We start from the raw sequence: 144,179 nt of genomic DNA, 5'->3' as shown, positions 1-144,179 counted from the left end.
AATTAACAAAAAAAAATGCGTGAAATAATAACAAAATTAGGAGCAATATCAAGATGAAGTCAAATTCCCTGATTTTTATAAAAAAGTGTACAAAACCCGTTTCTCAAACGTTTGCCGGCTTACCCCTTTTTCCCAGGTGTTTGTTTCTCATCATAAACCACACAAAACGTCATCAAAAACCTAAAAATACTAAACAATACTAGACTATAATATAACAATAGCATGCATGATACTGTTCACAATTTTTTTAAAGTTGAGACTAACTTTTGGACACTGGTGAAACAAGTATCAAATTTCTGACAAAATCTTACTTGAATCATTTTTTACTTTTATCAGACGTGTCACTAAATGTTGTAGGAGATACATTCTTGTAATTTTTTGTTTTGACAATCTATCTGGCTAAATGTCAGATATACAATGGAACACTTTTTCATCGATACAGTCAGAAAAAAAATAATAAATAAAAAGTAAAAAAAACAAAAGCGATATAATGTAGCATTTTATTTTTAACTATTTGTGATGTTTAATATTAGTCAAGATTTCTCGTTTATCCAATAATATTTTCAAGTATTCTCCAAGCATCACAAGACCTTCGCATTTTTTAATAAATCAGCACAGAAAATCTTTTTAAGGTGAGACGGTGGTTGGAATATGTTTGATGATAAAAGAGTAGGTAATATTGCATGGTAAATGACAGGATAGTTAACTAATGTTGAAAAACAATGACTCATATGCGTCGAATAAAAATATATTTTAAAGAAAGTATTCGCGAAAGAAACTTTTGCAATTTTAGGAATTTTTGCGAAATGTTCAGTAAGGTCAATAGTAAACTGCAAAAGTTTTCTATCGAAATGTGTCCCTAAAATTTTTGCTGCCATAAGACAAGATGTATAAAAACTAGTCGGAAATAGATCAAGATTTTGTAGAACGGCGGAAATTTCTTCCGCAAACAGTTTCTTTTCTTGAAGTACCTTAAGGGAATGAATTTTCGCAGGAAATAATAATTCGCTATTCGTGAAACTCGCCAAAAAAAAATTTTTTTTGTAGAAAATGACTCACTAATTTTCCCCTTTGATTTACTTACACTATAAGTAAAATATATTTAAACTGCACATTCAGCAATCTTCATTTCGTGATGCCTACAAATAAGCCCTTGGAAAAAACAGAAAAAGTGTCAAAAAATTCCTTTTTCGCAAAATTCGGAAATTTTAATTCCTGCAAAATATTCAGACTTGCTCACTTCAGGAAAAGGTATTAAGGTAATGAAGATGTAGATAAAGCTATAACAGTAGCTTTTATATATAGTTAGATAAAATAGGATAAAATATGAACATATTATTTCAAAAGTTTTAAAAAAGGGATTGAAAAAATAATGCATATCAAAGTATCGGAATCTAATGCTAAAAGCTCGAAGAAAAACGCTCTGGGGCAACGTTAACCTAAAACTGCTGAGTCTTTTGAGTTTTCAGGCGTTTACATGAAATGTAGGAGGACTTTATTTTAGCGTTTAGTTTTTTAAAAGATTGTATTGAAATTGTACGTTGTATGCTATGTTACATTAAATTGTCCGTGTTCTTTATACTCATAAAAAGAAAAACACCTTCTTTGTTACATGCATATAATTCATTAGAAAGATTTTTTTCCTTTCACCGCATATTTATCTATACTTTTTATCTTCTCTCATTACATTTTGATGAAGCTCTCCTTGCCAAAACCTTTCAAATACGGATCTATTAAAGAAAAAGATATACAAATTATAAATGTATCGAATTAATAGTGAAAACTGTAGCAATTGACAATTTGTGATCTTAGTATGAACAGAGTTGTCTTGTCTTCAGCAAAATTATGTTTTTCAGCTAGTAGCTACCAAAAAAACCTGTAAAGCTTTCACCTCAAAGCTTCCACGAGTTTTTTATGTGCTGTACCCTTTTCATGTCTAAATGAAAAATATTGTGAAGTGATCAGAGCGACGTGCTTATATTGATTTATTTCAATAAGAAGAGTGAAATCCTCATCAGTAAGTTGAGGAATTTTTGCACAAGTTGATACTAAGCCTGGCTAGTCAACCTTTTTTTTAGAGCCAAGCTGATATTGACTCGAGCTTACTTCATATTCTTATTTCTACATTTTCTGCAAAAACAACAATTCCATCTCAACAACAGCAAAAAAATAAATAAATAAAAATAAATAAAACAACAACAATGACGTCGACAAAAAACAAGATGCTGCTACTTTTAATGAAATGATTATTTCAAGGATTTTTTGCGAGAATTACCTTTCGCAATAGGCATAGGTGTTGATTATTATATGTTCAAGAAGGTCTTGAAATAAATAAGCGTGTAATTATTATATAACACTGTTCGGTAAACTCTGCAGTTCCGTGCGTTATGCAGATTGCACTGTTCACTGCATAACATATAAAAGTCACGTGGCTGTGTAAATATTTTTAGTCTTCATTTCGGTTTATAATATACGGTCCTATATTCTTTTTTTATCTCATGAAAAAATTTCAGATTGAATAAAAAATTTGCGAGAATAAACTTTTAATATATTTTGAGGGAATAAACTTTTTGCGATTAGCCTTTTTTCAAAAAATTCCTCAGGACACAACATTCGCGATTTAGGCCGAAAATCGCAAAAGTGGCTTCCTTTAACTTACCTTTCAAAAGCGTAACTCCTCTCAATATATTCATTCATAGCAACGGTTCACATTGTCTTCACGCTCTGGATTAGTCTCGCATCAACATTTAGTAAATTTTGCTTGTTCATCCATTCAACACACCATTCTGTGACATCCTTAAAAATACCATGGCGAATAATTAAAATTAAAAATTAAAAAATCCATTCAAATATTTAGTGGTTGAAAAATCATTTTACGTACGCGTAATGTGCATAGATTTGTCAACAAAAAAAATGGCCAAATTATAGGTCGGACTTAATATAATCGATGTTGTGGTATTCATTCCCACAAGCCTACCAAGAAACAAAACCATATCAGCAATAACGCAAAAAAAATTAAAATATAAAGGAAAATTGGAAAAAAATCGTTTGTTTTTGGAGGTAAAATAAGCTACGGTTTGTAAAATATCAGTAAATCGAAAGTTTGTTTTGACGAGGGTACAAAGACAACACGAGGAGCTGCATTTTTTTAAAGATGCTGTGTTATTAACTTTAAGAAGATAATTAATACCTCTAAAAATAATTTTGAAGTCATTGTTGTTACTTAGACTGGCTTTATCTACAATAAACTTATTTTTTACGCAAAATTTCGAAGGATATAGCTAACTAGCTAGTTCAAAACATTTAAAGTTTATTTTATTACAAAGTTTGAGTTAAAAGCAAGATAAGTACTTATATCAAATAAATCATTGATATCCAAATATGTGGAGAACTCTTCAGTCATTTTCAGTTATATTTAGTTTTCCAATATAATATTTAAGATTATTTAAAGTTTTTTTTTTTGTCCTTAGTGATCATAACCCTTTCCACCGCCATTAGCTCGACTTTCGTGTAAATCACTAACGTCGAAAAACAACAGCCGTTTCGTAGTCTCTTTAAGTATAGTTTTTCTTGTCACGCAAAACGGCAGCCGGGTAGCGAAAAATATTCATTCATGAGTACTACATGGAGTTGTGGCCCATAAAAACATTTGCTGTTGTAGCGGTAGCCATTTTGATGGTTTCTTTTTGCCCTTTTTCATCTTAATACCCTTTTCTTTTGGCAATAACGATTTTTATGTGTTTCCACATGTAAAGATTAATATTTTGTAATCTTGTTTGTTATAGCCATGTATATATTCCATGTAGAAATCTTAAACAAATCTATTTGAAGATTTTAGCTACATGCATAATTCTTGATACGATGGAGAGGTAGCTATCTTTAGCTAGCGTTTCAGTTTAGTTTGGTATAATGCACTTTATACTAGCCAACTGTGTTTGTGTGTATCTTCACCTACCAGGTATTTACCCCCCTTAGCTAGAAAGTGAAAGTAACAGACAGATTTGTGTTTCTAATATAAACATACTTACTACCAAAAATTTTTCTCATTATGTATTACAAATTTTTCTTATTATGTTGTGTTTTTTACACTTAAATGTAGCTGGATCAGCTGTACGCTTGAGTAACTGTGGCTAGGTGGTACACACCTTTGTTTGGCTCAATATAAATTTTGGAATTCAACTTTTGCCACTATTGCTCTATGACAATGTTCACCCCGTCGTTGTTGTCTTTTTATTGTGCCATTTAAAAAATGTTGGATTGCTCTTTTTTGCTAGGAAAGCGTTATGACAAGCGAAATTCAATTTTGGGACATTCACAAAAACTTATTCCGTAAATTATAAACTGTTGACCGACTATTTTTGGCAGGAAAGGGTATAAAATACTGTATACAGGCATATATGGTTGTATGTGGTTGTATAATGTGTTTCTTTTTTAAACATTGGACAGTTCTTTTCCAAAAAGTAATATGTTAGTGTATTATGCAGTGTTTCAACCATATTTAAGCCAGGTCATGCCAGGTCATAACACCTCACATGTCCTGAAATTTTCAACTATGTGCACATCCGTTAATCACATCATTTTGTTAAAAAAATGTACATATTTCTCCATTATTCTGTCTAATCTCTTTTTTTCTACGAAATGTCTTATCGACCTATCCTAAAAAGCCTAAATTCTGGAACTCAGCAAGTATCACTTATCCAAAAAATGTTTTTAAACATGTTCCATTACATTACTCTGAAAACATATATATATATATGGATATATAACTGCTTCACCTATGTGTGACCCCTGAGCAACTAAAAGGATGCAAAAGCAGTTATCCTGTATAGGGTTACATCCCACATGTGACTCCCAGCCTCAGCTATTGTAAAATTGGTTCACCCAGCCATCCATAATCCCAGCTTTCTTAAACAAAAAAGAAAAGATAAGTTGCTCTGTATACGCTTACGACGCCGGGTTCCCGGCTAGTTTTTTTTTTTAAAAACAACAACAACAACAACAACATGCTAGTGAAATTACTTTCACTCCCACAGAGTGCAACAAAAGATGAAGCATTATTTAATGCAGTTAAATTCAAGACTAAGAATGTTATACAATAATGGTCACGCTTTAAAGTTTCCATATGCGCACACTTCAGTCATGCGCTTTAAATTAATACCAGTGGAATTCTGCATGTGATATTCGATAGTGCACGTGTCTGTTTATAAACTTCATTCTCCACATTTACGATAATTTTTCTTGCCAACGGATACAGGAAAAGTTTAAGATGCGCGTCCAAATTTATTTAACTATGCATCGCAGAACGTTGCAAATATATCAGCGCAAGATTCTCCACCGTTGTTGTTAACAGTAAAATCATGAAAATCTTCACCGTAGTACAATCTCAACTCCTGTCCTTTATGAACCTTGTGATATGATGCATTAAAAATTAAATAAGGGGAGTTTGCGTTGTATCCTGGGACGGCATAGTAACCGTTTGAGATATGATATTTCATAGACGGGTAAAGTATGTTTCGTTCAACTGAAATGATCACACAAACATATCCTGATCCCTCAGACAGACATCCCCATTTTGTGGGTGCTGCACCAGCAGTGTAGCAGGTCACGCCAACACCACCTACATGGTGCAGTTTTATACCTGTCATAACTGCATCTTGTTGTACTTTGAATCTTCCAAATTGGTTTGCACGTGCTCCAAAGCAAACATTTTGTTTTAATAGCGTCCAATTTTCTACAACAACAAAAAATAAAACATCTTGTTATTATTTTGTAAAAATTCATAAGGTAACCCTATCTGGGTTGGCGTGCGAATAATACAGTCAAACGACACGGTCAAAGCTTTCACCAATGAAAACTGAGGTTGATAAGAAATCAGAAATTGTCGATCAACAATAATGTCACATTTCCGTTTCCGTTTTCTCGTAAGAATAGAATCAAGTATTCAAAGAAATCAAGCACAACTAAAATACATAGAGAAACGCTTGTCTAACCCAGAGAATAAATGAGTAAAGCAGTGTAGCTACCTAGGTAAAGAAAGTAGGTAAAACATTCTTTTGTCTCAGTCACAGTATTTTTCACCGTTCAAAATTCTTCACCGTGTTTTTTACCGCCCATTTTTATCGATCTTACTGACCCTTTTTTTACCGACTTTATGTTTTACCGACTATTTTTTACCGCCTTTATTTTTATCGATCTTATTTTTTACCGACTATTTTTTTACCGACTATTTTTTACCGACTATTTTTACCGACTTTATGTTTTACCGACTATTTTTTACCGACTTTATGTTTTACCGACTTTGTGTTTTACTGACTTTGTTTTTATCGATCTTATTTTTTATCGACTATTTTTACTAACTTTATGTTTTACCGATGAAAGTGCCCGCAGCAATTTTTTTGTGGATGAAATTAAATGCTGAAACTTGGTGAATTTTTCTAACTTTTGTTTACAGATTCCGATGAAAAAAAATTTGGGTGAAAAAATTTCAATTTTCTAGAATTTCCCGCCGAGTCAGTATAAAACAGTTTTGTTGCGTTGATTTGTTTCTAAAATAGTTTTGTATATGTTAATGAATGTTTTTGTGATACCAAGGCTACATACCACCAGGTTTATATAATGCAGACCAGCATTTTAAAGTTATCAGGACCAGATAATTTTATTTTGTAGAACAATTTATGACGTAATTTCCGAGCATAAATGGTTTAAGATTATGACCCGCGGGCACTTTGCGCCTCCCCCGGAGGCTACAAAAGGCAAACAAACTCAGGTATAATAGGAGTCAGATATTACAGGTTATATACTTATAAACCTCAGTTAAATCACACTAAGCTTTATCCATTTCTATTTTAAATTTGAACGTGCTAAAAATTCCACATTGCCGTGTGAAACTTTTAAATAATCAACAGCTTGTGCATAACAGAACGTGCTGAGAATGTCCAATCTTAAGAAAAGGTAAACTTGAGTATAAAATGAAAGAAATTTCCCAACTCATTTTTTTGACCAATTACTGATAGTATAAAATCTAATATTTTATGAGGTCTAAAATCATTTATTAAACGACCGATATAAATAGAATAACAATTTTTAAAAGTGATCTTGGTGTGAGAAAAATAAATTTACCTTTGCATTGGCACTTGTATCGTTTAGAATCGTCCGTTTTTACGCATCTTCCATAAAAACACGGAGTCTTACCACAAAAAGGTAGCTAAAATTATTTTTTAAAAAAACCCAGGTAAATCAAGAAGCAAAAAATGTAAAGGCAATACAAAATCCTTTTTTAAATTGCATACCTTTTTAAAACTCTTAATTAATATATCCTGTTTCAATTTTTTGACTTCATCTTTGGTACCATTGGATACTTCCTTAACAAACCAGCACTCTCCGCTTCTACTCTGTTTATTCTTCATTTTAAACATGGTTTTATCACATTGTTCATCCCTTTCACACTGCAACAGACAGCTTACTTCAGTTTTCCCCTTTAAATATTTTGTGATAACACCATCAGGTGATGAATCATCTGGAGTATATATACCACCCTTTATATATATTATTCGAAGTACACCAATTGTTACGATCAATCTTATAGCCATCTTCCATATTCGTTCTAAAACAAAACTGTGAGTTTCAGGGATAAAAAATAACTATATATAACATAACTATCAATTAGCAATTCAAATCGTGTTCACAAAGATACAGCAAAAAAAAAAAAAATATTAACTCTTCTATAAACTCACAAATGTAAATTATAAATAATTAATAAACTTCAGAGTTTACTCTCATTTCCCAACAGCAAAACTGTCGTTTAAGTGAATAAGATGTCTACGTAACAAGAATGGAGAATTCCATTTTGATTTTTGAAGATTGTAAAAAATATCATGGTCTCTCTAAAACTAAAGCGGAATCCGCCCCCCCTTAAACGTTTTTTTCAAAAACGTCTTATTGCTTCGTTATATGATACTTACTGAGTTTCTATTAGACACCTGCATGCTAAATTTTTAGGTCCCACACCTTTTAGAGGCTTTGGTATTGGCCATTACTTGAAACTACCCCTAAAAATCCCTATGAAATCCTTATAATGGGGAAAAAATAATAACTCCTGTTAGAATTGTCCTTAGAACTTAAAACTTGCAACACAACTTTTTTTCATCAAGAAGAATCATTTTGTTCCTTTTATGACGTACTAAAGTGTGCCAAGTTTGATTCAATTTGAACAACCCTACGGAAAGTTATTAAAGGGGCGAATTCACCCCCCCCCCCGCCCCCGGTCATACTATGTTCAAAAAACCCTGGACCGAATAGGGATAAATCAATGCTTAATGTTTAACTTGATTAATTTTTTATGAAGGAGTTGCTAACCTAAAAAAAATATTTTTCTGCGCAACGAATATCCTTAAACTTTCATCGAGAGAATGATTTTTAAATAGACTAAATGGTATAAAAGAAACCAGTCCACACTGAAGAAAAATAGTTTACTTGTCTTGCCTTTTATTTGAAAGCATTTCTTAACAAACCAAAACTAAATTATAAAGGCTGGATACTTTACTAAGGATAATTTAAACAAAAGCGCGCTTTCTGTTGTTTTTACGACACACTCGTTTATTACATTTGTTTCGATGCAAATAACAAAGTCCGATGAGCTGGTGTTATATAATAAATATATGTTTTACACGTACTTGGCAAGTTAAAGCGATGTGACGCTGCAACAAATTACAGTAAACACATTACCTGCTAAGAAAAAGTTAATAAGTATCATGTTCATTCCATGAAACACGGACATATAACACGGAGACTGCTTCCTCGTTGAACGTGTTTACACAAAATTGAAGTTAAAGTTTGTATCTTAAGTGCAAAGCTCGAGCGCAGTTGATTATTGAACAACATAATGGTAGACTGCTTGTTAACTTGTGTTATTTTATCGTCGTATTAAGGGAAGTTAAATCAAAGTTGTTGTATCTAGAGAGGGTAAATATAAGTTGATAATCGTGGCATTTGATGATGTTTATTTATAACATAAATCACATGAGTGAGCAGCCATTTTGACTAAACTCCTAGATGTCGAACTAGGCACTGCTGCCGTGTAAGACTTTACGAAAACACATAAGCAAATATGGCAGATAAGAAGTGGCGGCTAGCGAGACAGACACTACAACAGTTGCAAACTTGATAATCAGAATTTTTTATGAAAAGTTTAACATTGCTCTTATAAAGATTTTATGACTATGCTTCACACATGCCGTATTTGCATATGTACATTTGACAGCCTCAAGGGACATTATAACAGACGTGTTAATAACAGTTTGAACGTTAATGTCGTATGTGATTATGATGAAGACGTGGAAAACATCAACTGCGCTGAAACCTTATGCCCGGAGGAAGAAATGTCAACTGGAATTACCAGGCAGGCAATTTTATCAAACTTTCCGAAATTCACCGAGCGAGAGCATTTAACATCCAATTTCATTGTAAACAATCTTACAGGTGATGTGTTTACCAACGTTGTGAACAATGCTGGCAATGAAACAATATTTTGAATCAACAATTTAGGAACATTCTATGTAGTGATAAATACAAGCGAAAAGGGCGGCAATTATTCGAACATATTGCTGCTATCGCAAATTAGCCACTGATATCATCGATCCGAAATCTTTAAAAGCGTATCTACGCCGCTTGCAAATTTATTCCGTTGGACAAAAATCCAGGTATTTGACCCATAGGGATTGGAGAAACATAGAATTATTGGTAAAGTGTTAATCTGGGTACTAAAAAGTGGTATCGAAACAACTACTGGTCCGTTACAAGTAGCAACTGGACTAAAAAGTGATGCAAAAGCAGCAATACACTCTATGCTTGAAATCTTTGAACATCAAGGCTGTGATGGTGTTATTTTAGTTGACGTAAAAAAGCCTTTAACTATTTGAATAGAAAGGTTTCACTAAATAACATACAATATATTTGTCCGCAATTCGCAACTGTGCTTATCAATACATACCGCAGTCCATCGCATCTTATTATTGGGGATGGAAAGGAGATTTTGTCACATGTTAACCTTGTGATATCCTTCTATGCTTTAGTACTGTGTTATTGCAAGGAGGTTTAAAGTCTGCTGCAGATGTGAAAGAGGTATGGCTGGCAGATGATGCAACTGGTGCCGGTAAAATTATCACCCTAAAAAAGTAGTGGGACGGTGTGATTAAAGATGGAAAAAACTACGGTTATTACGTCAACGAGAGCAAATCATGGATGATATGAAGAGTGAGATACGGGCAATGAAACAGAATAGTGAAAGAGGTGCCTCAAGCTGGCTTAACGTTTTACCATTAAAGAAACAAGGTTTCGATCTTACAAAAAAAAAGTTTTAAGATGCCCTTGCGCTGAGATAAAATCATTCAGTAAAAAATCTTCCATCAAAATGTGCGTACGGTGATAATTTCAATGTCCCCATGCCATGTGCTGTATAAAAGGTGGTTTTGTGACTATGCGTGATAACAACGTACGTGATTTCGAAGCAAATTTGTTGCAAAAAGTTTGCAATGATGAGAAAATTTGAGCCAAAGCTTTCACCAGTCAATAACGATGAAGCAAGACTTGATGTAAGAGCCAGGGGTTTTTGGCGTCCAGGACAGTCTGCTTACTTCGATGTACTTTCATCAATGTAAATGCCCCATCACAAATTTAAACATCAACTAGTAAGATATATAAGGAGCATGAAGCTGAAAAGAAACGTAAATACAATCAGCGTGTATTAGATAACAAACATGGCACATTCACCCCACTTTCCTTTTCCATAAACGGGGGAATGAGCAAAGAATGTTCCTTGCAGAAAAAATTTCACAGAAATCCGGCGAACAATACGATAAAATAATGACTTGGCTAAGATGTAAACTCTCTTTCGTAATAATGAAATCTGCTTTGCTTTGCCTTAGAGGTTCCAGATCCTTGAACATCAAGTTGCACAGAGGTGGTTAATGATTTTGATCTTGCCTGTGTAGATGCCAGAATATAAAGTTTTATTTTACTTAGTCACAAATGCGCACTTCTCTTCTATTCAGTCAAACAAAGAGTCTCGCGTGTCTCAGCATTTGACAATACAGTTTTACTTTTTACTGTTTTTTCTTTATTAATTTTTATTTTCTTTAACCTTAGTTTCTTAACATTTTAATTAAATTATAATTATTTCTAATAAATAAATATTGTACATGTTGTTTGATAGATTTCAAAATAAAAAAATAAAATAAGTATATGTAAAATATTTCTAAAAATATAAATGGGGCAGTAGCTGCGATGCTACATAGGTAATTGACGAAGCGTCATTGCATCTTAAGCTTTTTTGGCAGGGGGGATAAAGTGTCCCCAGATCATAAATCTGGAACTAATCATGCTTAGGTGATTGGCTCACTTATATGAAGTCAAAATACAAACAGATTCCAGATGAAGATTAATTCGATGACGTCATTTGGATCAGAAATGATTGGTGTTCATGTCATTAAACTTGGTAGAAAGTAAATTCCCTGCATCAATTACGAAAAGCAAAGTTTATTGTACATTTTTTAAAAAACCCCAAAGTATTACATTTCATAGTTCTTCAACTTTCAACTACATAACCATTTATTGTTATGACCATAAATATTTGTCCTAATTGACATTTTTGTAAATAAATTTATCTTTCTAAAAAAAAGGATTAGAAAGGTCTCTAACTGGCAGCAATTGATTTATGAGCCCCTTTAGAATTTTTTTTACAGCTGTTAAACCCTTTGCATTTTTTTCGTGTTATAGCATCTCCATATTTTTTAATTCATGGGTTTACCTATAGCTTGTTTGTGATAATAGTATTCGGTATATCGGAGAGGCAGCTCACTATCCTAGGCACTCTAAAGAAGATGGACTCTACTATTAGTAAAGAAACAGTCTAAAAAATATATAATTGAAACTATTGTTTTTGTTATCTCTATTATTTTACAAGAGTTTCATCCATCCCAGAGTAAGATAAGATTTGACATAAGTACCGTATTTCCTCTAAAGAACGCCGTCCTCTAAAGAACGCCGCCCTCCAAAGAACGCCGCACTTCTATATGAAAATTTGTAATAAACGCCGCCCTCTAAAGAACGCCGCCCTCCAAAGAACGCCGCACCTTAGATGCGGCGTTTATTAGAAAAAAACCATTTTGATAGGGAAAGTAAAAAAAGTTGGTATTTATATGAATTTGATCTGTTTTCTTTCACAAAATTCTTCTACATCTAATGACAAATACGAATATTTAGTTTTACGCTTTAACAGTTCACCGTGAAGAATTTTAGCATAACTTTTGCTAGATGTAAAACAAATGAACTTTGCAGGTACACTCAAACCAATCTCTCGTTTTCGTTTCCCAGTAACTGTCGCATTTACATGATTATCTCCAATTTCAATAAAAAACGATATCAGCTTTGACAACTCTATTGGCAAATGTCCCACTAAGGTTTCGTTGCCGTCCATGAGTTTGTACGTTCTAATTGCATTCTTGTCCAGTTCTTGAGCCTCTACTCTCTTGTCTTCTTTGCAAACCAAAGATTCTCCTATAATGGGTGTCCATATATTTTTATAAACATGATGTCCGCGAATATTTGTAGAGAATTTAATGATGAAATACATTTCAAATGTTTTAGGAATCACTCGAGCCATGTTCTTCTCAAATCTCTGACTTCCACGTGTAGCTATCATATATTTGGTATGAGCGTGCAATCAACGATTGATAAAAATAGAACTTTTTCTTATAGAGAAAAAATTCTATTCAAAATCATTTTCCGCGCTTTTGATCTCGTCGAAAATAACACTCCCTTGGATTGTTAATAGTGTTTAAAGAAAAAGTTGACACCAGTAAACAATACTACAAGATAATTGCTCCCAATCTGTATATATCAACCTTACACACTTTTATGTTTGTAAGTGAAAGTTCATTAGAAAAATGTCGCACAACGAGGAGAAGCAGTTAATATCCCATAAAGGGGAAAAAAGAAGAAGCTTTACCTTTGAATTTAAGACAACAGTTGTTGATCACGCAATTAGTACATCAAATCGCGAAGCAGGAAGAAAGTACGGTGTCGATGAAAAAAGAGTAAGAGAATGGAGAGCTAATGTGGAGAAGTTGAAACAAGGAGCAGCGAAAAGATTCAAACTAGAAGGAGGAGGTTGCAAAATCAAGAATCTTGATTTAGAAGAAGATCTGCTCGAATGGATACATGATAGGAGAGCTAATTCTTTGCGTGTTTCGAGAAAACTGATAATGAGAAAAGCAAAAGCAATGCACGATGAAAAAGCTGGAGAGGACACTGTTGCAAAAAATAGTTTCCAGGCTAGTCGAGGTTGGTTGGAAAAGTTCATGAAACGAAATTGTCTTTCATTACGTCGTAGAACGACAACAGTTCAAAAGGATCCAGCGTATCTTGTGGACAGGTTGGTGCAGTATGTAGTACATGTCCGCCGAATGTCAAGGAAATACCAATTCAACGCTGGTTTGATTCTTGCAATGGACGAGACTGCTGTTTGGGCGGATATGACAGCACCTACAACGGTGTCACAGCGTGGCGAACGAAAAATTATGCTTAAATCGACTGGTCATGAAAAGGTCAGAATTTCTGTATGCTTGACAGCAAAGGCAGACGGAAGTAAATTTAAACCATTTATTGTTTTTGGTGGTGCAAAACGCGAATGCAAAGAACTAAATACTGAATTCAAAAATAAATGCGTAGTTGTGTCCTCAAAAAATGCATGGATGAACGAGGAACTCACCTTACACTATGTGCAAACAGTTTTAGGAAAGTTTTCCTTTAATCGACGCTTGTTAGCTTGGGATTCATTTGAATGCCACATGATGGATTCCGTGAAACAAGAATTGTCAAAAGGCAGAATTGAGAATGTCATAATTCCCGGTGGCTGCACTAAATATATACAGGCACCAGATGTCTCATGGAATAAACCATTTAAGAGTCGGATGATCGATCTTTATAACGAATGGATGGTTGAAGGTGTTCAACAGTTCACAAAAGGAGGAAACCAGAAACCTCCATCGCGACGAAAGCTAGTGCAATGGGTTTTAGACGCATGGAATGGCTTGAGCACGGAAATGATTATCAAATCTTTCAAGTCGTGTGGTTTAAATTTAGCTCTTGATGGATCAGAGGATGGACAAATCCATTGTTTTAAAGAAGGATCGTCCTGTTCATCTGGTGCTACCTTAATGAAAAAAGCAACTGAGGCATTGGAAGAAGACCAATCTTCTGACAACCCATTTGAAATTTACGATTGTGATGTAAATGAAAGCTATGAGTCCTTTCATGTTATCGACGAAGACTCGGACGGAGATAGCGACATTGACATTGTTTAATAGACTTTTCATAGTTTAATTCTTTTGTTATCTATATTTAATCTTAAAGAAAATACTTAACGTCGACTTCTGCTTTTTGTCTCACTCATGGTTTTGTAATAAACGCCGCCCTCTAAAGAACGCCGCACCTAAAAATTGCATTTTGTAAAGAACGCCGCGGTATAGCCTTTTGCAAGCTGAGAAAGCCTGTAATATCAAGAGGTCACTGGGTCTAAGAGCCTGGATAGTGGCTTTAGTTAAAGATGGATTAATTATACACTGCTGTAGCCAATAACGAAACTGGTACATGTAAACTAGTGCCATTTTGAAAACCTTTTACGCTTTTTATTTTATTTTATTAACCCTTATTATGTGGGTAAAGTTTAAATTTATATATCATTTTGCAGGTCAAAAAAGCATGACAATAGAAAGTTTAAACAATTTCTATTGGGCCAATATGACATCCTTATTTGTAAGCAATAATTAAATATAAAAATTTAAACGCAAAATTTGAAATATATGTTCCATTGCCTTTTATTCCTTCGGATTTCTCCCTAGGGTTTTGCTTGTCTGTAGTATCCCAAATGTTTCTATTAGTCACTATAAAGTTAAAGGTTGAAAATACTATATAATTAAAACCAGGTCTAAATTACAGGTGAACTTTTTAATGTAGTCATTAGACACACTAGAAAAAGGGGGCAATATAGCCCTGCAGAAAATTTATCTGTATATTATAGAAAAAATATGTTTTCTATGAAACATACTTTTTCAGTTCATACTGGATGCTTCTTAACTATAAAGGAGATATTTCTATGCTTATACCCTTGCTTACGCCCTTATCAAAACGTAAGTATGGTACAGTAATGTTTTGGTTAGCAGTAACTACCTAAAATCTAAGCCTCCTGTGTGCATTTAAGAAAAAATTTGTCAGGGTACTTACAACACCAGTTGGAAATATGCCATCAATAAGGTTTAAATGCTCAGCTTCTGTTGCACACAGTCTTTTTGATGAAAGCAACAATTTCATTGCATTCTTTCCACCAATAAGTTTGACTAGGCGAGTTTTTCCACCAAAACCAGTTGTAATTCCTCTTTCCAACTGAACAAATGCCAAAACTTTACTAAAAAAAAAACGCTGTGAATGAATACTTTAATTGGAGAAACTTTTACAAAAGAAACTTTTATGTGAATTTCGTAAATTTTAGCATTGTTCACGAAAGTTTATCTTGTGAAAAAAAATTTTCTAATTTTTAATTCTCGAATGTCTTTCCAGAATTTGACTTAAGGCGAGAAAAAGGGTAAGTCAGTTTTCAATGTCTTTGACAACAAACAATCTTTGTTAATCTCTATATGCTACTGTTGTATAACATACATTTGTTATGCACACTGTTTGAAGATGTTTAAAAATTTAGAGTTTCTCAGGTTAAGTATATATATCTTCAATATTCCTTAGAAAAATCTAAGCTTAACCCACCTGCATTTTCTGGCATAACACGAAAGTCACATGCAGTTGACAGCTAAAAAATAAACAATTTTTTTAATTAGAAATAAAGAAACCAACCCTTTCAATTCATGTGGCACCTTGACGTATTAACAAAGCATGCAGGCAAATAGCATTATCATGTCCTGTTAGCAATTCTTTGCTGACATGAACAAATTTGAATTAGAAAGGCTGGCAAAACAGAGAGACATGATAGGTAATTATATATCAAGGGCTGTATGTTTTAAAAAACAGTGAGACACATACCTCTGCACCACCTCCTAAAGTATTTCCTTGTATTGCTGCCACGGTCAACAATGGTAAATTGGTGAAACGCATCATCAGATCTTGCATGTATCTGCACATAAACGAGCCATGCTGTGATGTGGTTCATAAAATACCGCAAATCCCCACCACTACAAAATTGGTCCTTTGTACCAAGTATAATAACTGCCTTTCCCTCTTTCCAAAAATGCAACCGATCAACAATATCATTTAACTTGGTAATCATATACCCAGTTAATGCATTGAGGCTTTTAGGATTGTCAATCTTGATAACTGCAACACCATTTTTATTGTTCAACTCCAGCTCAACATTTCCACCAACATAACTAGGTAATTTTGCTATAAAATCTCCATACTGCTTTTCCTCTGTACTGGAAGATGCAGTAGATGAGAATCGACACCCAAATGAAAAACTATATGACAATAAAAACTTTTGCTACTGAGCATTCCATGTGTAATGATTTAACCTACATAGATTTTGCAATAACTAAAAAAGAAATATTCACAATTTTACAATAAAAATTAACAGTGTAATTAATTTAGCTTAATGATCCCTTTATGTTACCAGTACAGAGTGTCTGCTAAAATTGTTTTTACCATCTTTAATTTAGTTTGTTGGTTTTTTTGCTACAAGTTACCATTAATCAATTTTATTTTTTTTAATGCAAAAATTTGACATTTTAAATAGGGAACAAGCTTAAACTTAGTTGAGTTTTTTTTACTTCTTCCATACCAAACGAGTTGAGCAATTTATTTGATTTTGTTAGGTTTAAAGGTTTTTAGTGACTTTATTTTTCAATTAAAAAATTAATGTTTGTAACGCTTGTTCAAAGTTGTACAAAAAAATAAAATTTAGGCGACATGAAGTAAAACCGAGAAGTTAAGCGGTTTATCAACGACTCAATCAGTTTAATGGGAGACTTTAATGCAAATCTATTACTCTCTGATTCCAACCCTGATATTTCTGATTTTTTAGACTCTATATTTTCGTTTTCTTTAGCTCCTTCTATACTTCTTCCAACAAGAATTACAGAAAATACTAGTACTTTAATTGACAATATTTTTCATGACCCTTTTGAACTAAACTGCAAGTCTGGTAACATCATATCGTCAATATCTGACCATTTCCCACAGTTTCTTATAATAAACAAACAACACGTCTTGCCGCCTCCTCCCACAAAAAGATCTCCTATTCCAGACTGGAATAAATTTAACCAAGAATTATTTTCTCAAAAAATATCTGCCATTGACTGGAATGAACTTCTTTGCTTAAATGAACTTGACCCATCTAAATCTTTTGATATTTTTCATACCTTTGTCAATAACTGTATAAATGAATGTGTTCCTCTCAAAAAATCTTTTACTAGAAATAACACAAACTCTCATAAAGAATGGATCACTACTGGCATACTCACCTCTATACGCAAACGTGACGCTTTACATAAACAATTCATTAAAGAAAAAGATCCATTCATAAAATTGTTGAAATGTAAACTTTATATATTTGTAGAGTTGCTTCGACTGCTCCAATAACTTTATGACTCTATGACTCTAAAATTTACAAGACGTTCTCCTATTTATATATTAAAGATAAGATACTTTAGAATGTTCTAGTATATTCCAGATGTTCTATATTTACTATTAGTAGTTTCTAGTATAGTTATCTTATTTCTGGAATATTCTCCAATGTCCCTTATATTTCTAGATAGTACACAAGGTTCTAGAATGTTCTTGCGGCAAGAGTGCCTATTTTCAACACTCCTCCTCACTCGCAGTCCGTAAGGTTCTTCAATCCGATCATCGTATCCAAGAAATACACTCTTCTTGGTTTTTGAATCAAGTTTCTTTCTTTCATCTTTTGGTACGTGAGCATACGCATCACATCCGAAAATTCGTAGATTTTCGACATTTGGTTTCTTTCCAGTTAATACTTCAAAGGGTGTCTTCCCTTTAACTGCTGTCGTTGGACATCGGTTACGAAGGTACGTTGCTGTAGCCAAGGCTTCGGCCCAAAATCGTTTTGGTAACTTTGAATCTGCTAACATCGATCTTACAGATTCCATGAGTGTTCTGTTCATCCTCTCTGCAACTCCATTTTGTTGCGGTGTTTTCGGAATTGTCAACTCATGATGAATACCTTCTTTCTTCAAATAGTCTTCGAACTCTTTGGATGTATATTCTCCACCATTGTCAGTTCTAAACGTTTTTATCTGAATTCCAGTCGATTTTTCCATAGTTGCTTTCCATTCTTTAAAATTCTCAAACACTTCACTTTTGTGTTTCATGACATATACCCATACGTATCTTGATTTATCGTCAATGAATGTAACAAAATATTCTGCACCACTAAGTGATTTTGTTTCTATCTTTCCACAAACGTCGCTATGGATTATACCAAGGAGATTTTTCGATCGATCTCCTCCTGTCTTCGGAAACGGTATTTTGCTTTGCTTCCCATCAATGCACGGTTCACAAAATGTCGGTTTCTTTGTTGCATCATAATCAAACCCTTTAACAAGTTTGTCCCTTGCCAATCGTTTAAGATTCTGCACACCGAGATGACCGTATCTTCTATGCCAAATTTCTTCCTTTGTTGTAGCGTTATTATCACATTTCATAACTGTGTGATTCTTCTTATTTCTCAATCCATTACAGTTGAGATGGTAAAGGTTGCCATGCTTTGTTGCTGTACCAATGATTCCGTGTTTCGCATCCACGATGTCACATTTGAAATCTTCAAACTGAAACTTCTTTCCATTTGTTGCAGCTTTTGATACACTAAGTAAATTGTACGAAAGTTGTGGTACAAATAAGACATCAGATAACTTGCATACAACGTTTCTGTTTTCTGAAATGTTCATTTCCAAGGTTACTGTTCCTTTTCCAATTGCTTGTACTGAATATCCATCACCGACAGTGATATCTTGTGGTATTTCAAGTGACGAAATTTCTTCGAACAATTCCTCTTCGTTACACATGTGACATGTTGCGCCTGAATCAACTATCCAGTTACTTTTTCCTTTGACTGCCAAAGTATTTTCAGCAACTAAACTGATGATTTCTTCGTCATCATCTTCTTCTTCTTCAGCCGTACACACATTTTGCGGCTTCATTCGATTTTTACCGTACGTCGAAGGAGTCTGTCTCTTGAACTTCTCCGTTAATTCTTTGCAATATCGTTTCACATGACCAATCTTTCCACAGTGATAACATCTGGGTCCCTTTCTTGGCTTTCCATGATTCGATGTCATTGCTTTGACATTCGTTTCCAAAGTGTCCTTATCTTTCCGCTTGCTTTCCTCGTGTAACAATCGTTCAGTTACGACTTCAAGCTTCGGTACTTCAGCACTAGCCTCCAGAGCTGTAACTAGCATATCATACGAGTCTGGTAAGCTTGCTAACAAATGAACAACTTTACTTTCATCATCCAACGGGTCTCCAATAATTGCAAGTTCATCGAAAATTTCTGTCAAAGCTTTAACGTGCTTTTGAACAGATTGCTCATCTTTCAACTTCAAGTCATACAACTTCCTGCGTAGTGTCAATTTATTACTCCATGTCTTCTTTTGGAACTGGTCTGCCAACTTCTTCCAAACCTCAGTAGGATCTTCTGGATCTGGTCCAAGCAGGTATAACAGCGTTGGTTCCACCGACAAAACAATCGTTGCTAACGCACGATCTCTACGCAAATTAAATTTCGGAATTTCTCTCTCTTCAGTTGGAGCATTTTCTCTTCCATCAACAATTCCCCAAAGTCCATCTTTGATTAACGCCATTCTACACTGTACCTTCCAGGTAGCATAGTTTGTTCCATTCAATGGTTTTATCAATACTTTGGTGCTTTCCATCGCCATTTGTTCCGTATTCAACTAATCCGGATAATCCGTTTCAGGTTTCCACAATACGATTTTTCGTGCGAACTTTACACCAATCCAAACCAAAATCAAAACAAACTCGTGGGACACACAAGATGGCTTCTTCTTCTTGAATATTATTTCTGTAAATATTCAATCTTCTTGGGCATAGACTGGGCCCATAACCTGTTGAAATGTAAACTTTATATATTTGCAGAGTTGCTTCGACTGCTCCAATAACTTTATGACTCTATGACTCTAAAATTTACAAGACGTTCTCCTATTTATATATTAAAGATAAGATACTTTAGAATGTTCTAGTATATTCCAGATGTTCTATATTTACTATTAGTAGTTTCTAGTATAGTTATCTTATTTCTGGAATATTCTCCAATGTCCCTTATATTTCTAGATAGTACACAAGGTTCTAGAATGTTCTTGCGGCAAGAGTGCCTATTTTCAACAAAAATCTCTACTGCACACATCCTTTAAAAAATACAGAAACAAACTTGTCACTCTATGTAGAATAAGTAAAAGTAACTTCTACAAACAATTTTTCATCAAAAATAAAAATAATTCAAAAGCTATCTGGGATGGTGTTCGTTCCATCATTTCACTCCGGTCTGCCAAATCCTTCTTGTTTAAACATTAACAATAATCTCACTACAGACCCATTAACCATATCTAATTCATTCAACAGTTACTTCAGCTCAATTGCAGATAATTTAAGGAAATCGATTCCACCAAGCTTTAAACACTTTTCTTCGTATCTAAAAAACCCAACAGCTAATTCAATATTTTTTCGCCCAACTAATGATTTAGAAGTCCTTGATTGTATTTCTCTCTTTGATAAAAAAAAATCAACAGGTCTTTCAGCATTCCGTACCAAGTCCTTCTTCCTACTAAAAAACTCCTCGCAGTTCCAATTGCTAAATTAATCAATCTTTCCTTTTCAACTGGTATTTATCCATCTTCTCTTAAAATTGCAAAAGTTATCCCTGTTTACAAAAAAGGCTCAAATGTCGAACTTTGCAACTATCGGCCCATATCTTTACTTTCAAACATTGACAAAATTTTCGAAAAGCTTATTTTCAATCGTTTATATAATTTTTTTTCTATGAACAATACTATCTTTCCAGATCAGTTTGGCTTCAGGAAAAAATTTTCTACCTCACACGCCTTACTAAACATTACTCAAAAGATTATGGAAGCTATTGACAATGGTCTTCTTGTTTGTGGTGTCTTCATTGACCTACAAAAAGCTTTCGACACTGTTGACCATGAAATTTTAATTAAAAAACTTTATCACTATGGTATTCGTGGGGTTCCTTTATCTTTGCTGCGCTCTTTCCTAACCAACAGAGAACAATTTGTGTTTATCAATAATTCGTCATCTTCACATAAACCTATTCGTCATGGTGTTCCTCAGGGCTCCGTTCTTGGTCCACTTTTATTTCTACTCTATATTAATGATCTTCATACTGCAATTAAACATTCCATGGTCCACCTCTTTGCAGATGATACCAACCTGCTAAATATTAGTAAGTCCGCTAAACAGCTAAATAAACATCTTAACTTGGATCTCAAATTCCTTTGTCAATGGCTCAATGCAAATAAAATCTCATTAAATAAATCTAAAACTGAACTTGTTATTTTTAAAACTCCGTTAAAACCAATTTTATTTAATTTTAAATTTCTAATCAATGGAACTAAAATCGTTCCTAGTGATACTGTCAAATACCTTGGTATAACTCTTGACTCAAACCTCTCCTGGAAATCTCAAATTAACATCACCATCTCCAACCTCAAAAAATCTAATGGAGCACTTGCCAAAGCTCGTCATTTTGTTCCAAAATGTGTTCTTCGTCAAATTTATTTTGCTATTTTCTACTCCCAAATACAATATTGCTCCTTGGTATGGGGCCAAAAATCTTCTCTTACCCGTCGAATAGAAATTTTACAAAACCATGCTATCCGTATCATCTCTTTTAGTACTTTCAATGCTTCTCCTACCCCACTATACGGGAACCTTAACTTAATTAAATTCTCTGACATGATCTGTATACATAATATAATTTTCCTACTGAACTTTTATTATAAAACTCTTCCTATTAGCCTCATCAATACTTTCGCAATCGACTTCGCCCATTCCCACCACACCCGTGCTGCTGACAAAGGCTTTTTGAATCTACCTCTTGTTCATTCAACTGCGTTTGGTAAAAAGTCTGTTAAGTTCTTTGCAATAAACTCATGGAACCGTCTTCAAAATTCCTTACCCTTTAAAATCTTGAGTAAAAATACCTCTGAGCTAAAAATTTTTTTACATAGTCACTTTATTAACACATATAAAATCTAATTACAATTTTATTTTATTTCACCCAGTCCAAATTCCTTTTTCCTGCTTGAAGGTTTGTTTTAAGCAGCTTCCAGACATTTCATGCTATTTTTGACTTTGACTCTGTGATATCCTCGTCTGAATGTTCGTCTTGTCCCTGTGTTGTCCTGTGGCTTCGTCCTACCTGTTGTTCTCCCAGGTAGCTAGCACGTTATTTAAGCACATAAAGTGCTTTGTGCTAGTTATCCTTTTATTAGGTAAATGTTCAATATATTTTTCATATTATATATTTTCATTGTAAACTCCTAATAAAAAATAAATCTCTCTCTCTCTCTCTCATTAATCCCTTAATTCTGGGTGTTTCTTACATTGTAGTATAGTTTTAAGAAGTCAATAAGTAGACAGCTTTCCCCATTTTTTCAATCATCTCTTGTGTCTAGATCCATCATCACAGGGAACCAGGGTATATCATACAGACAAATGCCCTTGTGTTGCTCCTTCAAGACTTTTGGTTTGCATGATTGCATACAAGTTTAGCTGGCTGCATCTGTTCTGTTACATTTGTTTACAAATAAGGGTTGCATAGTGTTACTGTAGCCCAATTAGGTGTTTACCCTGACTGTTTAAGCTACGGAAAACAGCGACTTATGATCCCGAAATATTAAAATATTAGCTAGCTAGCCACCTAGCTATAGCTAGCTAGATATTTAAAAATAAATAAAACACACATTTGATGTTTTTTTACAGGCTTTGACCACCACACTTAAAAGACTGTTAGGTAGCAATATAAAATAACCTAGGCTGAAAATATAAAAATGCATTTCTAAGAAATCAGAAATGAGAACAAAAAACAGAACTTACTTTCATTTTCGAAAAAACGCATGTGAGCAAAACAAACATTATCTGAAAGTATGGCTTTTAAAATAGAGCATTATGAAAAACGGAAAAGACATCAACGTACCTTTTTAAAACCCTGCGGTAGTACATTATATCTGACTTGCTGAAAACACAACTAATGTCCATAACCTTAATGTTAATAACAAGCAAGGTGCCGGCGAACTCAGAAGGAAGAGTGAGAGAGTGAGAGGGATGTGCATATTTTACATGGCTAGCCTCACAAATATCGAGGAGTATACCCTGTGTATTCTCTTTAGGAGGAGCCATTGCTTAGATGGAGAGTCCTAGAGTATTTATTGCTCATTTTGAACTACGCAAACCCAATTAGGCATGACCTAATTAGGCGAGTCGTTTAGTTAGGCGACGTGATGTAGTTTAATTAGGCTACTCGTAGTCTAACTGGTGAACGAAAACTTTCTGTTATAAATACGTCGAAATCATTGCGTTTCGCACTACAATTTTTATGTGAATCAAATCTGTCCACTTTGCAGATAATTTTGACCAATTATCGTCTTATTTGCATTGCGCATTGGTAACTTATGGCCCAAACCTTGTGTGACACTATTTGTTGTTTTAAATAATGGATTTCAGCCATTCACGCCACAGGGAAAAAATAAATATGGCGGCCGAAAACATCACATAAATAGGTAACACTTAACCTAATTAGGTTATATATTTCATTTTAACATAATTCTTAGTTGCGCGAACGAGGCACGAGTAACAATTTTGGAATCATGATAGACTATCCATTCTGAACAAAGATTTTTTGCGATTTTTTCTTAGGAATGTGTGAAAAGCCATTAAATATTGCCATGTCTTAACTAGGTTACATATGGCGTAACTACAGTACAGTCTGAATGTAATGTACCGCGGACGCGAAACTCGTATGAATAGTTACACAGAACAATAGCTTTTGTTTTTTTAAGAAAATAATTGCCTCGCTGATAAACAATGACACCAGGCGATCAATTGTTTAATCACTATAGATTGCAAGATCAATTTTAGCAATCTATTTTGCGCGAACTCTTGAAAATTTTAATTGCAGTAATTAAGCGGTTTTTTTAGATCGCATTTTAAAAGTTTACAAACGAAAGCGGCGATAGAAATGTTTTTTTAGATCGCATTTTAAAAGTTTTAAAACGAATAGCGGCGATAGAAATGTGTTTTAGATCGCATTTTAAAAGTTTAAAAACGAAAAGCGACGATAGAAATGTTTTTTTAGATCGCATTTTAAAAGTTTAAAAACGAATAGCAGCGATAGAAATGTTTTTTTAGATCGCATTTTAAAACTTTAAAATCGAAAAGCAGCGATAGATATGTTTTTTTAGATCGCATTTTAAAAGTTTAAAAAGGAAAAGCGGCGATAGAAATATTTTTTTAGATCACATTTTAAAAGTTTAAAAAGGAAAAGCGGCGATAGAAATATTTTTTTAGATCGCATTTTAAAAGTTTAAAAACAAATAACGGCGATAGAAATGTTTTTTTAGATTGCATTTTAAAAGTTTAAAATCGAAAAGCGGCGATAGAAATGTTTTTTAGATCGCTTTTTAAAAGTTTAAAAACAAAAAGCGGCATTTAATAGTTGCGAACAATGCTTCTCATATGTTTCTTAGATTAAAACGCGCTGGAATTTTTAAATCAACAATACATTCTCGCGCAATGTATTATAAAACTTCGTGAAAGATTTTTATTATTTAATTACTTCACGCTAATACTGAAGGGTATAGCTTATCAATACATTTACACAATGCATCTCGCTATTAGAAAAAATATAATTGCTCCAATATTTCTTCGCGAGCGCATTGTTTTTTAACATGCAAATATAAACTCGCAAAACGCTCAAGGGATTTAATTATAACAAAAGACAAATGACTGCTGTCCTCCACGCAAAGGTGTGATATTAGCGTGTACGCAGTAGATTACATTCAGACTGTACTGTAGGCTACAATGAGTTGCCTAAATAGGTCGCCTAAATAGGTGGTATGCCCTAACTAGCCTACTGTCGCCTAATTAAGTGTTTACCCTGACTGTACTAGACAAGTCCCGGCAACATCCAACGGCGCCCACACAGTGAACCATCTGCCCAATTTTCCTCACATTCACTCACCCATGTTGAATTGCCGTCAAAAGGAATCGAACCCTGGTCTCCTGCACAGAGTACAAGAGCTACAACCACTAATCTACAGTGCCACAGAGTCATTCATTCAAGAGTCATTCTGTTCTGTCCAATCTTAAGACACTATCCAATCTTTGATATAAAGTTGCCCAGTCTTAAGACTGGGCAATTACGAAAAATGTAAACATTAAAAAAGGTCTTTAGGTTATTTTACCAGGGTTCTTTTGTAAATTGTGAGTCTGTTGTGAAAGAAAATATATGAACGTGGCTAGTGCACCGGTACTATTCTGACCCAACTTAGAACACGAACACTCAGAACAACTTAGAACACTTAGAACGTCTTAAGATGAGACGGACTATCTTTTGACATAGTGGCCCATCTTTGACATGCCCTGTCAAATGACGGTCCAGGACCAACTTGCGACATGGCGTTAAAAGATGTTTGCATACTTCAAGACTGTATTTAACGTAAACTAACTACAATAAAGTGAAAAAACTGAACTGCTGCAACTTTCGCCAAGGTATTGTTGCATATGGCTAGCTGATATTTCATTTCAAGATTGTTGTGGGTAGCAAAAACAACACTATTTGGCAAATTGTGCAAGACCATATCTGCTAATGCATTTTAAAAATCAGTTAGAGACTTCCTTGTTAAATTATCAGAGATGTTTGTGTGCATAATGACTAGCTAAATAATTATGACTCAGATATCAAAATATAACATTTAGCTCAGTCATATTATATATATTCACAGGTAGCTTTAGTATAGCTAAGCTGTTGTTTAAGCTATTTTGATGTTTAATTTTCAATACAATCTTTGATGGAATTATTGTAACTTGACCTATTACATAACTTGAGAGTGAGACTCGTTTTGGCTTGAGCATCCATGATTGAAATATTTTGTTATATATTCAAGAAACAAAGATTGACTATGATTTTAAAGAAATATTATAAGTTAATTTATATTTTATGTGATCAATGAGTCCTTAAGCACCCATTTTTGAAACGAATGGGAAACAAACTTTGAACAACTTTTAATGCAATAAAATGATTTGTAACTATTTTGGAAAAGTTTGTTTCAAATTCGTAGAGGGATTGTTTCAAATATTTTTTTTTAAATACATGTTTTCAAAACATTCTTGAAGATTATCACTTGATGATTTAATACCAAAAAGCTTTATTTTTGGCTTTATATATTTAATAAGCATTTTTAGCTGTAAAATTTTTAGCAAATTCTATATTAGAATTTGCTAAAATTATTATAGATTTCATTACCACGCTTTTACAGCTGATAAAAGGCTTTTTTTCAAACTAATGTGTTTGCCAGAAAAAGCAGGAATCTGTTTTTAAAAGCTTCTCTCTAGTTGGTTACTGCTGCATTTTTTGCAGAGCCAATTCACGATTTGAAACTGTCATAATAGATGTTTCTCATCGTGAGTGGGAGGTTTCAATAGAAACATGTCAATTCAAAGTTTTTTATGTCAATTTGAATATAAATGCTGCCACTTGTTACCACATGTACATTATTTTATCTTAAGAAACCTAAATATCGTAGAAATGACCACTGAAAAAAAGAAAAAGTTCGATCAATCTTAGTTTTATTTCTTACACGTTTTATGTATCTTGTTTGACCATTTTAGATTTTTTCATCTTTGTCACCATGTTGCTAAAAGGGTGTGCCACAAACTTGTCACCCTTTTATGTTGTTTTTAGCCTTAATATATATTAGAATGAACTCCCAATTGACAAAAACCATGAAGCTAATTACACAGGTTAGTAACGGTTTGTTATATATTATCATTCTCCACTTAACGTCCAAGCATGGAAATGGATGTTAAGCTGAGAAGGTGACTAAATTGGACTGTCTTAGATCTAAACTCAAATTATTTTGCATCAAGTCTGCACCTACCTTTTGCCAAGTCTTTCTCGGTCTACCTTTGGACTTTGCCCTAGGAACAATCAAGTCTCTACACTTTTCAACCAATTATCACCCTCCAATCATTTAAAGTGTCCCAGCCAACCCAATCTTCTTACCTGGATAACATCTTTAATGTTATTGGTTCCATAGCGTGCATCTTACCCTATTTAAGCTATTTCCGTCTCTCAGACTGGTGTTAAACACCCACCTAACCATTCTCACATCATTCCTTTCTAAACGTTCAATATCTTCCTTCTCACTGCCTATGTTTTACTACTGTACAATATAACATGTCCTACACAAGCCTTATGCAACTTACCTTTTACCTCAATTGACGAGACTCTGCTAGTCAACAAAGAAAGTAATTAGTAAACTTTTTTAAGCAGAACCTATTCTGCAAGTAAATACTTCTTCACTACCCAACATAACACCTAATTAGCAGAAGTTCTCAACTATATCTCTTACAATCCTCTGTCATACATCATTAAAGCTGAGAATACTTCATTGTCTATAATCTCACCTTTGCAACACTTGCATACAAACGAAAACCTTTTCTCTTTTAGTCCTTTTTTCCATTTCTCAAACTTTTTAACTAATTCTACCATCGACTCCACGGTGAGAACCAAATTATCTGCTAACTCCCATGGACAACATATTCTGAATTCCATCAACAGCACTTCTAAGACTAAAACAAACAATAAAGGACTAAGGACCAACATTACACTAAATTCATCACTAAGTTAATTCTGACATATAAATCTTTCTCTAATCATCAAAGACAAAATAAAGATTCTTTCTTTTTTCTTTTCCTAAATAATTTTCCTGAAGATGTCCAAGTAAAAATATCGTATCTGTAGTACCACGCCCTGGAACAAAGCCAAATTGCATCTTATCTATATCAATTCTTTTTTGAATAACATATCAATCACTCTTTCAATAACTTCCATTACTTGATCAACCAACTTCAAACTCTATAGTCACCTCTTTCTAATAGATCACCCTTACCCTTGAAGCAATTTACTAAACACTTTACTGCCGGTCACTCTGGATAACACCATCCTTTATAATATGATTAGCAAGGCTTGCTGCAACAAGACCTGATACTTCTGCAATTTTGCCAGTCTTAATTTTCCAAAAAGCCTGCCCTATCCATTCTGTCTTGATCTGCATAGCTGGCTCTTCTGCAACATTATCACCACGCAAGTTATCCTCATCTCAATCAAACTCTGTGTTAAGCAATGTCTGATAAAAACTCTAGTTTATAGTTTCTTAATTTTATAGATATATATTTACTATTCTTGTGATCAAACTTTTGTATCCTTTAGACATGCTCTTGTTCCATCAGAAGAAATGTCAGTAAACTGAGGTAAATGTTATTATTTGTCTGAAAACTTTTTAAATAATATAATGTATAGAGTTAGAAGTATATAGATCTAAAGGAATCAAACATAAATTAAAACCAGCGTTATTGCAAATTAAAATGAAGATAAATGTGAATGTTTAAAAGCACATTGTACTGTACTAAAAATGAAAGACAATGTAAAAATGGACAATAAAGAAATAACAGAGTGTAAAACAAACAGTAATTATAATGAAAGGTTTTAAAAATCAGTTCATTATCCAATTTTTAAAACTTTTTTGTTTTTTGTTTGAATGTTTTTTTCATGAAAAAAACCCAGCTTGTCGTAGAGTTTATTTTAATGATTGTTTTAATGATTTTAATGACATATGTGGCTTCAGAAAGTCCATACTAACAGACACATTTTTTACCTGTTTTTTTGTCTTTTGTCTCTGTTTGCATGTTTTCTTGGTGTTGACTGCAAATTAGGAGGCTGATCTGAATTACATCTTTGAGATGGCATATATCCACCATAACTTGCATTGCATTTTGATTTATAATTTTTCTAAAGCAAACATTCTCTCAAAGTAATTAAAGACTGTCTTCCTTGGGTTTCTTTCTTAGGATACAATGCAATTTCAAATGGTTTTATTTAATAAAATTGATGATATATGGTTCAAGCTTTACTCCACAACTAATTAAAATCAAGGCACTTACCCTTGCTTCATGTATCTAAAAATTTAATATTAAATAATATCAAAGTTATTTATTATTGTTTGATTTGAAAAGTCTTGACAGACAGTTGACTTTAAAATTTTGTCTGTCTCTTTCAACCACTTGTAGGTTTGGCCTCTACTAACTTTTATATATGTTCAGAAACATCGATTGGTTTCTCTCCATTCTCCACAAGAGATATTGCATTAATCTTAAATTTGTTTGCAAAAGACTTTCTCACATCTTTCTACAGATGGTGTTGTTTCCAAAATGTGAAACTAGATGGTCTAGGTGTTTTTTAATTTCTTTGGGACTTGTATGAGATTTTAACTGCAGGTTTGCACTTTTAAGTGAACTGAAAGTCCTTGGTTTTTAAAGTTTGAATGCAGTGAAATTTTACTTTATACTCTTCAATGGACAGCTTGTCACTTAAACGTTATTAAATTTACACACAAAAACTTTGCTTGAAGAACTTCGCAACTTAAGGAAATATTCAATTTGAGTTTCCCAGATGACTGATAAACTATAACTTACTGCGCTTTGCATTTTGTAACAAAAAATCACTAGTTATGCATTGTTTCAACTATTCTTATAAGGGTTGGTTAGCTGTTCTTCTTGTGACCATTCATTTTTTCGTGTAAACATGTGAAAAACAAAAATACTGTAGTTTTTTACATAGGCACGTCTCCTAATCAAACTGTTACTCGTGAGGTTTGATATAGGAGATTATCAAATATGATAATTAATGAGATTATCATAAAAGCAGAATAAAGTAAAAGAAAGAAAGCTTGTTGAAAGGAAAAAAGGGGGAAATAAATGTTGCATAAGAAACACAATTTTAAGAAACACAAGGCTAAAAATGCATAAAAACTTATAAGAAACATTTAATAAACATTTTAGGCTTAAATTGATGATTGTTTTGTTTTTGCTGGCCTAAATTAAATAAATTCAGAATTTTTCTTTTTTTAAAAAAAATTAAGCATATCTTTTATCCTACATGATGCATTTTATCTGTCATATTCCATTTATGGTGCTAGATTGATTTCCATTTTCATAGTGACCTGCCCTGAATAAACCTTTCTCACGTTAGTGAACGTAATAAAAGTTATCCTTTGAAATAAATAGCATCTTTTCCTGATTCGAATGCTTTGAAATGGAATTTACAACTGCAGTAGGACTAGAATAAATTGGAATAAAAAAATTGCACCCATACACTTTCTACGTTCATAAAACCTGTATTGCACTTTTCAGAATTAGATCCCACTTTTATAACACTTTTATGTTCCCAGGTTATTTTTCAATTGACTTTTCGTAGGTTGTGTGAAAATGTTCAAAATAGTTGCTCTTTATTCTAATTTGATCATTCTTACTTTTTCAATGTATATATAGCGGACAGACCTTGAAATAATTTTTTTTGGCTAAACAGACAAAATGACCAACACATTTCCAATTTGGTCGCACATATTTGTCACTTTTTTCAAATTTTTGTCAGACAAAAAGTCCAGTGGATTTACCTCATTGTTGTAAACTTCCATTTGTTAAGGTGACAAAATTATAACCCTGAGGAGTACTTGATCCACAAGTCAGTCTGTTTATAACCAACCTAACCATTCTAGCTAATTCACTTTGTAGACACAAATTTAGATATAGGTCTTAAGCACGCATAAATCAAGTTTGAAATACTACACTTCCTAGAAAGATTTCATTGTTAGTCCACAAAAGTTATGTAAAAATAAAAAATATAATGGAATAAAGGTTACTACTAAAGTAGCACTTATTTTTTTCAAATGATATTCTATAGTGTCGATCACACAGTGTATCTGGTAGTTAAAAGTCTTTACATAAGCATTATGTGTTTTGCATTTTTTGTATGAACATTCACCACGGTTTAAGAAATGTGAAATCATTTTGCATAAATTGTGGTCTGGAAGCACTGTAGATCACTTGCCACTATCCTTTATTAATGTTCATTTTGTTGCAACCGACAATATAGAAATAGGTGATACAAACGATTAATGGAAAAAATAGCATTCGCAATTTTTAACATAAAAAAGACAGCATTTTGATTTGCAATAACCGATCTGCTAATTTATACCCTGTACCAATTTAATTTATATTCTCCTACTTTATAATCTGAAGTCCAAGCTTTTTAAAAGCTAGCCAAAGCCTTTTTTGCGTTTCGTTATAGCTTGTATCGACCCAAAAAGGAAAAGTACCCTCTCCAATACAAAGTACGTGTTGTAAATCAGGATGGTTCATCGTATATCACAAGATATCACTTGCCAGTTGGAGTTATTCGGTTACCCCTTGATCCTAACACATTAACCGAAGAAGAAAAGAAAGCAAGATTAAGACGAATTCGAAGTGAAAAGAAAATAGATGTGCAGGAGTATAAAGAAGATGTTAAGTTTGATAGAAAAGCGATGATGAAACTTATGAAGAAGAAAAAAACATGATATTCTGACATAATGGTGTATATAAAATTATTTGGTATTTTTAAATGAAATATTTTTCACTCATAAATAGTTGTTTGATAAATGCATCTCAAGCATGCTTTTTTATGGGTACAAAGTTTTGCCAGTTTGGTGCAGAATCATTAAATTAAGAACACACATAAATACAAAAACTAAATAAAATTTTTCTTTGGCTAATGTTCAAGAAAAACAACAAGACATTTTGTCAACTAAATTAATATGCACACAAAATTATTTATTGATCCATTATTTGATTTACAAAAACTTGTATACCTATAAAAATTAGTTTGTTAAAAATAGTGCTGATTTCCATAATACTTTAAGGACATGAAACTCTTTATTCTCAACCATAAATATGTAGGTGCATTGGAAAGAGAAAGCAAATGTTAGAAGAAAAAATATTGTTAAAAGCAGCAATAGACCAGAATTAATGATGTTGGGTTTAGTGTTTTTCGTCCTGAAATAATGTATTGTACTGGGATCTGCTAAAGATTTTGATGTCCTCTTTACAACTTATTATATTTTTCTGTAAGTAACCTAAGTAAGTAACTATTATCTGACATGAATGTTCAGAAAAACTTCATGTACAGGCTTTAACAACATGTGACCCACAATTTGGGCTAAAACATCAAGGAACTCAGTTTAAGAAAAGGTGAAAAAAAGTTTGAAATAAAAAGTATGTAAAAAAAGGAATAAGTGATTTCTTCTGTTTACGTTAATTAGAACGGAAAAACAAAATGAGAACTGGACTGCTGATAGCATTTGTCTATTTCTGTGTAATCTCAATTTTTTCTTATCATTCAAGACTTTAAGCAAAAACATTCTTTATTCAAGTTTAAAAACAACCATTAAATTGCAGTGCTTTTTCTTATTTTTTGTGACAAACAAGATAAAGAGAAATCAGATTAGCACCAGGCTAAGCTAGTAGGGATTTTTGAATCATGAAAAACTTTAGCTCGTTTCCATTATTAAATTTTCCAACTAGAAAATTAAGTTGAATTTATTTTAATAATTAAAGTTAGGAGTTTTTCAAAAATTTATGGAGGAGCTCCACAAGCTGAGGTATGTAAACTTCTTTTTTTTCTAATATAAATGTGTTTATGGAAGAGAAAGTAAGTCTATATCTTGTTTTCCGTAGCAATCACAAACAGTCAAAGTTGAATTAGGGGCAGTTTATGCCTAGAGCATAAAATCAACAGTAAACGGTTTAACAGTTCAATGACATAATTTTAAGTTTGAACAATTTACATTTTTTTAAAAAAACCCAACAAATCCAAACTAAATGTATGTAACAATAGATTACTTGAGATTTAAATCAAAACTAAACAAAGTTTTCGACATGTTCAGGTGTAACAATGTTAAGTGTCGAAAAAACTTTGTTCTGATTTGATTTTTGTAATTAAGTAGTTTATAATTAAGTAGTTATTGTTAAATATAAAACAACGTATTTTTAAACCACAAGAAATTTTTAAGCACTTAGACTTAAACCTGTACTGAATTTTTTTACCACAAGGGCAGATAGAGCTTTTAGATTAGAATTTCATGTACCAGGGAAATAGAAATGTGCTGTTTTTATATTTTTTGCTACATACTACTATGTTGTGTTTGAAATGGTTACACACAGCTAAACTTTGTTTGAGCAGCTGTTGCACACAGCTAAATTAAAGGTATTAAACCATAGGCAACTTATGCTGGCACCAGCTTTAGTGTGATGCATTATAAAGTCATTTCTAAGACAAAGCTACAAGTATGCTTTCAAAAACCAATATTGAAAGGTGGCGATGTTGAAAATACAGTAAGTCCGTTTTTAATTTTTTCTTTTTTATGCTAAACAAAACCTCGTTTTAGAAACAGTAATACTTTATAACCTTATTTTTGAATCACATATAGCATAGGGATTATGCTTTCCCTTTAAATGTTTTGCTTTAATAAAAGTTTATTATGTTCTAAAACATATATTTTATTGCTTTTTGTCTTGAGTATTTACCAGGGAACATTTGTGATATTTAACAAGCTACAGCTGCTACTTTTACCATAAACTATGTAGTTGACACGAAATACTTAAATGTTTTGCTAGGACTTATTTTGTGTTATGATTAGTATGTCTGGGACTGGTAATATTCACCACAGTTTGGGGAATTGGGGGTTGAGAATTAGTATGGGGAATTAGGGGTTGAGAATTAGTACTAATTTATGTACTAAATAATGTTACTCATATTAAAACAAGTTCATATACATGTGTCATGTACATAATTTTATTGCGATATTTTTTATAGGACATTAGTTGACATCCTACCCCATGTCCTATAAAAAACATTATTGACACTATAGTTGTTAGCCTTTAAAAAATTTCACAGTGAATCGCCTGTTGTACTTATTTTTTTTATCGCTATTTCGTGCATCCTTGCCACATGTTTACATAACAATTTGCTTGGGCATAGCTTATTAAATAGGTGCAAATATTGAAAAAACACGTTTTTTTAATTTTGTTTACAGACAGATTTAAACAGGTATTAATTTAATATGGTTGATACTTCAACCCACGAAATAAATACCATATTTAATCAATTGTTTATTAGTATTTTCTCAGTCCCTAATTGAAATTATGGCAAATTGGAGTTTAGGTGTATTTATCAAAATGGGATTTGGGGGAGGGGGCCTATTCAGGAGAGGGGGGGTATACATGAGTGGGAGTTATTCAATAATTTATGGTATTCATGTAGAGCGAATTAAATTTACGTAGATTTTAGGCGCTGTAAAAAGGGGTAGGCAACTAAAAGCGAAACTAATTGTACCAGTCTTCTATTTTTTTTTATCAAATAAGCTTTATGATATTAGCTTTGTCAGTCCAAACTAATAAAGCCTGCTCCCAGTATACTGTTTATCTAAAACCTGCATGTGAAAATCTAAGATGCCTAGCTAACCCTACTACTACATTTATAAACAAATTAACCTGCCCCTCCACCATAGAATCATTATATAAAATGTTTTTGAATGACTACCCTGTAACCTTAAAAAAGTAGAAGCTTTTAGTCTAATCCATCAAACAACAGAAAGTGGATTGAAATTTCCTGTTCCAGAATTTGAACATCTTGAATACAGAATTAGAATTCTACCATCACAGAAGGTATTTCTATTTCCAGAGTTGTCAGCAATGTAATCTAATTTCAAAGTGATTTTTATTCTGATTTTAGCATTTACACATGAGCAAGAAAAATAAACAGGGTTTCTGTAATTGCAAGGAATTTGCTTGTCTACTTCCCTGTTAGGTGAGAGAAAGAGGGAAGAAAGAGAACCTGGGAAACTGATTGTTTTCATTGTTTTGGCAGACTACACTTTTTACATTTTTAGGTCTGTTTTATTTCATATTGGCTTAACCCTTTCTTCAATTGCATGACACTAAGGGAATGCTAAATTTCCTTAATTTGCAGGTGCTAATATAATTTTTGTTTACGACATCAGATTAACAGTTGACTTATGCATGTAGTTCTAGCCTAGTATTTATACCAAATAATCTCTATTAGGGAATTTTGGGATGCACCAGGCTAAAGCTCCTATTCCATTATTTACATTTTAGCTACAGATACTTCAAGACTGAACTTCCCTATTAAAATAAAAATTCTAACCTGCCTGTTGCAGGCTGGAATAAGTTTGCTAAATTTGGAATACGATTTGAAGCATGAATTTTTTTAAATTTATATAAACTAGCTGGCGTGAAGGTTTTCATTTTAACGTTATGTTCTTTAAAATAAACTTGGTCCACTACTAAAAAGAGAAGCTATGTAGGACGAAACAAGTAGAATTAGAATAAATATATTTTATATGTAGTTTTAAAAAAAGTCAAAAAAAATTCTTTATTGCACACTTCCAAAAATAAACCATTTTTATTCTGTTGTTTTTTTGCCACCTACTTTAGTTTCCGTTTTAATCCACAAGTATTAAAATAGTAGTTGTCTAATAATTGATTTGCATGGCAACGTTACATCTTGTATTCTGTTAAGTTGTAAGTTTCTGTAAGTTACCTCAATGTGTTTACACATTATTTTTTTAGCATTGTTGGTTTGCCTACACTGTTTTTTGTATGTAGTAAATATTGAAGCAGTAAATATTATTTGAAAGTTTCACTAGCATTACTCTGCAGATGTGCTAGTATATCTAGTTTTGATATTAGTATTTGAAATGGTACCACAAAGCCTTTTGTAAATTGTTTTCAAATTGAAATCAGAAAATTGTTAAGAACAACAAAAAGAATGTTTAACTGAGTTCTTTTAAAAAAAATTCTGAAAACATACACGTTTATCTTTATACTTTTGCTTTTACTAGAAAAATGAAAACCTTGGTGCAAAGTAAGGTAACGTTTTTCAATTAAAAAATATTGTAATCAAAGAAACATATTTTTTTTACTTCTTCCACCTGCTTTTTATAAATAATTGATGTTTCATTATTTTCCTGATAAACACATGGGAGCTTTGGTAGAAATTGAAATGAGATTTAAAAGCAAAGAATAAAAAAAGTTTGAAAGAGATATAATATTTTTCGGACTATTTGGTATGTTAATGTGTTTTTTTTTCTGTATTATTTTTTTAAGACAAAAAAAGCCAAGCAGTGACTGAATGTGAAAAATGGATTCATAACATTAGACTAAACACTAAATTATGTTAAATTTGCCAGACATTACCTGTTGTATAGGATGTTATATTATCATGCTTCAACCAAATTTCTGTACAGTTCAATTCTTAGTTTTGTGTTTCAGCTTTGTGTCTTGTGTAGTCGTGAACAAATACAAATCAACGTTATATAATATTTTATGGTGATCGAGACTTAACTTAGTTTTACCCTTTGGACTTTTGTTGTCTGCATTGTTCAGTTATCCCACAACTTCCATGCCACAATTTAATACCCTTAAATTTCCATATAATGTTGTAGGAACAACTAAAAGATGATGTTTATTGTATGTAGTTGAAACTACTCTTTTAATGAAAACTGTGTTTATGTTTTAGAAAATGTCAAGCCCACAGAGACAAGTCAGCAGTCGTCGCTTACCGCCACTTTCACAAAGTGCAACTATTCGTTGTGATAAAAACAAATCTGTTAGGCAGCGTGACAACAACAATACTTATGACAACTTTTCGCATCATACCCCTCCAGATTTTGCTAGCATGTTTATGCAAGGGCCTTTTAAAACAATGTTATTTGAGCAAGCAGAATTGAGTGTTTCTCCTCCGAACAAACAGAAGTTTGATTCTCATATTTTTTTGCAAGGTAATTCTTAATGGATTTCATGGATTTTGTTTTATCTTGCTTATTGCAATCAGCCTTTTGACAATGTATTCTAATTTGTTACAAATACTGGTGATTGGACAGGTAAAAGTTGTGTGAATTGTTTTAGACATAAAACGTAAAATTAAAATTCAGTTTGTTATTGTAAATGTATGCACAGCTTGTAGAGATTAACGATTAATTGTTTAAGGCTTTAGTGCTAGTAGGGATCTGATGATTTTTTGCCAATTACTTATGAATAATAATACTATAGATACTATAAATAATTTATTTTCTTTTTAGCAATGAATTTTAGTGTGAAATAAGCATTGTTAAATGTCTATTTCCTTTTCTTTCTCCTGTATATGTCAAGATTCAAAATGTTATATGTAATTTTCAGGTTGTATTTTTTACAACTTCTTTTACTTTTAGATTTGAGTATGCTTGATCCAGAGATTATCTACGAATTTTTAAAAGGTAGTCCCTTACTTATGAAAGATTATGTTCATAATCATGTCTCTCGTGATGAATTGGAATCATGGCTAGATTATAAGACGTTTGAAAGTTTTCAGCAACGATTATCTGTTACATCTTTCGATGGTATGTGTTTTAGTTCCCTTATTTGATCTATTAGAATGTCAGGGTTCAGTTCATGCAATTTTCTTTTTTTTTAACTACATTGTAAAGCCTTGCTAAGAGTGAAAATGCCCTTAATTTGCTTAGCTTTTGTGATTTTTTAGGCTGTTTAAATATGTTTAGTTAATTCAATTTATTTTGACAGTAATGAGCTCAACACATACAAAGATTTCTGTGAAAAACACTGAAGAGCTCTTTAATTTAAACAGCGGTATAATTTTGCTAAGGAACCATTGCCAAAGATTAACTAGAACGGTCGATAAATAAGGACAAGTGTGTTTTTAGCAAAAGGGAGAGCTTATTAAGTTATTTTTATAATAAGGAAGGGGGTTTTAAAAAAGGGTGGGCAATTAAAAGAGGATAGAGGGGAAATATTTTCTATTTTTGATGAACAGATAGCCAACGTAATCTCTTACGACCTCTTAGAGTGGAGAAATGCATTTATTGATGGCTGATATTTGCTCGTATTGAGCAGGTTAAGCAAGACATCTGCACTTACGATAAGGCTTATTTCAAAAATTTGCAACCTTCACTGTTTCCCTTTTGTGGCTTAATAGTTGACAATAAAAATGTTAACCGTTTTGGGTCTCTGTCAGTCTTTTGTGTTCTTTCTAGCATCCTTATGTTGATAGTTTTTAGACAAACATAGTGTTTATATGTGTCTACAAAGTTTTATCTGGCTTTATTGACAATTCTCTCTCTTATTTAGGTTGTGGCTTTCCTCCAGCTGCAAAATGGAAGGTGAGAAATTCTATTTATATAAAATTGTATTATATATTTTATTGGATTATTTCTGGCATAAGGTACTGTTCTCAATTAATAAGCTGCTTCCCTGGCTTTACATATTTTTTAGAAAAGTCATCTTTTAAATCTTGAATTACGATATTTTATCCTAAGTTGGAAATTAGGTTTCGACCAAGTCCAGCCTTTCCTGATTTAATTTATTTACCGTCAGCAAAATACGTGAAATGCTTCTCGTCTGCACACTTGAGTTTCACGTTGGTAAACTTGTGTTTCACGTTGGTAAAATTGTGTTTCACGTTGGTGAACTTGTGTTATACGTTGGTAAATATTTGTTTCACGTTAGTAAACTTGTGTTTTACGTTGGTGAGCTTATGTTTATATTTTGTGTTGCGATTGCATACTCCCATACACCAGCAACAGTTGAATTAGGAGAAAAAATAAGAGCAAAACTTCTGTAAGTTCAACTTACACAATCTAAAGACAAATTGCGTTGACAAAGAGTTGCCGACGTGAATCAGGACCATTTGTGAACTCGCCGGCATTCCCCTCAGCAATTGCCGTGTGTCAACTTGAATTAGAAAGACTGAATTATGTAAGTTTTATTCTTCTTTCTTATGGGAAGGAGAGAAAACATCTGAAGCTGCGGGGTCTTAATCATCAGATTACCAGTTAAAGTTAATTTTGATATCACAAGACCTTCAAAATGTTGCAGGTGTGCTTTGTTTCATTAAATCTGTTAACCTGAAACCTAATTGTTCTTTTAAACTCTCAATATTTGCGTAGGTAAAACTTTATATAGTTTTCACAAGTTTATATTTTACTGCTTTGCTTGCATCTGCTAAAGAAAAGAAACAATAAGGCCTATTTTTCTTTTTTTTCGTTCTCAACACTTGCATCTCTTATTTATATATCACACCTGAGTTTTACGCAGTGCAAATATTCGACTCCTTCCTTGGTTTTTCTTTGTCGTGAGTAAAATAGAAGAAAGTTGAAAGCTAATATTAACTGGAGATATTTGGTGGTTGTTATTTTCATGTCAAAGTATTTTCTTTTGGCGTGTTGAAATTTGGGTTAGGGTAACATAATAGAAGATGAAAGGGATAATTCTACAAAATAGCATAGCGTTTTTGCCCATGGTATTTAAGGTAATTGATTTTCAATGAGTAAAATAATTGGTTAATGTTCTGTTGATTTTTTTTCATTCAAACACGAGATGTTTAAATGATTTTTTCCATTGTAAGTTTATCTTTTTTTTCTAGTAGCTTGTTTACATTATTTTTCGCTCGATTTTTTCATTTTTTTTTCTGATAATAATATTCATACGATTTCAAGGTTTCTTAATAAAACAAAGGATTTTAAAGGGTTTCAAAACACTTTTAAAAACCGTTTTAAAACTTAAAATTTGCATCTATTAAAATTTAAAACATCTGGCTTTCTTAACCTTTGTGGATGTTATATAAATTTTTTTTTTTATATAACCAAAAACAAAGTATAGACCTTTGGAGCATGTCAAAATAATAAGAGAATATCTATTACTTTAAGAAATCTGTACATACATGCTATCTGTGAAATATATGTCCTATGAATGCCTTCGTGTGACAAAATGGGCTGATAATTACAGGGAAAAAGTAGAGGTGAACTCCATTTTTTTCCTGCCACGCAGATGCCAGAGCCGAAAGAGCTTACCCTCTGAAAATGTAAACAAAGGCAGGTAAGAATTCTCATCAAAAGTTCTCAAATTTGACTCTATAAGAAAAGTAGTAACCCTGAGATAATTTGTTTTTCAAACATCTTAAAAGTAGATCGTCCCCAGTTGTTATACTTTTAAGTACGGTAAATCAACAAAGATATTATTTCGGCTGGGAAAGCCAGTAAAGTTTAAAAAATTAGAAAAAAGGACCGGACAACTTACTATAATTATTGTTCGGGTCGATTTATTTCATAGGTTCTACACAAGATTAATGAAGTCATGATTGAAATATGCTCAAAATGAATCTGAAACCTTGTAACATTGTGGCCAACAAATAAACTGTATGCCTAACATTGTACAAATGTCTTTAGAACACGTCCAGCGTAGAGCGGCAGTATTTTATGGAACAGTTTATCTCGGAGGTACATTCTATACATGGTGATGTTAGAGGTGGGATCCTCAATCAATTGATCGATTGTTGTGCTTCCGGTCAGTAATTTTGTTTCTTAGCTACAATATGCAAGGTGTGTACATAGAATACGTACAAAGTAACTTCCAAGTGTTAGATAAATTAATTAAACACGGTTTTGTTAGTTTTGTGTTCAGATAGTATTAAGCCTGGTTCACATTTGCGACGCAAGCAACATATGCATGCGCAATGCTAATTTTAAAAATCTGACGGAGACACAAGACGTGTACACCAGGACCATAAAAACACCCGAAAACATAAACCAACAGAAAAGACGTAAAGAATTATATGAGACGTATCTGTATGATAATATGTTATAATTTATTACCTAAGAAAGCAGAAAAGAAAGTAGAATTCACGTTGTACAGACGCGAACGAAACGTTCATCATCTTTTTTATCATGCTTTTTATCATTACAAAACAAATATTTTAAAAACAAAAATTCTGTTTTCAGTACTTTTATAATATTTCTGACTTAAATATCACAGTTTGCGTATTTTTATTTCAGAGAATACTCTTGCGTTTGTTGTCACGTTTGCGTTTACTTGCGTTATCTAGTTCACACTACAAAAATTATGCTGCAAACATAGATGCAAACGCGAAACATATCAAAACTTTTTGATATCTTGCGTCGAGCTAACGTTTGCCCAACAACTGCTTACGTTGAGGGTGTTTATACAGTCTTTTTCTTGTGTTTGCGTTTGCATCACAAGTGTGAACTAACTGTTAGTTTTCAGAGTTGTTGGGAAATTATAAAGGAGTGTTTTTACATGGTTTTAAAGTATCTTTTATCTTCTTATTGTTTTGTAGCTGTAAATGCATCTGGACATAATTTATACTTGGCGGACAGCGACGGAAAGGTACTTCTTTGTTTGTCTTTGGTCAGTGCCCGGTGCCGTGTTCTAGAGGATTTTGTAAAGCAATGTTTAAAGAACTGGGGATCAGCAAAATAGCACAGTCTGTAGGTTGTGAATTTGTTTGTTTATTTTAGAGAATATGGCAATTCATACCCGATTCTTCGTAAGTTTTCTTATTTGTTACTTCTGTCATAACTTCTTTTTTTTCAAAAAAAATTAAAATAACAGAACACAGTAGAACGAAAAAAAATCACAAAGAACGAACATGAATAAGACACACGTAGTTTGAGATGTATTGTTACAAGATTTTTATTTTCATTTAGGCAAAATTTTAATCAGAAAACATTTTCGGCCCCTTGAGGCGACTTCCTCACTATTTTTTTGCAAAGTTTAATCCCACAAGAACTAAAAAAAACGATTAAATCAATCTTGTGCTCATTTTATTTTCAACTTTTCTCTAGAAAGCCGATAAATTTAAATATTATAATGGAGGGAACGACAGTATCTGCATACGTTGCATCCACCAAAGAGGGAATCGTTATAAACAACATCGAAGGGGTGAGAAAATAAAATGACGTGGTTACAAAAGTTTTTGTAAAACCTAAGTGTCTGTTAGTCCCCTCTATCTCTCTTAAGTCCCTTCTATCTATTTTAAGACCCCTCTATCTCTCTTAAGTCCCTTCTATCTATTTTAAGACCCCTCTATCTCTCTTAAGTCCCTTCTATCCATTTTAAGACCCCTCTATCTCTCTTAAGTCCCTTCTATCTATTTTAAGACCCCTCTATCTCTCTTAAGTCCCTTCTATCTATTTTAAGACCCCTCTATCTCTCTTAAGTCCCTTCTATCCATTTTAAGACCCCTCTATCTCTCTTAAGTCCCTTCTATCTATTTTAAGACCCCTCTATCTCTCTTAAGTCCCTTCTATCTATTTTAAAACCCCTCTATCTCTCTTAAGTCCCTTCTATCTATTTTAAGACCCCTCTATCTCTCTTAAGTCCCTTCTATCTATTTTAAGACCCCTCTATCTCTCTTAAGTCCCCTCTATCTATTTTAAGACCCCTCTATCTCTCTTAAGTCCCCTCTATCTATTTTAAGACCCCTCTATCTCTCTTAAGTCCCTTCTATCTATTTTAAGACCCCTCTATCTCTCTTAAGTCCCCTCTATCTATTTTAAGACCCTTCTATCTCTCCTAAGTCCTTTCTATCTCCCTAAAGCCCCTTGTATGTATATCTGGTTTAAGGCGGGTTTTTATACAGCAGCATTTTACGCTCAGTTGTGAAAAGCGTCGACAATTAATCTACGCATGTGCGTTATCAGAAATATAACCTCACGCTTTTGCATGCATTAACTTAACAACCAATCAAAAGATAAAAGTCTACTTGAATTACGTAATAATTTTTTAATTTATTTCAAAATGGCTAGTAACAACGGCCCCGCATTTGTTTTTAAATTCCAACAAAAATTGAATAAAATCACAATGTTAAATAAATAAAAATATGTATTAAAATATGCATTGATCGGACAAACATTTTTCGGACGCATGTATGAGTATGATAACGACGCTGTCACATTTGTGTCACCATTTTCACGTATCTTGCATTGTCGTTTATATCTGCGTCACATAATTATTGAGTAATTCCAAATTGTGCAGCAACGAATATCTTCCGTTTACATCGGCCATGTTTTGCAACACTATGTGAGCAAAAAAAAACCAAAGGGAAATAGTTTGGCATATGCGATGAAAGTTGCGGTGCTTTTCATGGCTAGGTACAAGATGCTGCTGTATGTAAACCGGTTCTTAGTTTCTTCTATGTATCTCTCTTAAGTACAGTGTGGATGCTTCTCTAAGTTCATTGCATTTACCCTCTATTAAAAATATTTTAAGAAGACTTCTTGTTCTACTACAGAATAATTTTTTGTTTCAACTTTTATGGTAACTTAATTTTTTTAGGATGAAAGATTTCCATTTGGTATTAATGGTAAAGGTAAAACGATTTAATGCGCTTGGAATGCTACTCTGTATTGATTTGAAATATTCTTTTAAATTGTTATGCAAATGCTCTATTCAAGCAGTTCAAGCAGTGCCATCAACAAGTTTTTAAATAACCCATGTACTTATTGGTAAGTATATTGTTTTTAGATATAAACGTTGGTTCTGTCCTCTGTCAACCTATTATTCAACCAAATGGTGATTTAGCAGGTAGATTATTGATATAGTTGTTGTTAGTGGCATGACTGCTGTTTTAATGAAACAATATACACTATGTCAAGTCTTACTTAGTTTGCTGTTTCTCAAACGCGCACTAATTAACATAGCAAACACGATGGCTTGTTTGTAAGATAACAAAGTTAGTATTGAATTGGTTCAATATTTTTAGGGGTGATGGAATTAACGAGAGCAGCTAACCTACCTCCTTTTACCGACAAAGATAACCAGGTATTACTTCTTAAACCCTCTTTGCTCTCGTCTTTTTTAAACAATTTTAACAAAGCATTTCAATGATTCGTTTGTTGATAATGTTTAGCCATCTAAAAACTATTTTCAGCAGAAAATTTATAGACTGATGGTTCATGATAGATCTTAAATATGGGTATGCATACCAACAATACACATCACCAACACACTCCACCAATACAAACCACCAACACACACCACCAATACACACCACCAATACACATCACCAATACACATCACCAATAAACATCACCAATACACATCACCAATAAACATCACCAATACACACCACCAATAAACACCACCAATACACACCACCAATACACACCACCAATACACACCACCAATACACACCACCAATACACACCACCAATACACACCACCAATACACACCACCAATACACACCACCAATACACATCACCAATACACATCACCAATACACATGACCAATACACACTACCATTACACACTACCAATACACACCACCAATCCGCATCACCACGAGATGTTGCATAACATCAGTGCCGATTTTGTTCTGTCTCCAAAAAGTTGCGCAACAACTGTTGCACGACGATAAGTAATTTAAATGAAAACTAATCTTTACAGTCAAGCGCAATATGTTAGTCAGTACGTGTTAATCTCGTCAATAATTATTAGCTCGTTTAATTTTTCGAAATTTAAAATTAGGCCATAAAAAGTATAGCTTTTTTAAGATCACTGCAGGCGTTTTTAACAGCTTTGACAGCCTGAGAATTTGATTTTTTTAAATTTTTTCTTTTAGTATTGCTGCCTATTTCGTTTTGGTTTTTGTTATTTTAGGTAGTTTTCTTGTTAAAACTATTGATGATTTGATAATAAAAGCGCGTTTGTGAAAACCTTCAGAAATTTTTGTATAGGTCTTTATGTTCACGCTGTCAGGTAATATTATCATCAAAACATGTTATTCTTGTTTAGATTGCAAACAGCTACCTTGCTTGGGGTGGCATTGTACTTTATTACGCCGAGGTATTTAAATTATCTATATTATAATGCCCGTATACGTCTTTCCGTCCGTCCGTCCGTCTGTCACGCAAAATGGTAGCTTAGCTGTGACGGGCGAACTCGTGGATTTTTCCACGGGCTAACGACTAGTATAAACTATTTCGTTACCTGCCTTGAGGGAAATAATTTTCGTGATTTTGCAAGTTTTTTTTAATTTTACGAGAAAATTAGTTACCGCGAACATAATTGGAAAACGCAAAATTTAGATTTCGATTATTTTTAAAAATTTTTTCTTTTTTTTCTCAGAACCGCATATAGTATGTATGTAAATTTATCTTCAGCAGTCTTTTTTTTGCGTCTTAAAAGTTCTCGCGGAAATTAATTGGTAATTAAACCCAAAAGGTTGTTCTAATTGTGTTGTTCCTACAGACATCTGCGACTATTTTAATAGTTTGTCATAGTGTTTTTTGGTTTACGTTAAGATGCAGAAGAATATTATTTATGAATTCAGTAAAGGAAAAGCACGTCATTTCTTTGAAGCATGTACATGCAACATTGGCTCCTAACTAGATCGCTGAAGATCAGTGAGGGAAAAGAATAAACGATTTTGTCATTAGGATATTTTCTTAATTTTTTTATCAGGGTGGGGCATTTGTATTTTAAACCCTGTTCTCGGTAGTGAAGCATACATAAAAGTGCTTTTTTTAGATGTACCACACTATGCATAAACAGAGAAAATTAAACGAATTTCTACTTAATGTGACGAAGTAAGTGAGAGCAACTTTTTTTCTTATGAGTTTCGTTGACTGCTATTTCCACACATTGTCATATTTTCTATTTTCAACTTACTACGTCAATAGGTCTGTCTTTTCAAACCCATATAGTGAACACTCGATCAAATTCTTTAAAATCATTAATCCTTTTTTAGTACATATTTGGCAGGACTACGTCCTATTTTTCTGAAAAAGGACAGGAGAACATCAGTTCTTTTATGCATTTGAATCATACTGCCCTGCCCCTTGACTACTAAATCTGTTCAAAACACAAGAGAAAACGTTACAATTAAATTTTACGCAACTTACTTATTAACATGTTTTGTTTACCTAAGAATGAATCAAATGATTTGTGTTCCTTGCTAAAGCTCTATTTACATGTAGGTCGATATTTCAAGACATCGTCAGCATGGATACCGTTATTATGAAAATTATGGTATGATTTACACTTAATGATTTTCCGATCACAATCACTGATTATAGTAGCCGTCGGTTAACTTGAACTAATCCTATTTCGAACTGTTTATGTTTTCCCCTAATTTTGTAATAAGTACCAAAAACCTTTTTTTAGCTATAATTGTTCCACAGTTCTTTAGCCGTCGGTTTTCTTGTTAATTTTGCAATGACGCAACACATTTTGCTCTTCTCATGAAATGATTTCAAAATAGTTGGTCGCTATTTTAGAATTTCGCACAAACCCTTGTGGATGCAGACCGTAGATCGTTATTTCTTTTAGAATTTCGCACAAACTCTTGTGGATGCAGACCGCACATCGTTGTTTTTAATGGATACAAAAACAGATGAACTCTACGCAAGAATATTTGATATTGGAACTGGCCTGGAAACTAAACTGCAACAAGAGATCAGGTATCGTTGTCTATCTGTGTAAGGAAATCTTATTCCGAAAAGACAAAGAAAGACGGATCGTTACTTAACGCCGCGGGACTGGCTGTATCAAATATGTGTTGTCTGACTAAACATGTGAAACTCAAAGGGAAGGGGTCTGTCATAATGTGTCGTTATTTAATTCATGACGCAAAAGACTGCGCTCTGATTTACGTCGGCAACGAGACCAATAAACTGAAAGGCAGTGTTCAAATTTGTACCCAAAGAGTGGTAGTTAATGCACCAAAAAAATGTCTTTCTACCATACCAATGTAAAAATAACTTGTGTTGCATAAAATCGATGTTGCGGGTTGTGTTGATTTAGATAACCCAATCCGGTACTTTCCCTTCCGTTACTATACAGTCGCGCTAAAATAAAAACCTTTTTTAAAAAATATAAAAGTAAGATAATATGATTTTTTAAGTTTCTTTTTGTAATGTGGGTAAAGTAAAATACTGCTTTAAGGAAATCATTTTTTAAAAAATAAGGATCTGCAACTTGGTTTGCAATAAAATTTGACTGCAAACCGACATGGAGATCCCAAGTTATGGGATCGTCAGCAAAGAATTAAGAGGCCTGGGACGAGCAAACAAGTGCCATTTTGGCAATGTTAATCAATTCACCTTTAGAATATCTATGCATTGATAAAGTTTGAAAGCACATCCCTTACAGGTCTAAAATTACTGATGACAAAAAATGTCAAGATTTGCTATTAAATTTAATATGACATAATTTATGCAGCATAATTAAATCTGAAATTCTTTAAATGTGAACATCTTGAGAACGAAAACAGCTTTTTAAAAAATTTAAAAAAACTTGTTAACAACCTTTTAAGCTTTATAATGTAAATCCAACATCTACCTCGGATTCCTTTTAAGTAAACACCATATTGAAACGCTGAAGTTTTTTAATATTGGATTTATCCTCTATGATTTTGTTCATCTGTCCACTTTAATATCATACTGTACGTTTTATTTGGTTTTGTTGACATTTTCTCTGTTCGTGCTTAGATTTCCAAAAAGCAAAGGTGTGGCTGGACATGTTGCTTCCACTGGTGAAACTTTGAATATCAAGAATGCGTACGATGATCCAAGATTTAACAGGTATGTAGCAGTTGGAATATATGCTATGTTTGTTGCAGGTTTTACAGATGACACATGGCTCGAAGTTATTAGAGACCAGTGTTATTGGAAATAGGGTACATTTCACCAACATTTTAGGTCTTCGACCAAAAATGTTATAGTTCTATTTTGCTAGAGAAGTTTTATTAAATGCAGTCTATTTCCTTGTACGGTGTTTGTGAAAATTATCTTTTTCATAATAGAGATATTGACAACCAAACTGGTTACCGAACCCATACCCTTTTATGCATGCCTATTTTTATACGTGGGAAGTAAGTGTATTTCTTTTCTTGCATTTTGTTTGTCTGGCTACCTGCCTGCCTGATGTGTAAACAGAAAATCAAAATAAATTATACAACCCCCATGGTCATTGATTTCCGGAGAACTGGAGTTTGCGACTTTGTTTTCTTTTCTTTTTTAATGCTGTTCTGTTTTACGGCAGTTTGATAGGTGTTGTGCAGATGGTGAATAAGAAACAAGGAGTGTTCACAACAGCAGATGAAAAAGCTTTTCAAACATTCGCAGTATATTGTGGTCTAGCCCTTCACCATGCTAAGGTAACGAACTATTGTTTTATTTTGTCTCACGACCTTGTTTAACTGTGAACCCCCTGGAACGCAATTTGTCTTGATTTTATGTTCGGTAGATATCTAGATTTTTTATTGTTTATGCATTCGTATCTTTTTTAGTTGTATGATAAAATTCGAAGATCCGAGCAAAAATATAAGGTATTTCTTTCCTTTCATTGTCTACTATTTGTAAGGGGTTAATAAACAGTAATGCCGGGTCGTATGACCAGTGTGTGATTGAGGTCCATGTTTTATAAATTTGTAATACAGACAAGCTGTACAGCATCTCTCCTCCGCAGGTAGCATTGGAAGTGTTGTCATACCATAGTATGTGTACTGAAAGTGAAGTGGAACAGGTGAAGAAGTATCAAGAAAAATATGAGGACACTACATCGTAAGTATGATTTGAATTAAACTTAAGACAGCTCTGTTGTGCGATTGTTTTTTTTTTTCAATTTCTGTCCGTCTCGCGGAGATAGAGATGGTTGATTTCGGATGGAATGGTAACCTTGCTTGAAGGGTGAAGATGGAGATAAATTAAGAGTGGTTTAAAACTGGTTTTAACTTTATCTGGATGCAGGGTAAAGGATTTTATCCGGGTAGAATAAAAAAATGGAGACCCAATGTGCATAAATGTCTTCCCAATATTGGAAAATCATAGCATACGCTGAAATTTCTTTCCTAAAAGAGTTTTCCCATAATGTAGTTATATTTTATATTTTTCTTCTTTAGCATTGCCTTAACCGATCCTGTAATCAGGTATTGACCTGCATTTCTTGTTTTTCAGCAGTACCGTTATCATTTACAAATTTTATCGCTTGTTTTATGTTATGCGGGTACATAGAACACTGTTAAAATGTTTGGTTGAAAAGAAATCTTTCCTATTGCTGTATACTCGTTAGCAAAAATTACTTTCGATTTTGTAACCTTAAAAAGTGAGAGCAATATTTTTTGATGTGAGTTTCTTTCTTGTTAGCCTTTTCAGTCTCTTGACATTGTTTTTTGTCTGCCCAGGTTCGAGTTAAACATTGTCGACTTGGAATCAGTGGAAATGGCCAATGTTGCAATTAGGTTGTTCGATGACTTGTTTAAAACAGACAGGTAGGTTTATCTGCATCTTTTATCTTATCATCAAATTCTACAGATAATGCCAACGCAGAGCTTTTACTTCTAACGGTAAAGGCTTAAGCCCCGGTCGCGAATTGCGCCAGACGCTATAAAAGAGTGAATAGATCCTTTCTGCTTAGCAGTTAGCATGAGAATGAGATTGATGTCCTAGGATGTCTTCTATTTGAGACAGGCATCTATCTTAAAGCGGAAGATAAAAATGATAAGAGTGCCTGCTATCGTTTTCCTCTTCACTTATTTCTTTTTTTCAGTCGTTTTGAGTTGGATGAAGTTATAAGGTTCACGTTAACTGTTCGCAAAAACTACCGGCGAGTGCCGTATCATAATTGGACGCATGCTTTCACTGTGGCGCACTGCATGTACTGTGTTATGAAGTTTTCGAAAGGAATCGTAACTGGGCTAGAAGTACGTGTACCCTTATTTCTTTTTTTTGTTCAGTGTATATCAATAGTTCTCCCTGACAAAGATTCTCCTAGTTTGATGTCCATTCAGATCTTTTTTTAATATCCCTTGTCTTTATAAGGCAGTTGCTTTGTACGTGGCATGTCTGTGTCACGATTTGGATCATCGAGGCAAAAATAATGAATGGATGAAGATAGAAGGCACGCCATTGGCTGCGGTATACACCACATCAACATTAGAACACCATCATTTTAATCAGACCATAACTATTTTGCAGGTAGATATACATTAGTTGTTTTTATTTTCAATATTTTTAGCGATAGAAAAGGAGTGTGGTAAGGCTACATTCCCCCATAAAATATGTTGAGACAAGTTTGAAAATTTCGAAATTTGTCCCCACAAAAAGGTTGTACTGGCCATTTCTATACTGGATTTACGCAATTTGAACGTGTCAAAGTTTGTTTTTAAATGTTCACAGCGGACTTAGGCTTGTGACATTAGATTTCTCAAATTTCGCGGCCTTGTGGGCTCTGACGTGAATTATTATGTAAGGTGGTCGTTTTAGGGAGTGCGATTAACATAATTTAAACGCTGCCTGCGTTACGTACGCATCTGGAAAAGTAGCACAGAATTTGCAACTTTGTAAAATGGTCGAAAAATGCCATTGTCTCAAGATTCTCGTAAGGGGTTGTAGCTCTGATTTGCTTTTGTTACTGCCCAATAGTAGTCAGTATATTTGTAGTTAGCCAACTCCTTACTTTGCTTTAAAATTTGTTCATAACTTGCAACAAATGTCAACAATATTTTTTTCTCTGTTAAGCACGAAGGTCACAACATCTTTTCTCATTTGAACTCCTCCGAATATAAACAAGTACTGGGTATGATCAAAGACTGTATTCTTGCTACTGATCTGGCATCGTTTTTTTCAAACAAAGCAAAACTTCAAGTCGCTGTTGAACAAAACTCTTTCGACTGGAACAATAATGAACATAGGTAATGTGACACTTCTCCATATTATTGTTGTTTTTTGATTATTAGTGCCGTCATCGTCGTTGTGTTCGTCGTTGTTGTTGTTGTCGTTGTTGTATTCTTCGTCGTCGTTTTTATTGTTGTTGTTGATGTCGTCCTCGTCATTGTTGTTGTTGTATCCGTCGTCGCTGTTATTGTTAATGTTGCCGTACTTGTTATTGTTGTCATCGTTGTTGTCCTTGCCGCCGTCGTTTTAGTTTTTAATGTCGCCGTCGTTGTTGCCCTTATCGCCGTCGTTGATGTTTACTTTGTTTTTGTCGTGACAAATCTGACCCAGTACGACAGTACTTAAGTAATAAACTGTACCAATCTTTTAGAAAAATGTTTCGCGCATTAGCCATGACTGCTTGCGATTTGTCAGCATGTGCAAAACCGTGGAAGATACAATATGAAACAGTTAAGGTCATCTTCCAAGAGTTTTATGCGCAGGTACCTTTCTCTTTTATTTTCGACTATTGGATTGGTTTTAGCATGTGGTAAAAGTTTTGAAGAAAGCCGTAACAAAAGGCGGAGAATGATACAATGAATTATGTTTTTAGCCTTTGATGTACGGTAGGTTTTTTTAAAAAGACAGAAGAAATAAAATGTTTAATGTGATGGCTAACATTAATAAAATTCCTTTACGTTTTTTTTACTTTATTTGTATAAAAAGTTTAGCACACGCAGCAAAGTAAATTGGTCGTAAATTTACGCGCACCCTTACAACAATACTAAGCTATCGCTGCCCAAAGCCAAACTAAAATAACTTAGGCACTTAACTTAGGCAGTAAATTCAAATGTCACGCAATATTTCAGGAAATCTGATACATGAATTTAATGCTACAACTATTTCCCTTCACGAGCACCATTTTGTTAAAAACTGTTTGTTCTTAGGGCGATGAAGAAAAAGCTCTTGGTCGTACTCCAGTACCGATGATGGATCGAGACACAGCGGATAAGCTGCCAAACCATCAAGTAACATAACTTCCATTCTTTTCTTGTTAAAGTGAAGTTTTTTGTTGTATGACAAACGTCATTTGTTGGTCCACTAGAAACGCCTTTTAAAAAAAAAGAACTTTTACTAGTTGTAAAAATGTAAAAATTTTAAGTAAAAACTTTTTTCTCAAATTCCTCTCCCCATTAATTGGGCGAATCGGAAGACTACTTAAAAATTGACGATTTCAACGGAACAGACATCATTTTAGATGATGAATAAAGACGAAAAAGGGGTTATTTCATCTTTTCTTGTATATACTTTGATGAAAGTTTCCTTCTTATGTCAAGTTAACGTTCATGATTGAATATCCTTAAAAAAATCAAAATTAAGAAACTTGTTCAGAAATTTTGTCTAGTAGATTACCTTACAAGTGATTAAACTTTAACTTGTTGACCATTCGCTTGGTTTCTTATAAAAAAAAACGTTTAAAGAACTTATAATTTCTGCGGGGGAGATTTAGCTTCTGCAGGGGAGATTTAACTTCTGCGGGGGAGATTTAACTTCTGCGTGGGAGGTTTCACCTACTTTTTAATTTTCTCCAGGTTGGTTTCTTGCTTGGAATATGTATTCCTGGTTATGATATTTTACAAAAGTTGGTACCTGGTGCAAAACCCTTGCTAGATGGTGCAAAGTAAATATGTTACGTTATGGTCTTCTTCGTTTTTTTTTTTTTTTTTTTTTTTTTTTTGTTACAGTGTTCGTAAAGATATATAGGATATCAAAGCTTTTAAGTTTTAAATAAAATTAAGTCAAAGAAATAAATAACAATGAAATTGAAAATGGACTTGTTCAACTGTATATTTTTCTTTTGTGGTGGTTAAAACAGCAGTTGGTTTTTTACAAATGCTATCTCAAATGACCATCCAACAAACCAATCTACTTTTATGTTGCAGGAAGAATCTTGCTGTTTGGAGTGAAATGGTTAAAAAGCAAAATGAAGAAAAGGAAAAAAAGAACCAAAACGAACTGAAAGCGAACGAAGACAAGAAAGAAATTACGAAAAAAAATTCGGAGTCTTCTTCCTCTTCCTCTTCTTCTGAAAAAGAAGGTGGGAAGTCGACGCCCCGGAGTGTTAGAAGATTAAAGTCAGGTAGCGGAGCCCCTAAAACAAAACCTTAGGGTATGGTTACACGATAAATAATTGTTTGGTAACCAAGTCGCAAGTTGGTATGTGCAACAAAAAAAGACATGTTTTTTTTTCAAAAAAACGTATTTCAACACTTTTGATGTTAATGTTGCTTAGCATGGTTATATCCAGTTGTTGGCGCGGGGATACCAAGTTTGAGATAGGCGGACTAGGGGGTGTAAAATAGCATTTTATTGTCAGCTGATTAACGGACAAAACACGTCTGCATAAAATGTTGACTTTGTAATATTTTTTGTGTAAATATTAAGCGAAAAGTTTGTTTCTCTAATATACAATACTCTCCAATCGTTGTGATAGTGTTTCTTCCACAAGCAAATCCCTGCCTTATTTCAAATTTTCAATTATTTTTGTAAAAAACATATATTGGTGACTATATTAATAGAGGCAATGACAACCTCATCCGCAGGGCATATAGCCGTCTCGATGTCAAAAAGATACAAGGTGCCCTGGGGATGAGGTTGTGGCAATTTGTTATTCCTTGCTATTCTGAGTGTCCCACAACGTGCTTCAATAATATATATCCGTAAAAACCTCTCACGAAGGGAGATCTGAAGAAATTTGTGAGGAAGCATACAGATTCATTTGAATGGCCAGATGACAGATGTGTTGTGAAGCTACCTTTTTAGAACTTTTAAGAATATCTTTTTAGTATTTTTGTTACATTCAGCAATAAAGAAATCCTAACCCCGTCCCCAGGACTTTTATTCTCTTGTCGTCAGAGATTTTCAGAAAGAAAAAAGGCCTAGGTATGAGGTTGGAGAAATCGAGAATTATAATCTCTTTTGCGCACTACATTTATTTGTCAGAACAAATACACAGGCTTCATATAATCTTTAACGCTTTGTCTCCGAGATATCTTTGATGTGCATACCCTTTTAAAAAAATGCTCATGGAGACCATTCTAGTGAATAAAGTCGATTCTCGTGATAGAATGAACATTCTGCATGATTCGACTTATTCGAAATGAAATATTACGAACAGCGCTGGAAACTGTGAACACTGAAACTGACTGTGCGAAGCAGTTGTCGGTAATTTTGTTGAAAGCAGCATATATTCAAATAGAGAAAGTTGACGAAAATTTGATAGTTACTATTAAACAAAAAAGTAGCCAGAGAATGTGGAATAATTTCCTGCAATAAATTGTCAAAACATAGAGGTTAGTGTTTTCTTTTCAGATACTTCTGTGAATTTTGTTGAATTTCAGTTTAAAAATGTTAAGGTCTGGCCCGAAACCTTGCGCTGATTTCGTTAAAAAAAGCAATACTTTTGGTTAAGGCCTTCCTTCCAATACAATTAGGGTGAATGTGGTACAAACGTCAACTCATTAATGTAAAAGAAAAAGATGTGTATTTACTCAATGTCACCCAAAAATTGTATTATACACCTATTTTTCATAAGACTACCAAAATTATAACCAGGTCGTTATTCTTATAGACTGGAGTGTCTTGCATCAATTTCTGAAAAAAAAGTAGGTGATTGTGTTTACCTGAGTTGCTTAGTAGTACGAAGTTCAAACAGTCGAATTAATTGTGAGAATTAATTATCAGTATCAAATTTATTTAAAGCCACACCCAAAATTTGAAATTTGTAATAAACACTGCGGCGTTTATTAGGAGATGGTGTCATACAAAAGTTTGAGAAGAAAAAAATCAATTTATATATAAGATCAAATTTATAAAAAAATATTTTATTAGAATCTCAGTACGAAACCATCTAAATGTAAAATCTTTTGGACCTAGAAAGTTTGATCAAATAGAACAAAAATGATTAGTGAAATATTTAAAACGCACTGGTAGGTTGTTCGTGTGTACACGAGAAAGGTTGTTCATAAAAATCTTGTTATTTTAAAAATGCATGCAGGTGTAAACATTAACCTCAACCCTAGAGTATTTTCGACACGGGGACGGCGATAGTTCGTATCGCCGTCATGATGTCAGAACGATACAAGATACTCTGGGAACGAAGTTGGAGTAATCAGCTTTAAAATAACTGAACTCACCTAACGCATTAGTTTTCTCATATTCCGCATAATAAACACGGAAATGTGTGATATGGTTGAAAAGAGAAATGGCAGAAGAAACGCATGGTTGCACGGTTTCTACATTATTATTTATTGTTTGTAGAACAAAAAGATGGCGGTTAGATTGCTTGAGATCATATTGTTGTCTGCACACTGGTTACTCAGTTATGGTGAGTTCCGTATTTTATTATAATGCTTTCGGCATTATGATTTTCTATTTCGGTACCTTAAGCTAGTTTTTAGCAAGAATTTCTAAAGCCTGTATACGATTTCAGGAAAACACGACTTGCCCTTCCCAGAAGAACCAGCATAATTTTTCTTGCTACTGTGAAATCGAATAGTTGAGGTGGGGAAATTACGATGAGTCGCAAATGAATTCTTTGCGGTCAGAATACTGACTGCGCTATTTATATGGTTACTTCTATTGTTCTTTACTCACGTGATCATTGTCGAGAAATGTGGCCACGATGGATTTGTTCTCATTAGTTGATTTTAATTCGGGGTTTCGGGGGTTTATTTTGTTTTAACTGGTAGATTTGAATTTTAAGGAATTGCTCTGACACATTCGTTTGTGTCTAAGATAAGAGAAACTGAATTTTGATGCTTTTAAAGGTAGCTAAGTAGCTAGTAACTAGGCTATAACTCATTTGAGAAGTTTTCTTAAAACATCACATGAACCATGAACTAATGAAATGTGAATTGCATTTATTCGTTTCTCTTTCTCAATTTCTCTTTATTCCTTTCTAGCTTACGTCCCTCCAGCACCAAAGCTGATAACATTCTGGGGGCAAAATTCAGCATTTAAAACAATAGGTAGGACAGAGAAATCACTAGCATTGATGTGCAATGATAAGTCACCCTACCAAACAATTGTCATTGGCTATGTCAGTAGGTTCTTTGATGAAAGGAACAAAGGTATGATCATTTTTAAAGCGTGACTTTTCGTGGTCGTTCCATTTGACTACATATTTCGCTATATCGCGAAAAGCTCAAATGGTAACGAGCTTTATGATCAAGTGAGATTATAGCAGAAATATCATTAAACTCTACTGGATATCCTTTTATATCTGGCCCATTGCTGTTTATTGTTGCAAAAAAGAAGTTCACTTATTTAAGAATATTATACACAGTTTCTTTTTTTCTTTCTTTTTTTTTTTGAGAGTTTTCTTTTTTACACTTCCTGTTCCCTATTCTATAATCTTATATATATTTGCAGGGTCCCTCTTTTTTATTAAAAAAGTGTTCTATATTTATCAAACCGCTACACTATAAGGCAAAAAAGTATTTTATTCGTAAAAAAAAATACAATCTATAACTGTTATAATGTAGAATCTGGAAATATACGATCGCGTATCCTTAGGTGCAGCTAGAGTAGTTAAAAATGGCAGGAAGAAGAATAAGACTGTATTAGCTAGTCTTATCAACAAGCCCCTAGTAGTTCATAAACATTGTTGACAAGAATAAAAGTACCCAAAGAAAAACATCATTTAGTAGAATTACTTAAATTGAAACGTTATTGATTCCTATCCTTTTTTGATCCGTTATGTTTATGGAGTCAAAATCGAATTAGATATATGGAAACTTCTTTTAGCAAGTTTTCTTTAGATTCGCTACCTGGAATGGGTTTCTCCTTTCATTGCACGAAAGGTACTGATGAGAGTCATCCAGCGTTATTATACTGTCCACGTATTGCGAATGACATTCGATTTTGTCATGAGCATGAACGCAAAATATTGATTGGTATCGGTGGCCCAAATGCTCCTTCTAAATTTGAAAGTCCGAATCATGCTGAAAAATTCGCAAAGACGATCTGGCATTTATTTCTCGATGGTGATGACATGCCCGATTTGAGGCCATTTGGAAGGTAAAGAAAGTTTGTTCATTTTTGGATTAATTTAGATGTTTTTCTTAACAAGGCCAGCTAACTAATTGTAGTACATTCTTATTTCTTCACTCGCCAATCTTTTTAAGCACTCGTAACAAGCAATAAACAATAAACACGTTTTGTTTAATGTGAAAACTTCATTCTGGATGTTTTCGGACTTTGAGGCAACATTTCTTAAACGTTTAAACCCTATTTCATACTCCAGAATTCTTTTCAGTGATCCTTTTTTAATTTCTTTGTTATTTGATAATTCAACAGGTTGCAGTAACTACACGCTTTTCTATAAAAATACCATAAATCTAGCCTGGCTGGTCCAAGCTCGACCCCAGCACCTTTTACCGTGACGGCGAAAAATCTGATAGGCTAGAACTATCAGAAAGCGAAGCGCCGTTAAGAAGCAAATAGTCCTGGGGACGAGGTTGAGGCTGGTCATTACTCTTATTTTTTTTATGTTCTAAAACAATAGACCTGTTGTTTTTAACCTAAAATCTCAGCCTGATATTCTTATAAAGCATATTCTTATAAAAGAAAAAGCGTGTATATTAAAATCTGATTATTTAGTTAGGCCGTTGAGTTGAAGTTCCACTCAGCTCAATTACGTTCTCGTTCTCTTTTCCCTTTTCTTCACAAAATATATCAGAAAGCACATAACCATTCTTCTTCTCATACTAGCGTTAAACTAGATGGAATCAACTTATACATGGACGATCAAGATTCGCAATATGTTGATATCTTTCTACAAACACTGCACAGCTTAAGAAAAACAGTAACAGATAGAAATTATCTCTTAACAGTGTCTCCATCTTGTATGTTCCCCGATCCATATTTTGGACCTGGTCCAAAAACGGTACTTGATTCAAGTATAAATATTATTGATCAGGTAGGACCCTTTTTATAAGTAACTGGTTGTGGTAAGTGTGACCATATCTACACGACAGCTCGTAATGCTGCACGCCACTAATTAATCGTTATGTTGATAAACATTTAGTTCGTTTTAAAGCAGGTACTTCAGTGACTAAATAACCCCCTCACGCACGAAAAATTTTCTCTGGTTAATGATTCCTCGATATTTTATTCCCTGACATAAATTTTCTCCGACGGATGCACTGATATACGTATCGAAACGAGGCTATCATTGTTTCCTGGTAAAAAAAACTCCGACGGATGCACTGATATACGTATCGAAACGAGGCTATCATTGTTTTCTGGTAAAAAAACTTGTAACGCTGTCAATAAAATAATACTAATTACTAAGACAAAATGACTAAATCAGAAGGTGGAAATTTTAAAAATTGCAATCTTGTATACTACTGAGGTGAATTTTTGTCAGGAGAAAGCGACGTAATAATTTACTACTGAAAAAAGTTTCCTCGACGTAGCTTTTCTCCAACAAGGTACTTTTTTCTTTGCCCGATCACATTTGGCATGACTTTTAACTTCCGCTCTTTCAATACGATGTATTCATTAACCTTGAAAAAATTTATAATTTGTAAGAAGCATTGCTTTATCTCCTTGCAACATACCATTTACAATCATTTTCTCTTTATCAGATTTACATTCGATATACGGACAAAGGGTGCTGTGTGAAAGGTTCAGCATCTTTCAGAAATTCTTTATCCAAGTGGAAGAACTTTATGTCGATGCCAAGAGGAGCTGAGTTTTACTTCGCTCTACCGGCAGCGCCTGAAGCAACTTCCATTGAAAGCTGCTACAGAACGCCGCAACAAATGGAAGCCGTCTATAACGTAAGTACTACAGTGTAAAAGCTAAATGTTAAATAAGAAATTGTGAATTTTTTTTAATAATCTTTGTCTTTTTTGACTTCAGAATGATTTTAGATCATATTTTTTTAGTCTTCCAGTATGTACTTGATTTCATTTATTTTTAAGTCTTTAAAATGGCGGCGACGATTCCGTGGTTTCTGTATCTTGGATAATTCGTATGACTTAAAAGAACGCGATGTTGGTTTCACATACTCAAACAACATGTTATATTATATTCTTCCAAAAAGAATACGAATTAAATATGTTCCAGTGCCGTATGTTATTAAAGTACCAGTTGTTGTGCCAACGCAAACGCCCAGCAGCCCAGGAACTCGCCCGCCAACAGAGTTGCCACCTGTGACAACTTCAACCACAGAAACGCCAGCTACGGATCCACCCATTACCGACCCTCCTTCAACAACACCGCCTCCTACCGAGCCACCAGAGACAACAACTGTTAGGACGACGGTGGCGAGGACGACGCCTGTTAATGTACCCTCTACTCAAGCACCTGAACCGACAACACCGGCTATTGTTGCAACTACGTCTAAACCTACCCCCGCTTCTTCTACACCGATAGAAGAACAGAAAAACACATCAGATGATCTAATGGAGATTAATGGTGGAAATAATGTTGCTCAAAATAACGATGAACGTGAAGAACAAGACGAAGAAGTTGAGGATAACGAGGATGGGGATAATAAAGCTGAAGAGGAAGAAGAAGAAGAGGAAAACAAAGAAGATACACAACCAGATCTCGTTCACCCAACACCTTCTAAAACAACCTCACAGAGACCATCGCCAGCACAAGCTGCAGAAGAAGATGAAAATCCAAATGTTTCAAATGAAGATGAAACAACTGACGAAGATGAAGACACAGAAGAAGGAGATGAGGACGAGTCACGGCCAGATCCGAAACCTATTGTCGATGATAAATTCTCAAGAAAGAAATTAAGAATGAAAAAAATGAAAGCAAAAAAGTTCCACAAGTTAGCACATAAAGCAAAGCATCATAAACACAAGTCTGTGGATAAAATAGAAGACGAAAAAATAGAGAGACATTCATATAGACACGAGATAAACCCTCAAGACCCACCAGGTTTGATGGGTGGCGATCTGCATCTGAACACTAACAATAACGAAAACTCTAAAAGTTTCTGGAACATGTGGCCATATATAAACAATGGATACAGCAAAAATAAGCCAGGGCAGCATTTAACTGAATGGTTAAATAAAGGACTTCATCTGCAAAGTGAAGAAGGTTCCACAAGTGAAGAAGAAAAAGAAGAATATATCTTTGAAGATTCAACTAATAAACAAAAGAAGAAAGAAAACGATGATGACGATGATGAATTTTCAGCCAGTGGATCTGCCGATGATGAAGACTATGTTGACTTTTATCCCTATAAAAAGACAAAGGGTGACATAATTGGAACAAAGAAGCAAAATGAACTTAAAGTACCGAACGTCAGCAATCCTTACGATAAACCCAATCCACCTATGCGTCACGAAGATCAATTCGACGAAAATCGCAAGTACTTGGACATGCTGCAAGAAGGAATGCAACAGCAGTCAGATAAATTCAATCAAGACATAATCTCACAACAACCTATGGATCCAAATAAAGTTGACCAAACTAAAAAGTATCCGTACCCAGTACCAGATAAAGAACTTCAGAAACTGACTCCAATAAATGTGTTTTTTAATAATGGACCTTTGGGTTATGATCAAGTATATCCAAGAGATTTAGCAAGTAATTTGAACTTGAAAGGCAACATGGATCAGTTGAAATCGTTAATGGAGAGTATGCAACAAAATGTTGACACTGCAAATGAAGCGATGCAGGACAAACAGTTAAATGATCAAAGAGAAATTAACGAGCAAGAAAGAAAAAAGGGAAGTGGGAAGAATAAGAAGAATTTTTTTGAAGAAATCCTAGATGACTTTAACCTGTAAAGTTCGATTTGCCTTTTATTTTTGCTATATTAAAAGACCTCTTTTGAAATGACGAAGTTCGGGGGAACGGAAATGATCCATTTGAACATGATTTTGTATGAAATTAGTTTTGAGCTTTATATAAAACACACACAGACGAATAATAGCGAAAACGCAGTTGATAGGGTTACTTTAAAAAAAGAAAACGTTTGCTGAAGAAACTGTTGCGGATTTAATAGTTTTAAAGAAGGTTTTTTCAACAAAAAGCGAAAGCTTTTTTTCTATTAACTGCAAAATTTTGGCGATCTGAACTACAAAAAATATAAAAAAAATTCGTTCTGTGATCTTGACATGGGATTTTAAGATGATTTTACACACACAATATTTTCATAGCTCCATAACTAGTACAAAGATTTGGAACGTTTTGAGGCTGTCAACTGCCCGTACCCATAGTATTTGTCCTGTAACCTGCTTTTATCAATTAGCTACCCAATAATACGTAACAATAAATTTTCGCATTGACTGTGAGAAATTTGTCCTCATCTAACAGGGCCTGATCATTTAGCTAGTGACCTTTTCCTGCAGTTTTGTAAATATATATATTTTATTTCAATGTTGGCTGGCTAGTTGCCATAATAATTAAGATTGAATTTTAAAATTTCAGAATATTTAATGATTTTGCGCTTTATTCCTCAATTTTTAAGGTCCAGAACTTTAGATTTTAGGACTTTACAAGTTAATGATAACTTGGTTAACTTACATACTATCCAACGGAATAAATAAAACATATTAAAATCACAGATTTTACACGTAGTGTTCTAAAAAAAATAAAAAAAACTTAACTAGGCATCTTTAAAATTCCATGAGACAACTCGCGTTTTTTTAAATTGATGATTTGAATATAATAACTTCTGAACAATTTCTATAGACCAAGTAGTTTTCTCAGTTTAGCAATGATTTTTCTAGCATTTGAATGTTTCAGTATTTAGGCGTTTCATATTGTAAACATACCCCTCAAATTTTTTTAAAAATGCTGATGTTGAATATTCAAGTTAGAAAAGAAAAAACATTAGAAAAATGAGTAGCTAACAAGAATACAATTTTAGTAAGGCCAAAATAACTTAGAAACAGGAAATGTGGTCAGTGTTATTATCCCTGCACCCGAGTTAAAAGAAACCAACTGAGACACAAATTGGTCGAATTCCCAAAAGCCTTGTCAATTCTCCTGTTCAAGATCAACAAGTTGACAACGTAATCAAGAACGTTTAAACCACAAAATGTCTAATCTTTTGTCAAAAGCATATTATCATATAATCAGTATTTCAAGTTCTACGAAACAATGAAACGGTTTTATTAAATTTCTTTAACTAGAATCTATGTCCTGATCCACAAGGTATATAACGTTTTAATCAAGCCAGTTTTATCACGGAAAAGAAAACAATTTTAAGTGTGATGCACAATACGTTTTATTAAATTCAATTTGAATTGACAAGTTTTTTTTTTGTTGAATCCTTAAATTTGATGACACTGATTTGTGAACATCTCTTTCGACAAATCCAAAAAGTTGAAACAAACAAGCGTAATGTTATAAATTAAAATCGACAATATCGATTGCGTATCGGCTGCTTTAAAAATTTACAGAAATCTAATGGACTTATTCGTGGTCACCTTTCTTAGACCCATTTTGTGAGCATCAAAAATGCAATAGCTTCTGTAGAAGGCTGTGTTAAAATTTGCAATGGTGTTTTTAGGTTAATGTGATAAGATCTTAGCTATATATTTTCAAGTTTTAGAATAAACATTTTGAAGCAGGGAGTAAGAGTTTCATTAAATGGGAATAGATGAAGTATTATTTGGAAAGTTGGAAAATTGTGGTTATAATTTCACCACTCTTTTATATTTTGAGAACATCTTTTCAGGCTATTAGTTCCCTAACAATCATCCATCCATAAGCTGATAAATTAAAAAAATCATTTGTTGACAGCGCTTTCATTTCAAGAAGGCAATAAAGGATGCTGATAATCTGCTTCTTTTATAAACGGTGCAAAAATGTTTTGTATGGGTTAGCGATAAAATTATTTTCAAAAGGATGCCAGTTTGCCGAAAACGTTGGTACATATACCTTAATGAAATAAACATTTGGAAAAAATAAATCCTGAGAATTTAATTACGCGATTTCACGAATAAAAAGTGACCTTGCATTGCGCCGTAAACCACTTTGAGTTCGCAAAAACATAGAAAAGATATAGTCCTACGCGAAGAACATTAATAATTACAGTGGATATCGAAATTAAAGTAACAAAGTATTTATAGTATTTTAGGTAATGAAAACGCCATAATTTCAAAATTAATGTTAGAAAACCATTTTATTATATTTATAAAATAAGCAGAAGCTTTGCGGACTATGTTCGTCTTCTATCTAAAACCTCTCGCACAACGTCAATATGTCATCAGAAGTACCCAAACTTTTCCAGATCTAATCAAAAGCTTCCCACCATTGTCTCAAGAAGAACATACAGTGCGTGTCTTATGACGTATACTCACTATTCACGAACATTCCACTAGAAGAAACGATTAACTACATCTTAGACGAAATCTTCGCGCATAAAAACCTTAATCCAATCGCTTCAAAACTTATATTTAAACAGCTGCTTTGGAAAACCACTACTGACCGTACGTTTTAATTCAGCAGGAAGTTCTACAAACGGATAGATGGATGTCCAATGGGTAAACCGCTCTCAGTTATATTAGCAGATATTTGTATGATCAAAATGGAGAACGATATTGTCAAACCTAACAAGCCTTTGTTTATAAGCGATATGTTGACGATATCATTACACGTCGGAAAGTTGGTGTACAGGATGAACTATTTCGAAGCTCTGAACGGCTACCACCCAAAGCTGATGCTCACGATTCAAGTTAATCCTGTGAAATTCCTCGACACGAGTACGAAGATCATCCAGGTCAATCCACAGCAGTATTCATACCAAAGAAACAAATTTACCGACCCCATGGGCGTCAAAGGTCCCGAAACGTTGCAAAAGCAACGCTGTCGTCGGTGACCTTGGAGCTTAACGTATCAGCTTAAATTTTGACCAAGAAGTCGATAACATCAAGACGAAATACAAAAAGGCTGATTTTCCTCCGCGCTATGTCAACAGCATCATACTACAGTTCTACGAAGACCAACAAAAAGCGGCAAACCCAGAGTCATTTTTAATTCCACGTAGTTTGTGTGATAAAAAAGAACATAAGGTATTTTTACTTGTTAAAAACTTTTTTGTGAGAAAAATGAACAGCTTTCAAACACTCTCCCTACAAAGTTTAACGTCTACACTAATTCGCGTTTCCATGTGTCAAAGTTACAAAAAGGGAATGTGAAACCCAGATAGAACGAACACCGCCCTTCTCACAAATCACAATCAACCAACCATCTCGTAGAAAACCCCACACACGCTTTTACATGGCAGGTTATTAGTGAATGCTCCATTGAATGATGAGGAAAGAAAGAACTTAGAAGCTCTCATTATAGCCATTAAGAGACTTGTTTTGAATGAACAAGTAGATTCCTAAATGTTTGTCTTTTTCGCTCGGGGATTACTTAGAAATTACTCTTTTTAACACTCCTTTTATATGTACACACTTTTTAAATATAATTAATTTTCTAGATTTCTTTTTATCCCTGTATTTATGAATTGTTGCGTATTTATTGCATTAAATAAATATTGCACTAAAGACTACCGTTTATGTACAGGACTTGCAGGACTTAAGACCAAAATTACAAATTCTTACATGACTTATGCTATACAATGAAGTTATGTTTTTACAGTGCCTTGCAGCCATCACTAATCTGCTATGGTAATTGACCACGGGGCGTTCCGGCCACACAAAGAATGCAATATACTCGCGAGCAGCACATGCAGGTCAGATTTTTACAATCTGTATCCAGATTGTTCAACTGATTGGTTAAGAATCAAAAGTGGAATTCTTATTGACTCCAAATTTCTTAAATAATACAATACTAATGTTATGTAACCTAGGAGAAAAAGGAGATGTAATAATTATTTTAAAACGTGGTAAGATTTCTAATGAATTTTTGAAGAGTGTCCCCGAAATACCCAATGAAATTATTAAGGCCCAAAGTTTAAAAAAATTTCTTATAAAAGCATAATTACAAAATATATTAAAATGAACTACACGTATTCTTAATTAATAAGAATACGCTTCATAAAAATATTAGGCTAGGATTTAAAGTTAAAACAATGGATCTATTGTTTAGAACAAGAGAGGTATGTTAGAAGAACGATGACCAGCCTGGTTGGAATAAAAAAAAGCGTCTAATGAAACGTAAACGAATTTTGTGTTCACTGAACGATTTTAATACACCTTTTTCTCGGAGATGTTATTCAGGGATATATTCGTCTAGCTTTCGTATGAGGGGCACTCAATTTTAATATCTTGGAATGAAGCTTGGGCAAATTAAAAGTCTGTTTTTCACAGTGACCACATGACCACACTTGCTGCAGAGTAACAAAGCAAAAATGGCGCCTTTTAAAAAACGTAAACAAACTAATTAACCTAGCTCACTGTACAATTTTTTTCTCACGTTTTATGCGCACTGACATTACCAATTGCGAATTTACCAAGGGGCGCCATTATATAATTGCAAATTTCAGGCATAAAAGTTGTATGCATATTTAAAAATGGCGGGAAAAACTATTTGTTTTATTGTTTTCCTTTGCTTATCAGTTACCGACTATATAATTGTTTTTCATGCTGACAGCTAGCTAATTACTTTTCGCCATACTGTTTTTAGATGAGCTAAAATCTTTCACTGGCTAGTATTTGTTCACTTTTATGCTTGCTGAAATGTCGTACAAATGTCCTAAGGTAAAAACTTATCCTGCAAGATTCAGGTATAACTTGGTCAGCTCCTCTCCACAACAGGTGACTTTTTTGGCACAAAGACGCATAGGATATTAGAAAACAAAAAGCTACGGATATGACATTGGTTTACCGCTTTCTGAAAAAACTTTACTCAGTTGCTTAGAAGGACATCTTCATTGGCAAAAGGAATTAACTTTTAAAATCTTTTTCGCTTTCGCCAGCCAAGACGTAGTATAAATAAAATTAAACAATTTTACAAGAGCAAAACGTAGGGTTAGAAGAATGCTCCCAAATCTTTCCCAAATGATTTAATCCACCTGAACAATTTCCAAACCAGTTCAATCCTTTAATCAGGAAATAATGCACTGAGAATGTAAACTGGTGTAAAAATTACCCCTATGAAATCCTGAGAAATAGAATACAAGTGTAGCTACGTTGTTTTTTGTTTATATTTCATTTAGGATGCAAGCAAAATTTCAAGATGAGCATATTCTTAGGATATTCTTAATTATTTGTCTAATTTCATCTTGAGTATATTTTTATAAAACGCCTTTGTTTCCACGGTAAACATTTAGGCGCTTTTTTGGCAATTGTTATTCGAGCAAGTGGTCAATATACCAGTTTGTTTATTGTGCAGCTATTACTCTTTTGAAATTGTGCTCATTGTTTGTTTTAATCGCGCTATTAACCAAAACAATGTGCTCACTTTCCGCATTGTTTAAGAAGTGGCGCCCTGGTAAAGCTGCAGCAAACAGTTTCATTCACTCATTTTCTGTCTTCAGAAATTATGTTAAAACATGTAACACTTAACAGGCTCTTGTTACGTTGGTTCTAAGTAAACGCCGGTTTTATCATATTGGAGAGGTTTTACAGTCATACTGTCATAGATGTGCGACTCTAAAACGCTGGCTAAGGTCAAGGATTCTGGAGTTGCATTTTTTTCTATTTGCAATTTTTAGAAAAAGTTTTATACGCTTTCTTTATAAAAAACCAAGCCAGCAGCCAACTTTTATAGTTTCTTAAATTCTGAGGTCATTGAACTAGAAAAAGTTTCTTAATTTTGACAGAACCTATAAGAGGGATATTCAATCAGAAAAATGATTTTGACACAACAAGAGACTTTCATCAAGATATATACAAGAAAAGATGAAATAACGCCTTTCCCGCCTTTTATCCCGCCATCTAATGGTCAATTTTACGTAATTGGTAGTCCTGTTGGTTGACATAATCTACTCGATATTCGTCAAATTTCTTGATATACCAGGCAGCTAATAATAAATGAATGCCATTTGGGGTATTTGTTACACTAAAGATTGATTGAGGCAAGGGTGTAAAAAAAAGAGTTCTCAATTTTTTGGAAGACTACTAGTCAAAAGTCTAATGTGTAAATATTCACAACCATCTGGTGTTTTTTATACCAGCTAAAGGCGAAAAATTAGACAAACTTTCACTTTAAATTCATTTGAGAGTTTTTATAATATATATATATACAGTAGTTTTATCTTTAGATGTTCTTATTTAAAAAAAAATTAACATGGCGAAGAAAACAATATGTAAGACTAGATATATCTTCCTTTTATTGCTTGAACTGTTGATTTGATATAAAGATTGTTTTAGATATTAAATTCAATACAAACATTCAATACAGTTTTGCATGTTTGTCGCTATCATCTCCTTAGCAGAAAATATCTACGCCGGTAAAAAACTAGGTTTGTCATTTATGAGAAACGTTAAATCCCCAAGCAACGCTGAAGGTTACAGAGTATTCTCTGCGCCTAAGAAAGTGATGTAGTTTTCACAGAGGCAGTGCCTCACTGCACAGACTATAAGCAGAGGCGATCAATAGAGCAAGTCATAGCAGGACATTTACATGCTTATTGAAAGACTCCTTAATCTGACACAGTCACTCAGCGGTATTTTAACCCCACAAAAATGTTGATATTATGCGTATTGTATTTGCTTCGAGATGGGTCAATAGTTTTCACAGCTTCTTTCAAAATGAAACACAGTCGCGCCACAACGAGTGCACGGTCAGGTTACCAGTAAAAGCAACAGGACATTGCATCCCCTGATCTGCTTCCAGCTGCTATCTTGCTGGGAGCTGTTCATGCCCATTGTGAGATAATGTGCTGAAGACATGTGAAAAACACACAAAAAATCATTCAGCATGAATAATTATTACTAGACCTTGTTTTCAAAAACAAAACAAATATTGAGCCTAATACAGTTGGGTCCGTAAATATATTGCATAAATATAAAATCAAACAAAACGCAATTCTTGTTAAAAGTAAAACACAGACCAATTGCATTTATTCCAAAAACTTCAATTAAAAATAAAACTTATAGATCCGTGATTTTAATTAAAATTTGTAAATTCATTCATCTTAAATGGAATATTTTTGCATTTAAATCCTCAAGAATAAAGCTATACTCAAACCTTGTCACAAAGAAGATTCAGGACTGATAATAAGTTTAAAGACAAAATTATAAAACAAATTAATTGAAATTTCTTCTAAAAATGCTAAAAGTGAAAAAAAATATTTAATGGAATTATGCTCAATGCTTAATTTATGCAAAATTTCTTTTCATCTTTTATAAAAATTATTCTGATTTCTAAGTGTGATCTTAACCAAGCATGCTGGGATAGAAAATTGCAGATAAAAATGTGCGCAGGTTCTTGCTCAATCATACTGTTGTGTAGTGAATGCTGCTCAATGGTGAATTGAAGAGAAGATAGCAAAAAACATACTGATTTTATTCTGTGGGGAGAACGTTGTTATTTAAAGATCACCTTCTTTCGATCGCTGTTAAAAAAGAATACAGCAACGCTCGTTCGTTTTAGTGGATTTGTTGGGAAGCAGAGAACACCGTGTGTAAAGACTGAGCAGCGGAGACAAAGTACATTAAAAGTAATTACGAGGAAGACAATCTGCTTCACACATGACGAACGTGATGAGTGACGCATACGATTATCGCGGGTTACGACCAAACGCTGTACCTCAAACAACACCATACAACAATGGACTGTCTGCTGGCTATCACAATCCATCTTTGCACTCGACTTGTGGTGCTGCAGCCGCTGCTAATTATCTATCACACTCGGATTACATTCCACCACCACCTCATCTACCCGCTAAACAAGATTCTCATCTACATACACAGAGTGTGACAAACAGTGGCACGATGTCGTACTACGATTCATTGACAGCAGGTTCTGCAGGTCTTGGAGGGTCGTCTGCGCGATACTCTCCACACTCTTATCGTTATTCCCATTATCCAACGCAAGGTTCACAGTTAAATACGACAGCCCACCATGGATTAACAGCGAGCGATTTGACATCAAATCCGTCGCATTCTTACTACCCGTCATTCGTTCCACCTCCACCATCCGTCCGAGGATACTCTGCATCAAGCTTCCTATCAGCACACTCTGCTTACTCGTTAGACTCCGACATCTGTGGTAGAAGCAGATATGGAGCACAATCACCAGGAAGCTTACACAGTCAGTATTTGGATCAAGCCTTACTTCATCAACCTACACCACCTGGTATGTTTTATCCCTACATGCGCCATCCTGGTGCAACATACATTATGACATGCATGTGGATTGAACAGCATGGTTTTGCTAAAATGAAACCATGTGGTCGACAGTTCTCTACAATGCAAGACATTGTGAATCACTTGAATGAGGAGCATGTTCAAACAGCAGACACTGGAAACGGCCTGTATGTATGTCAATGGCAAAATTGTCCCAGAAATGGGCTCCCGTTTAAAGCAAAGTATAAACTTGTGAATCACTTAAGAGTTCATACTGGTGAAAAACCATTCCCATGTCCGTTCCCTGGCTGTGGTAAATTATTTGCACGGTCTGAAAACTTAAAAATACATAAGAGAACTCATACAGGCGAAAGACCCTTCGTCTGTGAATTTTCTGGATGTGGAAGAAGATTTGCAAACTCATCCGACCGGAAGAAGCATTCACATGTACATACTTCGGACAAACCATACACCTGTCGAGTAGGCACATGCAACAAAAGTTACACCCATCCAAGCAGTCTACGAAAACATGTGAAGTTGCATGGAGACGGCTCTCCCACTGGCTTAGAAGAAGACAGCCCTTCCTCACCTTCAAACGAAGAAATATCGCCTGGACAAACAAACGAACTTAAATCTGAACTTCAAACAACTGAAACTGAGTCCTTATTGACTACATGAGAAATTCATTTATTTTTATTTAATGTTGATTTGTATATATATTTGAATTTACTTGGTGGATCTAATTCAGCAAGTACTCTCTCTATCACAAAAAACAATTGCGATTCCGTAAATTTCATATTTGGACAAAATATTAAGTTTAATCTTCAAAAGAACTTTTGTAAGTTAAAATCACGATAAATCATGCATAATTTAATTTAAGCATATCAAATATGATTTATTATGTATAATATAGAATGTTATTATTTATTGATTTGATATCATAACACTTTTTTATAAATAATATAAGATGAAACATAACATTGGTCATTTTTTGCTTGCGGCTGGCATAATTGATGTCAAACGTAATAACTGAATTAAAAATTGTTAAATCACATTCTGAATATTTGAACATTCTTAAACAGTCATACCGAACATACAATTGTTTTGCGCGCTAAACTTTACCGCGTCAAATAGCTCGTTGAAACAGACACGTGTGTATAATAATCAATTTCAGTTGTCTATAACCTTTCGTATCGATATATTTTGGCGGGATTTTGAAGGACTATCACAATAAGACAATGGCAACATTTGAATCGTTTCTGAAGTCGTGCGTTCTAGAAAAGTCAAAAGGAGCCAAACTTTAAGTGGAATCGTAGTTGATAAACAATAGTTGAATAAAAAAACAACCGCGCAAATATAACGAAAGTGATATATTTATGTACAACATTTTATACACAGCAAACTTAATCTCACTAATTGTCTTAACTAATTTAAATGCCTAAATTAATTATTCATAAGATTCATTGGACTAGAATATACTCAAGATATTTTTGATTTTATTTTTGCTGATTTGTTTACACTGTGTATCCTTCTTTCGACCCCGCGTAATTTTCCTCACCTTTATTATTGTGATTTTACGTTGGTCTGAAAAACTATGCTGGGTCTTCTGGCTAGCATTTTATTCAACTGGGCAAGAGTATAGGTCTTTTGAAAGGTTTATCGTTTAATTATACAATAAGAATTTTTTTCATGGGGTTGCCTCACAAAAGAGTCAACCCGACCCATATGATTAGACGCTTCTTAATTTTATAGGCAGTAAGAAATGATCTCCCAATTTATATTCGGATTCTGCAAAAAAGGTACACTTATTTAAGAAAGTCTAAATTTCAGCTGAATCTAGTTGTGTGTTTTAAAACTTTTTTAACCTCAAATGTTCTTACTTGCGTTCTTCTGAAAATAGGAAAATACACATCCAAATTTTCGGATGATGATTGAGTTGTAGTTCTTCCATTGCAATATCCTACACGTATTATATCGCATGAAGGGGAAATGTTCTAAAAAAAATTGTTTCTTAGAAAATTATTGTGTTCTTTAAATCTATAAAGAAATTCAGGCTGAGACGTTCTTGGCAGCCACAGCTACAAGTATTGCGCGCCAAATTTCCCGCCAAAATTGAACATTTCTTTGCGCCAAATTTCAAGAACGTGATAATCTAGGATTACGATAAATGAAAAACAAAACTGCAATGATGTGTTTTAGGCAAAATATAAAAATCATTTTAGTTAACTATTTTCACGTACAAGGAATGCGCGCACACTAATTAGCAAAAATGTTTTTTCTTTTGTTTTAACTTGGGTCTCTTTGTTTCAGTCTGAACGCTTTGAGCATGGTTACACCTGCCGTAATCAAACTCTCCCACTTTCAGCAATTTCTAAACAAAGTAATGCTTTGAGGCTTGTTTAAAATAATGCCCAAAGAAATAACCCAACTGGTTTGGCGCGAAAGAGTAAGGGCGGTTTTATTCCCAAAAGAATGTAAATAAAACTGTTTTTTGTAAAGTGGATTTTAGCTACCTCCTTCCTATGCCCCCCCCCTCCTCCCTTGGCATAGGGAGGAGGTAGCGCCTTAAAAATTGTTCAATATTGGACGAAAAAGAATTGAGGGTTAGGAAAGCCATTTTACAACAAATGTAGAGCAGCATTAAGCTGGCAACACCTAATCTTTTTTAACAACTTTAAAAAACAGTGTCGGGGTGCTTCGATATACTTTTTTTTTTCGTTTCAGCAGCAAGAAATGGGGAGATTATTTCAAATTTCCTGTGCTGATAGACGAGCACAACAAAAGGTGCACATTTTTTTATCAGAACTCAATTTGTAAGAATTTGTAAGATTTTCCCAAATTTGTAGATTTTCCCAAAAATTAAGAACATTGAAAACGCACTCAGTCCGAATTCCTTCACAGATTTCAAGAGAATGTATTATGAAACTACAATTACCAAGAAAAAGTAATTTCCGAACAGTTTTTCTTTCAATTTACTGTAGGTGGGGGAGGGGGCTAAATTTAGTATCTTCGTGAGAGTCAGCCATCATGGTTCATAAGGCAAGGTTTTGATACTGGAACACGCTCTCCCACCCAACCTACTTTCTACGGCAGTGAAATATGAATAATTTCGACATTTTTAGTGAAAAAAATGAAAACATCCACAAAAAAATGATTTTAATTTTTAACCTCAACATTTTAATGTACTATATGTTCTTCCCAAAAAACGTATATTTTTACTGCATACTTTTTCTTTATCTTTTTGATCAGGCGCGCTTACTAAGTTGTAAACTGAAATATACAGTACAGAAAGATTGTTAGGGCCTGATTATATGAGGCGGGTTGGCTCAGTTTGGCTCGCCACATGCTCAGCATGATAAAATTAAACAGCTCGGCATAATGGCAGATCACTACAAAAAAATATTTGACATTATATGAGGTGAGTCAAACCGCCTAGGCGAGCCGGCTCGTTTTTTCAACCCGGGATAGGTTGGTTAGGTGGGTTGACTCGGTTCATATAATATCACTTTGCCGAGCCAGGGCCGGGTTGGAAAAGACAAGCATGCGCATTGCCATTCAAAACAGAAGAAAAACAATAATGGCGAGCGAAGCAGCAGACAAGAAGTTTAAATGGACTTCAGAACTTGTGGAGCAGCTAATAAATTCCCTAAAGGAATACAAAGTCAATATGACATTTAATAATAGGGACTTTAATGCTGATAAACCTAAGCAGTATGAGGAAATTCGCGTAATGATGGCTCGAAAGAATATAGAGGACGTTGATCTTTTTGGCCCAGAAAAAACTACAATATGTCAATATGTTCTGTATTAGGCGATTTCTTCGAAGCAATGACAAATACAGAACACTTTGGATTTGGAATAACAAACTATTGGCGACCAAAATACTTAATGATAATTTTGACTTAATTTTGCTTGTTTGTTTACATCTTGCATCCGCTTTTTTTAAAAATTACGCGCATTTTTTTTTAACCTGGCAGCAGTGTAGGTCTTGACCAGGGTTGACTTTTCCCATATAATATGAATTTTTTTCAATCGGGTTGACCCGCCAACCGGGCCAACACCGAGCCAACTCGCCTCATATAATCAGGCTCTTAACTATAAATCATGCTCAAAGTGATTTCGTAATAGTGAATTTCCGGAGAAAAGCATCTATGTTGTGCAAAAGTTCAGTTTGTTTTTACGGGCAAAATATTTCGCTGTAGCATACAGCGATATAATACTAGCCAATACTAGCCAATCAGCAAGAAGAAGTATTAAGTGTTTACCTTTGCTAAAAAGATTTCAAAAAGGGGACCGTTTATGCATTATTTTTACTTTTAGAAGGAACGTTTATTAGAGGGGTGCGTTCAAAAAAGAGGGGTATATTTGGAGAAAATACGGTAATTAAGTACACAAAATTTATAAATGAGTTTAAAACTTTACATGAATTAAGAAAAACAACAAGTTCACATATGTCTTTTAAGGAACTCTTAATAAAAATTAAAATCACAGAAAGTGAACTCATACACAAAAGTCACGTGACGACATAAACTTTGTTACCAGACTCACACACTCGCGCAGAGTGTTCATAGCATAGTAGCTTGGAAAAAACTCAACTAATATATATTTGTTCTGGGTTTTTTTACAAAATACACCGAACTAAACGGAAAATAGCTTCAGAATACTTTCATATGTTAAATAAAAATGTTGACTACATTTTCCAAGTGTGTTCTAATAACTTGCGTCCAGAATCATTTTACGTAATCGGCGATGGATGTAACGGGGGTTCGTCGTATTCGCAGGAAAAGTCACCCGTGTTTAAAAAATTGTGGCCACTCAGCCATTTTGTGTTTGCACTGGTATCTAGACCACTCAGGAGGAAGTCCTCAGGAGGAAGTCTATCTTGCTTGGTCCAAACTATTTTATCGATTATTAAAAATATAACTAAAATCTTTGTATCTAGAATTCATATTCTCCTGATTGTTTTTGTCTTAATAATTTCGATTTCCAGCTAAAAACCCTTCAGTTTTGATTAAATTCGTTTTTTGCCCAGTGATTTTACTGTTTAGTAAAAAAAAGAGACAAAAGGCGCTGGGGACGAGTTTGACCTTCTTATAACTAATTTTTTTCTTTATTTAAATATAATTTTATTTTCTACTGGATTTTCGTCTTTTGTCCATATTCTCTGCCCTTGTGTTTGCGCGCGCATGTCCCTTTTCACCACCGCGAATTTTTTTTCCTCCGTCCCGGCCTCAGATAGATCATCTAAGTCTCCGGGATCTCTGGTCCATAAGAAAAGTGTTCTTATGTGCCGGTTGGTGTCTTACATGTCTCATACCAGCAGTTGCTTCTTAAGGGTTAATATGTCAACCGGAAAGACTTTAGATAAGCCATCCTCTTCCTTAAATCACGGATTATTGCGGTAAAAGATTTATAGAGAATTTCAAATCAGGCATTGATCACTGATTCTTAAAACTTGAAATTTTACATAGGGGTGAGAAAACACTGTGAAATTATTTTTTATATCATTGTGCAGACTTATTTACTGTACCACTTTACCATTTGCGGAGGAGGATTGGGGCAATACATTTTACTAAAGTATGTCTGAATTGAGAAACAACACCGGATACTTCAAAAGGATTGCTTTGCAGGGATGATACTATTATCCTTTAAAACTTCTACAATGCGAGCTAATTGACTCATTAGAAGAAAATCTCTCCTCCTTTTATCTAAAAATCTCCTGATCAGTTAAATATTTGCCTAAGGTGAAATCATCTGCCAAGGAGCTTTTTATGCATTCCGATGGCCCGCTAGAGCTATTAGGAACTGTTAATGGCGGTACCTTTTCTTCGATTGTGTTTTGACCTTATTTAAAGATGAGCCCCGACATTTTTCAATATTCAGCTTAACGTATTATTCAAAACCCTTCGGTTTTCATTTACCATAAGTTTACTAAACTAAAAAAATGTCTTTCCAGCATGAATTTGATGTTGATGAGGCTGAGCTGTAAGTTCTGGAAGGTAAGAATTAATGTAACCCCTTTAACTTTACAACCAACTCTACATAGCTAGATGAGTAAATAAGAATTTAAAATAGAAAATAAAACTCCTAACAGATACTATTAGTAATTTTAAAAAATATTTCATAGCTATTTTGATTTGCTAAGACTGTGTTTTCCCATAGCTAGCATAAATTCTGAAATTCTGAAATTCGGCAGTTACAGTTCAATATGGCTACCGCCACCTTTGCGGCTGCCCCAGATAGTGTAGACCGAGCAATAACAAGTGAAAAGAAATGCTTGAGGCTAGCTAAATCTTACTCAAGAAATCAAACAAATTATTAAACTACTTTTGCAAAAAACATTATTTTCAACATTTCGTACATCACATACCTTATCGGTAAAAGAAAAGTCGGCAAAAAAATTAGTCAGCAAAAATAAAAAGTCGGCAAAAATATTAGTCATTTGGACAAAATTTAGTCACTTTTTGCCAACTAAATTTTTAAATTTAGTTATTAATAAAGAATAATTGCATAAAATTGATAAAAAATTAGCCACAAAAAAGAAAAAAACGGCAAAAAGGTGGTTGGGAAAAACGTCGGAAAAAAGTTACGTAGGGAAAAAAATGTCGGCAAAAAAGTTTGGTCGGTAAAAAAAAAGTCGGCAAAAATTTTAGTCAGCAAAAAATATTAGTCACCTAACCAAAATTTAGTCACTTTTTACCGACTATATTTGAGGTAAGTCGCAACCATGATAAAGATCAGTTTTTCATCACAAAAGCAGCCACAGCATCAAAATAACCAAAAAATTATTTCTTATAAAAGTATATAGCAGGTTTGGCAATTATTAATCACTAGGGGACCAAATTGTGTTACATATCTTTTTTTAACGTCGTAAAGCACATTGTTTCGTTTAGTAACTGATTTTAATCGTTTCACGGCAGATTACCCTGGTCAAAGAATTTTACTTTGTTCACAAGAGAAGATAACAGAAGACGACAATAGAAGTTTTGGCGAAAAAAATCTTCGTGTTAAAAAGACTATTTGCTACTCTTTTTAGCCCGCGGATTTCTTTTCCATGACTTGTTTTCACTTTTCAGAATTTAAAAGAACGAAAAGTCAATAACGTGTTGCAGGACGAACGGAAAACAAACACAACAGACAAGTAAACTTAGTTGGTATCGGCGAGTCGGAGTTCTTGCTGTATTTCGTTTGATGTATAGTAGAAAGTTTTATGGTTTATGGTAAGCCCACCCGAACCAGCTTTTGGATTGTGGAAGTCTCTTTTTTTCTCCAAACTGTACAAAGCATCCACAATATATTTTTCTACGTTTTGTTGAGGAAGATAGCTAAGTTTCAATGTGTACGTTTTAAAAGGATTCTTGCGCACAAAAACAACTAAAAAATCGACAAGCAATAAATTGAAATTACTACATACAAACCATTTTTATCTCAAAAAAAAAATTGAATAGGCTTGTCTTTGGCTTACCAATCACATATAAAAATTCCATCAGACCAGCCCAAAAACGATATAGCTAGCTTGCAATTTCTTGTACTGTTCTTTTGATTTCCACGAAAAGGATCAGAGAAAGGGCAAAAATGACTAAATAACAACTACAATAAGGTCAAACCAATCATACAATGAATTTGTTGTCTGCACTGCTATAGGTTAAGCATTGTTGTTTTTGTTTTGTGTTTTATCAGCGAGCATTGTTTATTTCTTATTGGTCTAAGTGATAAATTTATTTTGTATAGTTTATATACTGTGTCTCGTACATCAAACTGATTGGCTTTTCTTACTAAATTCATTCGGCAAATACTTAAAAAGGGCCATAAAGAGATAAACAATAGAATAACAACATGACGTCAATTCAATTTGTGCTTATTTTTTAAGTGTTCTTTTCAGATCAACTGTCATCGAAACCTCCACCGTCAGCATTTTCAAAAAAAATATTTGGCGAGAGAAAAAATCTCGAACCATCAAGCTCTGGAAAATTATTAAATGTCACTTTAATATATCCATTCTTGAATATTATATTTGAATCATCAATTTTACATAAAAGGATTTGTATCATGGAATTTTCAGATCAATTTCGAAGATATCCAGCTAAAGACTTAGCTTTCTATAGAGAGCATGTATTCAAAATCTGTAGTCTATTAATTCTGTTGTATTGTACTCTTTTTTTATAAGAACCTGAAGTGTCCATTTTTATTTTACTTGTTCAGCTTTCTCTTTCTTTTTGTTCTTAATGGGCACCTTTTATTTAGTTACATTATGTTTTCAATTTTTTACTGAAGTTATGAGACTTTTAACTTAAGCAAAAAAGTCATTTTTATCACCGACACTGGAATGGTCACGGGGACTAATCTTTGTCATGCTTTATCCATCTTTTAATAAAAGTTCTAAGATGATATATCACACCGATAAGCTGTCCAATACCTGCAGCTATTTAATTTTGCTGTGCGCTTCTACGATCATGCAGGTATAAAAGATTATAGTAAAAATAGGGTTGCCATCAACTCAACCGTTTTTGCTATGGCCACAGATTCGTGTACAGCGCTTAGGAACAGCCATGAAATAGGTGACGCAAACATGTTTGTGATGTCATATTACTTATTAAAAAAAACAAATATTATTATTTGATTTCTCTGAAAAATTCAACGAAAAAGAAAGTTTACTTTTCTATAATAAGTTGTTTACCTATCTGCTCTGGTTTAAACAAAAATTCAAGTAGCAAATCTTGTGCAAGGTACTTTTGCTCACGAAACAGAATATCAGCTAGAACACAGGTAATTATAGCGTCTTATTTCAATGTTTTAACTATCAATGTTTATGCTGGTTGTGATAAATAGTTTTCTTGTTATGTACCACGTAGGATACATGCTTTAAAATGAAGGAAAGAAAGTAGCGAGGAAGAAGGTTGTGGGAAACAAAAAAAAACAAAAAAAAAAAATGCGAATTATAGAATGCAGAGTTAGTGCAAAGTTCACAATATTTAATTCTGTATATCTTGAGCAAAGACGGACATTTGCAATCTTTTTGCATTTTACCTCATTTCGCGCTTGTTTAGCCTGAAATTAAGTATAAAATCTACTACTAAGCAAAAGATCGTTGGGCTTGCTAATTCGCAATCTTAAATCCGCAAGGTGCTCATTGCAATTTTTTATTCCGCGTTTTGCACAATACCTATCGCATTTTTTTCATTTTGGAAACTTAGCTCAGCTTTGCATTTTCATTCTAGCCTTCCTTTTTAAGCAACGAATACGATGTGAAACACCATAGATGATTTTGCAACTTGCAAATCAAAATTGGCTTTCTTAATGTGTATCTGCTTTTATAACCTTCTCTGTATGTTGCAGGCTGACGTAAACACAGCTTTTTTTAATAATTTTTTATACTAAACTGATAGAATCGGGTCATATTTTCCTCTTGTATATTTCTACTGCTCACTGGGATTACAAATAACCACTCTCCTTTTTTTTCTAAATAACTTAAAGCTTTATTTTCTTTTCTTGCATTTTCCGACTGACCCCCCAAACCTCGTCCCCAGGGCTCTTCTACGCCTATGATATTCTGACAGAACGGCCAAAACGACTCCGGAGCTACGGAGCCGTCCTGTCAGAATATGAAAGGCCTAAAAGAGCCCTGGGGACGAAATTGCCTTCTCATTAGTTTTTTAGGGGCAGAAGATTAATAAGTCATCTGCTAGGTTTGTACACACTATTTGAAGCGAAAGTGTATAGCTACGATAGAACAAGAATAATATCACAATCGGCATAAAGTCCCCGCAGGCCATAAATCCGAAATACCTATGCATAGCTGATAAAACTTGGCCGACGGCCGACAATATTTACAACGCTCATGCATGCATGCCAGCACTTAAAATTTTCCCGGTCCCAATAAAAGTTTGGAAAGTCACAAAATTTTAGCACTTAATTAAATGACGACCAAAAGTTATGCCTAGTCAAAGAGGCCACGAACCTTCATCCCTCTAACAGGGTTATAGAATAGACATTTTTGAAAGAAGAATGATGATAGTAAAACCAAAAATAAAACTTTAAATCAGTCTAACTTCTTCCCTAGTATTTGTGCACTTCTTTCGTCGCGCTGTTCGGGCTGTCCAGGTTAAAAATATAGAAAGTGCTCGGGCGTGTCAAAATTAAATATATTTTACTCTATACAAATAAACAATTCGCTTCAGTTATGTTTCTATTTAACTTTCAAGAAAATGGGAGGGCGTTCTGGACCATGGTGCAAATAACTGCGACCAAATAAGCTAGTTTTCTTTTCACGTAATATGTATGTGAATAAACAATGTGGTTAAAGAAAAATAGAATCAATGAGTTAGTTAATCAAGGTTATGTTGGTCCAACTTAGCAGGCATGCTGTAGGTAATTGTTGTTCTTCTTGCTGACCAATTGTTGTTCTTACATCACTTAGAGAAAATGGTGCATGTATACTTTTTGAAATAGTGTCGTTAAAGATGTTCCTTAAAAATTGTAATCCCCGAACAAGATAATAGAGCATTGATTCAAAACTTGATCCCCTATTCTCTTGACTCAGTCCACTAAGACCAAAATACCCTATAATTTATATTTGAAGGCCAGTATAGAAAGAACATCTCGGCAAGGTACTTCACACACAACCATAGTCGCAAGAAAAAGAATAGTCTGTTGACTTCAGGGATTATAAGTCGATTTCCACATTTTATGTTGTGTTCTCCGATTCTTTAGTTCCCAGTCCACCTTTGGAGCAATAAAATATAAACAGCGCGAAAATTGAATCACTTTTAGCACTGTGTTAACCCTATTCGTTCCGGGGTTTTTCGAACATACTATGACCGGGGGGGGGGGGGGGGCGGATTCCGCCCCCCCTCAATAACTTTTCATAGGGTTGTTCAAATTGAATCAAACTTGGCACACTTATAGTACGTCATAAAAGGAACAAATTGGCGCCAGGAAAAATTTGCTTGCGTCAGCACATTTTCTGTGACGTCATCAAAAGCTTGAAAATTGTTAAAAATGCCACTATCTGCTTAAAATATAATTACTTTTGTTCTACAGCGAATTTTTACATTCTGTTTAAAGTTTCTGAAAGCTAAATAAAAGTTATTTAACATATCTTCCGGTTTTTACATGGATTGGATAAAAAATTGCCAAAAATTGCCCGAAAATCCGTTTTTTTTCGATTTTCGGGTAAAATCCGACAAAATCGGGAAATCGGATTAGTCACGTGTTCAAATTATTTAAAATGATTCTTCTTGATGAAACAAAGTTGTGTTGCATGTTTCAAGTTTTAAGGATAATCCTAACAGGAGTTATTATGTTTTTCCCATTATAAGGATTTCATAGAGATTTTTAGGGGTAGTTTCGAGTAATGGCCAATATCAAAGCCTCTGAAAGGTATGGGACCTAAAAAATTAGCATGCAGGTGTCTAATAGATAAATGTGGAAACTCAGTAAGTATCATAGCCATATAACAAAGCAATCAGGAGTTATTAAAAAAAAACCGTCAGGGGGGGGCGGAATCCGCCCCCCCCCCGGACCGAATAGGGTTAACTTTAAAACGTCTGGTGCTAAGTGCTCCTGTTTGTAATGTATCCAAAAGCTATATGTATCTAGAGGCACTGACTATGATACATTTTACTGAAAAAGCAGATACAGAGGTTGTTGGATAATTATCTTATTTTAAATAAGTTTTTTTTTTTTGAGAAAATGATAGTTTTCCATTGCTTTTTTTTCAAAAATTAATCAGCAAAAATATAATCAATAAAAGTTAGTTAAAGTGACTAAAGTTTTTACTGATTCTGATTTTTTTCATGCCGACATTTGTTCTACTCTTACGGTAGCTTGTTCCATTAAATTTGCTGACAAAATTGCTTTCCTTCAAAGATCCATCTACGCAAACTCGATATCTTGATTTTTTTCTTTCGTGATAGCCCTATCTCAAAAAGTAAGAAATAAACCCTGGAAGGAATTTGTTATCTATGCAAACTGTAGCGAGAAAACATATGCGTGTTAAGTCGGTGCACAGTCGATGTTAAGTTGGTGCACAATCGGTGTTAAGTCGGTGCACAGTCGGTGTTAAGTCGGTGCACAGTCGTTGGAAAGCAGTTTTTGAATGGATTTTTTTCTATAGGGCTAATTGGTCTAGAAGTGCTTAAAAATTAAACATAATCTACAGAAGTTATCAAAAATTAAGATATATTGCTATCCTAGATGGTGTAGTGGTAGCGCATTCGGCTTATAGTCATTAGGTTTCATGTTTAAGTCTCCAACGCGGTGCATTTAATGTAAGGGTCAGCCCATTTAGTGCAATCTACTGACCACTTGTGTGGCAGGCAGCCAAGCTAGAGCGATACTACATGCATTTTTGGCGGTAATGTACCATAAGTACAGTCATAGGGGAAAAATAGCCGGCTGTTAAGATGGAATCCCTAAGATCGTTAAAACTTTCTGTCACTTTCTTATTACACTCATACTTATCTTAAACCAAAAAAATTAACGTGAAAATGTTCTTGTATGGCGTACTAATTTCTTAATTAACAAAGCGATGTGTCATTACTACATGACTAGGCGTCACGTGTCAATATTATATCACATCCCACGTGTCCTTGTTGACAAGATGATTATCAATTAGAACAAAGCCTCTTATAAAATTATTTAATCAGCTGAGATAAGAACACGTGGTCATATACGAATGAATTACGTAAAAGAATAGAAAATACACCCCTGTCTAATTGATTTACAATTCCAATAAGCTGTATAATCTTATATTGAAATTATGGTCTAAAATAAAATGTGACGAAGCAAATTTAATTTGCATTAATTTCACTGGATATTGTTGATGACTCGTTATCCGTACGGATTTTCTAAATTGACTATAATTGGCAAAATTATTTTGGCATATGATGAAAGGATGTACTACGTAATTGCGTTTCTTATCGATTCGTATCGTATATATATTATAATTGGGATAAACAAACATAAAACAAAAAAATAACGTCAAAGAAAGTCAAAACAGACTTGGATAACATGTATGATGGACTCGAATGCTTAGTATGGTACCACCGAACCCGTTTTTTGTAACTATGATGAACAAAATAGTTCCTAAATATCATTGTTGATTGCTGAACATTGATAGTGACTTCCTCAAAAATTACTTATAACATAAAACAGTCCGAATATATTTAAGAAAATAAAGTAAAACTAACCATGTTTTGCCTTGTAGTAATTGTGGCACTGGCTTGACATAAACCTCCCCTTCAGTTCGTATTGCAACTTAGTATCAAAAATCTAGAAATGCTTTGTTATAGGACAACCTATTTTCTAACTTTTCTGCTAGAAATAAAACACAAAAGATCTGGGTATGAGGTAGTTCTTGTGACGATTTGTGTTTTCTCGTGCATTTATGAATTTTAGGAACCAAAACTGTTCGATTCTAGTAAAGAAAAGGCTAAAAAGGCTGGGAATGAAATTGCTTTTAAACATACATCATATTTTTAAAGCATGAGTAAAAACGGTCGTATTCAAAAAAATTAATATTTAAAGTTAGGAATCATCAAAGCATATTGAGTATCGCCTTAATATGCAAAAAAAACGTGATGTCGGAATTATTGAAAACAAAATAAAATATTCACTCGCGTCTCTCACGCGGTCTCTCATATGTGAATCATGACAAAGAGATCTGAGAAAATATTTAAAAGATAAATGAATGTTAAAATCTACATACATAATGTGTTTATATTAGTAATTGATTATATAAAAACAATAAATTTAAAAGGGAAAGTTCCCCGCCCACTTTTGTTTTAATGGTTTGCCTTATTTAACTCTAAATATTTAAAAGAGTGAATAAATATATGCACGAATAAATGTATTTTATAAAGTTGAATAGCTTCATGGCTCAGATCTGAAAAAAGACAAGTGAATCCTAGATGTTATACATTTCTTGTTGCTAATTTTGGGAGCGTTTGTTTTAGTAATTTTTATCTCCTCTAGGAAAATCATAATTGAAAATCGAAGTCATGAAATAAGAACACTTTAATTTCGGACAGCACAAAAGATTGGGTATTTTGTAATTAGAAACTATTCTAACTACTAATTTCGACATGTTAAGGTAAAACTCTGTATTCAAAACATCACTAATCACTTCCAGATGCATGCATCAATTTTCAAATGTCATCCGATAAAGTGTACAGAGCCAGCAAGGTTACATCCCATATTACCTTTCATAAAGTTTTACCAAACAACCTCCTTCTCAGGGTCTTCATCTCGTAACGGTGCCTAATAAGACTTTCTGATGTATCTGTATAAATAAAGAGGTTAAAATCAACAATATTTTGATAACAGGACCGCTTTCTTTTTATGTAGTTAAGTGGTAGGTTAGATACATGAAACACAAAACAAAAGAAAAAACATTTTATATATTTTTTTAACATTTTATATATATAACAAAAAAATACAGATTTAATCTGAAAAAGGAAATATTTAGTTCTGTATCTCCTGAAGAAGGACGGACATTTGAAACCTTTTCGCATGTTAGCTACCTCAAGTAAAAAGCAGTTAAGATTATCCGCAACCGTTGCTAAATTCCGCTCTTTGTTTATTTGAAATTCTTATTCCTAATACAACCTTTATGTAAACAAAAAGGTTAAAATTTACAATATTTTGATAAGAGAACATTTCAACATAGCTTCGCACTTAGTAATAGTTAATTGTAACTCTGATGTCACTCCTTTACCATGTTAGGCTGTAGTTGTAGTGTATCACTTTGTAAGCTCGTTTCACTTTGTTATCTCATTGCAATTTGTAATCTAATTCGTCGCACTTTGTAATCCCATCACAATTTGTAATCTAATTTGTTGCAATTTATGATCCCAAACTTATCGCAATTTGTAATCCCCTTTACGTCGCACTTTGTAATCTCACCTGATCATACTTTGTAACCCTCGGTATTTATATTTCGGCGATAGAATACTTCCTCATTATTGAGACAGAATGGTTCTTCTTTGAAAGTAGTTATTCCCTGTTCAATATAAAAAAAAATAATAATATTTGCAAATTATGACCACCAGGCCAAAATTTATTTGAATCATAGCTTCAGATACTTAACTGATTTTTCAGAAATCACCAAGCTTATTTTTGTCCCTAAAACTCTTTGAGATAAAATTTTTATTTCGAAAAGGACTGGGATGAGAATAAAGTAAACCAGTTGTATTCTCTTAAACGTTGTAGCATACATCACTTCAAGGATATGTTCAGACACCCTAGACCTTTAACTTCTTTAGAAACCTTTATTTTTCCTATTATAAATAATTCAAGAGTAACAGCTGCTTTGTTTTAGATGCTTCACCTTTTTAGAAAAAACAAAAATTTTTAAATATTTCCGAATAACTACTGACTAATTATTGACTAACTACTGATTTTCACCAAAAAGTGGAGAGTGGTTGAGGGAGGCTGTGGGTGGCATGATTTTACATTTTATTTCTTGGAGTTTCCGGGCTTGGTAGAGATTGAAAACGTTGTTTGGGGAGGTAACTTATCCTTTATTTTTATTATTCTACTTCTTATTTAGGAACTAAGTGGACCTGAAAACTGTAAAGTGTAAGGCCTGAATGTTTTTTTTGTTCTGATGTGAGGTGAGTTGGTACCATGACAACTGTTTCTGCGGCAAAGTTAACTTCATCAAGACTAGAAATAACCATCAGTTAAAAAATTCAGCTTCAGTTATGAAATATTAAAAAAAACCGTGTATTTCACATAACGACAGAACGGAAAAGATATCAACTCTAGCGTGTTTTAAACACAATCATTTATTTATATAGATGACGTAATCCCATTATGAGATAAAGCGTGACTTGTGTTTTTTTCCTTCATTAAACTGATAATAGCTCATTAACTTTTCCGTCAAAACTTTGGAAGCTAATGTAAAGCGGAAGCAATTATTCGCGTCCTGAAAAAAAAAGGATCTAACACAGGTTGGTTTGTTTACATATAATTTTGGTAGGAATGGAGTAAAAGCTTTCGTTTGAGGTTCCTTCTTGTAAAAAAACAACAACAATTCAATAAAAACGTAATGATGTTTCTATGGAGAATAAAAAAGCGAATTACTCTAATGGCAAAGAAGCACGCTGACAAGTTGAATTGAAATTCGATATGTGTTTGGTTACGTTTTTTTGGATTGATAGCTCATCAATGATTTACACGAAGCATGTTTAGAAAATAATTATTGTTAGCAAGAGCTTCGTTTGTTAAATTAAATGTTATTATATTTTTACTATACTGTTTTCTTATAATTAAAAAAAAAGTCGTATTTATTTTACTACTTTAAGTCACATTAGAGCATTGTGAGAAGAATTTGTTTCTGGTTTGAATGTTATAATCTGTACGAGAAGGATGCGACAAAGTGGATATTTTTCACAGCAACAAAGTGGATATTTTACACAGCATTAAACGTTTCACACCGTCCTTGCATCTGAAACTGTGATGTGATAGATGCACATGCTTAAGTTGGAATCAATCAAGCAAGAAACCGTTTAGCTTTGTGTTAAAATACGTTTGATACTCTTAGATTTGATGTGATCTTTAAATATTCTAACATTTATAGAATTGCACCTCTCTAAAGCCACTTCACCTATGTTCCATTTTAGTGTTACATTGTTAAACATATAATTATGTTCTAAGGAGAAAAAGATAGCTTTTTCTTTTAAAAATAACTATTTTGAAATGCTAATCAACGATTTCACCAAATGCCACATGTCAGCGTTCATTCTACGAGAACTTGCTGATTTTGCAATTTTTTGTGCGTTATTGCACTTAGTTACATGTAGTGAATGTTACCCCGGAAACTTTTTCTTTAATACTTTATGAGAGAAGCATATATAATTCATGAATATATTCTTTTTCTTAAGTTCCTTGTACACTTTCAATCCACGCCTCTTTCTGTTAGTTAATTCTGAAAAACAAACTGAAAATTCTTTTTAAAAGAAACAGCCGCACTCAAAACCGTATAAAATCCATATCGTTCCCAGGATTTAGGTTCTAGTACTGGATCTTGAACCTAAGAAATCCTGGGAATGAGATTGCCTTATAATAACATAGGGAAAAGTGTTGCATGTATTTTGCCCGGAATCAATTTCGAGTGTATCTGATTTCACCAACCTACTGCAAACGAAATGTATTTAATTTGGTCAGTCTCAATAGGTAAAATCTTTTTCTTGTATTTAGCTACTTTAGAAAACTGTCATACATAGACCATTTTTAAGTCCACCCTGGTAACCCTGAGGCGTTCTTTCAGGTACAAAAGGAAGTAATTTTTTGTTACTAACAAGAGTATCTTCTCTCTAACATCAATTGGCTGCAAAGACATTAATGTGGCCTGTAGTGTTGAGATTGTCCATTTAATGTCAACACCTATCGGAGGTAGTCGAGACACTATAACAGGTAAATCAAATCCGTACTAACGTAGGTGCCTACGTCATTTTTAGTTCTTCCGTTTTTAAAGAGAATGACAGATATATTTGTTATTTGCTTATTTACTATATATACTTAATTGTTAACAAGTTTGTTTATCTTCAGCAAAGAAGAGTTCATAATGTTATCATCTGTAAACTTAGTCACAGAAAAATGGGTGCATCTATACAATGATAGAAATTGTTGAATAATTTATTCAAATTTTTCAAGCTATATATAGATATATATTTTAAAAATTTATTTCTACACAGTTGCTATGTTTTTCCTGAAAGGAAAGCTACATTTTTCAGAACTCCCTCTCACTGTCATATCGGTTGATTCGCGGTTAAAGTCAATAAGTTAAACAGTCATAGTCGGTTTTATTATGGAATAACCATTCTCCATTCAAACTATTTCTGCTTCATATTTTAGTTATATATAAATCAAACCTGTCGACACATTTGAAATATCATAATCCGTAGAAAATAGCTATTTTTTTTTACGGACTGTTCTCAACTAGTTTCAGTCCATACTTTTGATATAATGAAAAAAGCTAGCTACACGTTTATATAAATGACACTTTATGAAGATGAATGTTCTTTTGTTACACATTTTTAATCTGTAATGTTTTGATGTTTTTAAATAGTTCTTGAATAAAGTAACTTTTCGCAAGTAATTTGCGGAAAAAAAACAAACGAATTTAAGAAAAAACATTGGATTTAAAATTAAGTAAGGAAAACGAAAGCTTTTTAAATCGAAAAAAAAGTTGCAATAAAAAATTTCAACTTCCTTAATAAAGGGTATAACATCCTTCACTCGTGCCACACATAAAAACTCACAACGTAACGAAAATACGCACTCGTAAATTGTTGATCACGAAGTAGGGTGAAAGATATAATTGAAAATAATTTTATTATGTTTCATGGAAACCTGTTCCACGTAAATTTAAATAATTAATATTTTATGTGAATCGTAGAAAATAAATTGTGTTTTTTACCAATTTTTGTACTTGTCCTGACATATAACATTGATTAGAGAATTGTCATTTCAAATTATAAAATAATGAGGAACGGATGAAAACATGACAAAAAGCTGTTATAGGCAGTTCTTAATTTTTTATAAATTCTATTTGTTCAGTAAGCATGTTTCACGTTGTGGTGTTACTTTGAAAGTGTCTATTTTTAAAAAATACATTATTTTGTTTTTAATTCCCTAGAGAGTTAGTAGAAGAAAGTAATATTTTAGTTCAAATTAAAACCTTCAAAAGAAAAAAAGGCTAGCACATTAACACAAGATAACAAATCACAATGGTAAGCGATTTTTTTTACTTCGTTAGTATTTATTTGTTAACTTTATATTATATCTTGCTCTATATATTAAAAATATTCTTTTTCCACAATAAAAGTACGACTGAAAATATACGGGACTGAACAATGGATTTTTACAATCTTCTTACAGTAATATTCCGTCCTGAGTGTACAATAGTTTGTGTTTTAAGCTCTCAAAACCGTTATTTTTTACTGAAAGGATTAAGCTATACAAACATCCACGCTGTCATAAACTTCAAAAGTTCGCTGTTAGAAAAACAATACATGTTTTTCTAACCAAGGATTTGTCGGGAATTCGTTGTGACAAACAGTGGTAAAATTTAATTTCACTTCAGCGGCCATTTTATTCTTTCGCATGAACGCAAAATTATTAAGTTAATTAATTTTATAGTCTGCGCTACTTAATATGTTAGCAGCCTGAGAGAATGAATGAGTTTTGATGATGGTGATGTGGTGAATTTGTTGTTAAAAAACTAATGTTATTAATTGTAGTCATTAACAAAGTTCAGAGCCTTTTTTTCGATGTTGTTTAAAAATCATAGTTAAATAAAATTGATTTAGAATTGAAAGAAAATGCGTCAATAATTACTTTATAAATTTTAATATTGCAATCAAAACAATCCCAAAAACGTCATTTTATGGGCCCCGCTTGCAAGTTTTCGCGACAAAGCGTCACATTTTAGTTTCGTAAACATTGTAAGTCTCCGAAATTTAAAGCGACAAGATTTATCGGCATTTTGATGTACGTGATTGGGCAATCTAGCCAAGTTACGCAAGAAGGTATTGTTGATTGGCTTAAATCAGCATAGGTCAGCAATTTTTTTTCTTACGCAGGACAGAGACCCGAACAGTGGTTTGTTGATCAAGAAAAGTAGCTTGAAAGAAAACATCAGACCAGAATGGACCAAGAAATTTAAAAGTAATAATAAAAGATCAAAAGGTGGTTACTCAAAAAGTTCAATAAAAATTCACGGAGTCGGTGACGAACTGCCAAAAATGGCAACAGGATCTATTCCGTTCTCAACTACTACAATGGATAAAGTCGCAAAGACAAAAGCAACGATAGAGTTATATTACACCACTTTGATTGCCCACACACAAGAGAGAAAGGAAAGGTTAGAAATTTTCTGTTTTCCATAAAACTAGTTTTCTAATGTTTTAGCATCTGGCTACATGAATATTATGTGACTGATACGAGTCAAACTAGGAGAGCTATAGCTTCAGCTAGTTAAGCTAGCTCTTAGCTTAGAATCTTAGAATGGTTAGATAAAAACTCACAAGATGTGTCAACTGTTGCTGACTTCTAATTCGTTTTTTGTTTTGCCATTTTCCAACTAACTGTGAATTATAATTGGGCGATATAGTGCCGATTATGCAGTCTCACTCTACTGGCTCACTAAAAATAACTTTGTTATTTTTTTGACTCCTTCATAAAGGTTGCGTTGATGGAAGTAGGCAGTTTTTGCAAATAATTTTTTGACAAAGATCTATTTATTTCATCTGACATCCATGTGGACAAATACCCATTTTGACATAAGGTTAGATGGTGCTTTATGGGAGACGTAGACTCTAATTGGGTCTTTGAAGCTAAAAATGAGCATAAATACTGGGATACATCAAGTCATTAAGCCTCCTGGAAATAATAGACAGGATATATATACCTCGATATTTGTGAGGCTAGCCATGTAAAATAAGGACATCACCAATAGTTAAAACTTTAAAATTATATGTTGGGAATTGCAATCTGTATATACTGTCAATCTGTTTCAAACCATTCACATTAAGTCTTTTTTTGAGTGCAAGCTGTGTCATATGAAAAACAAAACGCGTGTGGTAGTCATGCACCTAAAAGATTTTACTTACTTGAGTTACTTGAGTCTGTTTTAATACATTCTTTATCCACCCAAATTGTCGATTCAGACGCTTTTAATCATGTCCACCAAGGAGTTTGACTCTGTCCTTCTTAACCATTTAAGCAGGACAGAGTCAGTATATCCCGGAGTGAGTGCTTCATCCAGGATTGATTAAAGGAAGATATTCAGCTTCTTTTTAAACATGTCCTTAGAGCATTCCGTCAAATCGCAAAGATGTTTAGGTTTAGATGCTTGGTCCTTGAAATAGGAAACTGGCGTTTCTGGCAAAAGTGTAGCTAAGGATTGTTACTGTGCTGGCAAACATTAACAATCCTTACCTACACTTTCTTCCATGTCTTTGGTGATGATTGATTGCTTGCCTTATTATGTTAGGCACATAATAAGTATACCGCAGCCTGTAACACAAAGCTAGCCACAATCTCTGACCTCTTGTAAATTCACACTCAGTATTTTTGACTTACACCCAGACTGGTTGCACTTGAGAATTGCAATGAAGGTCAAACATGTTTACAAGCATGTATATATATAATATCACAATTTCAAAAAAATTGCTAAGAAAATGGATGTAATATTTTTAAGGATTTATTTAGAACAGATGGTCTGCAAAATTGAATGAGTTAAAGACATTGAAAAACATTTAATAGAAATATAAAAAAGACCAACATTGTGATAAAACCATTTTCATATCTATATAATAATACGCCAGTTCCGTGTGTAACAGGTATTGTTGATAACGCTACTTTAACGTCAATATACTATATTAAATTAATAAAACCATTACGGTGTACTTAAAACTTTGACAGTAAATAACATGGAAACGAGGCGGTGATTTTTCACCACGTGGATGACTAGGGACCACCTGGTACCAATTTGAGTAAGTTTTCCAAAATTGGGTTCCCAAATCCGTTTCAGAATGGAAGGGTTGGAGACATCATCAAAAACTATCTAAACCCTAATATTTTCGTAACAGTTTGTTAACAGTATATGATCCTATACATTTTTTTGATCAGCGCTTTAAGCTCTATGTGATAGAGGAAAAGTGAAAACAATTTTTTGTGGGGATGGGTTGCTGACATCATCAAAACTTAAATGACTCTTCTTTTTCATTTTTATTCTGCCTCAGTGGATTTTCCACGGGTTTTATCGACTAGTTGTTAACTAATTACCCAGCCTATCTTGTCATCATAATAATATTTTAATTGAACATGTATGCACAGAAAATTGTTTTTCATTGTCTGCATCACTCACTACCACACTTTATCGGAATGATAACTTAGATAAGGACGTCACCACTTACCCTAATCAGGGGAGTGTTCCAATCAGTTGATTGAGCGTTTTTTGAAGACCCAATTGAATAATTCTTTTTTGACCTTCTGCAATCACCTAAGGGGCTACAAAACGGGCTGTTAATTTTTGACTTTAGTGACTTACACGAAAGTCAAGCTACTGGTGGTGAATAAATTTATGACTGACAACAACAAAAACATCTAAAATCATCATTGGACATCCAAATATAATTAAAAATGAGGGAAAAGTTCCCTAGGTATACTTGATATCCATAATATATTCGATATAAATAAGTTTCTAAATTTTGCATAAAAACATTATTGCACATAAAACTGGTCAAAGCCACAACAACAATGACTTGTGTTTACTTGTGGTCTCCTCAAAACAAACTTTCGATTTACTGATATTTATTATATTTTACAGATTTTGCTCATTAGCACCAAAAAGAATGTGGAAAGGAAATATTTCTTTTTAAAAAATAGCAGATATCAGTTGTGAAGTGCATTTAATTGCTTGCTTGTACTTGATCTTTCAAGTGGTCCTTTTATTACACGCCATCGTTCAGAATGTCCAGAGTGAATGTAATGGAGGTCTAGCAGTAGCGGAAGATGCTTTAATCATGATCACACATACCAGGTATAATAATGTGTTATGATGCATTAAAAAACCAAGGAAAGGCTGCTCATTTTGATATGTATGTATTAGCCAGTTAGATCCCAAAAAATAATATTTATTTATCATAAACTTCAAGTTTGTATTTATTATTTGCAATCGTAATCTGCCAAACGGTTACAAATAATATGCTTTGTTTTAAAATTCACTTTAATTTTACACATGTTGCTCAAAAAATCTTGTAATTTATGCAGAAAGTTTAAGTAATTTTTTTATAAAATTGATACAGAAGTTATGGACGCACATGGACTTTGATATTTGATTAAAAAGACACTGCCTGTATTAAATAAATCAGATTTTGACGGTTTCGAAACGTTTTATTATGAAGGTTTTTTTTCTTTCTTGTGGCACTTCATTATCTGAAAAATTTTATTCAACTAATTTTAATACAATTGAGATCATTCAAACTAGTAATAGAATGCCAGTCACATGTTTTAAAAAAAAAAATTTCCTTTGTCAGAAGAGTTTAGTTGTTTCGTTAAATTTGAATGGAATCAAAGATTTGCATGTTTTTTTTTGCAAAAGAAACACGGAGTATTAGTGTATAATTCTGCCAAAAATCATCATGTATAATATATGTTTAGCTGGTGTTGACATTACAGTCAATGTCTACATCGAAGAAAAAAATGTGTTGGTAGATGCAAGAGCAACGGCGAAAATATTAATGTTCTTAAATCCATAGATAAAATGTCTGTTTCTCTTGTGAGTGGTCTTGCAGACTTGTTCATCTGTACTCTGTCTGCCTTCACCTCCGTAGTTGATGTTTGCATGGCTGGATTCCTCTTGTAAGACCTATACATGTCTACAAAGTTCTTTTAACTAAGTCAAGTGTCTGTGAATTAGCTAGGATGGTCAGGTTAGCAATAAACAGACTGACTCATGGATTAGGGCTGTGCAATAATTCTTTTGTGTAAAGAAATGGAAGTGTCTGACTGTGAAGGAAAATCTATCAGACATTTTGTCTGACAAAAATTCAAAAGGAGCTGCGGACATGTCTGACCAAACTAAGGAAATTAATTCCAATTTAATCCAAATTAATTCCAGTGCATTAAAATGCAGTAAGCTGAACCTCCATCTCCCTGTAAGTTGTATCATTTACCTGGGTCCCAGCAATAACTTACTAAGAAAACGTAAAAAATGGATTTGTGGTAGATCTTGTCTTTTTCTTTCAATATTTCTACAAACTGCTCGCATTACTAAAGCCATTTTTGTTTACTTTGTGATAATTACATATATTGTACATGTAACAACTTGTAGTGAAGTTTTGTGTAATGTTTTGATTTTACATTAAGAACAATATGATAACCTTATATATTTAAGTATAATTCAGGAAAAATCATGTTAGTTAAACAGAATTTTAAAATGTGTAGCATTAAGAATGTAACATTTTTAGTGCCTTTTTATATTTTGTTTTATGAAAAGGACATAATTTGACTTGCATGCTATTTTAAAAGTTACACATTAACTGACTTTGGGGAATTGACCTTATTTTGGTTGGTTGTCCCTAACTGCCAACGTTGGAGTTGACATCAACTATTGCCAATAGCTTCCAATTTATAAGGCCACAAAATTAACTCAACTAATTCCCTATGTATTGAGGAATAAGGTGTATCCTATCAAGTTGGAACATGTTAGCATAGCCTGATATCTTACATACAGGTCACTCATATTTTTCTGATCTTAATTTCCTTTTTGTTAGAGAATTTGTTAACGTGGTATCCTGTCAACAATGCTAGCTTATTCAGATGATAAAGTCTAATTTACTTGTTTGGTACAGCCTTTTCAGAAAGATTTTGCACATGCACAGTAAAAAGCACACATCAAATGTTTTTTGTGTGCATCGCACATCTTAACCAATTTGTGTTTACAAGGGAATGCTATCACACTCCTTTCCTGAGTAAGCCTGGTCATACAAATTCTGCAATGTGCCTGAAATGTTGGAACAAAATGCAATAACCATGTCTTCGTTCTTTGATATTTGACTGTAATATACATTGTTGTAATTATGTTTTTTCTGTAAAGGGATGAAGAAGAGAAACCATTTTAAAAATGAAAACGGGACATGTTTCCATTTTACATCATAACCTTTCATAACTTTTACAAAAGATTTTTGGGAAAAACTTCTTATTTCAAAGAACAGTTTTACTGCTTTTTAAAAATTACAATTAAATAGAAATTCCGGTTTAAAAACATAGTTGTATAGACATAATAGTAAGCATACTTTAGCTTCAAGGATATGATAGTCATCAAAGCCAGATAAATAAATTAAAAGAATTTTTTATGAGCTTGTAAGATAATTCAACTTTATTTTTATGTAAAATCGATTACTTGGTTTTATAAATATGGCTGAACGTTGGTAAAATGTTTATTTCTGTTTTCCTATATATTTTATTATTTTGCTTTAGGGTTCAACAACTAGAAGATGCTATGGACAAGGAAGGACTTTCAGAGAAGGAGGTAAAGTACTTGAAGTTGTTTTCTTTGATGTTTGTCTCTGATTGACCTGGTTTTTCCCTGTGATTGACTTGATAATTTGCATTTTACATATTTCTTTATATATATGTTATAGAAAGATGCACGGAGAGCGTTGTATGCATTACGTGAAACAGAGTTCTTACGTTTAAAAAGAACAAGGATTGGGAGAGAGGATTTTGAATCCCTGAAAGTTATAGGAAGAGGAGCATTTGGCGAGGTATATGTTACAGACTGTTAATGTCAGTCGACTTTCGTGGTCTTGAATTAAATTGTCTATTACTGCACCTTCAGGAAAAAAGTCTGTGTTTTTGCAAATGGCAAATACACGTACCTTTCATAGATTAACTTTTGAGATTTTAGAAGAATTAAAATCTTATTTTGCATGTTGGCAACTAAATTTTAGAATCTGTATTAAAACACATTAAATGATGTCAAATTTATGGTATTTTGAATCATTGATACCATTGAACAAATAAGCAATTTTGAATCATTCACAGAAATTAAATTAATTCCATTTTGTGAAAATTCCTTGAATTTTCTATAAAGTACCTTTCCGAATATTTCTCTTTTAGGTGCGACTAGTACAAAAGAAGGACACAGGTCATGTATATGCTATGAAAATTTTACGAAAGAAAGATATGTTGGAAAAGGAACAGGTCAAGTTTTAATAATATTTAAACAAGTACATGTCAGTATGTATAGCTGTACAGATCTTAAAAATAGTCCCGGCTGATCCTGTAATTTGTAAAATTTAATTTTAGGTTGCGCATGTTCGGGCAGAACGCGATATACTTGCAGAGTCTGATAATTCTTGGGTGGTCAAGATGTACTACTCATTTCAAGATCAAACTTGCTTGTACTTAGTTATGGAATTTTTACCGGGAGGTTTGTACATTCTTGTATGTTCTTTTTTGCCTGTAACTTGTCAAATCTAATTTTAACCTCTTCAGGGTTAATATGTGTAAGGAAATTCAAATTTTTAGAATATGTAAAACATTTAAATTGTATGAAATACGTTTTTACCAATTTTGTTTTACAGGTGACCTTATGACGCTGTTAATTAGAAAAGATACATTCACAGAATCACAAACACAATTTTATGTAGCTGAATCTATACTGGCAATAAATTTCATTCATCAATTAGGATTTATACACAGGTTAATAAACTCTTCAATTTTTTATATGTGTTTATGTTTTCTATACTTGTATGTACTCTCTCTTTTAAGAAAGAAGGGTTGTAGTTTATAAACAATTTTGGTGGTGCGTAACAGCTGTTTTTTTATTCTTTTTATTTAGAGATATCAAACCAGACAATCTTTTATTGGACGCCAAAGTAGGTTTCATTATTTGAACATGTCACTTATTTTGTTCAAAGTTTATTTAAGGTTGTATGATCATCATTGTCATTCTCAGCTTAATGACCGTTTTTCATGCTAATTTGGGTTGGACGGGGTTTAATAATGACCTTCTTTCAATGTGATTTTGACTGTGTTAGTTCTCAACTTAAATTCCTCTGCATCAAGGCTAACCTTGTTACGTCCTGTGTACAAACACTTACATAAAAGCTTTTAAAAAAATAATTATTGTGACTATTTTTCTTATTTAGGGACACATCAAATTATCAGACTTTGGACTGTGTACAGGCCTAAAAAAATCACATAGAACAGAATTTTATCGTGGCATAACACCCGCATCAGTTGCAGATCTGTGTAAGCGTACCTACTGAAATTTTTTTTCTTACACACATGTTTATGCTGTCAGAACACCAATGAATATTGCTTCGCATTTCTAGGCGACCATGTTGGAACGAAACAAAAAGCAATGACTTGGAAAAGAAATAGAAGGCAAATGGTATGTATAACTTATTTATGCAAAGCAGAGCTATAAAAACCACTGTTGTCGTTGTATTTATGTTTACCCTTTATTCTATTTTATATTTGCATCTTTATAAGAGAAAAAAGAGAAAACTTTATGTTGTTCTAATAAAATAAGGTGTAAAAATGTTTTACATTTGCTTTAAGTGACTTACGTTCTAATCTAAAATTAATTCATCACACGTCAGCCAAGCTATACTTAAACTCCTAAGGACAAGATTTACCTTCGGTGCTATGAATTTTGTTGATGCAGTAAATTATAGAGAGAAACACTTGTCCAACTATGGTTATAATTGTGTTTTAAATGCTGTTTAACCCTTAAATGCCACTAATAATAGCAATGACGACATCATAACTTAATGCACGTTTTAACAACACGTGTCAAACATTTTTCTGTTTGTCTCTGTTTATAATTTGCAAAATTGTCTACATGATCACCTTTTAACCTGAACACAAACCTAAAGTATTTTGTTGTAATTTTTTTTAATTTGAACACTTGTGGCTATAATAAAGCTAATAGACATAAGTGCCTTTCTGTTTGATTTATTGTTTCATGATGAACTAAGTTTAATTAGTGCTAATGATGTTAGTCAACAAAAGGATTAAGATGCAGGAGGGTCCTAACTAGCTTAAATTATAAATCTAATTAGACATCAAACTGCTTCTCGTCCCAATTATTTCTTGTTTGCGAGATTACATATAGTCATACGCGTTGCTTAAAAGCGAGAGAATTGCTTTTTTAAACCTGGTGCCCCTATTTTGATTTTCCAAGGTTAATTATCTTCCCCACGGGCGTGCTCCAAAGAGCACGCTCGTGGGGAAATATCAGTGAACATAAGCAGGCCACCTTGGTTGTAAACATTCAAGGAAAAAAAAGAAAATTAATTTTTATATTAGGAAGTCTGTATGATAAGAATTATGGCAACCACTATCGTAAAAAGAACACAAAATATACTTCATTTCGTATAATCGATTTCAATTTTTTTTTTCAACTTACAGGCTTATTCCACAGTCGGAACACCCGATTATATTGCACCAGAAGTTTTCACGCAAAGCGGATACGAGAAGTCCTGTGATTGGTGGAGTTTGGGAGTAATTATGTTTGAAATGTTAATTGGATACCCGCCATTTTGTTCTGAAACACCACAAGGTAAATGTTCACATCGTTAGGAGATACTTATCATGATTTTATTCGTATATATCGAGTTTTATTTTCTAATTTAATCTTAATAGTTCAGTTAAGTGGTTAACCTTGTTTGTAGTAAAAAAAGATTTAGTTGAGATAACAGTTAACCAAAGCTTGATGTGGTGTAGATTGCTTTTTTAGAGTACTCATGCCGTCTAAAAATTCTATAAATATGGGATGCTCCTAAAATTTCCTGATTTTATTTGTGGGAAAACTCAATTCTCCCTAAATTTCCAGGGGACATCCATTTGCCAAATGAAATATATTCTGCGTCAATAAATGCGGAAATGATATTGGATCAATTCAATTTGTCTCCTTTGTTCAATTCCTTTGACATCCTTAATTCGTGTGATTTTAAGTTACACTTTCACTAATTCAAGTTCTTCTAAAATCTCCTAAATTCCTCGGTAAACAAAAAAACCTAAAATCGAATTATCCTTCAAAATTAGTTGCATAATGGACCTCTGAATAGTTCAATATAATTTTTCAAGTATTCCATACTGATTCTGTAGATTGTTTCTTGTTATTTGTTTTGGAAAATTTGTTTTATTTTTTATTTTATTTATTTTATTATATATGTGGTAATTGTGTTTGGTTGTTATTATAGAAACTTATCGAAAAGTGATGAACTGGCGCGAAACGTTAGTGTTTCCTGTGGAAATGCCTATAACAAACACTGCTAAGAATATGATACAAAGGTAGCTAGCTATTTTTTACTGTTTTTATTTGTTTTGTTTTTTAGAAAAAGTGAGTTTTTGTTGTTTAACTTTTTAGTTTTAACTTTATTTTACCATTTTAATTATTTTTTATGTTTCTAGTTTTTGTACCGATGCAGAACATCGCCTAGGCCGAAATTCAGGAATCAACGAAATCAAAATGCATCCATTCTTCAGAGGTGTCGATTGGGAACATATTAGGTAGCTTGAAAATAACTTTCTTTTCTTGGCTTTAAAATGAGTTTATTCGAAAGCGTAAAAAGGTTAGGCTGAAAATTTGAGGAATTTGAAATTGTGCGTTCCTGTCTGTCTGTCTGTCTGCTATGTTTTCCATTGTTTAATTACAAGTTTGACGTTACGATTTCTTGTTGTTTGTTAAAACAAGCAGTTTATCTTCTTCCAGGAAAGTGCTAATCTCGTAGAAAATCCCAGAAAACTCTGTTTATCAACATGAACAGCAGGAGACTGCATTCTTAGTGTTTATATTTCTTGATTTTTGTTAGGGAGAGACCTGCTGCTATTCCAATCGAAGTAAAGAGTATTGACGACACTTCTAACTTTGACGATTTCCCAGATGTAGACCTATCATGGGGTAAGTTAATATTGTCATCCCCTCTTCTAAAGGTACGGTATTGCGTCAAATGAACGCCCATTTTAGAGAAATACCGTTCACGAATAAACCCGCCCTATCTTAGTATTCTGGTTCATGTTTATTTTTACTTTCACAGGTCCTATACCAGAGAAAAGCGAAACGAACAATAAGGACTGGGTGTTCCTGAATTACACTTTTAAACGATTCGAAGGCTTAACTCAACGAGGTTTCAAACCCTTAGCAATATGAGACATAGTAACGCGTTGACGCGATAACCATTATGGTTTCATGTATTGTACACGAGCAGTTCAGGGTCGAGAGATTTATATACACTTAATGACATTTTTAAAATTTTGGGATGCTATTCGTTCTGTTTTGGTGTGAACAGAGATTTCTCGACGATTTTTCGAAAACATATTTATTTGGCCATTGGCAACAATCAATGGTTAAAGAACCCCAGAGAGCCAAATTTCGTGTTTTCTGCTGATTGCCACTATCGACGCATATCGCAGGTGATCGACGGTCTCATTAGCGTTACTACGCTCCACTGCTTCACCACGTGTTGTTCACACACGGAAAAAGAGTATTAACTATTTGTGTTAAAGAATAAATTTTATAATATTTTCAGATTTTAAAAGTTTTCTTGTGCCATCATTTCAAAATGCTATACGCATACGAGGCTGACTTTATGCAGGATGCATTTATGAGTATCATATACTAGTATTAAAAGCCTTTATATTTTAAATAAGGGTGCTGGTATTTTTGAAATTTATTTTTAAGCTTTGCGATCGTAGCTTTGTCTTTTCAAAGGTACGACAGTTTTTAAAATAAGATTTATACTTGAGTAGCTTATGCCTTAGCTGGCTAAGGCAATTTTTGAAAATGTTACCAGGTATTGTAGAAATGAGTGAATAAAAGAACAAAAAAATAGTTTTTAAAGTTATATTCGTTACGTCATTTTGTGTGACGTTATTTCTCATCAGTCGTTAAGTTTTGTTAGTTGTGTCGTGTTTTAGTAAAATGACGATAACAAAATAATTTATATGCCGCGTTTTTTTTGTAAAAATGTACAGTTAGAAAAAAATCAACTTATACTATTTAAAAGCGTTACATTTTTTTTGTTTTCTCATCTCCTATTGCTTCACAATCTGGTTTGAATTCATTTAGGGTTGCTTTAATAAGTTTCCTACTGTTGTGACTGGGTAACCTTCGAACAAATAATTTAGGGGCTGTGTCAGAAAAAGTTAGGGAAATTATGATTTGGACTTAAAAATGCCAGGATTTCATGATTTCTTCAAATGCAATGTGTTTCCGTAGTCTATGAAGGTCTTTATGTTCGATTATCTTAAGAGAAGAAATTGTTTGCGGAAGAAAAGAATGCCGAATTGAAGTTTACGAACAGACATTGAGAATTGTGCAAATTTTTTTTGCTATTGCAGGGAATGCGAAAAAGTATCACCAAAATAGCTTATATTTGGCTTGTAACCAATGACTGAAATAAATATTCTACTGAAATACAGAAAGTTGGGAACTAGTTAGAAATAAGTTATAATGCAAAATAAATAATGGTGTATTATTCTATTTATCAGCTTAAATGTCGCATTTTTTAAACAAGGCTGGCATTTAGCTATTTCTTCTTCTAACCGTAGAACTGTATTGTTTAAATTAGCTGACACGGAAGGTAGGCGCCTAACAGGTGATGAATTATTGTCTAAAAGTAAAACAGATTGCATGTCTATTCGTCTAGTATGAATATTTATCCAAAAATTCTGTATTTTTTATGTATTTCGCACACCTAGTACAAATTAGTTATTATTTCGTTCCTTGAGAGATTCCTCTTCTCTTCTTTCCTATTGGTACGTTGGAACGAAGACTAAGTGCTCTCAACGATAGAATGCCTTAGGGTAAGATAAGCGACAATCTTTAAAGTTGTACATTCTTTATTTAAAATCAGTGCCTTATACTCGTGTATAGCGAATAATGCGATTTAATTTACAATTTACTGATTGTCTTTTTTAATCGTTTTGCAAAAAAAAGCATGAAGACGACGTATATTATATAGATTGTTCAGCAGAACACAAAAATTTTGGACTGAGAATTTCTTTATTTATTACACAGCTTTGTACGTATGAAGTGCACAGTGTCTTTCAAGAAATGCTTAGTGTTAAGTATATTAACCCTTCTAGACCACCGTAATTTCAATGTGTGTTCGCATATGTATACTTTAATTCAACTGGAGAATATGAATTTGTATCTTTGAGATTGGATACAAATTTACATTTCAATTTTGTGTTAATTGATCCATTTGCCATTGTAAATTTGTGATTCCTCGAGGACAAAGCATTGTTTTGACCGAGGAAAAGATTTTGAAAATTAGCAATAAAAGTATTTTTTAATTGTTTTTTTTTTAATTTCTTATACTAAATTATTCAAAGTGCTAAGCTACACAACAGCTGAAATTTTTTTTGGTTACTTGGGAGTATTGTTTCCTCTCATTAATATTTCCACAAAAATTTTACCACTGGAATTCATGTCCAAATAATTTGTCGTTAAAACACTCTCTTGTGTAGTAAAACACAACAAATTCGGTGAACAGGTGAGTGTGAAAGAGAAATCTATTTTTTTTTTGAATACAACTCCCCCCTCCAGCCTGGTACCTCCGGCACTGCTAATCGAATCCTGGTTTGTTACCTTTTTAAATTAAACAAACAAAATGATTTTACAGATGTTCAAAAAGCTCCCATCTAGAATACTTTAACCAATCCGATATAGTAATTAAATTAAGTTTAAAACAAAAGAAATTAATGCTTAACCGATTTGAAGAATTGAAATCAATATGAAACTGATGGCATAAGCAGAGTAGAAAGTTAATTCATAATATTTTGTTCCATTATTCATTTTTTCATTGGTCAGGAAAAAAAGTTAAAGTCATTCGTAATTTCTAACGAAAAAGGAAGCTTTTTTAGTATATAAAATATATAACTATATGCATTTTGAACTTTGTTTAACAACTCAGGACATGTTTCACAAATGTTCAATAACTTTTTTTTTGACAAATGCTCTCAAACGATATCTGCTTATCAATCGTTTTTGCGTTTTTTTTTTGTTTTTTTGACATAGGCAATCAAGTTGCTAAGAGCTGAGATTTGGGTAAGAAATTAACCACTTTCAATAATAAAAATTAAGAAGGAAAACAACCAAGTCTTCAATCTGGAAGGTAATTAATTTTCGCGAGAACTGAGAAATTCGCGAAAATTATTTACGTAACAAATCTTTACAAAAGATAAGTTTGTTTTTCTATAAATTATAGCATTATAAATGTAGAAATAGTGTACGGCTAAAAACTTGTAAAATTTGAATGTTACATTGAGTAACTTTAGGGCTGTAATTTTAAATTTGCAGCTAAATTCTAAAGGAAGCAAGACGTAGAATTTTCTGTTCTTTACAATCTACGCAAATACATGGAAAAATTTTAGGACACAGAAGCTTCCTAAAATAAGTGCGCTTGACCTATACAGGAATTTGTGTTTGTCTGCAGGAGAATAAGAATAGTTGCAGCTGTATCACAATAACGTAGATTGCATAGAGACTGCATGGTGACAGAGGACAATCGACTTTCATCAGCAGGAATTTAATGTTGTGAGGAAGGTGCTGGTATAGAATTATATGACTTAGGTCATAAGAATAGAAAACTGGCGGCTCAACTTCTTAACAACTATTTCTGCAAGTAACTTTAGAATTAATACCATCCCTTTTGCTTTTCGGACGAGTTTTTGTGAATTAATATTGTTTAAGGCCAAGAGGTATGTCTGGACACATGACAAGAAAAAAACAGGAAATGTGAATAACTCACTGAAACTACAAATAGTCATTTAAGTTACTCCTTAGCTGGACCAAATGTTGCCAGTGCTTCATACAAGGAATCATTAAGAACTCGGAGCTTTTAATCTTAACATTCATTAATGAAAATGATGATATCTTCACATGTTCAATTTTAAGCTATGGCAGCAAATGAATAATTTTGTTATGTGCTTAAAAAAATCTATTATTTCACAAAAATCTAGTACATGTTGGGAAGGAATACTATCACATGAGATGCAAATTACTCAGTTTTTTGTAGTGTGACATAGTCAAGATCTATGTCACCTTGGTCCACTTCATTATTGCGAGTCTCGTCATATACTGCAGGGGATTTGCAGGCGACTCCAGACAGTAACGTTTGATCATAGGGTGATAGCTCACACCAGTTTTGGAAGTGACATATATTTTTGCTGTTCTTTCCATAGTCTCGTAAATGGCGGCATACTTTTAAACTTGCCATTTAACAGGTTGTTCACTATTTCTTTCCCTTTTTCCACGTGCTGTGCACTTTACAGATGGAGATAAAATTGCACGAGATGATGAACAGTACCAGTTGTTTTGCTGTAATGGTGATGCATTGTTAGCATAATGAGAACAGAATGTTGTAAGCTTCTGTCTAAAAGAACAAGTCGGATACGCTACAACAAATGTTACGATCATTGATACTTTTTATAAATTTGACAAAGTGACATTCTTCGTTGACCCTTAATGCACTGTGTAAAAGAAAGTGCTTATTTGGAAGACTCCCAAGAAAGTAACAAATGGTGTAAGATAACTCATAGTCACAATAAATCTCATATTTTGGTATGTACTGAAGATGATCCATGAAACAAATTTTCACATTAGATGGCAAGTCAACTACAGTATACTCTCGTTAAGTGGGACTCTCAAGGAGGTTCAAGAGACGAAGAAAAAGCGTACTATATAGCGGGCGTCCTACTTATCTGGGGTACCACTTAACGAGAGTATACTGTATATCCCAACCATCCAGCTTGTGCTCATGCACACAACTTTTAAATCCTGAAAATATTCATAAACCATATAAGGTTTACCCTTATCAAAATCACCATGAATCATGGCGAAAGAAAATCTCTTTGTTTGCAACACTACAAGCAGATTCTCTCCTTGTTATTGTTGAGGACGAAGGAATACGTTTGACTGAGAGATTCGGCTTTGGGATTTCATTAGACTTCATGTTTTTTTTAAATCCTGCCTCTGCAACTGTACTTTCTAGATCCTGATTCCATCTCGCAGGGCTGCACCCACTTCACGATTCTTTGTGACAACAGCTATCAATTTCTCTCACCATGCTTTGTCGAAGAGGTCATCTCCTGATGGAATATTGAAAACTGATATACTTTTATACATAGATCTGTGTGAGATAGTACGACCGTAAATCCAGCAAGTATCGCCTAGCATTTTTTTAAATTAAACTTGCATTGATCAGAATTTTCCCCCAGCGCTACCAATTGGGGCGCCACCATGAAAGTATTATGCTCGTAGGAAACTGGGAACAAGTAAAGTCTTATTCACAAATAGATCCCACGGCTTAGGTCGGCAAATCATAGGCAATCTCTCAAAATATCTTGATTAAATATTTTGATTAAAAACAAAATTTATTTTATTTTATTTATTTATTTATTTATTTATTTAAAGTCAAACTACATACACACAATAGTAAAATGTGCTAATTTACATCGAGTGACTAAAAGTAGTAGGGTGAAATATAAAAAAATCCTTTTTGAAAACTGAATGTAAACTAGTCCTAAAAATATCTCTTACAAATACGACATTGGCATGCAAAAAAATCACATGCCTTAAGAATCTGAGAAAATTCTTCAAGGGAGTCACATGACTAAATAGACTGAGGGATATTTGACCACAGTTAAGCTCCCCAAAGATGCTTTTTCAAGCCCATAATTGACAGTCTTCACTGTACCACATTTAAATTGTCTGTGATTGCAAAGAGAATAGGAACTACTCCTCTTTGAAAATAATTCTCTCATAATAGAAGGACGATGTCGTATAATGATTTCTACACTTTTTCCAACATTACTATGATATGCATATAGTGCACTGATGTAATATTAAAAGACAAACATAATTGGTCGTAAAACAGCAGTGGAGTTGATCATAAGTGCAATCCGTATCTGAATCAACAAGTCAACGCAAATTGTAAAACCTGGAGTGGCTGATGTTATCTGAATTGAAAGATATCATGCGGTTCATGTAAAAGGTAACATTTTATTCTTTATATCTTCTGCAACAATTGTTTAATTTTCAATCACTCCCAATAAAAAAAACTCAATGCCAATTAATTCAAAACCTTTTTTTTTACTTTTACAATTCTCTTTGGAGAAGAAAAATTGCCCATTTTTTATATAAAAAAAACTTTCTTAGATCTCATTTTAAGAATCATGGGTGCAAAAATTATAAAATATACACTGAAATAGCCATCATCTATATACGCCATTAACATATATTTATTGTTCAACAAAATCTGAGTCCGAGGTATTCTTATGCTTATTTATCCTGAACGCTTCCTAATTTGGTGGATTAAACCACCTTAAATATCTTTTGAGCGGCTTATATTGAGAAGGAAACTTGGTAGGAATATCGTATACTTCAGCAATTTTCAGTAATCATTTTCTGTGAGCACTTGATTTTAAAGCGGAATATTACGAGTCGATTAGATTAATTGATGGGTAAATTTTGTTTGCTGAGAACTTTTTTTTGTGATTACTTTCATGATATTATCTTTTGGGAGAATAGGCGAGAAAAAAAATGCTAAAAAAACACATTTTTTTATTAAAAATTAGTAAAAAGAAATATATTACCCGAAGGCTTGTGAGCATTGTTTTTAGGAGTTTTTTTGCAGAGTTTACGTTTAAGCACTTGGTCAATATTCGTATGTGCAAAAGTTATTTAGGACTCATGCAAAAACAAGTCGCGTAAACTAAAACTAAAAATTATCTTTCTTTATTCCTTTTCGGCAATTTCTGAAACTATACAATCGCCAAATGTTTGTTTATAGCTGTTGAAATTGCAAAAATAAATCTCGTAGATATATTTCTGGAAACCCTATTTGCAACATAAATTCCGCAACACATTAAATAGTTTCTTGTTGAATTTCAAAATTAAAAAAATTATGCTGACCTTATTAATCCTCTTAAGGCATTCGACTTGAGGCGCCTGCGATTAAAAATGAGGTCAATCCGTCATTATACACTGTATAAATCGCCCAACACGGTATTGTTCGGTCAACATAAAACATCTGGCTAACTAATGATTTTTGTAAGGAGTGATCCTGATTCGACAAACGAAATTTTAATCAAAAAAACAAATCATCCGATTATTGAACATACGAACCTTAAACAATTAAAAAAAATTTGTAAAATTATTTCTTAGTTCTTCTAAAAGGTATTCCGTTTCACAGAATTTTAAAAGGAGATTCCTAATCCATTTGCAAGGATGGATCAATTGGTGACTTGAACTCTCACTCTCTAAAAACTGGAATGCACGCGGGGTCCCTGCTTATGATCTTTTAAAGAAGGAGAAATTTTTAACAGACTAAGTTGTCAATTTACTCTTCTTTGACTAAAATTAAAGTGTGCACCAATTTCTACTGTGAAATATTTTTTTAGATGGGTAAGTTCCACAATATCATATTCTTTTTCTAAACTTGTTTACAAAATTCGCATATTCAGATATTAAACCACCCGTTCACCAACCACTTGCACCGGCGTGCTTAAATTTCGAACTTTAAATTCTTCTTTTTCTTAAGAATAAAATCAGGTTAACAATGCTTAAATGTAGGTGATACTTGCGTGTTTCTTTATTTAAAAAACTTTTCAAGCTTTAATGTCGTTTTTTGGACAACTTTGTTAGCGAAATCTAACACGCAGCAAGCATTAAAAAAAAAGATTTGTTCTCACAGATTCACAGGGCTTTTCCTGATGATAAACCATGACCTCTAAAATCAATAAAAATTGTCCAGTTCCAAGTCGTTTATTCACGTTCACAAATCGTCAAAGATTTTCGTGCCCGTCAACAACAATTCAAAATTGGTAAATCCAGCTTGCTGCGATCTACTTATTAAGGCATCAATTTATTTTCAGTGAGGAAGTTCATGGAATTGTACAGCCGAAGAGAAGAGCGAAGGGCCTAAATCTCGTCTCCCTTTTTGATGGGTTGCCGAGATCCTCCGAGATTTGCATGCCACGTTTCAGCCTACTGTATTGACCCTTAGAAATATACATTTAAGAAACACCAACGTCTGTATTTCCCCACTCCAACATTCCAGGATATTTTAATTTGTCGTACTAACAACTGACAACTAGTTTCCATTTCTTTATTGTCTTGTAATAATCTGAATTAGTTATCAAACCCTATATATTTTAATTCAGTTAAGACAAACAAAGTACCTTTTTATAATTTTTTATTAAAATTTGAAAAAAATGTAACTAGCATATAATCAACACCACAAACGCAGTAAAAATATGTAAATAAAAAGAAAAATATGTAAAAAATACAACTGTACAGTATTAAGTAACATTATTAGTAAATATATTGCCCAATAGTTGTTGTTGAATAGGTGGACGATAAAACATCTACCCTTAAGACGTTTTCAAGTGGAATAACAATTAAGAGAGACGTGCACCACACAGTCAACACAACATCGTTTTTCTCTCAAATGGGTAATTTTGTTGCATACCACGTGATCACTGCAGACAATATTACCATTAACACAAGCAAAAATAGCTGTAATAAACAAAATATCGAAAACAAACATTTTGTTTTCGTGTGACTGACCAATGCAACTAAAGTAGAGACCACTTTCAAAAGCTGCGTAATTGCAAACAATAAATTAATAGCCTTTAATTATGGTAAATTACCTAGAGATTTAATAGGTTTCACATTAGATGGTAAGGAGTAGAATAAGACTTAACAACACTAAAAGAAGCTTTTTTATCTCTGATGGACAGCCAGTAAATGTAAAGTCACTTCTGAAAAACATTGCTGTGACAAATTTTTTATCGAAAATAACTGATCTGGCCAAATGGCCAAAAAACATTTACATGTTAAAAAAATGAACATAATCAAAACAGACTCAAAGCTTTCTATAAAATAGCAACTGTTAGATCTGATTTCATTTCATCAAGTTTGTCGCTGACGTCTTTTGGAGTAGAAACGTTCTCCGTGCTTGTTTCTTCAGGTATTGAGTGAGTATTTGAAATTTGCGGTGCTTCATCATTATCCGACGTTTCAACGATCACTAAATTATCCGACATGTCGTCTGGTGCCAAATCAGCTGTATTAGTTGCATCGCTATCGTCATCAGCGGGTTTAATACGAAAATACTCATGAATCCCTTCCTTTTTATATCTGTGGATACGACACAAGTGAGTTGTCATAGCACGCCGATTATGATAACGTGCATCGCATTCTGGACAAACGAATCCATTACTAGGTTTTGACGTTGAATCATCAGAGACGTTCTCCTCTTTAGCTATCGTGCTGCTCTCTGCAAATATTCTTTTCGTTGAAGACTGACGTTTATTTACAACAGGCAAGTTTCGAACATGTTGTGGGAATATTCGTTTTCGTCCAACCCACCGAATACCATGAAATTTAAACTCGTGCGTCATCAGGGCTCGACGACCTTTAAAATGTTTGTCGCATATGAAACACACTGGAGGTCCTTTAACGTCATCAACTACACTCAGTTCGTTTTCATCAACTGGATCTGCGCCTCGGTTTTCGTTTGCATCGTATGGCTCGCTTACTTCAGTTAATGATTTTTCAAGATCACGATAATGCGTTCCATGTGCTTTAAACATATGTATCCGCATAGCACGACCATCTACACATTCCTTGTTGCATGTTGGACAAGTGGAACTTACACGAGGGAGTATAGGAACTCCATTAGGCCAGAAATCGGAGTACTGGTCTTTTGATATCTTGTGCGCAGAATATAAATGTGCAACGAGTGACTTATGTTGGGTGAAGGAGCGATCACATTTCGGGCAATCAATGGAATCGGCAGTAGCACCTGTCGGACTATTTACTCCAGGTGTATGATCATTCTTTACCTCTTCGTTCTTTTCTACTGATGAAAAGTTTGCAGTGAGCTCGGTACGTGATGGTTTTCTTGGAACGAATGTCTCGTTCGTAATTCGATGCGCCTGTCTGTAGTGCGTAAATAGTGCTCGATAATTTCCGAATACACGTCCGCACTTGTCACATGGATTTGGTTCTTCTATTAAATCCTTGCCCTTGTTACGATTTACCGGTGAGTTTAAACTAGAGTTAGATACCCACGATTTAGAACGAGCTAATTCTTTCTTTGATAAAATAAAACCGTGTCTTTTGAAAGTGTGAATACGAATAGCTTTCGTCGTTCTAAACTTCGCTTTGCATCGTTGACATTTGTAGCGTAGTTCATCTCCTTGTCGGCTCCCAGGTGCACCCGTCCCTTGGTTACCAGGTGACGATTTCCATTCATTCAACTCCTTATCATTTAACAGTATACCGTGCTTCTTAAAAGCGTGAACTCTTATTGCTTTTGTGTTGTCAAACGAAACGTCACAATGAGGGCAGGTGTAAACATAGACGGTGATTTCGACGTCATTTTTGAAGAATTCCTGACGCGTCTCCACGTCGACATCGTCAATTGTGATGTTAATACCATGCTCTACAGCTGTATGAGAGCATAACTCGTCAAAGTTTTGATATTCTTGATCACAATATTTGCAAGGGAATATTGCAACTTCATTGCTTTCATCATTTTTATGAGATGATTCTTTTCCCCAGACGCCATGACAACGGCCGTAGTGCGTTTTCATACCAGTAATCGACTTTGTTGATTTCTGACATATAGGACAGGAATACTCCCCAATATTCGGTTCAAACTCCGGTTCATTTTTAAGTAATTCAAGTGCTTCATGGTTACTTAGTTGAAAACGTGATGAGTCCGGACTTTTTAACCGTGTCATTGAGACACGGTCGTGTAGTAAGTTGGACTTCGGATCCAGTACTGTTTCGTCATCGTTAGACGAAACATCTTCCATTGGACTGTCTACTCGATTCTCTTCTGAGGCGGCGCTATCCTTTGTCTTCGCACTGAGAGGTAAATCGACACCTGGGTTAAGACGTCTAAATTTTGCGCGACATGTGCGAACATGCCAAATAAGCTCTGTCGAATGCCCAAACTTTATTTTGCATATATCGCATGAAAAGAGTTTGATCTTGTGGACAGCCCCTTTGTGGTTTTTCAGTAGCTTTTCCTGTTTAAATTTAGCCCCGCAAAACTGGCAAATATAAGACTTAGGTTTTCCAGAGACAGAATACTTGCTATTTTTAATCTTCCACACCGAGCTCGATGTTTTTACACGAGCGTTCCCATCTTTTTGATGACAGCGCATGTGCCATATCACTTGGCTGGAGTATTGGAACTTTTTATCGCAAAAGGAACAGTCGAATGGTTTTTCACCGTGTATTAAACCACGATGATTTTTCAAACGTTTCTCGTCATCAAAAGATAACTCGCATGTGCTACATATGAATTTACTTTTATTGCTATTGGCGTGTTTTTCTTTGACGTGATCTGACAATAATTTATTTGAAGTGAATATTTCGCTACAATCAGGACATTTACTAACCGATAACTCCGTGTCGTCAACAGAGCCGTTGTCATTGTTGTTAATTACACTCAGCATGGTAGCGGAGGATAACTGATCCGCAGTTTTTAATTGCGATAACTCAGGGTGGACATCGCGTCGATGATTCATAAGCTCGGTCAAGGTATTGAGCATTGTGTTGCACAAACTGCAAGTGTAAACGCGTTCTCCTGGTTGCCCTTGTGGTTTACCATGCACGTCTTCTTGATGTTTGCGAAGCACATGCTCTTTGGTAAACACCATTTCACAATCGGGACAAGACTTCTTCAGGTGTTGCTGTTTGGTATGAAACTTCAATCTGCTCCATGTTCGATATATTTTGGAGCATTTTGGACAGCGATATCCGTTTGTGCGTCGATGGTCTTGTTTCAAATGCTGTCGCCGCAAAATGTCGGATGCGAAGTATTCTTTGCACACATCACATATAAAGGCTGAGATTTTTGCATCTTTGTTTTTAGAACAAACTTCAATATGACGACTAAGTAGGTCCTTGTTTTTGAAAGCTAAATCACAATGCCGACACAAAGGATGCTTTCTAACAATCTTCGTATTTTCATCATTTCTAGCTTCAACTGACCCAGCAGCATTCGTTTGCGCGAATTGTATTTCCGAATAGACACTGTTTTTGGGTTCGGTGATAACATGCACATAAGCGATGTGATCTTGCAATAAAGAGTCTTTATTAAATGACTTTTTACAAAAACGACATTCATGAACCACGTCAACCATTTTGTGTCTGGCGAAATGTCTACTCAGAGCATCTGGCGACTGAAAAACTTTAATACAATGGCGGCATTTAAACTCGGGCTGGTCAGTATCATGCGTAGCCATGTGTTTCATTACGGCGTCATGCGTTTCAAACGGCACGTTACAAATACCACATCGGAACGGCATTCTAACGTTATGAACTTTACTTCTGTGTTGATTGAACTTTTTAAGTGACGTGAAGGAGCTGTTACATTCCAGGCATAACATTTCGGCGTTTAAATTTCCGCAGTTAAGCACGTGCGTGTTGTGTTCAGTCAAGCTGGTGGATGAATGGTAACATTTCTCGCATACGTGTGTGTGATTTTCTGATATGTGCTCCTGAAGATGATGATCAGAGGCTAACTCCTCACCACAAACGAGACATTCAAACAAAGCATCAGTAGAACGATAATTTCCAAATAAGGGTGTGGAGGCTCTTGTACTTGTATCTTCACTAATCTGTCCCATTTTTAGATCAGTCTGAACAGAAGTACTATTGATATTCTGCTTGGTTAAATTTTTGGTAATAATATCTACCGGATCAGTTTGAGTTGAAATTTCTGCAGTTTTCTTTAAAGGAACGATTAGCAATCCAGCTAGTTGATCCAATGAAACATTGCCAGTAGCAGACAACAATTGATCTGGATTTAAAATGACAGTGCCTTTATTAGGAACTCCAAAAGTATTTGTTGTTTTTTGCTGTTTCAATTCAGAATATTGTATACTTGCCAAATGAGCTTGAACTGATGTACCATGTGAATGACGTAGCTCCTGCATTTGGGGAGGGCCATGGTTCTGAATTTGATATGTCGTTGTTGGTCTCTGTCCACTGTTCTTCATTGGTTGCTGTTGGACTGGTCGAATATGTTGAGATGCTGCATTGTGGACTCGAGTGCCATCATCTGGCGGTTTTGCTATACGAACCGGATACGTGTAATGCGGCATCATGTCATAATGTTGCCGATGACGTATATCAGGGTTACCATTTCTTGGATCAGTTGGTGACACAAAAGAAACATTTACCCCTTTCTGCATTCCATTGTTAACAGGAATACCTGGTCGAAATGTTTCCAAAGAACTGCTAGGATGTCCATCCACAGGGATCTTGTCCAAATCGTACGTGTTTTTAACGTTTGCAGGTGCAATGGGAACGAACTCGGTCATATATGTTGCTTGTCCGTTCATGTTAGACACATAATGGGTGTTGTTGTAACCACGGTTGGCGTCATGATATATTGGTTCACGTGGATGTACAGGTATGTATCTGGTAACTGGTGCTGCGTTTTTTAGAGGACTATGCTGCTGAACAATAGTGTTGCTGAATCTCTGATTTATTTGGGAGGTATAAACTCTAGAATATGGCACCAATTGAGGCGATTTTTCAATCAATGGAGGCGGCGGAGGTATATAAGATCCCTTGGCAGTACCTTTCTCACATTCTAGGGACCTTGGGTTGACAATTTCTATTTTCGATGACATAAAATCGTAATTAGGTTTACTAATGTTTCCAGCTTGTTTGATCACCTGCTCGCTATTACTTCGATTAAAATAACTCATACTGCTCGTAGTGCCGTTGGTATTAGAACTTGCTGACTCCTGCGACATATAAGCGTTACTGTGTCCAGTTGGGTATTCGCGCGGCGTTACCATTGCGTCCTTTGACGATGTATCGCCTGGGTCAGGTTTTATATGCTGTCGTATGTGACTTGCTAAACGGTCCAAACTGGTTTCGCAAAACGAACACAACGAACAGTTAAATAGCTCAATAGCATTTTCACTCGGCATCTAAAAAAATGCAATAAAAAATAATTGAAGATCATTCATTTTTAGTTTCGATTTTAAGATTCTACTGTTCACAATTTTAAAATCATAATAATACAGTTGAAGTTTCTTTTACGGGAAAAATGTCTTCCGCTGAAAGGTTTCGGCACGACTCGAGGAATAAAACTGTTTAGAAAGTAAAATGAACCACAAACTACATTACAAGCAGCATGCGGGTATTTTAGCTTTGTATATGACATACGAGGTGTCTGATGATGTGGATAAAATTTTAATAGTCACAAATTGCTTATTAAACCACTGACAGAGCAATTAAAATATAATTAGACAGAAATTTATCACATTTTTCTGACACAGCTTGGCTGACTTAATTGATTTAAATTTGAGAAGTATTTGAAAATGAGGTCATTTTATAAAATGAATAAATAAATGACTTGGTTTGACTTCGCGAAAATTGCAAAAGTTACTCCTACACCAATCCAGTTGGTTAAACTAGTAACTTCTTATCCTCCCAGGGTTAAACATTATCCTAAATAGCTGTAGAAAATAAGAATAACACAACTTAAGAAACAAAATGGAACGTTTTTGTACCGGAGAACAAAAATGTGAGCACATTTTATAAATCGCGGTTTATAATGCAAAACATTTAAAAAAACTATGCAGATACTAGGCCTCTTATTTTCCGTCTCTTTTTCATTGATCAGTAAAACATCAACTTTGACCAAGTTTGTTTTGTTTCAATTATTGATTTCTCTATACACACTTTATTTTTAAACAAAATTGTTTTTGTTCGAATTATCAAGGCTTTACCATTATCTTTGGATAATTTTAACTAATTTTTGAATTTGCTTTTAAACAATTATTTGCTTAAGATTAAAAATTATTTAAGGCTCGATTTTTTAAGAACCATGAGGTGAAACAAAATGTAGAACTTGTGTTAACTGATATCTTAATGCTTCGCTTTTTTTTGAATGACGATGAAGTAATTTTTACCTAGATTGAGGATAAAATTTCTTGCGTTGACTTATTTTCGCGCGCAAAATATCTTTTGCATTTCTTTTAGATATAGTAGTGAATTGCATTTGACCATTTTTTATTAGCATTTTTATTTGTGAATTTTACAATTTTTATAAACATCTTCCAATACAAAAAATCTGCACCAACTTACAGTGCATCGATAGAGAGTCAACCATTCAACCTCAGAGGGTGGGTAAAAATTAATCACAAAAGTCGAAGAAAAAGACTACGACTTTCTAGTCTTTTTCCTTCATAGGTAACAGACTGCAAAGTACAGCTAGATTTTACATACTAATTTAGCTAGCTTATACCGGTGTGATTCAAGATTTCAGCGAACGCAAGTTTGATAATGACTAACACAGATACGAAAAAATTTCCAAGATAAAGAAGTATCTTTATTATAGTTAATTTAAATAAATAAATAAAAAATCAGAAGAGAACATTTCGCGTGGATTCAATTTTTTTGCTGCAAATTATTTCTTCGAATATTTGAACAAAGATTAAATATCGCTTGTTTGGTCCAAATCGTTGGGCAATTAATTTGTGTCTTTCATCTTTAAATGTAATACAGTTCTTAGCTTAATGTTGAACAGATTCTTCAATAAGTGTGCTTTATCAGCAGGCCGAAATATGTTTGCTTTGTTTTGTATTTCGATTGCGCTAATAATACACGAAAGAGAGGCGCGATAAATATATACAGAGGCCGATTCTTTTTGATTTTTCACGGGCTAATAATTATGGTCAAAACTTTATGTATCTGGAGAATACTTTTACGTCTTCGTAACACCACCATCCTGAAAAATTTTAGTCATCAATATGACATAGATTTAACTGTAAACAACTATAAATCCTTGTCATAACAATATCAGTTAATTTTTAACCGCAACAAAATTAACAGGGATAGGAAATTGATGTATCACCTAACCAACGGGGACACAACAACTTAATGAGATCGATTACTCGCTTGCTTTCAACAACATTTTTGTAACCAAGTTTACATAGCTGAGAAGATACAACTATATATATTTGTTCTTATGGCTTGCTTTTTTTATATTTGCTATTTATATTACATTTCTTTACTTCTCATTCTTAACAACAACAAAAAAACAAATAAATAAATAAATAAATGAATAAAATAAAAAGGAGTTGTCCAAAAGTGTAGTAGCTACGAAAAACGGGTTTATTTTAAAGAAATTTTGCAACTTGTTTGAAATAATAAATAAAACTACCCCGGAGGTATCAATTCTTTGTGGACGATTTTAAACGCATTTCTTATTTTTAGTAAAGATTACTTTCCAATGTTACAAAAGCTAACAGAACTTTTGTAACATTGCATTTTTGTGCATGCGCACACATTCTTGCAGTTAAAAAAAAAAGAAAGACCATATGAAATGGCTATTTTAAATTCATAAGCAGAAGGTGCTGAAATAAATTTTTTAACTAAATTTTCTTTTTTAAATAAAATTTCAACAATTTTGAGGCAATATTGTGTTTTTCAAATGGACTTATTAGATCTTTATCTGTGGTCTGTTTTTTACATATTCTTCCTACAAAAATGGGTGCGCATGTCAATTGTTTTCAACGCAAAATCAAAACATTATACTGCATAGAAAGCCACCTATTAATTATTGCTGTAAAATCGCTTTTTGTTGTGCACACGTGGACCAAGAGGACAGCGATCAAAATTTGTTGTGGCGCTTCCGTACAAAGATTCTCGTTGGAGCACACGAAGGTCTCGAAATTTGTCACGTGCTGACATCAGCAACAATTAGCACATTTCAAGAATATGATTTAACAAAATAACATTCTTCTCTAATATAGAAATCGTCCCTATGCAATCACTTGTGAAGGTCAACTTCAAAATAAGCATAATGTTACATTATATCCTGGCTTAACAATAGTTACACTATTTTATTTGAATCTGATTAAATTTTGAAGAAAATAAAAAAAATGCGGAGTACAAGAGGTTTTAAATATTCCATAAAATGATATGGTAAAGTCAATACATAGTAAAATCAGCATCGATAATTTATTTCAAAATTGCTTTACAATGCAGGATACTTAACAGTCGATGTTTCACCAGAAGAAATAAAAAAAAATGACGTTTCACTGTTTGACATTGTTTTGTACCCATTGAGAATCATGATGCTTGAAAGCATTGACCATTTTTTAAGGGTTAGAAATATTTAGCGTACATATTTTTAATTTAGATCTAATTGTTTCGACAAGTCTTCCGAAAAAGAACGCTATTAAAATGTCAGCCAAATGTTTTTCTGATTTAAAGTCCTATTTCATTTTATATGTGGACTAGAGTAATCTGATAAAAACATGCGAGTTGTTGATAATTTTCAGCCAAGAAAGCACTCATTTATGCGATGTTAACTATCAAATATATAAATCAAACATTATCATACTTCTAATTAAACAGGACCGTGTACATTATTTAGCAGTTTTGGAGCTTTATTATTCTTAAAAAGAATGTCTACGAAGCTTGAGTTAATTTAAGTGCAAAAAAATAGTCTAAAGCGAGGGATCCGTTTAAATGTCTGAAATTGAAGAGAAGATTGGAATTATTAGAAAACACGCCTGTGCGAAACAGTTTAAATGTTTTTTACGAAAAAACGCTTTGCAACAAACACAACATGAAAAAGCATCTGTAACATAACAAACACAATGTGTACAAGCGTTAAACAATAAAATAAAAATAAAATTTTACCTTTCTAAAACTTTTTTTATTTCTATAGCCGCGAAAATGGTTTCGATCTTTTTCTCATCAATCCTTTCTCCTGGAGTGCTCGTTCGGTTTATTTATTAATTATACAATCTAAAATACAATAAGATAATTCTCAACTCATATGCCATATAGATCTAAAAAATATTCAGAAGCGCATAAGAAACATGAAATTGATCTTATGCAGGAAAAAGAAAGGAAACGCTTTTTTTTTAATTGCAATGTGCAATAAAATACAACAGACTACAGTGCATTATTGCTTGCGTATTTTAAGTTACACATTTACAAATTTAAACAACAACTCTCAATATTTCTTATAAGTTATTAAACTTTAAATACTTTCTCTTCTTGTATCGCTATTATTTTCGCATTCAGATATTCGACAATATTGCACACAGTCAAGGCAAACATACATTTAAATATTTCAGTTGTCAAAACTAATGAGCACGACTTTTTAAACTGAACACATTTTTGACATCTGTTTTAGCTTCATGATGCTACACATTGCATATTCTTAGGATTTAATTGATTCTGCAGTACAACCATCAAGAATTAACTATGAACTCTGCAACAGAGTGTCATTTAAAGATTAATCTATACAAACTGTCTTGACAGTTGGTACTTGCTCGCCTTGTTTTCAGATATTATTATAAACAACAAATAACTCAGTACATCGAAAACATTTATTAAAAAAAAAATGCACGTTGATTCAATTAAAAATTCTAATATAAGGAGAAAAAAGTCCGATCGAATTGGTTAGTCGAACGTTCGATTAAAAATTCGATCACAAAAAGGCTGCTTTCTTAAACTGAAAATAAGGAGCTGCTGTAAAAGGATCTGAAAAAGTTGCGTCTGCCTAATTGAATTTTTCCTTAGTATTTTGGAATCTATTTTTAAAGATTTTCATGAAGAATGTGTGATATGAAAAACGGACCAAACTCGGCATCTCACCTTGTTGAACCTGAACACCTTATAAACAAGAGATTCGAGATTGCTAGGTGGAACCTGCTCAATATTTTCTGCCATTTTACTTATCTTTCTAACGTATTCCAAAGCCGGTGGCATTCACAGAATAAGCCAAAGAAATAAGAAAATAGTTTTACTATTTGTCATTTAAATGTATCAAGGCGTCTCATTAAAACAGAAGGAGATTTTACAAACTTCACTTTGTTCAAAAGAAGCATTTAAGTGTATTACAAAACCCAACACTCTAACAATTTGGTAAAAAGAAAGAAAACTTTTAATGCAACTCGATAGCAACTTGAAAATTAGTACAGAATATTTGCATGGTTTTTCTTGTAGTTTTAATTTTGCAGACAATACACAATATTTCTATTCTACACGGAGTCGCTAAACCTATTTATTTTTTAAAATCGAAATTATCAACAAAGTGTTCAATTGATGGCGATAAACAGATGTTACCAATGAATGAGCCAACCACAACATTATACAATATAGTCTAAGCACGCCGCATATATTGATGTGGCTATTTCACTAAAACACACAATGAAATGATAGAGACTTTAAGTATCACCTGAACAATGAAAACATTTTTCTTTCTCATCCTCTTTCTTTAGTATAGAAAGTTCAGTATAAAAACAACAACTATATTCTTACTATCTACTGCAGAAAGTTCAGTCATAGTAAAACAATGTCTTTTCAACACTGTATTTCCTCCTATCCGTTCAATTGTGACTAATTGACATTTAAGTAGCTAATTGGTCATTCAGTAAAAAATGGCCATCATTCGTTGTTTTTGTTATATATGGTTTCTTACTTTCTTTATTGGAGCACGTGCCCAACAGAAATCTTGAAAAAGTTATTACGCATATCAATAAAAATATTTAAAATCGACGTACTCATATAGAATGTTTTCAGGCATACCTTACGATACTTACTACGTCTAAAGACAAACAATCTTATCGCTGGTCTAATTTCCAATTCAGAGTTTGTTGTTAATTAAAACTTACCAAACAGAGATATTAATGAGATGAATTCTGAGCATTTAAATGAGGTTGTTAGGTTGTTGCCAGCATAAGTTTATTCGCCGGCTTCTAAAAGACGTGCAATTTAATGTTAAATGCTTTTTTCAAGAATTTATAAATTGGTTTTTGCATTTAAAAGCAAATAATAATCTTGCTAAAAGCATACCACAACTGAAAGGCAAAAAATTCAGCGGGAAATATTTTATGAGACAAACAAGCGAAATAGCTTAAAGCAAGAAACCTAATTTGAATAATTTATCAAAAAGGTGTGAATTTCGTACGTGTTTGCGCTGCAATCTTGCCACCTGCGAAATTCGCTTTCCAGTGACAGGTTTAATGGTAAACCATTTTTGGATTCTCAATTTAAAAAGAAATTATTTACAGTATTCTTTTAAATTAAAAAACGAACTCACAAGCTAAAGTGCAATATATTATAATTAGGATAAAACTTTTTTCATGGACGTGTTGAACAACTTTTTACATCATGGCTTTAAAAGAATACAGACAATGTGACCACGACACAAAAAGAATTGGAAAGTTCGTATGCAGCTTAAAAATATTGTTAAAGAAGATTTAAAGCGATCCATGTATGAATCAGTTTAGCCAATTGTAAAAATGTAAAGCTTTGAAATATAATTTAAAAATAATTGTAAAATTGGTTTTATTTAAAAAACTGTTTCAATTTCCCACCACCACCAACTTCTAAACAACCCTAAAATTCGGCTTGTCTATTCGTTATTGGAAAAGAAGCAAACCGCAGATTCTACAAATTAACAAAAATGTTAGCCATTAAATTCTGCTACTGTAGCACTTCGAAGCAAATTCCTTAAAATTTGTAAAATTTGCTCATACAAGCAATATCAGCGATGCCAATCCTCTGATGCCAAATTTAAATTGCCATCTTGTAACTAACTTTAACATGTTTGATAGTGACAAAGGAATGGCAATTAGAAAGGTTTTTTTTTTCTCTGCATAATCCTTTAAGAAAGTGCGTCTCAACTGTTGTAAACATAAGAGGAGTATTGAAAGCAGATCGCTAGCTTGTACAGAAACCTATAATGATAACTTGAAGATGATTCACAATTGTATGGTGTGGTTAACCTTTACACAATACCTAGTGTTTAACGCGCTTATTCCTGACAGCGAATTACAAAAAAGGCTAATTTGGATAAAAAGGAGTTATAACGTCTCCTGATGTTAAAAATATTACCCAGCTAAAACACGAGGTTATTTCAGAGGTTATTAAGAATACTCATATGCGGCATCTTGGGAGTTCATATGCGAAGTTGTGATAAAAAATCAAGAGTTTTTCCCGACAAAACACGTTTCTGTCCTTTTCGAGTTTTTGCTTTGTTTTAAATGTCCAAGCTATATAACTGTAAAGTAGGTGAAAAAACTACCCGTTGCAGTTACTGAAAACAAAAAATATTATATGTTATCCTATAAAAAAATCAATAACACAAGCTAGCTAGCTATATAAACACCAATTAAAAAAATAATCTAGGAGAAATATGCAAAACTTGAATATAAATTACCATGTTGGAAGCCTTTTAAATCACAAAATATATTTCCAACGTAAAGCTAATGAAATAAAATAAATAAAATTCAAACTGAATTACATATGAAGAAAAGTTAAACAATATTTTAAAAACAGTGCGAAACTTACCCAGTAATATTTTTTTAACATCATCTCAACTTAATATTCTCAACACGAAATCAAAATAATTTCCACATTTATTTTTTTCACACTTGAATGAAAACGACCAAGCCTCGTTAATAATCTCTTTGTTATCTTAACAATACAATCAATTCTCATTGGGTAAGGTTTAATAAAAGCAATATTCAATATTTATTAAAGTGGTTTGTTGGCAGTGTACATTACATCTTTATCAGAATGTCAAAACGAACACAAAAGCAACGCGAGATATTATGTTATTATGTAAATCGGAGTTGAACATAATAAAAACACTCAAATTCCCTTCTCTACAGGAAATATAATTTACTTCGTGCGAATCATTATAGCTAAGAATTCAAATGTTTCTTTCACTATGCAAGCTTTTCACCTCTTTGCTTTGTACTTTAGCATTCTTTGTGCCACAGTAGACGACTTTGAGTACAACAGAGTTGAAGAGAATACCCTCCAAGTTTTATGTACAAGAAAAAAAATTTTTAATGTAGAACATGAGCAGCTGAGCATTGTTCTTGATGTAAATAGTGTTTGCTTTAAGCTGTGCTCGTTGTGTATAATTAATTCACCCTTTGGGATATGCAATGTCCATTTCATTACTTTGCTTCTCCTTCACGCAGCCATGTTACTTTAAAGAAAATAAATCAATGCGCTGATAAAAAGACATGTGTAAAATTTTGCGAAGTTTGAGCACAGCTAGACGTTTTGCGTGAAAATGGAAGTTGAAAAATGTTCTTTATTCTTTAAACAGTTATTAAATGCAAATGGTTTCAATTTTTTCACAACTTAAAAAATATGCCCCTGTTTAGAATGCAAAAAAGTTGTTGTGTTATAAGAATATTATAGTGTTGTGATACACAAAAAAACTTTCGTTGAAACGTGATATCTTGTTAAGTCATCATTAATGATAAGGCTTTGCTTTGCCATGGTCACACAGCCTAGAATTCATATCACATAGTATTGATGCATTACCTCAAAAGGTATATTTTAAAAAAGTTAAAAAACATGCTCCAAAAAAACCTCTTCAAACCAATAATTAAAAACGCCCGTTGATACAAAACATTGTAAAGAATGAAGTCAATGTTAATTATTGTTTTTGTGCTTTGTCCTATTTCTCTAGTGTGTCGTTCATTTGGTTTAGTTAAAAAACAATGTATAGAAAAAAAAATTAATTTCACATGAATAATGACTACGGTCTTTTAAAGTCATCGCTTTTAGCTTAATGTTTTTCTTTTGTTCATTTCAGGTTATGATGTTGCTCCAGGATGTGCGAATTTGCTACAGTTAAATAATGTATCGGTGTAAACCACACCTTACCAAAACTGGGTGGGAGAGCCGCAGGAAGAGAGAGTTCGTGCTTTGTGAAGTTCAATTTTTAAGTTTTTAATCATACTTGTCATTTAAAATGCTAGATTCCATATGTCAAACTAACAAAATTTAAAAGTTGAATCTGAAACTGTTGCCTGAATTTTCTTATTGATTTCAATTTAGTGTTGCTTCAAGTTGCAACTACTTCATGTATAACGGCATTGGATGGACACGCAAAAAATCTGGTTCGGATAGGTTATTGCCATCTTTAGTGAGTTAAACAAGATTGGACAGGTAAAGCATGGTGCTGAGAATGTCAGACTAACCAAATATTGTTGTTTTATTTTGACTACGAGTATAGTTTCAAGATAAACAACAGAGTTATACGAGAAACTAATTAGACATTAAGCGTTTTCATCTATATGTGACTATGCGACTGTACCATGAAAAATTGTTCATAATAATAAAGGAAACGTTAACGTTATTTAAATTTGTCCGTTTCTGAGTAAATCTAACAAAAACGCTATGGTGCTATTCAAATTTGCATGAAAACAAAGTAACTTGATGTCTAAATACTAAATACATATCTCTAGTTGCAATGTGCAAGTTGGGATGGTCTAGATTCGTTATATTGTGATATTATATAGTTACAATCTAAAACAAAAAATCATAAACCAACAACAACAACAACAAGAAAGAACAGTAAAGAAAATACTGCACCAATGAAAAATGCACGAGAAAAAGTCAAGGGAAAATGTAATGCATTAATTACAGTGTTGGATGTATCAAAACATTTATTTTCCCATTGACAAGTGATAAACTAAATAACCCAAATTTTTAGCATAGTGTTAAAAAGAAAGCTTGGTAATCTACGAACTTTTCGCAACTGCATTTAAGTTATATTTTGCCGAAGATAAAAAAACACAGATAATTAGAAAGGTTTCGTAAGGCTTCTTGTGCGTTTTTCGCAAAAGTATTGCAGCATTCCCAACAATTTTTTACATCTAATCTAGAGTGTATTAACATTTACGCAATTACTACTAATTGATAACATTAATTTCCATTGATTTAAAGAATGATGAGTCATTACAATCTTTATTGTAACTACACCATAAAAAAGAACAGAAAAACTTCAATACAAACAACAGCATTGTAAACAAAAACAAAATAGACAACAATAGAGGAACTTGCATTCTTTGTTCCTTTCTATTCCCTTAAACTTCATTTATATTTAGAAGAATTAACAGAAAAATTGTTGTCTCAGTTGAAATTATATGGTACCACTCCAAAGTAAATGTTGCTAGGATCTCAGGTGAAAGTACTGTCAACGCTGCACTGGTATCATTAGATATTCATGTTCTAACAACCACAAAATTTCAATCATAGCTATCTTCCAATGTTTTAATTGCATAAGTTGATAGGGGTATTGAAAAATTAAACTTCAAGCTGTTTCACCTAAACTCAAAAATTGTTAAAAACATCAAATATAAGAACCTCAGGGAAATATACAAGAAATAATTCTATAGATGTTTTTATTGCAAATTTAAACCACAGAAGCTTAAGATAAGATAACAGATGTCCATAATGATTTATGGATAAAAAAGTTTCTGTTTACATAATGAAAAAACATAATAGTCTTACCTATTCAGCAAAAAAGGATATAAAGGAAAACTTTAACTCTCCAATATCGAATTGATCAAAGAAGTGATTCAAAGAAAAAAACGTTTCATTAAAAAAATGTTATTTTTACCACTTTTTGTATAGAGATCAAATAACACTGTTATTGCATAAAGTACTTTAGAATTAAATCTACAGAGTAATCACATCCTGTTTACCTTTGTTAACCAACGTAATAATGGTTCAAATCAATATTGACAAATCTGAGCAAGCAAGAATTTTAACTGCGTTTAAGGATCTGAAAATATAGGTGCAATCGTCTTTAAATGAAGCAAAGCCAGATGTTCGCTATACATTTTTTTTTAAATTATTAATTACGTAAGACTTCGTAGGTTTTCTCAGGTTTTATACTACTTTATGTACAATAGACTAAAAAGAATGTTCTTCAAGTTCTATTTACAAACTCCGTGAATACATAGGCAAAATACGGAAGCATTTTACCTCAACAATTGCAATTTTTGATCCCATTGCAAAAAGAATGATGAAAGGAAATGTAAAAGCACGCTGGAAATATTATCTGAAAGGACATTGAAATAGAAGTCATATGACATAGAAATGGCAGCATGAAATTCAAATAACACAAAGATTACTAAGCATCAAATGAACGCTGTATTTAGTTTCCACTCACAAGAAGCACTCAGCATCATTTGTTGATGATTGTAAAATCTCTGATGGAATTCACATTGCAAGAAGAAACTTCACTTAAAATGTATTGACATTAAAATATAGTTCTTACATGTACTTTAAATTAATTTAATTACAAATTATGTTTCAAGTTAGTGTGCAAACAAAAATATGACGAGTTGATTCGCCGTTACTATCTCGATAATTTAAACAACTAATCGAGAGCAAGGATGTATCTTTCTGTTTACCTAAGTTGAAAGAGTTCATCTCAATTTAATCTGAATTTGACAAAATTTGCCAGAAAACAGAAAACAGTTCGTGTGGCAACTTGTGATAGATATGTATTATTATGTTAGGTTACGTAAGAAAGTTGACACGACATTAAATTAAAGGAATCATTCCGCAGTCAGGACAAGGCTACGTGCAATGGCACGATAAAAAATCTAGCAAAAACAAAACATCAGAAATAAAGTGAGAATCGTTCCCCACAATCCAAATAAACCGATCTTACCTTTCTAAACATTTCTCATCAATAAATTTTCTGGCCTTGAAGTTTGTAATCTTTTATGCATGTAAAAGCTTTACGACGAAGCTAAAGACTTTAAGGCCGTTTCTAACTTTATTAAGCTTTTAAACACAACTAAATCATGACATTTAATGAACCATATAACTACCATATTCTCCATTTAATCGAACAGAAATTATCTTTCTCATAATAGCAACAACTTAATATGCTAAGATGGGCTATCAAACTTTTAAAACCTTGTTAAGACATTGACACTTCTTTGTATTCATTCTCAACGCTCTGTTTGAATCGGTGCGATTGCTTGAGTAGCTACCACTTGTCATTTTATGTTTACCGCCTTATTTTGATTATAATGTTTTTAGAGAAAATAATACAAATTAAAAGTTGAAGACATGCATCGTTTAAAAAAAACTATTTGACACCAAGAAATAACTCAGTATGTGCTATGTTCACTGTATATATCTGTATATATCACCAAGAAGAACGAGAAACATATTTTGCTTACATACGTCTATACACAAAGATGAATCGATGCAAATCTATCAGTTATGCATTATTCATTCATTGAATGCTATTAGCATTAGAATAAAGTTTCAGTGTTATGACGAAAAAAAAAATTTTTAAAAGTACATTTAAAAAAATCAGTTGAATACTTTATGGAGGAAACCCGGGAACATTTTGCTTTTCTTGGTCGCAATGCATCGTAGTCGTTTCATAGTCAGACAAAAAGTCAGCTAAAAAGTAAGCAAGCTGGAATCATTTTTCGCAATTATATTCAAATTCAACAAGTTTAAGTCTATACATTCTTGTCGCAAACCAGTGGCTATTTTTAATGCTTTTACCCGGTGCCTTAGCCTCGAGCTGTCAATTTAGAAAGTACAATTTTGAAATAAAAACAGTTTATAATTTGCTCAAGTCGGACAATCGGACAATAAACACAAACGGCGGATACATCCATGTTCGTATACTTTGTTGTCATCTCTAAAAAAAAATGAAAACAAAAAATTTTTTACTTCTATTTCGTAAATTTAAATTTTTTTACAACTACTAGGTAATCTATTTGCAATATTTACGATATAAAAAAACGACGCAAAGTTTTATATGGAAGTATTGAAAAAAGCAAGAAAAATAGTTCTATGGGTTCATTCTTATTTACTTATAAAACATTATTAAAAGAAGTCATTTTGTTAAATAAATTTCTTTGCACATTAATTAAGTTGGCGTATGGGAAACACGCTATTTTCAAAAGTTATGTAGGAAAAGCAGCAATAATTGTAATGGAATAAAAACAGGTGAGGATTTCAATATGAACGCTTAAATTAAGATGGTTATATCAATTTCAGCACTCACACTATGGAGCACGATGAAACACGATGCAGTACGAAGATGTTTTATTGACATTAAAGAATTCCAAAACTAAATAAATTCTACCATTCGTCATTTAGTTTTTATCACATTTTGCTACATTTCTCAAATAAAGCAAGGTTTTGAAAAATATATTTCACCACTTGTTGCGGAGGCAACCACACGTTTTGCTTTGGGCGCGAACACTTTTACAGGTTTATGAACGCGGGATAAACCTTGCCCACGTTAAAAATTCTGTGAGGAGGAATACAAAACTTGTCCAATATTTTTTTTAAGTTTGTGAAGTAACGTTCTATAGAATGTTTTGTGAAGTCCGAACACTCTGTTCAGGTAAACAGATTCTGGTTTTCTTGAAGACAATGTCTCTCTCCGCTTTTAAAACTCAGCCACAGAATTACGACCTGCCATTTTAAAAGTTTTGGTCAATGGATGCTTGATCTTATTCGTTTCAAAATACTCAAAATCAATGTTTTAAGTTCATTTATTTAAACCATAAAACGGATTGTCTAAAGCAGAAATGTAGGATTTTAAGGGAGCTTCTTGTTCTGTAGTCAAAATAGTACGTATTGTTCTCAATTGATTCTTATACGATCTTCCTCAGAAATTGTTTCATCTGGCCATTACAACTACGGCGTTGTGACTCAAGGGGAACGATATATGTTAGTGCTGCCTTTTGTATAGACATTTCCTTTTTTTCACTATCGAAACATTTTTTATGTTTATTTCACTCCAACTACCACGATTATTCTTCAGAACATAATTTCTCTTCTAAAAAAAAATATGTAGCTACAAGTAAATAGAATAAAAAATTATTGACTGATATTATCTAGCTAGCTATAGGTATTTACTCAATTAATATTGGCTACATGCAAACACTTGAAAAATATAAACCTTTCAGATAGGGAAAATTAGCCAGTCAACATAGATTTCACGAACTGTTCGGTCACAGAAAATATCGGCTTGGTCGAGCAAGAGATCTGGACGACAATTACTCACTTATGGATAAAAAAAGCTTTGACTGTAAAGTTTTTGAAGCTGGGATAGATTAAAAAGCTTGTTTAAAAAGCTCGTTGCCTTTCCTGTAGGCCTTCTATTTGTGTCTGTATACATGCAAAGGAGCGAGAGACATATGACTTATACATGTATCAATAGTGGCACATCCTAAACCCCCCTACCCCCACTGTTGAAGTTTCCACATTTTCCATATATTGTCAAAAAATGTTATTTTGGGGGTTCAGACATATTTCCGTATGTGCTTAAATTCTATAAAACAACCTCCTCTGTTTACACAAAACTATGCTACTTCAGAGATTAAACTTTCACTTAAGTTATACGACTAATTAGAAAAATGGCGCCAAAATATGTTAAAACAACAGTGCAGCTGTAAAAAATGATAATTGCTTAAAGGGATATAATATAAGATGAAATCCTTGGCAGTTCTCCCGATTTCCAAACTAACAAATTATGATAAACGAATTCCTCTACTTATCGTGTTCTGAATTAGTTTGGTGTTTTCAGAACAAAAGTTTAACAATTAAGTCCTAAATATGCTTATACCTTATAAATAAAGTTTTGTTAAGATGTTATATTGCCATATTTTGACCCTGAACGTGGCACGATGCTGACCAATGTCATGGGCATTAGAAACACAACGTCTCGAACTTTATTTTTTTTACATCGAAACACTGGAAACAAGAATCAACCAAATCTTCTTGAACAACCTGCATCCCCTGTAATGAGAAATATGGGAAGCAGTAGTCAATGAGTTTTTTTCACATCATTTTTTCCATCTGCACCAGTGTACAGTTATCAAGGTACATAATTTTCCCCCTCATTGACAATGGTTAAGTATATTTCAGCGTGACAGTAAATACTTTACGTAGTCCAATTGCTACACGCCTAAGTGAGGATTTGGAAAGTGATAAGGCCACATTAAATCTTCATATTTTGTAGGTTGAAAAAGTATTCTAGATTGTAAAGTCTCACATCGAAAAACAACAAAGTAAACACACCTTTGCTTTTTCTCTCCCAATACGATTGTGATCCACATTCTTTCCGCACTTAACATTTTTTTATTTAACAGCAAGTACAAAGTTTTTCTGCCGAGTTTATTAAAAAAACTCTCCATTTATGTTTGGAACTAGTTTTCAATTCTTTCTCTCCCCCGCTTTTTTAATTAGAAATCGTTTTTTTTCCAGCCTGTCCAAATCTTTTTCCCGTTCCTGTTCTCGTGCATAAATCGGACAAGTGGAAACTCGCATTAACAGTTAACAGTTTGTTTTGAAAGCACTCTAAAGTTCTACTTATCTAGAATTTTTAAGAAACCATAATGTCTTGGTAACCAAAGCCACAAACTAATCTCCATTGCTAATAGGCTACAAAACTTTGCTTCCGTTCCTACATACTTAAATTCTTGTATCTGTATCACTTTGAACTGCGAAGATATGGTCATGCTTACCTTCATTAAAGCAACAATCCTTCCATATAAACTAATATAAAATTTAGTTGTGTTAGGTTTTTTATTTGTAAACAAATTAATCCCTTGGATACTAATAAATGGTTGCTAAGAAAAATATTTGTGTTTATCTTGCTTGAAATATATTGATGGCCACATTCTGGACAAAATAAAAATTTACAACTAGAAATGTATTCTAGGAATTGCATAGACTACTTTTAATCGAGGATGAAATGGACAACAGTTGAACTGAACGCTCGATGTGAAACCATGTCATAAAAGCAAGTTATTAAAATGTTCGGTTCGATTTATGGTTTGTCCGATATAAACACAATTTAATTAAAAGTTATTTTATGACAACCTCCAAAAAACAAAACAAATGCTATTTTGGTAAACAGTATTTATAAAAAGTATGGTTCACTCTTTTATGGAGCTTCGCAGCCCACACACAAGTTAGGAAAATGTATGGGAGATGATGTAGTTGTACCGCATTCTTCTTGTAATCATAAGGTTCCAGTTCCCACTCCGGTGCCCTTTAAATGTAGCGGTGGCAGCCCATTTGGTTACCTTTACTGACCGCTAACCGACTTGTGTACGGAGGCAAGCAAGTTAGAGCAATGCTATACGATTCTCTGGCAGTAATGTAACCTACAATCGGTGGGGAGGGAGAGCCAGCCATTATGAATGAATCGCGAAGGACATTAAAACTTCTAGTTACATACTTACTCACTTACTCACAATTTTCATGGCAACTGCTTAAAAAGTAAGTAGAAAATTTTTTGTTTATTTAATTCCCATTGCTGTGTTTTAATTCATATTTGTTTTTATTTTCTAATTTTTACACAAGAAGATGTTTTTGCTACATGTGCTTTGTTTCTTCTAGTATTTTTTGTATAATGTTCGACAAGTCTTCTTAAGAGTAGAAGAAAATTTACAAAAAGGAAGGGCTGGAACAGGTCAAGAGAGAAGAATAGCTCTGAAAAGAGTTACTTTAAATCTAATGTTTAGCATAATTTACAGATTAACTCTATTTATACTAAGGAATAAATTCCATCATCAATTCAAATTTTGGCTTTACTTCTGCCAAAAGACTGCTCCAATGACGCAAGAAGTTAGTGCCTATTAATATTTTTCGATTTTGCAACTTTTCTTTAAAAGAATTTTAAAATCTTATTTTGTGAGTTGCAATGGCATGTTCTTGAAAAATCTACCTTCTGCATTCTTCTAAATGGTAATATTATGGAGTGTAATTACGTAGGAACAATTTATCAAACTAAACTCATCAATTAATCTCATCGGTTTGTAATAATCAGCGGCGAAAACAGGTGTTCTCAGAAAAAAGATGAGAAAAATTGTTGACTTCAGCAAGTTCTATTTCGCGCCAATCAGCTCGATTGAAGCTATTCTAGGCAGATTTTATCAACAGAAATTATGTCATTCATAGGTTATTCAAAGTGGTTAAATAACTGGTTGATATTTGGTTAACAAAAGCCCAGTATAATCAAAAGCTAACCTAGCTCAATTCACGTAATCCGCAAACCTGCTATTCTTATGGATACAAACTCGTGGGTACAGCTGACTATCTTTCCTACAAAGTCTTCCTTCTACGGGATCTTTCTTTCTCTTTTGTGACGCTGAAATAAAAAAAACGTCGGATATGTGCCCCACTTCTGTGGTACGTTTGTGTGCAATATAACCGTGTTAATAATCGATGCGTTTAATAAAACTACTTAATCAGACACGCGAGAGGAAAGAATAATATGTGTGACGATTTAATTAGAAAGGACCTGTAATTGTAGGTAACTGAAGCATTTGATGCTCACGTGTTGCTTATTAAACAACTCCTAATCAGTTAAAACATGAGTTTATTAAATAATAATATGGGAATAAAGATTTCAGTGGTAAACTGGTTGTCTGTTATTTAAGCCAACCTAAAACTTTATTATAATATTTTTTCGTCGTTTCGTTATTAACGTGTTATCTTTTGCCTTATTTAGTAGTTATTTGTTCTTTAAACTCAAGCCTAAAGTATTCTTTGAAAGGTAATTAGCGGGATACAATTCAACGGCAAAGAAAATACTGCGTTTAGTAGAAAGTTCAGCTAGTAATCTCACTTTATTTTTGAGTTGCAATGACATGATCGTAAGAAAAATAAACATGAAAAGAAAGCTATCGATTAAGGTGCGTTAGAAATTTGTTCAATAAAGATTATTCACACACGCTGAAGATGATATTCAATTTAATGGTAAAACAAACAACACTTAGAAGAATATGTTAAACAAACTTTTTGTCGTTGTTTTGATGTCTAGCTTGTCATGTCTACGCAATATTGCAGTTCTATTTTTATCTATCTCATTAGGTGAGAGAAGCAAACTAATGTACATTTCATGAAGTTTTTTCTTATCGTTATAACAAAAGTCAAAATGATATCAACAAAGGATAACTATGCTTTGAAATTTATTTCCTCGTTGAGCAGATAATTGTCAATTTCAACAGCATTAGCAAAATCTTTTTTTACTGGATTTTTAAGTTTCTTGGTTGGGTGAAAACTTTTTCCGGATCACCTTTAGATTGCATTTAAGCCGTCTGGAAAACCCGCCACCATTGCATCCACTTGTAAATGTCTACACGAAGCATGCGTACAACGATCGTGGTCGTACCTCTTAAAGATTACTGTCCGTAATTGAGATATGTCGCCATTTTAGAACTAAAAGTATTAATATTGTCATGTAAATGTAGGTAATCTAATAAAATTAAGCTGTAAACGTTTAATTAAAAACGGACCTTTAATTTAGCATCAACTTAAATGCATTTAAGTAAGCCATATCTGTGTAGTGTCTTGGACTGACTGGAAAAAATTACCTTCACTGCGATGATATAATCTTTGTGTAGGTGTACCAAGGTGAAGTTTTTTTAAACATAGTTAAACCTTAGAAACTCGTTTAAAAAACCTCATGATAGACATTTTAACCCTATTAACACAAGGGGTAGGGGGTGGGCATAAAGTGCCTGCATAACTGCGCATAACTTTTGTTAGGCATGTAATTGAATGCTGAAGTTTATGCGACTTTTCCTAACTTTTATTGGAGCTTGTAACGACAAAACATTTTTTGGAAATTTTTTATACTTTGCGAGGGTCTTGCAATTTACGGACGGGGGTATATTTGTAAATTTTAAAGAGTCCATGCTGTACATGTAGAGCGTTGTAAGATGTGTTGGTTGTACTATTATTTATTACATAAATGTTCGTTACTAGGTGGTTACTAAGGTATTGCTAAGGAGATTTATGTGTCTTACGGATAACATTTAGGCCAGACTTGAAGGAAATATCGATCCAGCAAAATAACGTTAATTTTGATCCCCAAGACGTCATTATGTTACTTTCTTTACGTCGAACATCTATGCATGTCATGTTTAAAATATGTACTAACTTCAAAACGTGAAAATAAATATTCTGGGAAAAACGGATCTCTTTACCTTTATAGTTAAAAAAATTAGTTTCATACAAATATGTACAAATACATCATTGAAATTCTATATAAAATTTTATATAAAAACGTTTGGTTTTTCATTTGTATTAAGACTTTTTAAAGTATGCCAAGTTTTATTACGTAAGCATAAATACTTCCAGATTTATGGCCCTCGTGCACTCCATGCCGCCTATCATCTTCGCCCCCTCCATCACCACACTAGATCAGTAAAGACCAGTGTTACTTAGGTTAAGTCTTCAAAATTACGTGCCCTACGTGCCCTACGTGTTTCGCGTGGATAGCTGGTGCTTTACATGCCTACATATTTACTAAATATTTCAGCTTGATTTATATTTCACTCAGTTAAAGATTTTACGTTGGTTTTATTTTTGCAAATTTTATCCATAGTAGTTAGATTTTTGTAGACCATCGGATTTACCACTATTAATTTATTCGCCTCTACTTTGAGCACATTATTTCCAATGTAACTCGATCGGATAATGCATGTTGATTGACTATGCGTTTTCGTAATAGATCCTAAAATATGTAGACTGATTAACAAAAATAAATCTTTACCAAAATTATTCAACCTAGGTAATTTAACAAAATAAATTGTAATGATTTTCCAAAATATATTTGCTGTTTCAATACTTTCTCAAATTTAATACTTTACGCTGTAAAATGGAACCCGTGTTCATATAGGTATGACTGCTGCGAAATTACGATATTACATTCTTCATGTTATAAAAAATACAGACAACAAAAAAAAAAGAGTGTTTAACACAACAACTCTTTAGAATAATAAGATTCAAGGAAGTTGTGCAGCTGCGTCATTACAGCATTCCTGAAATAATGCCGATCTCTAATTTATTGCGGAAGATGGAAAGGTTTCCGTCAGCTCATGATGATTCCACAAGAAGCTTATTTCGGCTTAATTTGGAGAAATACTCACTGGTTTAACATTATGTATATATATAAATGAAAAACTTTCCATATATCCAAAAAGATTATCACATTTGGTGCAAGAAAACGAAGTAAATAGGCCGACACAAATATCGACAGTGAATGACGGATGTAAAGAAATGTGTCTATCACAACAGAGAATCTCAATCATGTCAGATATCTGATGTATTGAAGAGAAACTTTCAGAAATGCATTAAAAGTTAGACATCGACAATTTTGCTACTCAGATAACGGCTGGAAAACCATTTAGTAGATGAGAGACAAATAAGGTTATCGAGATGACCCTTAACAAAGAGACGAAAACTCCTAGTGGCACATCGGGATTATCAAAAACAACCAAACACGGAAATGTCTGCACTAAGATTTCATGTCATCAGGAAGGAAGAGAGAAGAAGGAGATACTCAAGCATTTTTGAATACACTAAAAGAAATAAGCATAAACCCAGTGATTGCTCTCTTGTATCGACATCCGCAGGTACAACTGTTGCTAAACATATCGCTGATGGTATTAGAAGTGCGAAGCTGTATGCTTTGAAGGCTTTTATCAAGAAAAAATGAGCGAAGGAAGAACACTAAATATCTTTGACTTAGTGAAGAAGATAAAAACCATGAAAAAGCCACGTAAAACCAGAAATGAATTCGTAACGACTCAAAGTACCAAAGCGTTCTTCTCGATGATTTTTAATTATTGCTCTAAAATAAAATGTTCTTTTAAAGCACCTATTCGCGTATCGCTTTGCAGCTGTCTCGATATCTCTTGCCAATATGATGAGAGATTGGGAAAACACTAAAATCGTAGATCCTGTAGTCGTTATGCCAACTGGAAGTGTTTACATTGTGATGGAATGTCCATGTTTGTTAGCAACAAACCTGAGAGATTGGGAAAACACCAAAATCGTAGATCCTGTAATCGTTATGCCAACTGGGAGTGTTTACATTGTAGATGGAATGTCCATGTTTTGTAGCAACAAACCTGACTTACCAAGGGTACAATGAAAAGTTATTAAAGCATTTTTTATCAGTTGGTAGTCAAGCACAAAGAATTAATGTGGTTTTTTGATGTGTACGGTAATAGCGCTAGAAAAAATGCGGGAAGAAATTGGTGATCTCAAGTCGAAATGAGCTTATAGAAGATTATTCCAATATCAAGTATCAAACAATGGAATTTGCTGCAATTTTCAAATAAAAACTTCCATAGTGGATCAATGGAATCAGTCAAATTTTTTACAAGATAGGGTCACGTTAACTCCAGTCGTGTGGCTTTGCGAGTTGATTTAGTCGGATATTCACGGGTACCCTTCTCCTTCTTCTTAATGTCAATCATGGCAGTCAATTTTATCACAAGATTGTCATTAATACTTCCAATACGGATTTTGTTATGATAACACTGGCCAAAAGCCCGTAAATAAATGCTAATTATTTGCTCACTGAAACAACAACGCACGGCGACTTATTGAAAATGTGCATCACCAGCTAAAAAAAACATCTAGTAAGAAACCAGATTTTCTTGTGGCACCTCTTAGTCTTATAGCTTCTTTCGGTGTGACAGTGTAAGCACCTTTGGTGGAAAAGGCAAAATTAAACCACTGAAGATTATGTGCAGTAATGTGGTATATATCGAGTTTCATTGCGTGGAAAAAGTGACATATTGTTAAAAGGAAGTATCAAAAACGTCGAACAGTTTGTATCGAAGATAAATGGAAAAACAACCAGCATTAACTAACTTCGTTACAGCATTTACTGCTAATTTTAAAGAAGAACTCCGATTAAATTGTTACCACCCTGGTTGAATGTATTGGGACAACTTATACAGCGTGTAAATTATCAAACTTTGTTATGGCACCACTCACTGCAACAATTTACGAATCTTAATAATGGTTTGTACATGAGAGAAAATAAAATTGATGTTTCCCGGATGACAAGCAATCCCGTTTTTAATTTTTTATCAGGTCCTTAAACTTATCACTTTCGTATGTTGTCAGTGTAAAGTTGATTCAGCATCTGTATGTTTAGGTGACGTGTTTGCTCGCACAGACGCATATGCGTGTAAAAGTTGCGATAATCTTCGAGAAAATGGCGAATGTGCGGGTCGCATGTCATGTGAGGAAAATTAGCTAGGTCATGCTGGTGCATAGTCTATGTATACATTCAGAACACACGATCCACATTGACAACTGTGTTTGCAAATCTGATAATAATATCGGAGGAAGTTACTCATACGAATTGAAATACCCTACTGGTATTATTAGACCTTTCCCGAATTTCCTAATTATGCCAAACTTAATTAAAGAGGTTGATGCTAAAAATGATTGTCATCCCTAAGTTCCTTATCAAAAAGTAGAAAAAATTACCTAATTTCGTAAATATTTCTGTTCCAAGTGCCAGAACTGTGAGCTAAATGTTACGGTCAAACCATTCATATAGACGAACTTTCTAAAAATAGCCTCGTTTTAAAAATAATTATTTTTTTCAAATTAAAATAAAATCCAACTAAAATATCATATTGCTCTAAAACTTTGATTTTCTCATGATAATTTAATATTCTGTCTAAATATCCTTATTTAAAGAGAATAGAACCATTATGAAATTTTGGATGACGTCATAATTATTATAATTTATGAAATTCGAGAAAGGTGTACGAAAGTGTGAACAAGCGATTTATTTTTTTCAATAATTGTTTTTCTCAAATTAGCATTTTTTGTTTCATTTTATTTCAGTGATCCGATTTTCGTTTTGTTTTGGCATCAATAGATAAAAACATTGTTTTTTCCAATTACGACAAATGTTGGAAGTGTTTTATAGAAACCTAGTCTGTATTTTGAAAAGATTTAGGAGTATGTGTGTGACATGTTACTGAACAAGAAGAAGATTATTTTAATTTTCTTCGGATGTCTTTTGTTAGCTTTAACTATATACATAGGCTTATAGAAACAGGTTTACCAAAAAAGACACTGTAATGAGAGCGGCGTTACCGACTTACATAAAATTGGCAGCAACCTTATAATACTTGTGCACAGGTCAAAGCTATGAAAAATTCTATCCTCCAAGGTCAAAGTTAATCAATTCTGCAGTATATCTTTTGTATAAACAGAGCAACACTGGGAAAGTTTATACCAGAAGGATGCGACGCAATATATTCTAGATTAAATAAATATATACGAATAAGTTAATGTTTATTGTTGTGTTGTAATATTTTTTTTGTCAAAGGAGGTGACAAGTAGTTGAAGAGCCGAGTTAGCAGGGAACGTTGAAGAAGGAATCGTTGTAGTTGTTCCTATGCTTTGAAAATCTATGCAATTGGGTTTAAGCGTTGTCTATATAGTTGTGTCTCCCTGATTTCTGTTAATTGAATATAAAAATTGATTGCTTGAACTTTGATCGCAAAAATCGAGATAAACTCTAAACCGGTTTAAGCTGAGCTAAAAGCGAGCTAAAAATATAAAATATAAAACAAATTTTTTGTTTTGATCATTTAAATCAAACATAGCAAGACATCCTTTATGTCTCTACTCTCTTCTCAGCCGTCACAGCAATTTTAAATCTAGCTAACGCCATCGCACAATATGGTATGCATAATTTCATTATTGATGTTTTAGATGTCAACAACGAAAAATTCTACATCTTACTTGATCTGCTGTGTTGACCTGGTCTTGCTGTGCGTGATACTATCACGTATAGCAAGAATCACAATTTTTTCAAAAATATCTAAATAAATGTTGAATTTTAAAGATTATACCTACAAGAAATAATTTGCGACCTTTTATATTAGGCTCACGCATTTCGAATACAGTCAGGATTTAGGATCTCAACTTCTTGGTTAGATTTGAAAGCTTAAGCTGTGATTATTTTTGCTGTCGTCAGCATGGCTTATTTTCTCGCAGAAACTGCGACTAACGCATTTTTACTGTTCCTTTCCGCCCAGAGAAATTACTCGACAAAAACTGATCAAATTAACTATGTGAAAGTGCCTAACCTTTTCTAGATTTTCTCACTTTTTTCAAACTTTTCAACTTTCAAAAAGCACGTTAGATTTAAAAATACACAAATGTATGTCAACAGTGGCACTTGTCCATCTAAAGGATCCTATATTGACGACAGTGTTTATCGATGCACAAGCTATCTGGTTTTCACTGTTAGAGTTATCCTCGCCATTCATGATCGGAGGTCTGGTCGTGGTGAGACTTTCTTAGTAGTGGCTACTTTTATAACACATCTCTTTAAGATCGCTATTTTGGAAGTTTTAATTCAACGGTAGACGAAAATTAAGAAAGAAAAGTTTAATGGAAACCCATTACTGCTCAGGATAAAATGGATGCAGTAAACAAAGGACAATTTCTGCCATCAAATTTAAACATAAAGACATGTTTTAATGTCACCTGATTAAAATAATGTGTAACAAGAGAAGAGTGGCTCAAGTTGGTCAAATTGGCTTTTAAATGTTTGTAAGCCAACTTTAAGATAAACACGGTAATCCTTTGTTTCAAAGTACGAAATTGTATTTCTTTTCTTGTTTAGTTTCTCCACATTACAAACTTGATAATTCGTTTTAAATGATTTACGACCATCTCCACCAATCTTTAAATGTATTTCTTTTTGAAATTTTTTAGGATACATCACAAAGTTGCTTCTAATTGGAATAAGAATTATAATGTCGTTCTTGCTTATCCATATGTCAGTACAAATAAAATAAGAAATAATTTTTAATTTCATTATCAATAAAGATAAAAGTATACTTACTCAAGAAATTTATCTACATGATCTAAGATGTGTGATTTAAGACTGGCAACATATAATCAGGGTGTTGTTTTTACCTCGTATGCTCCTTTGTGCTCATTTGATTCCGTTGTAAAAAATGTATCCTCAACATGCATTCGTTGCCAACCCATGATTGTGCTACGTCTCGTTGCTTGTTGATTGCAGCTGGTTTAATATTAAATGTCTTTAACCAACTAAAGCATATTGTAATCACAATATTCACATTCATAATGCAGTCTGGCTTACAGCAGATACTTCATCACTGCCAGAAACATTCATTATGTTATTATAAACATGTTTATTCCTATCTCTGATGATACATTGTGACGCAATGCTACTGGCCTCGCATTCTTTTGGCGTTAATGTAATGTAAGTTAGATAACGTAAATGTAAAGCTAAAAATATATCCACTGGACGAATATTCATTTTTAAAAACATTGTCTTAAAAATGGTAAATTAAGACAAATATAATTACTGTAATTTACAACTGCTTACCCGAGGACCACCAGATTTGAATTCTGCTATTTTTGAGCTGCTACTGGCTAATTTTTTCTTGATAATATGCAGAGTAGCATCTTCAACTTCCCTTGGGATCGATTCAACATCATTAATTTTAATGATGCAAAATAAATGCTTAAATGTATACAGGAAATTTTCATACCTTATTACATGCATATGTACAATTTTAGATGAGGATTTATTTCATTATTCAAAGTTGGTGTTGTTTCAGTCTGTTAGACTCGTTTTGAATTCCGCGCTATAAATTATAGTGTATTATTGTAGCTATACTGTTTATATTTGGCTAACCAATAAAAGTGCTCAATTAATTTAGAGCATGTCGTACGATGTAAAGAAAAAACTCAAGGAGAAAATTTATTTGATACTCAGAGTTTCGTGTTGTTAGTCAAGTTATTAGCTACACGCCTTTGTTTACAAGAAAAGTTTGAGATCCCTTTTTACAAAAGTAAAAACAATTTAAACGGAGGGAGTTATTGCTAAATGTCGTCGTTCAAACAAGTTTCTTTTAGCTAGTTATAAATCTAAAGACTGATAATTTTGCATCTAATTATCTATTGTACAACGTGATTCTAACATCTCTTAGGAATTTAGGGCTCTTAAAAAAATTCTTGTTGAATTTTTTCTTTAGTCCATCATTGGATTGCCTGATAAGGCATTCACATACATTTAGGTAGATTAATTCTTGTTTTTAACAGCCATATAATGGCCCGTCTTGGTCATGTAATGTTATGTCAGACAAAAAATAACCAAGTAAAGATTTTTTGGTCTTCCATGGGACATGTGATGTTAAAGTTGTTAAAAAGTATTTTTACGACTTAATCTCTTTGTTTCTGCATTCATTAAATTTTAACTTCGATAAGTCTTTCTTGCTATGGTGTAATCTTGTTATGATGTTATCATCTCGCTCGTAAATGACCGTTGTGGTCCTGTGGTGCCACAGTTCCATTTTCATTGTGACAATTCTCGTTTATATTGAGAATTCTCGTTTCTGCTGTGACATTTCTTTCTCTTACAGTTTTTTTTAAAACTCAATTTTATTTTTCTCATTTATATGTGCATGATATCCATAGCCCTTATCCTTTTCCATAACACCAGGGAGAACATGCATAATTTTTAATTTCATATTTCACATATATATTTTTAACTAAAGTGTGCTCACACGAGATTTCGAGATTATTGGCATGTAAAACCGCAGTAAATACTCCAATAAACGCCCAGCCGTTTAAAAAAGAAGGGTTTTGTTTTTGTATTTAAACAAGTTTTTTGTTACAAAGGTTCTCTAAATTACATTAATAAAATCGTCTTCTTCTGCATCAAGGAAAAAAAGAGTTTTGGATTATATCATTTTTGATTGACGTTGGAAAGCTAAAATAAAAGATATTGATCACTAACAACTTGAGGAAGAACAACATCAGGAGTGGGGGAGGGGTTGTTTAAAAGAGAGAGGCGTTTATTAAAGGATTTACAACAATTATTTGTGTTCTTCCTCTCGGATTATTACTCTAGTGTTTACATCTTAAATTGAAATCATTGATGAGACGCTATATATGTGATAACGTCGCACAAACTTGTTACTGCAACCATATTCATTATCATACCATGAAAAAAGGTTAAGATCAGGGCTGGTGGTGGCGCACACATTTTATCCAATCATTCTTTCATCGATTCCCATGAAGAATAAAAAAAAATTTAAATGCGTATACACCTGCTTTTTTAAACTGATAAACATAAGACTAGCAGACGAACATAAGAGACCAGTTTATAAGTATCTGCAATAGAATTTGTAAGACTGCTTAACAACTTTAAAAGTAGTATTAGATATAAACAACCAATTACTTCTTGGAATAAAAACATTAAATTTAGTTCTTAAATCCTCACCACAAAATATAATCCTAATTTTAAAAAAAGTAGATTCTTGTGTTACGTAATTTCTCTTTATTAATTATCTGTTTTCCAAACCTCCTTCCATCCAAAGCAGCAGTTATTTGAGAAAGGTTCTTTTGTTAATCTTTCATGCGGTGAGCGTGTATTGAAATTTCAAATGTTCAAAAAGGGGAATTTTCTCAAGCGACTTTTGTGGAAGTAAACTTTCACTACACCTTTGCGTTTCTACCTGAAGACAGTAAACAAATGATTTGTTTGAGCTTATGGTTAATACTTTGTAAAAGACAAAAAATTGACAGCTTGATAATCCAACGTTTCCCAAAAATTAAAGCAGAGTGTTTATTTTGCGTTTTATTTAGCTTCAATGTTAACGCTTTTAGTAATGTCGAATTCGTCTAACGAAGTTAGGCGCATTAGCCTCTTCAGTTTGTTAGAAATTCAACAATGACAAATACTACTACTACAAGACATAAATACAAGACATGAAGTGAAATTATTAATAAGTATGAAGCAATATATTCTAATTAAATCTGCAATGTTTCTTGACAAGAGAGCCTACATAGAAACTGCGTAGGTTGTTCTTTAAAACTTGGATCCTGCGAAAAACAAATGTTTCGCCAAAGAAAAGAAAGGTGAACATTTTTGAGAACCAGTTTTATTTGTTTATTTACTTCTTTATCATAAAAAACATAACAACCTTGTCTCAGTGTTTCTTGCGTCAAAACCTCTAGCGCTTGCTTCCTCGATGCCGCCTCAATGTCGAAAAGTCGAGAACCCAGGTTGGTGTGATTAGTGTCTGTTTGTAGTAATTTTGTATTATATTAGTATCTTAAGAAAAAAATTAATTGGTCGTGGCTGTTCACGATGCCCAATACTTTTATGTATTTTGGGGTTATACAAAATGACAGCCATGCAAGAGAACGGTGTTGATGAAAAATTGAAATCTAAATTTATCAAAAGAAGTGAGGATAACCATAGCTTAACTTCCACAGCAGGAAGTATTTTTACCTTTTTTTCCTCCAAGTTTTTATTTTTTTAAATATGATATCCACCTACAATCAAAACACTTATTGTAAAATCGCGGATAAAGGCCCACCTGGATACAGGCCGACCTGGATAAAGACCCAGACAGATATAGGTCCACCTTACTATAGGCCTTTCTGATTATAATGCAAATTCCATCCCGATTTTAAGTCCACCCGGATATAAGCAATAAGTGATACAATGACATGAATTCTACGCACAATACAACAACAATCTCCGAAACCTGTGATTCCTCTAAAGTCATTCAAATAACTTTCACAATTAAGTTTGAAACTTTCACAATAACTTATTTTGCAAAATGACTGTTTTAGCTGAATGGGGCAGCCGCAGGTTGTTGCCTGTGTAGCTATTTATTTAAACCAGCATTGCGAAATACATTACTCCTGACGCTGCCTTGTTGTGAGCGCTTCACTGAATTTTCGACATAATCGCCCGACATTTTGATGTATTCTGCTGGGGTAGCACAATTACGGATAGTGATGTGCTAATTTGTGATTTTGCCGTCAGATTTAAGATCATATTTTCAAATTAAGAGAACATGGTTCGTAAAAGCTCATGGCCGGGGCTAAATAACATTGTAAGTGCCATATAATTTCGTTTTTTAGTTAGCTTACGATATGAAAAGAAATGTATTTAGCTATCACATGTCACATTTTCGTGTTTATGTGCCAGAATGTACAGTGATTTATCTAATTTGCTTCAAGAAGGTAATATTATTGAATTTATTTATCCAGGGTAGCGTCTTCAGTTCCTATCGGTACTGCTATCAACGAGGGTCCTAAAGGGGTCCTAGTGCATTTAAAGATCCCATTTGAGCTACAAAATTCCTGCAAGCACAGCACTCGTTCAACTAGACAACCGCCTACAATACCAATCCTATTCTCATTCTGAGTGCTAAGCAGAAAGGATATATTAACACTTTCATAGTCTCTGGCATGACTCAGCTGGGGTTTGAAACCAAGACCTCCCGCACCGGAAGCGAACGTTCTAACACAAGGCTACCGATCGGGAAAAGTCTTCATATCTTTAGAAACAAAAAACGTTTAAAGTTTGAATGACCCCTCGTTGGAAAGCTGAAGCACAGCTCATTCACATTAACGTATGAACTAGAAAAAATAAATAAATAAATGCCCTAATTTTAAGTAACTTATCCTAGGAGAATAGCTTCTAGAAATAAAATTTATTCTACACTTTTACAATTTGTCATTTTCAGAGCGTGATCTAGGTAGATACTTTTCAGTTTAGTCACGTGATATTGCGTCTCTTCGTGTGATTTGCTGTTAATACTGAAGGGGTGGGCAACATGTATTTTTAAATTATACAGCATCCAAAAGTCTTGTGCTCGCTTTTTTCCTTCTATCCTTCGTTTTTCACTGTTCCTTTTTAATGTTGTAATGTTCACAGTTTGCAGATTTTCAATTGGAGATAAACTTCTTAATATGTTGTGTAATCCAATATCCGATTTTAGCCTGTTTGTATATCCGATTTCAGTTAACATAGAAAAGGATGCAGCTTGGGTGTGTGGAATATAAAAGAAGTTCGACCATCCATATCCACACATCGCTTGCCCATGACCGTTTTGCAAATACGTCTTCGAAGCTTTTTTGCCGTCAAAATCTTTGTTGGTAAATTTCGAGAATCTAACTACAGCTTGGTGAAAATTTCTGCATGATTCCAAGCTCTTTTTCCATCGTTTGAAAGAAAATGTATTTGGATCTAAGGAATCGTACGCCTTCTGACTCCACTCGGGATGTCCAGGTTGACATGGCTGCGAAAAATCCAAATGCTGTATGTTCCACCAGTTGAATAATATTTCATCATTTATATAAAAGTACCCTGAAGTAGAAAAAAGATCTGCAAAAAAGATTTCTCTTAGACGCAATGATGTTCTACTATCGCACACCATAAATATAAAAAAAGACATTTACAAAAGCAGAGTTTAGCAAATATTACAAAAGTTAGGCAGTGTGTTCCATGTTTAGGCGCTTTGTCTCCTTTTACACTAACACATAAAGCTTTTTGTAAGGAAAAATTTAAACATGGAAAAAAACTGTACCTTTGAATTGCTGATATTTTCTCACAGCTAACCCCATGCAATAGTAACCATAGTCCTTTGCGTCGTCAAACTCGATATCTGGTTTATTGCGTCCCGACCTAGCGTCTGGTTCTGGTCCGCAAATTACAACCTTTCCAAAAGCATTTTGATAAATTTCTTGAAACAAAATATTGTTTTTATAATAAGGTAAGCTGAACGCTATAACGAGAATGTAATCTTTAAGGTCTTTTCTGCGGCATTCTTGATGAGTTTTTACATTATATAAAACTTCATTGAACCACAAAAGAAACGTTACGAAAATAAAACATAACACCAAGATAACTACGACGCGAATGGCTAACTTCATAATGTTAATAATATTGTTAATAAAATTTTGTTAAAACCTTGTGTATTCGTTTCACCACAACTCGTTATAACAATGTTTTTAAACAGTTAAGAGACAATGATTACATAAAATTAATGACCTTTGTTGACAATTTATTTAATTATTAACTGATCAAGAAGCATTATACCGCGAAAGAATAAAGAGTATGAATAGTCAGGAAGGTATATATATTTTTACTTACATAAAATTATAAAACCTAGGATCTGTTATTTGGAATTATACTACAGAACACCCCAATTGGTAAGCACATGGTGTATTCTATCTCCACCTCGGTTAAAACGCGAAACTCCGTCAACCGAGATCCTGGTCAATTAGACCGGAACCCGGTTGGACGGGATAGACATTTGCTCATGTAAATACAAAAACAGTGGAAATTGTAAAAAAAAATTTATTGCACGTGTGCATTTACGATTTTTATAAAGTAAACATGGCAGCACAGGAGGGACCATGTAGCAAGGAGGGACTATATAGTCGTACACTAGATTAATTTAAATTTGGGGTGGCTCTCCAAATACACAGCCCATGTGGTTTAGATTCAGCAACAATAAGCGATACCATTGTTATCGACAGTTGAATTAGAAGCTGTAGTGTCATTCTATATCAAATCAACAGATTTTCAGAATGATTCTCTGTTGATCTTCTCAGATTTTGCTTTTTCTTTGTTTATACTATACTACAGGTAAGATGAGATGACCCTGTAAATTTTAGCTGATTATCTCATTTCGTTTTAGAGATATTGATATTCAAACTTAGCCTACCAGCAACACATTCTGAAAATTTGAGGGTCAAAAATAAAAATAGTGCATAGTTTATGATGTTAGAAAAATTATTTTAGAAGCTTCTATCAATATTTACAAAGTTAAAGTACTCCATTGGTCAACTCAGCAGTAAGCAAGTGGCCATCAGGAGAATACTCAAATTCAAGTGAATCGACATCTGGTAAAAAGTCTGTTGTTGTCAGACTGATCGACGATAGACGGAAGCATTTGGAACAGAAGCTCTTTATCTCTCAACGTGATGCATTGTTAGAGATTTCATCGGCACTTTGAAAGACTCAACGGAGTCATTTACACAAGTCTCACATAATACCTTAAATAATAAGTGCCTTAATGGTAGAAGTCACAAATTGTCTGGGACGTACTATGAAAAGAATAATTACAGCAGCAACAGCATCACTCGTTTCTCCTCAACAACAACACAAGTATATTATCTGCGGCTGCTGGACAAATAGAGTTATTACAGAGTTTTTAAATAATCAGCCACAAAAGAGACAATCAGAAGCTATTTATTTTCAGTTTTGCCATTCAAGCATATCGTATGTTTTGGTG

The 144,179-nt window shown here is 33.4% G+C and overlaps 8 protein-coding genes across 12 annotated transcripts; 5 read left to right on the top strand and 3 right to left on the bottom strand.

Moving 5' to 3' along the window:
• Positions 1-5,004: 5,004 nt before the first annotated feature.
• On the bottom strand, positions 5,005-7,888 carry LOC130613104 (uncharacterized). Its single transcript, XM_057434431.1, has 3 exons — positions 7,290-7,888; positions 7,120-7,204; positions 5,005-5,731 (listed from the first exon to the last, which is right to left on the bottom strand). The coding sequence occupies exons 1-3, from the start codon at positions 7,587-7,589 to the stop codon at positions 5,289-5,291; spliced, it is 828 nt and encodes a 275-aa protein (XP_057290414.1). The 5' UTR covers positions 7,590-7,888; the 3' UTR covers positions 5,005-5,288.
• Positions 7,889-26,828: 18,940 nt separating this feature from the next.
• LOC130613107 (39S ribosomal protein L55, mitochondrial-like) lies at positions 26,829-31,800 on the top strand. The gene is made up of 3 exons (XM_057434433.1): positions 26,829-27,078; positions 28,550-28,590; positions 31,466-31,800. The coding sequence occupies exons 1-3, from the start codon at positions 27,007-27,009 to the stop codon at positions 31,731-31,733; spliced, it is 381 nt and encodes a 126-aa protein (XP_057290416.1). The 5' UTR covers positions 26,829-27,006; the 3' UTR covers positions 31,734-31,800.
• A 4,176-nt stretch (positions 31,801-35,976) lies between these two features.
• On the top strand, positions 35,977-61,152 carry LOC130613108 (probable 3',5'-cyclic phosphodiesterase pde-5). The gene is made up of 30 exons (XM_057434434.1): positions 35,977-36,102; positions 36,752-37,013; positions 37,443-37,610; positions 38,356-38,387; positions 40,452-40,569; positions 41,360-41,409; positions 41,541-41,569; positions 41,868-41,964; positions 43,360-43,393; positions 43,549-43,608; positions 43,787-43,845; positions 44,819-44,869; positions 45,554-45,612; positions 46,003-46,054; positions 46,355-46,485; positions 47,515-47,607; positions 47,829-47,897; positions 48,068-48,182; positions 48,315-48,353; positions 48,494-48,588; positions 48,927-48,953; positions 49,209-49,295; positions 49,574-49,727; positions 49,846-50,001; positions 50,545-50,717; positions 51,071-51,182; positions 51,627-51,707; positions 52,272-52,360; positions 52,623-52,680; positions 59,193-61,152. The coding sequence occupies exons 1-30, from the start codon at positions 36,079-36,081 to the stop codon at positions 60,498-60,500; spliced, it is 3,882 nt and encodes a 1,293-aa protein (XP_057290417.1). The 5' UTR covers positions 35,977-36,078; the 3' UTR covers positions 60,501-61,152.
• LOC130613105 (uncharacterized) lies at positions 52,848-58,272 on the top strand. Its single transcript, XM_057434432.1, has 6 exons — positions 52,848-54,032; positions 54,311-54,344; positions 55,000-55,066; positions 55,644-55,811; positions 56,502-56,760; positions 57,454-58,272. The coding sequence occupies exons 3-6, from the start codon at positions 55,009-55,011 to the stop codon at positions 57,677-57,679; spliced, it is 711 nt and encodes a 236-aa protein (XP_057290415.1). The 5' UTR covers positions 52,848-54,032; positions 54,311-54,344; positions 55,000-55,008; the 3' UTR covers positions 57,680-58,272.
• A 6,790-nt stretch (positions 61,153-67,942) lies between the features above and the next one.
• LOC130613124 (zinc finger protein ZIC 4-like) lies at positions 67,943-69,663 on the top strand. The gene has a single exon (XM_057434452.1). The coding sequence runs from the start codon at positions 68,307-68,309 to the stop codon at positions 69,579-69,581; it is 1,275 nt and encodes a 424-aa protein (XP_057290435.1). The 5' UTR covers positions 67,943-68,306; the 3' UTR covers positions 69,582-69,663.
• Positions 69,664-77,652: 7,989 nt separating this feature from the next.
• Positions 77,653-99,438, top strand: LOC130662370 (serine/threonine-protein kinase 38-like). Of its 2 annotated transcripts, XM_057461219.1 has the most exons (16): positions 77,653-77,669; positions 87,547-87,640; positions 88,493-88,773; positions 93,897-93,948; positions 94,061-94,183; positions 94,539-94,622; positions 94,728-94,851; positions 95,006-95,123; positions 95,263-95,299; positions 95,573-95,675; positions 95,759-95,817; positions 96,840-96,990; positions 97,634-97,724; positions 97,845-97,943; positions 98,246-98,334; positions 98,471-99,438. In XM_057461219.1, exons 2-16 carry the CDS (start codon positions 87,638-87,640, stop codon positions 98,581-98,583), a joined length of 1,527 nt encoding a protein of 508 aa, XP_057317202.1. In that variant the 5' UTR covers positions 77,653-77,669; positions 87,547-87,637; the 3' UTR covers positions 98,584-99,438. The 2 variants fall into 2 exon arrangements, with proteins under 2 accessions (XP_057317202.1, XP_057317201.1); XM_057461218.1 differs by lacking the exon at positions 77,653-77,669 and having other exon boundaries at positions 87,385-87,640.
• A 7,178-nt stretch (positions 99,439-106,616) lies between these two features.
• LOC130662348 (zinc finger protein 729-like) lies at positions 106,617-124,071 on the bottom strand. 4 transcript variants are annotated; one of them, XM_057461195.1, is made up of 3 exons: positions 123,941-124,071; positions 116,134-116,241; positions 106,617-112,406 (listed from the first exon to the last, which is right to left on the bottom strand). In XM_057461195.1, exon 3 carries the CDS (start codon positions 112,404-112,406, stop codon positions 107,316-107,318), a length of 5,091 nt encoding a protein of 1,696 aa, XP_057317178.1. In that variant the 5' UTR covers positions 116,134-116,241; positions 123,941-124,071; the 3' UTR covers positions 106,617-107,315. The 4 variants fall into 4 exon arrangements, with proteins under 4 accessions (XP_057317178.1, XP_057317177.1, XP_057317176.1 ...); XM_057461194.1 differs by lacking the exon at positions 123,941-124,071 and adding an exon at positions 122,770-122,839; XM_057461193.1 differs by lacking the exon at positions 123,941-124,071 and adding an exon at positions 119,800-119,906.
• A 17,386-nt stretch (positions 124,072-141,457) lies between these two features.
• Positions 141,458-143,056, bottom strand: LOC130662349 (uncharacterized). Its single transcript, XM_057461197.1, has 2 exons — positions 142,467-143,056; positions 141,458-142,246 (listed from the first exon to the last, which is right to left on the bottom strand). The coding sequence occupies exons 1-2, from the start codon at positions 142,810-142,812 to the stop codon at positions 141,591-141,593; spliced, it is 1,002 nt and encodes a 333-aa protein (XP_057317180.1). The 5' UTR covers positions 142,813-143,056; the 3' UTR covers positions 141,458-141,590.
• Positions 143,057-144,179: the final 1,123 nt, after the last annotated feature.

This window comes from Hydractinia symbiolongicarpus, chromosome 10 (assembly GCF_029227915.1).
Source record: "Hydractinia symbiolongicarpus strain clone_291-10 chromosome 10, HSymV2.1, whole genome shotgun sequence".
Classification (NCBI taxonomy): Eukaryota; Metazoa; Cnidaria; class Hydrozoa; order Anthoathecata; family Hydractiniidae; genus Hydractinia; species Hydractinia symbiolongicarpus.
The sequence above is the reverse complement of the archived record's forward strand: the minus strand, read 5'-3'. Positions and strand labels throughout refer to the sequence as shown.

Bases quoted from the DNA above. Each gene is read 5' to 3' on its own strand.
- LOC130613104 (XM_057434431.1), bottom strand. From the start codon at position 7,589: ATGGCTATAAGATTGATCGTAACAATTGGTGTACTTCGAATAATATAT. The intron at 7,205-7,289 runs GTATGCAATTTA...AAATAATTTTAG, and splicing joins TAATTAAGAGTTTTAAAAAG to CTACCTTTTTGTGGTAAGAC. The intron at 5,732-7,119 runs GTAAATTTATTT...TTGTTGTTGTAG, and splicing joins ATACAAGTGCCAATGCAAAG to AAAATTGGACGCTATTAAAA.
- LOC130613107 (XM_057434433.1), top strand. From the start codon at position 27,007: ATGTTGTTTTTAGCCTTAATATATATTAGAATGAACTCCCAATTGACA. The intron at 27,079-28,549 runs GTTAGTAACGGT...TGTATCCTTTAG, and splicing joins CCATGAAGCTAATTACACAG to ACATGCTCTTGTTCCATCAG. The intron at 28,591-31,465 runs GTAAATGTTATT...GTTTCGTTATAG, and splicing joins AGAAATGTCAGTAAACTGAG to CTTGTATCGACCCAAAAAGG.
- LOC130613108 (XM_057434434.1), top strand. From the start codon at position 36,079: ATGAAAACCTTGGTGCAAAGTAAG. The intron at 41,410-41,540 runs GTACTTCTTTGT...TGTTTATTTTAG, and splicing joins TGGCGGACAGCGACGGAAAG to AGAATATGGCAATTCATACC. The intron at 41,965-43,359 runs GTGAGAAAATAA...TAATTTTTTTAG, and splicing joins TTATAAACAACATCGAAGGG to GATGAAAGATTTCCATTTGG.
- LOC130613105 (XM_057434432.1), top strand. From the start codon at position 55,009: ATGGCGGTTAGATTGCTTGAGATCATATTGTTGTCTGCACACTGGTTA. The intron at 55,067-55,643 runs GTGAGTTCCGTA...ATTCCTTTCTAG, and splicing joins ACACTGGTTACTCAGTTATG to CTTACGTCCCTCCAGCACCA. The intron at 55,812-56,501 runs GTATGATCATTT...AGTTTTCTTTAG, and splicing joins CTTTGATGAAAGGAACAAAG to ATTCGCTACCTGGAATGGGT.
- LOC130613124 (XM_057434452.1), top strand. From the start codon at position 68,307: ATGACGAACGTGATGAGTGACGCATACGATTATCGCGGGTTACGACCA.
- LOC130662370 (XM_057461219.1), top strand. The intron at 88,774-93,896 runs GTTAGAAATTTT...ATTTTGCTTTAG, and splicing joins ACACAAGAGAGAAAGGAAAG to GGTTCAACAACTAGAAGATG. The intron at 94,852-95,005 runs GTTTGTACATTC...TTTGTTTTACAG, and splicing joins TATGGAATTTTTACCGGGAG to GTGACCTTATGACGCTGTTA.
- LOC130662348 (XM_057461195.1), bottom strand. From the start codon at position 112,406: ATGCCGAGTGAAAATGCTATTGAGCTATTTAACTGTTCGTTGTGTTCG.
- LOC130662349 (XM_057461197.1), bottom strand. From the start codon at position 142,812: ATGAAGTTAGCCATTCGCGTCGTAGTTATCTTGGTGTTATGTTTTATT. The intron at 142,247-142,466 runs GTACAGTTTTTT...TTTCTACTTCAG, and splicing joins AAAATATCAGCAATTCAAAG to GGTACTTTTATATAAATGAT.